The sequence below is a fragment of the Saccopteryx leptura genome, chromosome 4 (assembly GCF_036850995.1).
Source record: "Saccopteryx leptura isolate mSacLep1 chromosome 4, mSacLep1_pri_phased_curated, whole genome shotgun sequence".
Taxonomy (NCBI): Eukaryota; Metazoa; Chordata; class Mammalia; order Chiroptera; family Emballonuridae; genus Saccopteryx; species Saccopteryx leptura.
Genome location: NC_089506.1, coordinates 124,360,931 through 124,483,522, shown reverse-complemented (window position 1 = coordinate 124,483,522; position 122,592 = coordinate 124,360,931). Strand labels below are relative to the sequence as shown.

The 122,592-nt window shown below is 52.0% G+C and overlaps 2 protein-coding genes across 9 annotated transcripts; one reads left to right on the top strand and one right to left on the bottom strand.

The window, feature by feature from the left end:
- Positions 1-913: 913 nt before the first annotated feature.
- On the bottom strand, positions 914-34,215 carry CCDC40 (coiled-coil domain 40 molecular ruler complex subunit). Its single transcript, XM_066381465.1, has 21 exons — positions 33,791-34,215; positions 33,589-33,717; positions 30,891-30,954; positions 30,059-30,475; positions 27,373-27,493; positions 26,364-26,512; positions 25,614-25,697; positions 25,324-25,543; positions 20,941-21,098; positions 20,641-20,763; positions 18,407-18,528; positions 15,404-15,647; positions 15,128-15,310; positions 11,478-11,723; positions 9,943-10,156; positions 8,780-8,949; positions 8,572-8,663; positions 6,478-6,598; positions 3,845-4,033; positions 3,369-3,527; positions 914-2,252 (listed from the first exon to the last, which is right to left on the bottom strand). The coding sequence occupies exons 2-21, from the start codon at positions 33,615-33,617 to the stop codon at positions 2,001-2,003; spliced, it is 3,357 nt and encodes a 1,118-aa protein (XP_066237562.1). The 5' UTR covers positions 33,618-33,717; positions 33,791-34,215; the 3' UTR covers positions 914-2,000.
- Positions 34,216-34,360: 145 nt separating this feature from the next.
- TBC1D16 (TBC1 domain family member 16) lies at positions 34,361-106,856 on the top strand. Of its 8 annotated transcripts, none has more exons than XM_066381449.1 (12): positions 34,361-34,450; positions 49,787-50,026; positions 51,274-51,871; positions 90,924-91,085; positions 92,078-92,225; positions 93,159-93,326; positions 93,839-93,987; positions 94,430-94,564; positions 95,264-95,450; positions 97,386-97,565; positions 100,652-100,798; positions 101,618-106,856. In XM_066381449.1, the coding sequence occupies exons 2-12, from the start codon at positions 49,849-49,851 to the stop codon at positions 101,864-101,866; spliced, it is 2,301 nt and encodes a 766-aa protein (XP_066237546.1). In that variant the 5' UTR covers positions 34,361-34,450; positions 49,787-49,848; the 3' UTR covers positions 101,867-106,856. The 8 variants fall into 8 exon arrangements, with proteins under 8 accessions (XP_066237546.1, XP_066237550.1, XP_066237547.1 ...); XM_066381450.1 differs by lacking the exon at positions 34,361-34,450 and adding an exon at positions 34,527-34,780; XM_066381448.1 differs by lacking the exon at positions 34,361-34,450 and adding an exon at positions 35,830-35,964 and having other exon boundaries at positions 90,936-91,085.
- The last annotated feature ends 15,736 nt before the right edge of the window (positions 106,857-122,592 follow it).

Here is a 122,592-nt window from a genome sequence, read left to right as displayed (position 1 = left end):
AACAGCTGTTGGAAACAATTTTAGCTTAAGCTTACTTATTGCGTAAAGGAAAAGGAAAACACTGTCAACCCGTAAAACCTATTGTGAAAACACTAGTTGACATATACAAGGAATTTTTCATAAAATGAGAAAGCACGTTTAGATGAGCTAACTTTTTTTTGTGTGTGTGACAGAGAGACAGACAGGAAGGGAGATGAGAAGTTGTGGCACCTTAGTTGTTCACTGATTGATTTCTCATATGTGCCTTGACAGGGGGCCTACAGCAGACCAAGTGAGCCCTTGCTCAAGCCAGTGACCTTGGGTTCAAATTGGTGAGCTGTGCTCAAGCCTGCGACCTTGGGGTTTTGAACCTGGGTCCTCTGCGTCCCCATATGACGCTCTATGCACTGCACCACTGCCTGGTCAGTCTTCTTCCTTCTTTCCCTCCCTCCCTCCCTCCTTCCCTTCTTCTCTTGCTTACTCCTTCTTCTTCTTCTTGGCAGGGAGGAGGAGAGACAGACTCACACATGCACGACTGGCATCCAGCTGGCAAGCCTTCTACCAGCAGCAATGCTCTGAAGATCTGGGGCTGCTTAGCAACCAAGCTATTTTAGCACCTGAGACAAGACCATGGAGCCATCCTCAATGTCTGGGGCCAACTTTGCTCAAGCCATTGGAGCCATGGCTGGGGGAGGGTGGAAAAGCAGATGGTCCCTTCTCCTGTGTGCCCTGACTAGGAATTGAACCCTGGACTTCCACAAGCTGGGCAGACGCTCTACCGCTGAGGCTTAGCTGACTTCTCAAAGTGAAACCCAGAAGCCGAACACAATGCGATCTTGCCAAGTGGAGTTCTTTTTTTTTTTTTTCCCTTCATTTTTCCGAAGTTGGAAACGGGGAGGCAGTCAGACAGACTCCTGCATGTGCTGGATCGGGATCCACCCGGCACGCCCACCAGGGGGCGATGCTCTGCCCATCTGGGGCGTAGCTCTGTCGCGACCAGAGCCATTCTAGCACCTGAGGCAGAGACCAAGGAGCCATCCCCAGCGCCCTGGCCATCTTTGCTCCAATGGAGCCTCGGCTGCAGGAGGGGAAGAGAGAGACAAAGAGGAAGGAGAGGGGGAGGGGTGGAGAAGCAGATGGGCGCTTCTCCTGTGTGCCCTGGCCGGGAATCAAACCCGGGATTTCCGCACGCCAGGCCGACGCTCTACCGCTGAGCCAACCGGCCAGGGCCAGTGAAATTACTTTGTACAATACTCTTTTTATTGCAGGAAAGCCACAGGTAGCAGGTACTCAGGAACGGGGTGAGAGGACACTTAGGTGACAGTGAAGGCAGAAGCACGTTCAGTCTTACTAAAGTTGTTAGGTCTTGTAAACATCCCTGTGGGGTCACTGACCCTGCACTTTCTCAGGTGAGCTGAGAATCTGGATTTAGCCCCGACTGGGAATGGGGGCAGGAGAAGGGACCCAAGTTTTCCAGTGGGGAGTGGGGGAGGGACAGGAATAGGGCCAGCTGCGGATGCGAAGGTGGGTGGGTTTTCAGGTGTGTTCTAGCAGAGTTGTTGAGGCCTAAGGGCCACCACACTCCTGCTTTCCATGGGGTCCCTTCTCTGTTGACCCGTAAGACTGCACAGGTACTTGCACATGGTGAGGTGGAAGCACAGGTCCCTTCTGAGCACTCGCACGTACAGAAACGGGACCCTCTACAAACCCAGGTTTTACAAAGATGAGCATGTCCTCCGTGGAGGCACAGGGTTTGCATTCATAGGCACTGCCTTTGCAAATGGGAGACTTACCTAATGCAACTGGGAACATTGGGATTTGACTTGGTTTAAACTTGTGGGTGGCTAGAAAAAAATTCCTACGGTGCTGGCCTGTTTATTTCTCTACCGTAATTCAGTGCCATTCTCTGAGGGTAGGCATGGCTTTCAGTGACACAAAAGGATACTAAATCCCTGGTAGTACACAAAATCCTGGTCTCTACCCAGGGGGCCAGCCCAGGAAGATGCGGGCCAGGCTGCTCTCTAAGAGGGCCCTGGCGAGTCTAGCTTGTTGGTGGTGATTGTCTGTATGAGCTCGAGCAAGGCCTCCTGGAACTGGGGGTACTCGTCCTTCACGTGGTGGAGGATGGTGCTGATGGCAGCCAGCCGGTCATCCAAGCGCCTGCGCTCCCCCAGCAGTGACTTTTTGGAACGAAACAGGAGCACATATCTGCCGTCCTTCACCGCCTGGAGGTGCTTGAGACGCGTCTGCAGGGTCACAAGCTCGAAGAATTTCTTGGGTGGGACAAGAGACTTATGTCAGGCTGTGCAAACTGAAAGAGGACAGCCACGGCCCCATCCCTGACACAAACCCAAACTCAAAGAAACAACAAAGAGTAGAGCTGTGCAGGAATGGGACAGCTGGAGGCACTGAGTCCCCACGTCTAAGGGGTGAGGATGGGTGGAGCCTTCCTCCATCATCTAAGAGGCAGGTGACTGGCCATGTGCCAGATGCCTGTTGCCTGATGCTTCCTTCTGTTCTCTCCCCATCTCAGTTGGCCAGGCCAGACCCTGTGGCCCTGCCCGACCTCCCTCTTCTGCTCATACCACACCTAGACTCGCAGGAAACCCCTTTGGGATGACTGATATTCTGTGAGAACTGGAAGGCTGCTCACGAGCCCTGCAGCAGGCGGTGGCCCTGTCTGTGCATTATCATCTTCCTTCTGTGTGGCCATGGGCTCAAACAGGCCTCCCATGTCCACCCTTCACCTTCCACTCCTCGCTCATCCTCAGAGCCAATGAGCCTGCATGCTAACATGTCACCCTCAGCCCCAAACGCCTCCAATGTCTTCCACCTCCCTGAGGGAGAAGCCCAAAGTCATGATCGTGGACCCCAAGGAGGACCCTCTTTGCCCTGTAGTCCAGCCTGTGGGCCTCTGGTGGCCCTGGGGCAGTCTCAAGCTCCAGCTTTACCCACTGTCTCTTCTTCCTGGGGGGGTTCCCTCCCTCACCTTCTTCAAGTCTGACTTAGATGTCATTTCCTCCGACACCCACCACCACCACCATCTAAAAGTGACTCCATCCCACACTTTCTCTGTTTACTTTTCTTGGAAATATTTGTCTAACAAACGATGTCTTCCTGACTGTAGTCTGTCCTCCTCTTGCCAGAACATAACCTCAGGAAGGGCAGGAGTTGTCTTTTCTATTCCACTCAGCATCCGTGGTTCCCAAGGTCGTGCCTGGACCACAGAGAAAGTCCAATGCATGCGAGATGGACAGAGGGTCGCCAAGAACCAGTCGGGCTCGACCAGTCAGGAGGAGGCCATGCCCGTGGCTGCGTGTACTGCTGCTTTGCAGGCAGCCCCTACGGCCTGGGCTCTCACAGCCCTAGTGGCCCGGGGGCCTATTTACCTGCCGCTTGAGGGCCCCGAGCTGCTCGAGGTTGGTTCCGAGCTCCTCAGTGTATCTCTGCATGGTTGAAAGCTGCGTCTGCTTCTCCAGGAGGGAATTGGCCAGGCCTTTTTGTCTTTCTTCCAGCTCCAGGACAGAGTTGTTGCTCTCCTCAGTGGCCTAGGGGATAGACAGGATCATCCTGGGGCCCTGTGTCCTGGTTTTCCAGCAGGTTTCCCTGCTGAGCCTTCTAGGTACATAAAGTGGGAGATCCGCAGAGGGGACAAGGACAGGCCCTGCTTCTTGGGAGTTGTGACCTGGGTAGTGCGGGGTGTGAGTCCCAGCTAAGCCCACACTGCCTCCCTGGAGGCAATCATGGCTTGGGCACCCCTGGCCAGTGATGCCTGCCAGCGAGGCAGGTGACACATGGTGACCACAAGTGAGGAGGACAAGTGGACGCCAGCCTGTGGACAGGGTGTCCCTGGCCAGTTCCCTACTTTGTGAAGGTCCCTGATCTTCCGTTGTAGCTCTGTCTGCATGTGGTGGAAGTCTGTCCGTGTGAGCAACTTCTTGTCCATTTTGCGCTGCTCCTCAGCACGGGTGGAGATGGTCTCTCTGTGGGCAACGGCCAGCTCCATGTCCCGAATCAACCTCTCCTGCAACTTCAGCTGCTGCTCATGCTTGACCTGGGTACATGGGGCAGGTGGCTGGGTGGGAGGCCAGTCTGCCCCCACTATACCCGACCAAACCGGCTGGGAGACAATGAGGGTGATGCCATCAGAGGTCAAGAAATCTGGAGGCCTTGTCAACAGGTAAGAATAATTTTAAGGTCCTCATAGAGAATGAAAGGCAAACAGAACCACTGAGAAGCGGTAAGAGGCCTGGAGAGGTCTGGACACAGGACCCTCAGTAATTTTTGGAAAAATAATCTGTCAGACTCTAGTATAGTTAAAAAGTTACAAACTCTGTGACCCTGTAATCCTACTTTTGGGAATCTAGCCTACAGAAAACAAAGAAAAACCACTAATATACGGCATGCCCTCTTATCTGAGGTTTCAGTTAGTCATGAATGGCCAACCAGGGTCCAACAAATCAAATGGAGAATTCCAGAAATAAACAATTCATATATCTTACATGGGCACCATTCTGAGTAGCCTGATGAAATCTCCCGCATCCCGCCCCATCCTGTCTGGGATGTGAATCATCCCTTTGTCCCAAGTGTCCCACGCTGTAGACGCTCCCTGCCTATTGGTCATTTGGTAGCCTGTTGAGTTGAGGTGCTTGTATTCTAGTCACCTTTCCTTTACTTAGTAATAAGGGCCCCAAAGTGCAAGAGGAGTGATGCTGGCAACTGAGATACGCCAAAGAGAAGGCAGAAAGCTCTTCCATGAAGTGAAAAGGTTTGTATGTCTATGAAAAAAGAACTGTATATGTAGGGTTTGTTCCTATCAATTGTTTTAGGCATCCACGCTGAGTCTTGGAATGGGGGCTATTGTAACGATAGTGTTGTTAACATTGTTTACAGTGACCAAACAGCAAACTAGAAACAACCTGAATTTTCATTAACCTGGGTTCCTTTCAATAAATTATGATATGTGCGTAGTACATTTGTAACTGTTGAAGAATAGGTTAATGTTCATATTGCTTTTTAAAAATACGTTGTCAATTCCTATGTACAAAGCCCATTTTCTTGTTAAGGGAAAAACAGGAACAAGCAGTAGGAGCGAGGGAGGCGGCATCCCCTGTCTGTGCTGTGTGAGCTGTGCTGAGAGGGGCACGCCTGCTGCGGCAACAGACGTGGCTGCTGTGGTTCAAAAGTTAAGTAAATGTTTTTTTTGTTTGTTTTTTAAAATTTTCCCATTGATTAGAGAGAGAGATAGGGGAAGGTAGGGAGGAAGAGAGAGAAACATCAGCTCCTTGTTTCACTTAGTTGTTCCATTTAGTTGTGCACTCATTGATCGCTTCTTATATGTGCCCGGACTAGGGGGTCAAACCTGCGACCTCTGGCCCACTGGGTCGATGCTTTATCTGCAAAGCCACATGGCCAGGACAACGGGGTGTGTTTTTAAAGCATTAGACGCATATGGATTTGATCAGAATTCCTCTGCCTTCAGCAGCCGGAGGGGTTTAGTATTAGAAACAGCCTTGGGGGCCCTGGCTGGTTGACTCAGTGGTAGAGCGTCGGCCTGGCGTGTGGAAGTCCCGGGTTCAATTCCTAGCCAGGGCACACAGGAGAAGCGCCCATCTGCTTTCCACCCCCCCCCCTCTCCTTCCTCTCTATCTCTCTCTTCCCCTCCCGCAGCCAAGGCTCCACTGGAGCAAAGATGGCCCGGGCGCTGGGGATGGCTCTGTGGCCTCTGCCTCAGGCACTAGAGCGGCTCTGGTTGCAACAGAGCAACGCCCCAGATGGGCAGAGCATCGCCCCCTGGTGGGCATGCCGGGTGGATCCCGGTCGGGCGCATGTGGGAGTCTGTCTGCCTCCCCGTTTCCAGCTTCAGAAAAATACAAAAAAAAAAAAGAAAAGAAACAGCCTTGGGAAAGTAATGTCACATTTACTTTTATTACTTGGCCTTATTTGTGTCCTTAAAGCCCTGGACCTTATTAATTTAGTTCCTGTTGTGCCCAATAAAATCAAATCTTTAAGGAACAAGAAAAAAAAAAAAAAGCCCTGGACCTTTGGCTCAATGACAGCCTGTGATTTAATAACCAGCCTTTCTAAGATGAAATCCAGCAAAAGGTGACATCGGAGAGAGAACAGTCATGAGGAGAGAGCCCCTGGGGAAACGGTAGGTGTGCTCTTTGAACCCTTTTATCAAGTGGGACTCTGGTCACACCTCACTAGTGGGTTGTGAGATCCAGGGTCACAATCAGCATCTTAAGACAAAGAAGTGCATGGGTTGATAAACTAGCAGTTCATGAAATGTGATGCACGTGGCTGTGTGTGTCCTTCCTGCCCTGTAATTATTTCAGCGCAGGAAGGACACACCCTGACGTAAGGTCGGCAAGGGAGACAGTGTGTTTCCCTTGTGCTTGGAGTGCCAGTCTCTCTGTGCGGGGGCAGCTCACTCCCAGCATCCCCTGCATGGCCAGTGCCACAGGCCCCCTCTACCCCCCATAAGTGTCCACCCACCTTCATCCTGTGGATCTCAGCCCTCATGGCGCACATCTCTGCCTGTGCTGTCTCAGAATCCACCGAGGCACGCATCTCTTTTGCCAGCTGGATTTTTTTCTCCCAGAGCATGATCTGGTGTCTGTGATGGCAGGAGAGGCTGTGTGAGAGCCAGAGAATCTCAGTAGCTTTCTTCCCGAAGCTTCCCTGAGATCAAGCTCTAAGGGCTCCTTGTGGATTGAGAAGCCATGGTGGGGATGGGGAGGTTGGAAGTCCGGTCTCAGCAGCAGTGGGCACAGCTCTGCACTGGGCAGGACCTGGAATGATGGCCAACATCTGCAACTGCGTGTGGTTGCTAGGGGAGACCCCTGTCTTTCTTTCTTTCTTTCTCTTCTTTTCTTTTCTTTCCTGAAGTGAGAAGCGGGGAGGCAGATAGACAGACTCCTGCATACATCCCAACCAGGATCCACCCGGCATGCCCACTAGGGGGCGATGCTCTGCCCATCTGTGATGTTGCTCCCTTGCAACCGGAGGCATTCTAGTGCCTGAGGTGGAGGCCATGGAGCCATCCTCAACGCCCGGGCCAGCTTTGCTCCAGTGGAGCCTTGGCTGCAGGAGGGAAAGAGAGATAGAGAGAAAGGAGAGGGGGAAGGGGGAAGAAGCAGATGGGTGCTTCTCCTGTGTGCCCTGACCAAGAATCAAACCCAGGACTTCTGCATGAGGGGCCAATGCTCTACCACTGAGCCAACTGGCCAGGGCCTTGCCTTTTTTTTCTATGAAGGGATGCTCTTAGGGGGCAGGTGGCATATTTTCATACCCAGGCACAAGTGAAAGGCATGACTGTTAAATAAGAACCAATATTCCCCATTCTGGGACTGGGAGGTCAACCTAAATCCCTGGGTCTAAATCCTCTCTCAAGTTCCTGCCAGTCCACCCTGGAGAACAGTCTGGAGCCAGAGCCTTGGAGGTTTCCATGGAGGTGGAGGGTACATTTATCATCCCACCATGCCCTGCCTTCCTCCTCCTCTCTCTTCTGTGCCCCTGAAGCCATGCTGCCCAGGCACGGCGCTCAGGGACAACAGGCAGCCTGCCGGCACCCACCCCCTTCTCCTGAAGGGGAGCCGACCAGTGGTCTCTCCCATCTAGAGCACCCCGTGCAGGGTAGGGGCAGGTGGGGCTCACATGCTGGACCTCCAAGGCACCTAGCACTCAGAGGCCCATCAACTGGCATCCCAGGCAGGGGCAGAGGTGGGTGTCTGGTCTGCAGGTCTGAGGGGACCAAGCATGTGACAGGAAGGACCTGGGCCTAGGACACTGTCGACAGCACCGACCAGTTGCCAGTGTGGGCCTCTCCTGCCCGACACGGTTCCTCAGCCACCTGTGGCCATGGTGCATCTGAGCTCGAGATGAGTGTAAAACACACAGCAGATTTCAAAGGCAGAGCACAGGAAAAAAGAAGGTAAAATTCAAACCACAGCCTCTATCAGTGAAGTTTTACTGGCTCACAGCCAGCCCCGGGGCTTATGTGCTGTCCACAGCTGCATGTGAGCTGCCACAGCGGACTCGAGAGGCTTCCAGAGACTGGAAGGCTCAGAAAGCCACAAACATTTACTACCTGGCTCTTTCCAGAAAAAGGTTTGCCAGCCCTTGAAATAGACAAACCTGTGGCATAAAAAGAGAGAGAAAAACAGAAACAGAGACAGAGACTGAGAGACAGAAGAGAGACAGAAAGACAGAGAGAGTGGAATATGTAACTTCAAGAGGAGCTAAGAACAGTAAACACAGTGATACAAGTTGACATAAGAAGTAAAAAGCCTGGATAGACCAATATCCTGAAAGCTATTAAAATGTTAGCATGAACTGCTTTCATAATCAGGCATCATAAGAATAATACAATTTTAAAAAAATTTACCCCCAATGAAAGCTGCTCTATGTCCAGCGATACCTGGTCTGGAGAGAGGGCTGCCCTCAAGGGCAGGGGAACAGAACCACATAGTGACTGTCAGCTATGTCTGGAGTCAGCCAGCCCCAGAGGGTATAAATGGGCGCTAGATGCACCCGGGGGCCCTGTGGGGGCAGGGCCAGGAGGGCCAGGGTGCCTGGCACAGCACTCACTCAGTCTCCACCAGGTTGTTGAGGGTGGACACCTTCTCCTCGATCAGCTGGTCCAGCTTCTCTTGCATCTCAATGGTCTCCCTCTCAGAGGCCTGTGTGGGGCAGGGGACAGGGACAGGGATAGCTGTGTGGTGGACACTGGAGGACACATGTGCCCACAGCTGTGCCCTCCCACCGGCTGGTGCCCTTAGGGACGGTAGGGCCTGACCTTGAGTGCGTGCACAAACTCATTCTCGGTCGCCAGATTGTCCTGCTGCAGGTCCTCGGAGCTGCTGCAGTTCCTGCTCAGCAGCACATTGAGCTTCTGCAGGTCAGTGTCCAGGTGCTTCATATGGTGCTCGATGTCCCTGTGCTCCTTCCTTTCCTGGTCGATCTTCTCTGTGGCAGGCAGTGGGGACCCAGGGGGCAGCCAAAGGTCAGCCCCAGAGACTGGAGAGCGGGGTTTGTGCCCTCCCACAGCTCCCCCTCCCCCAACCACATTCCCCCAGGGCCAGAGGAGAGGAAAAGGGTCTTTCTGCTGCTTGGTTTCCAAAGTCCCTTCAAAAACCTGAAAGGACCGATGCCTGGAGGACAAGCAGGTGGGGGACGTGATAAAGGATGATATGCAGGTTCCTGGTTCAGCAGGGCACTGATGTCTAGCAAACAGGGTCCTGTCCTCCCTCACTGGCCCCACCAAGCTCAGTGGCAGGAGGTGGAAAACAACTACCCTAGTCTCCAACAGGTGGGTTTGGGTGCCCCAAGGTCAGGGCAAGAGGGCGGCAGGACCGCTGGGAAGGAATGAGGTGCTTTGTGCCCCCGTGGAAGGAGCCCCAACTGCTGGACATGCCGAGGGGCCTCCTGGCCGGGCTGACCTGTGTGGATCCTGAGTTATGACTCAAGTGGAGCCAGAGGGACCAGGATGCCTCAGCAGATGGCTGTGAGGTGGATGGCGACCAGGAAGGATGCCCGCCTCCCCTCCAGACACCCTGGCATGTGGGAAACCTCTAGGGTTTAGACACAACCTGGGGTGAGACAGGGACTGAGGGTGGGGCGTGGGGCAGTTTTCTGAGTTCAGCCTCAGAGGAAGGAAGGTTCTCTTCCTGAAGCCCTGAGTTTGGGGCTTGAGGTGTCACTAGCTCCCTGGGCAGGGGACAACCAGGACCTGCACCATAGTGGTGATTTCAGCTGAGCCATCTTGTCGCAGACAGGAAAGAACCCTTGCACGCGACTCTCTGGCAGCATCCTGAAGTCAGCTACTGTGACTGCGACCCCCCGCGGGCCTGGGCTCATATTCATAAGCTGTGCCATTGGCATTGTTGTGTCTGCCTTTAAGGCTTTGGGCGGCCCCTGGGGTCTGTAGGAGTCACGGGGTGTCAAGCACGAGGCACTTACTTTCGATACGCAGCTTCTTCTGCTCCAGGATGTGCACCTTCTTATGGGACAGGTTCAGGGAGGCCAGATGCTCCTCACGCTCCTGCGTGGCCTGGACCATCTCCTGCTGCAGGCGCAGCCAGCTCACCTGGCCCTGCGTCACTTTCATGCTGTACTCCTCCAGCTGCTTGCTCAGCCTCTTGATCTCCAGCTCCAGGGGCCCCAGCTCCTCCCCCTGAGAGGAAATTCACGGAAGGTAATACGAGTCTCCTTGTAGGCAAAGGTCTGCTTTCTGGGTGGGCTGCAGGGGGCCAGACCCCTGAGATCTTGCACCCGCACCAGGATTGGGGAGGGTATTTACTCAGAAGGCCTGCACCCAGGCCTGCATGCCCTTGAACCGCTGTGGAAGATACGGGTCTCACGGAGTCTGTAGTCCCTGTGTCCCATGACTGGCATGGCCCCGCCATGCCACAGCTTTGTGGGGACAGGGACAGGGTTGGCAGGGCCTTCTTTACCCAAAGGGGCTTGACAAATTGTCTTTTTTTTTTTTTTGTATTTTTCTGAAGCTGGAAACGGGGAAAGACAGTCAGACAGACTCCCGCATGCGCCCGACCAGGATCCACCCGGCACGCCCACCAGGGGCGAAGCTCTGTCCACCAGGGGGCGATGCTCTGCCCCTCCGGGGCGTCACTCTGCCGTGACCAGAGCCACTCTAGCGCCTGGGGCAGAGGCCAAGGAGCCATCCCCAGCGCCCGGGCCATCTTTGCTCCAATGGAGCCTTGGCTGCGGGAGGGGAAGAGAGAGACAGAGAGGAAGGAGGGGGTGGGGGTGGAGAAGCAAATGGGCGCTTCTCCTATGTGCCCTGGCTGGGAATCGAACCCGGGTCCCCCGCACGCCAGGCCGACGCTCTACCGCTGAGCCAACCGGCCAGGGCCGACAAATTGTCTTAACAGCAGAGTGTCACGGTCAGAGGCTTTATTCCCTCAAATCCATTCGGGTGTGGCTTTGAGAGGGCTCTCAGATACCCAGGGCCGACCTAAGAGTTTGCTGCTCATTCTACTCTGGGGCTTGGTGTCCGTGTTGGGGTCCTCAGGTTAGGAGCACTTGGATCACCTATAGGACTTCAAGCCTCAAACTCATGAGACTACTTCACTTAGAGCTGCAGTCAGCAGGTCTAAATCCACCTGCTGCCTGTCTCTGCATGGTCCATAGGCTGCACAAAACATCAAAGGAAGATTTCATGCCAGGTGAAAGTTATATGAGATTCACATTTCAGTGGCTGCAAATAAAGTGTTATTGGACACAGCCACACCTATTCCTCTACCACAACACAGGGACAAGTGGTCTGCTCCTCAGTGTCTGAAATATTGATTCTCTGGCCCTGGACAGTGGAAGGCTTGCTGGCCCCTGGCTTAGAGCATCTCGCACAACCTGTGAGACGGTTGGGGAAGTAGGGACTGTATTCAACATTGGTTCATTTTTAACCGTAAGATGTTCCTGACATGGCCAGGTGCACCTATCAGCAAAGGGGTGCCCCCACTGGCCCAGACTCGTACCCCCAGCTCAGAGACCATCTGTTCCAACTGCTTGTTGAGGAAGTTGATGAGGCCCTGCTTCCTCTCAATGAGCGTTGTGCGCCTGCAGATCTCACTTCTGCTGTTGCTGGTGAGGCCGTTGGCTCTCTTCACCTCCTTCTCCAGCTCAGCCAGCGTCCTCTGGTGCATGTTCAGACGGCAGGAGGTGATTGTGATTTCCAGCGTCGTCTGAGCAATGTCACCATCAATTTTGGAAAGATGTGTCACCTGAGTCAGCAAAAGGAAACACCGTCGGAACGCTGGACTCTCCTGGGAAGCTGTGGAGGGGCCGCTGACCTGCTGTTTTGTTGGTCGTCTGAAGAAATTTTATAGCTCTTTGGGAGAGCAGGTTGCTGTCCTTCTCCAGGACCCTGATGATTTCTCACAGCAAAGAAAGGGAACATCATTGTTTCTTGTTAAACAAATAGTAACACACACTATGTGGAAATATATCAATACAGAGGAGAAAATCGCCCATAATCTTGCCACAGGGTTGGCCACCACCACCACCTAGAATCTGTCCCTCCTTCCAAGCCTTTCTATATAACCCCCCAAATAAAAGCACACTCTACACATAGGTTTGTAAGCCCTTTTCTAATTTGTTATAATATTAGAATATAAGTCCTGTCTTATATTCTTGTCATATCATTTCTGATGGTCATGCAATGCCCTGTTGTATTTCTAATATACACTGCTCACAAAAATTAGGGGATATTTCAAAATGAATATTAAGCGATTAAAAAAAAGAAGCATTTGATTTTTTTTTAATTAAACAAGAACATCAGAAAAGCAAATGACAAGTCAAAGAAAGTTGTTCAATTATGCAAACAAGATGCAAAACCAACTTTTATTTCATTGGCGAAAATGCACTACAGCATACAAAAGGCTGAAAGTACTGGAGTGTCTGCACGTCCCTGGTCCCCTAGTTTTTATGAGCAGTGTAGTCTTGGGTGCGGGTCACAGCTGTTGCTGGGCACACCTCGTCTGTGCTCCAATGTTAACGGAGAGCCTCAGTGGCCAGTGGCCAAGGTGTCGGCCCTCCGAGTCAGCAATCTGTTACCAGTGTTCCCGCTCTAAACAAACCTGTGGCAAACAGTTCATGGTTTCTAGTTTGTGGGACAAATGTTCCTCCATTTTACTAAAAAGCTGGACACAGTTCTGCAAAGATAAGGTCCTACTGTGGTGTGGGTGACCCTGGGTCTCCTGTCCATCTTTGGTTCTAGAGGCAGGGGCTGCGACCCAGAGTACAGCAGCTGAGGGCATTGCAGGGTCTGCCCACTGTCCTGAGGTTCTGACCAGCCCAGCCCACCTTCTCCTTGGGCTTTCAGAAGACAGATGCACTCGGGTCCCCTCCTGTGGCACATGGTTTATCACAAAGGTATTTGTGAGAGGCAAGAAGGTAGCTCACTCTGGGAACAGGTCCTTTTCTGGGGGCCATGGCTCTTCCTTGTCCTTACCAGCCAGGCCCTTAGCCTTTGCTGCCCACATGAAGCCTCAGCTCTCTTACCACCCATGGCTCTCAACTCCCTGACCCCCCCCCCCCCACCTCCTGGTCACCTAGGCTCCTCCCAGTGACCTCAGCTGGCTCTGTCTTACATGCACCCTCTGACTGGTCACCAGGGGTAGGTTTACAGGACACCTGCCATTTCTAGGTTTTAAAGCCAGACCGTACCCACCCGGGGCAGAAGCTCCTAGCATCTCAAGGCACCAGTACCCTCCAGTAACACCTCTGAGCCTGTCCCTTACATTAACAAGATCGTCAGAGATCACCAGCCCATTCTGGGGTCTTCACAATACCCCGCCTTCCTCTCTACCCTGGCACTGAGCACCCAGTCACCAGCCAGAACACCCTGGCCTCCCCACTGCTCCACTCCCACGCTGTTGTTCTTGAGATAGCCTGGCCTCCCAGAACATCAGTACTGCTCCTGAATGAACTGTCTAGACTTCACCACTGGCCGGTGCCCATCTTCTCTCTGGACCCCAGCTCCTCATCCCAGACACACCCCACCCTGCCTGCCAGTAGCCTAGCCCCAGGGTTTCAGAGCACTCTTTGCTGCCCTCTTCTGGAAATTGATGGTACTACATGCATGAACTTTGTGGGTCCCTGGGGACAGGGTAGGGCTGGCGGCCTGGGGATCTGGAGACTGGCCTTGGAGGTGCCAAAGCAGGGCCCGATTGGTTACTTCACACCCACCATACTCTTTAGCTTCTCCAGTGCACCCAGCGCCACCACTTTTACTCCCAGCTGGTGGTCTTGCCTCCAATTCCCAGAGAATGGACTGGCAGGACCCCCAATGTCTACCAGGACATCTCAAGGAGCTCCAGTTATGTGTAGGCTTGGCTCCAGCCTCGTGTCCCCCACTTCCTTGGCACAGCCAGAACAGCTGCTTTCCTTCTCGGTACTTGGGAGTGCTGAGGCAGCTACTGCTGGCCACCCCGTAAATAGCAGCCCTGCCCTTCTAGGGGGACAGGTGAGCCCCACCAGTTGGCCTGGGTGGCACATGTTCATGTGGTGGCTGCTCCATAGATCCGGGAGGCTGGATGGGACCCTCCTGTCCTCCTGAGACCTAAGTGGGGGCTGGAGGAGGCCCTGCCTGTGCAGGATGCAGCGGCCTCCATGGGGTCCACTGGGGGGGACACTCCCCCCAGGAAAAGGAGAAACAATTCAAGTAAATAACTTCTTTTCCAAGGACACAGGGACCTGGGACCACAGTACAGAGGGAAACAAGACCCCAGGAGATGAAGAGAGAGCTCATAGGATGGGGGGTAGGCCACATCCCATTCAGGACTTCCAGGCCAAACCTTAGCAAGGCAGAGGCTTGGAAGTTCTGAAACCTATTTCACACACTCCTACCCTGTGACCCAGGGTTTCTGCCACTGCGACTCCCCTTCAGATGCAGCTGAGGACCGAGAGCACACACCTTCAGTGCTGGGTTGGTAACAGCATCTAAGACCTAGAACATCCTGTGTCTAACCAGAGAATGTTGCCACAGTGCATAGAGTCGATGATGAAAGGTGCTAGAAAAATTAAAAATGTAAGTTTTCAAAGCATATTGAAGGAAAATGTTGACTATGATTCATAAAATATCACATACACAGTGAAAAATTCGATTCCTACACTTATCATTTCTGCACTTCTGTGTTGTACTTAAGTAAAATTAATGAAAAATGGATGGACTAAAAGGGACTTAACACTGATACATGAGTCCCAGATTAAGGTGTGAGTACCTGTGTGTGTTCATGGGCTCATGTGTGTTCATGTCTGTTTGCTCCCCTGTGCATGGGGGTGTGAACATGTGTGTGTCCACGTGTCTTTCCGTGTGGGCATTTATTTGGTGGAACGTGGTCAAGCGCCTGTGTTTAGCAACCTTTCCAGAGGAAATATACCAATGTCTTAGAAGGACTGTCCCTGGATGGCAGGATTATGGCCGCCTTGTTTTTCTCTTCCTGCTTTTCTGCATGTCCAGGTTTTCTATAGTAAAAATGCACGGCTTTGCAGTTAGAAAAAGTGAAAAGCAGACAGACCCGTTGAGGATCCAACCACAAGGGTTCTGCGGTGGCGTGTACTCTGGGAGCCAGGCCCCAATTCTGCTGTCTCAGGCCCCTCGCGGCCACAGTGGGAGAGGGCGTACCAGATTGGTCTTCTCCTTCTGCAGCTTCAGGATGAGCTGATGGAAGTACTTGGTCATCTTGTTGGAGGTCGTGTGCTCCTGCAGCTTCTCCAGGATGGAGGCATCCAGCCTCCTCCTCAGGTCCAGCTCGTGTCCGATGGCCTGGTGGGTCATCTGCAATTCGCCCATGACTGCCATATATTCCTGGAAAGGAAGAGTCACAGGGTGAGCCCTACTAAGGGGGCCACGGAGGCTGCCCTGCCATGGAGAAGCAGGGTGGGGGGAACAGGGCCATACCACATTAGCCTTGCCCAGTGCGTCCTCTGTGTCCTGCAGGGCCAGCTGGTAGGTGTTGAACTGGTCCTGCAGCGCCTCCTGCTTGGCCAGGCACTGCGTGGTCAGCTTCTGCATCAGGCTGGCCTCTGTCTTCACCTGGTTCAGGATGCTTGCCAGCTTCTCGTTCTTCTCTTCCTCCTTCACAATGGACTTCTTGTAGGTTTCAATCTCGCTGTCAAGGGACCTCAGCTGGTGCTGGCACTCGCTGCCAAAACAAGAGCAAAGCCGGGCATTAGGGCCCAGGATACAGTCGCTGAGTGGAGAAACCCATACTTAATAGTAGCCAAGTCTTGACTATCACTTTCTGACACATTGATAGAACTACCACCCACGTCAAGTCCAAGTTCTAAAACTGTTTTAAGATTACGATGATGGCCCTGGCCGGTTGGCTCAGCGGTAGAGCGTCGGCCTAGCGTGCGGAGGACCCGGGTTCGATTCCCGGCCAGGGCACACAGGAGAAGCGCCCATTTGCTTCTCCACCCCTCCGCCGCACTTTCCTCTCTGTCTCTCTCTTCCCCTCCCGCAGCCAAGGCTCCATTGGAGCAAAGATGGCCCGGGTGCTGGGGATGGCTCTGTGGCCTCTGCCTCAGGCGCTAGAGTGGCTCTGGTCGCAATATGGCGACGCCCAGGATGGGCAGAGCATCGCCCCCTGGTGGGCAGAGCGTCGCCCCATGGTGGGCGTCCGGGTGGATCCCGGTCGGGCGCATGCGGGAGTCTGTCTGACTGTCTCTCCCCATTTCCAGCTTCATAAAAAAAAAAAAAAATGAAAAAAAAAAAAAAAAAAAAAAAAAAGATTACGATAATGGGTGAGCAAGGGGAAGGAAGCTGACACACAGAGTCGGTCATCTGCCTGTCTCTTGTAGTCACGGTGATGAATTCTAGAAAGGGAGATTTGTCCCAGTTTAAAGATGTGAATACTGAGGCTAACAGCATTTGAGATGCGTGCCCCTGACCTCTGTGGCTGTCACTGCGACTTTTACTGTTTCCCCTCAGCACACTGGCCACAGAAGCACCTGTGAACAGACGTCACGTTAAGAAGCACAGATCTGGATAACGAAATTTGGCTCTTTGTGGATGAGACTTTTTTTTCCCTTTTTACCCTCAGTTGTCCTCCCTGCTGGACTCATACCTACCTTCCTCCACATGCCTCCAAGTGCCCCAAATGCTGATAAAGTGGCATTGTCCCAAAAGGAGACAGTGGTATTTTAAAGGCCCTTCCTTGGGTTTTCAATTTTCCTGTAATGTGACCACTTATCCTTGATTAAAAAATTATTTTATAAAAGCAAACACTTAAGAACTCCCTTGAGCCTGACCTGTGGTGGCGCAGTGGATAAACCGTCAACCTGGAAACACTGAGGTTGCCGGTTCAAAACCCTGGCTTGCCCGGTCAAGGCACATATGGGAGTTGATGCTTCCTGCTCCTCCCCCTTCTCTCTCTCTCTCTCTCTCTCCCCCTCCTAAAATGAAAAAAAAAACAACAAAAAAAACCAAAAAAAACTCCCTTGACAAGATAACCTAGAGATGTTTTGAATATATGTACCCTGATTTGTTGATGTCACCCCATTAAAATGGAGATTTATTTATTAAAAAAAAAACACAACTCCCTTGATTGGCAGCTACGGACAGAAAATCATCGAAACAGAAAACTGGAGAGGTCAGGACAGTGTCCTGAGGGGCTGGGCCGTCTGAGGATGCAGGGGCCGCTCTGGAAGCCAGACAGGCAGGGAGCAGGGTGCAGGCGGGTCTTGTGGGGCCCTATCTGTGAGAGGATGTAATTTAGAGGATGTCCCCCACGTAAGCACAGCAGTTTTTGTATTTTCTGGTTGGTTTTGGAAAGTTTCATATAAAAATGACCTATTTTCTTTGAATGCACGGCTTTTCCGTTGGTTCCCTGCAGTCCCCATCATGACTATCCACCATGGCTGGAACCCAGTCTGATGTGACTTTGTTCTTGACATTGTGAAGATTCCCTGGGTAGCCAGGGCCGGATCAAAGTGCCATGCCCACCAGCCTCGGGATCCTGGTGGAGGGATGGTCATTTGGCCTCCCCAAGAGGGAAGGAGGGATGAGACATGTGTCATGAGAGAAATCCCAGCCTCCTCACCCACATCTCTTCGTCTGAGGACACGCTTCTAATGGGTGCTCTCTGTAGGAATAGCCTGGGACTAGGCTAGGAGGAGGGTTGTGGGAAACACTCAAGTTAAGTCCTAGGGGCACTGAACGCTGGACAACGGGGGTCCACAGAGGGGCTGCCTGGAGCCTGCAGTTTGTTTCTTGTTAGCAACAGGCTCTGTGCTGGCTCCAGAAGCAGAGACCAAGTAAAAGCTGAGCAAGTAAGTGGTATGTCACTGGGTTATCACATCTGGGTCCCCATCACCTGGACAGTTTAGGGAATAAAGGCAGTGCTGGACCTGGAGCCCCCATCTCCAACATCTGGAGTCCACCCCAGCAAGAAATGACAGAGGGACTTCTTTCTTCACCCTCGAGGTGCAGAGATTAAACAGGATTTTGGCTGGAACATAGCCCAGGGCAGAACAATCAGGGTGGACCGAGTTTCTGCACTCAGGTGGTAAGACTTCAAATCAAAGGGACACCTTATCTCCTGAGGATAAACACCTCTTTCTTTCTCCCTGTTTCTCCTTAATCCTCCTAGGAAATCTGAGCATGAAAGACTGGCTGTTCCCCAGGCTGCGGAGAGTTTGAAAGGAGTTAAGAAACACTGACATGTTGGTGAACAATACGGGAGATTTCAGGACGGAAGTGGGGGCTGCAGGTGCCTCCTTTGTCCCAGGAGGCCTGCTCACCTGGGATGAGGTAGGCCACCCCCTACTTCCACAGTCCATACTTCTCATGGTGCCTGCTGATCTATGACCACTCGCCCTGGCCCTGCCTGGTGTCCTGAGCCCTGTTCCCTCCACTATGGGCCGTAGAAACACAGCCGGAGGCCCTCCTGGGCAGCCATACCTGAGCGTGTCCTGGATGGTCCTGTGAGCCTCGTCCCGATGCTTCATGCCCACCAGGCTGGTGGCCCATTGCTGAAGAATCCGCTTTTTCTCCATGTTGATGGCATCTATTTCTGCACATGCCTGGGCGGGGATGGATTCCGGTCTCATTTAGTTAGGTCAGAGCCCCAGAGAGAATTTTGGAGAGCCCTGACCTCCCCGGGACATCTTCTTTCCCTGTCACCCTGCCTTATTTTTATCGTGCTCTAGCCAAAGGACAAACATGAAATTCAACGTGGCTCTAAAGTCTTGTCGAACCCCCATCTGAGTCCTGGACAGTTAGCTTGATGGGTTAGAGCGTTCTCCCAAAACACCAAGGTTGGGGGTTTGATCCCTGGCCAGGGCACATACAGGAAGCTACCAGTGAATGCACAACTAAGTGAAACAACAAAGGAATGCTTTCCTCTCTCTCCCTCTCTCTCTCAAATCAATCAATTAAAATAAAAAAGGTTTGTCAAATCCCTATGTGAGCCTTTACTCAGGGCCGCCTGGGCTCGATGGCAGGGGAAGAGGAGGCTGAGGGCTGATATTGATAGACACCTGCCCCACCCTGACCCCAGGTGTGGGGGTGAGCCACAATGACCAAGGTGCAGGCTGAAATGTACAGATCTTGGTTGAAATTAGTCTTTAAATATTATAAATACCCTGCTTGTTGAAAAAAAAAAAGTGTTTATTTTATGCAAATTAGACTATGCAAGTAGGCAAAAAGGAAATATAAAATTACCTATAATCATATAAAATTATGATTATAATAAAAATATAAAATTACCCCCTCTTAGAGTTGACCATTTCTAATACCCTGGTGCTATCTTCCTCTGTGTGTGTAGTCATGTTCCCTGTTGCTGTGTAACTTAGTATTAAGAATTAGCATATTGTGAATGGGTATCCACGTCAGCAAATATTCACAGGTGACCCTTGAGCAGGTGGGGACTCGGGCACCGACCCTCATGCAGGTATCCCCCGGCATGCCTAGGTCTCCTGCTTGGTTGGTGCCGTCCCCAATCCACGGGAGCTAGGTTCATCCTCCTCATCTTTTCCTTTATAGTTTCTGTTTAGGAAGACCTCTCCAGTCCAAGACTTTATAAATATTTTTATTTCAGTTTCTTCTGGTACATTTCCCCCATTTAAATTCTTGATCCCATCTGGAATTTATTTTAGTGTCTGGTATGAGGAAAAAGTCTAACTGCCCCCCCCCCCCCCGCCAGTGATTAACCACAGGTCCCAACCCCACCGGGTGTATAAGTCACTCATTTTCCAGGATTTACAATCTACTACATTTTTGCATAAATATTTGCTTGCTGCTGGGCTCGCATGGGTTCCTATGGCCTACCCGTCTGCCCCTGACCCAGTAACACATTATTTTAGCCTCTTGGGCACTGCTGAGGTGACTTACCATCTCAGTCTGTCCAGGACTCTCCAGTTTCAGCACAGAAAGCCCCATGTCTCAGGAGAGCCCTCAGTGGGGATCAGTCTGGGATGGTCAGGCACCCTTCATGCACCTCTTCCAGAACAAGTTTTGGCTGGTCCTCTAAATTCATTTTTCAGATAAACTAAAGAATTGCTTTGCTAACTAAAACGTTTTTTTTTTCCTGAGGGTCTGAATGGAAAACAGCTAGATTAAGTATATTTCTGGGTGGGAGAGGGCTGTGGACCCAGGTGTGAACCCAGGTGTGTCTGTGGACCTAGGTGTGCTTGTCCAAGCTCTTTTCCTCTCCTTCCTGTGTCCCTGCGCAGAGATGCTGATGGTGATTCACAGATTAAAATAGAAAAGTTACAGCAACTTCGGTGTCCAATGTTGGCCACCGAATTTCGTCTTGCATAGGGTCCATCCCCACTTTTACTCCACATGGAGTAGAGATGTGGGCACTGCCCAGGGTTGAGGAATGTTACAGAGGTCTCAGCCCTCCCCAGAGAGCTGCACTGTGGCTAAGGGTCTGCCCAGCCAGCAGGACATGGTGTCTCATTTCCCAGAGGCCCCTCAGTCTGTCTAGCTATAGGAGGAATAACCACACTGGCCGGATATTGGTACCTATTTCATCCCCACACGGGTCAGCCAGAGGCTCTGAAATGCTGACGGGGACCCACAGCAAAGTTATTCATTCAACAGGCATGTGGGCACTGTGGGCACTGTGGGCACCGTGTGGAGGGCGCTAAGTGGGTGCTTCTGCAGTCAAGCACCGTGGGGGCCACTCTTACCTCACTCACGACTTTCCTGAGCATCCGGGTGTCCTCAGCCTGGGCGCAGGACTGAGCCTCATACAGGGCAATCTGTTTTTCCAGCTGGTTGGCTTGGGTGGTGAGCCGGTCTACGTGTAGGTCCTGGGAAATGAGACCACATGTCGGCCTCTCAGGGACCCAATGCTTAACCCGACCAGGTGGCGCCAAGACTGGCCATGGCCTCTCTGGGCTGTGGTGTTCACACAAGAGGCATACCTGGGTGCCCTCAGGAACACTGGTTTAAGGAGGGAGTCCCCATGCCTCAGATTTGCAGAGTACCTGCTTCTTCTTGTCCAGCTCAGCCTGCACCTGCTCCACCTCTGACTTCTTCACGACCTGCTTCATTACGCAGATGTCATCCTGCATGTCCTGGTCTATGTTCTGCATGTAGAAGAGGTTCAGAGCCAGGTTCTCCATCTCGGTTTGCAAAGCCGCCACTGGGGAGAAAGCAAGGAGGCCAGGCCAGCATTGTTAAGACCAGCTGCCCCTGTCCCTCTCTGAAGGGCCTGCTCATGTTCTTGGCCATTCTTCTGATTGGTCTCTAACACCTCTTTGTGGAGGAGGGGGTGGGTGGGGCAGAATTTTTAAGTGGCTCCCATAATCTTTGCCCTTGGTGTTACTCCTGTGATTATGTTCCCTTGTGTAGCAGAAGGGAAATTATCAGGTGGGCCTGACCTAAGCAGGTGAGTCTTTAAACATGGAGAGTTTTCTCCAGCTGGTGGCAGAAGAGGAGGTGAGAAAGATTCTCAGAGTGAATGGGATGCAATGAGGGGCAAGTTCTCCATTGCTGGTTTGAAAGTGGAGGAGGCCACATGGTGAGGGGTATGGGTTGAGAGCAGCCCCCCACTGACAGCCAGTGAGGAAGCAGGACCTCAATCCTACAGCCACAAGGAGCTGAATTCCACCAAGGACGTGAACAAGTCTGCAGGTGGGTTTTCCCCAGTTTGCCTCACAAGAACACTTGGGTTAGGCTTTGCAATGCCCCAAGCAGAGACCCGACCTGCCATGCTGGGCTTCTGACCCACAAACTGGGGAAGATGTACCGGTGGATAGGTTTGTGGCAATTTGTTACATGGCAATGGAAAACCGAAACAGAAAATGTGGATGTGGTCACAAATGTGTTTACCTTTTAATTTTACATGCTTCCTGAAAAGTAAGTTTTATATTTTTGTGTAATCAAACCTGTCAAACTCCTCCTGTCTGGCCTCCATACTTTGTGTGCTGCTTACAAAGACCTTCCTCACCTTGAGAATATGTAAAGTATTATCTGACACACTCTCTCAATGGCCTTGTGATTTCCCTAAGTCTCCACTGTACCTGGAACTTATTTTTTGTATAGTGTGACACAGAAAGTCTAAACATTTATTTTCAGGTTGCCAAAAGATCAAACATTTTCAGTGATTTAAAAATGCAACCTGTTTATGTTTATATAATTTATAATGGCCACATTGACAGCAGTGTTTTCCCAGGACTCTCTGCTAGCCACCATCAATCTGTCTGTCTGTTTGTTATTGAGATAGATTGGTACTGTGTTTCGATACCTGATAGAACAATTGTCCTTCATTAGCCTTCCTTTTCACACATTTCCTTGAATGTTCATGTGCATTTAGTTTTCCAAGTGAACTTTCAAGTCAATTTGCCAAGAATGTGGAGCTCTTATGTGTGGCTACGGAGTAAACTCCAGCACATGTTGATAAGTGAAAAAAAAAAAAAAAGCAAAGAATAGAGCCATGGGTATAGTGCGAAGCTGCTGTGTAAAAGTTAGAGGGGAAAAAGAAACATCCTTGGAACTTTGCTTTTATGTGCAAAAATACCTTTAAAAGAATACATGAGAACCAGTAATACTTGGTGCCCTATGGAGGATAGAGGGGGAGAGGCCAGGAGACTTTTCACTCCAAAGTGCTTGCATTTTGAATTATTACTTCTTGAACATAAATAAATAAATAACTATGTTAATTAATCTGAGTTCACCCAGAACTGTCCCACTATAGATTTTAACTGGAAATTTGGAGAGAAATGACATTGTGTATGGTGTGTCTTCCCATCCTGCGAGGTGGTTGCTCCTTTTTTGTTTCATGTTCTTTAGTAAAATTGTGCTGCTCTTCAGACAGGCTCACCTGTGAGATTTATTCCCAAACATTTTACGGTGGTTACAGCTGTTGTGGATGAGTTGTTCACAAAACCATAATCCCTAGATGTTATGGGATGGAAGGAGACTAGACACCTGGTTAATCGTCTACTTTACTGACTTCTTGCTGTTCCTATTAGCTCCCCAACCCCATCATCAGTGATCTTCAATCTTCTAGGCAAACAATCATTTCATTGGTAGAGAATGAGAGTTTCATCACTGCATTTCCCAACGGTCCCTTCTTTCTCCTGTTTCTCCCATTGCCAAAAGGGTCACTCCCCTCTCCTGGTTCTAATATCTCCAGTGCTCTCCTTGGAGTTCAGCTTCCTTGCTAGTTCCTGATAAATACTTATCGAAACCTTTCCTTCTATCCCAGTTTAGAGTGCACAATGTTGTTGTTGTTTTTTAATCAAACACCCACTTGGCATCCTCCCAGAAAACATTTTCTCTCTCCTTTAATTGATTAATGTAATTTATTAAATTCGGTTTCTAAATTTCAAATATTCCCAGAAGTAAGCTTTTCCTGATGAAGGGGTGTTTTTCTTTCTCAGATATTCATGAACTTAAATCTTTTGCTGCTGAACAAGTATTTAATATTTGCTAATATTTTAGTTAGGACTTGTGGACCTCCTCTACATGAGACTGTTTTATAGTTTTCTATGTTTGTATGTGGCCAGCTTTTGCAGTAAGGACTATTCTAGGCATTATAAAATGAGCCTGAGAAGCGCTTCCCAAATTTTTCACCCACGGAGGGTTGAATGACATAGAAAGTTTTGTCCTGCCTATGATCCTATAGCATTTCTCCCCTTTACCTTTGGAATTTAAAGATGTCACCAGCTATACCTGGGCACACTTGTTAATTCTGCTACCTGTGTGGCCCTCCAAGTGTCTTTACATCTGAAGTCTCGTCTTCCTTGAACTAACAAGAACGTTGTCCTCTGATGGCATTAGTTAGTGCCCCTAATCTTCTGGAATGTCTAGCTGATGAATATTGACATTCCTAGATCTGCCGACCACATCTTTTTTCTCTCTCTCAAAACGTACATCACTCAGGGTGTTGCCCTGAATTCTGGGGAGAATTCTTCAAACTGGCTTTTTAGTTTACATGTTCAGTTTTTAGCACTATTGATTTGACTATTCAGTGCCTTTTTTTCAGTTGATGATTATTTTTTAAATTCCAAGTATCTTTCCCTTTGGTCTCATTTGACAGATGAGCTGCCCTTTAAAATCTTTTGCAGGGGGCCAACTGGTGTACCCTCAGGCTCTGTGTTTTCCAGAATCTGGTCCGTCTGTGGAGGTGTCTGCTGTCTGACCAGTCCCACCTCCTCTTGTCCGTGGGGACTGCTGCTACTGATTCACATTTTGATGTGAAGGTTTAGTGACTGGTGGGCTTCACCTCCTTCCCAGGTGAGGCAGGCAATCATGGACATTGTCCAGTGTCAAAGCCCTCTGTTGACCAGAGGGATAGAGTAGTGGCAGCACCGGTGGGTAGGGCTGGGGAAGGAGAAACAGTGCTCTTAGCTGGAACCCTCCTTGGCAGGCAGCTTCTGCTCCTGCTTCCTGGCGACCTCCAGAAAGGACACAAAGTTGCAGAGATGCCTGGATCTTTCCAGAAGCCCACCCACACTCTGCAGGGCACTGGTGGGCACTCCCTGGGGCACATGGAGGCTGGCGTAGAGGCTGTGCCCTTTTTCAGGTTGTTCTAAAATCTATTACATCTGCAGGACGCGGCTCTATTGGTTTAGCGTGAACGCCCTGTGCTTCTCTCTGGTATTTTCGGTTACTTTGGTAGTAGTCAAGAGAGAGGTGTCTGGTAAGTGAGCACAGGCCTCAACACCGTCAGTGGGGAAAACTCTCCTGCAGTTCTCAGGGTTCAAAACGTTTCTCCCCAGCCACTGGCTGGGACAGATGTACCTCCCTTCTCTTCCGGATTCTGTTAGGCCATCTCCCCCATTATAATAGAAATACAGAGCTGATAACATTGGAAACATAAAAAAGCACAGACTAGAATAATTTGTGGGTCTGAGGAAGTCACTGTTCACTGCAACTCACCACTCTGGGCAGAGTGTCACTTTAGCAGCAACAGTGTGTGCAGGGAGGCATAGTCCTGCTGTCTGATCCAGGCTGAAGCCATCCGGTTTCCTTAAATCGGTGGCGGACTCACAGGCATGGCCCTGTGCTGTGGATTGGCTTCACTAAGTGTTCCCACCTGCTTTTGCCCTGGTTCCCGCTTGTCCCTGCCTCTGGACATGCCCAGTGGGGCTCTGCGTCCACTCGCCCACTTGCCTTATCTGCTTCGGACTCTGTGCCTCCTGATGTGGGAGCTAAGTAGGTGCCTTTTCGGAGATGCCTGCATTCCTTTTCTAAAGTCTGGGAACCCCTCCAGGATGTGCTTTTCTCTATGCCCTGCGATGGCACACGGGGATGGCCCTTGGGGTAGTAATGGTACGCGGGGACACGATACGTGAGGAGGACCCCCTCGGAGATGCGATGACACAGGGTGGGGGGACACCACGGGATTCAAAGCCACTCACGCTTTCTGTGCTCCTCCTTGGCGGCCTCACAGGTCTCGGTGTATAGCACGCGCATGGCTCGCAGCTCCTCCTCCTTCCGCCGCCGAGTGCACGCGGCGCTGGAGTGGCGGTCGTGGCTCTTCTCCAGCTGCCTCTGCAGGCGGGCCAGGTGCTGCTGGACCCCATAGAGTTCCACCCCCAGCTCCTGCCGCTGGACTTGGCTTTGCTTGGTGGCCACACCCTGCGCAGAGAGAGACACATCAGAGGCCACGGGCGCACAGCAGGCAGGCGGGACAGGCGGGCACACGCACCAGCTCCTGGATCTCCAGCTTCAGCTTCTCTATCTGCCGGTTCAGGTAGCTCTTCAGGGCAGCTTGGAACTTTAGACTCAGGGGCTGAAACGAGGGCAGTGCACTGGGTTAGTTTTCTGTCCCATCCTGGCTTCACCTAAGTTGTTCTCCCTGGAGGTGGGGAAGTAGGGGAGACTGGAATGACTTCCAGGCTGGGTGCTCACCACTTCTGCCCCAGACCCTTACTCTGGAAGCCACAAAATAACAGCAAGAGAGGTCTCTTCCTCAGTACTGGAGACCTGAGTGGTGTTTTGGCCGAAGGACAGGGCAAGCTGGGTGGTGGTCCTGGTTTTCCTGCAGGGCCAGGGGGGCACTGGCACCAGATGGGCACTCAGCCCCTTCCTCAGAGCCACTGCCGTCCTTTCTGCAGGACCTGAGCACAGGCTTTCCAGGTGGCTTCATCCCATCAAGACCTGCCTTCCCAAGATGCCCCCACCACAACCAACAACCTGGTTCCAAATGTCAGCAGAGCCCAGGCTGAGAAAGGCAGCTTTTGGGTATATGAACCTAAAAAGAGGGTATGCTTTACAAAGCATATGCAGGCCAGAACCACGCAGACTAACTGTTCCGTGAACAGGTGATGTGGGGGCACAGTGTTTGGGTGATGGGAGTGGCCCGTGGAGACGCAGGGCAGAAAGAGGCCTAAATGGCAGGTAAAGGATTGTCTCTAAGTCGTTCTTCCTCTGAGCAGAACTGGGAGGACTTCCTTACATGGTTTGGATCCAAGACCGGCAGCTGGGACACGGCTTCTGCCTCGTCACTGCCCTCAGACTCCACTCTCTCCGTGACCCGCTCCTCGGACATGTTCAACGGCTGGAGCCCATCCAGGAAGGAGGGCAGGGACTCCTCTAGGGGGACCCCTGAGGGGACAAGAATGTCACTGAGGAGTTAGTAGAGCTAGTTGGAAGGCAAAGCCAATGCCCAGCTTTGTGCCATGTAAGGGAAATTAGAAAAAAAGCTCCCCAGTGGGTTGAGGGTCAGAGCACTATTTACAGTCTCTTCTGTTCATGAACCTTCTATTCACCAATTCAACATGCCCTGTAGAAAGGGTCACATACATAAATAGTGAAGAGAAAGTTGGCTTTTTACTGATGGGTTAGATGGATTTATTTTTTTAAACAGAAACAGCTGATAGGATGGAAAAGAAATGGAATATCAGTGAGGCTGTGGTTCCAGCTTCTCCACCCCCCTGAGCTGGAGACAGCCTGTTCTGAGTTTAGCTTGTCTAGATGCGTGTGCCTTCATGTCACTCATGAGTGACACGCTTGTGTCATGTTCAGTCAGTAGGGTCCTCATCTGCTTTCCCGGGTCGCAGTGTTGTGGACCAAGTAAAAAGAACAGGGCAGAGGGGAAGGCCTTTGAAACAGCAGACACACCCACATTCAGGGGCCCTTGCTGAGTTCCAGTCTGAGACTGGTGACTGTGAGAGATGGTGTTCAGGGCTGGGGGTTGGGGCATTGCTGGGTCTCCAGTTCTGCCACGCACTCATTGAAGTTATTTAATGACTCAGGGTCTTAATGGAGGGCAGTTCCCACCTCACTGGTTACTGTAAAGATGAAATGAGACAAGGGAGTCAATGCTCCATGAATGTTATCCTTATCTGTTAATAATGTTTTTATCTTCAGGGTCAGAGCCAAGCAGGAAATTGGGTAATGGTGTGGTGTTCCTGGTGCAGAAGGGGCTGAGGAGAGGCTTATCTTGCTGTAAAGGGCCGTGGTACCTGGCTCCATGGTTGGAGACAGCTCATCCAAGGATGTGACAGAGCTCCTCAGGCTTGGGCTCAGGGGCTGCTGTGCCCCCAAAGGAGAGGCCTTCTCCTGGAGGTCTTCACCAGATGTTTTCTAGAGCAAGAACAACGAAGCCTGAACCCATGAGCATTCAGGACAGAGAAGGTATTGGATTCAATTCATTACCGTGCTCAACCTTCAACATAATTATTGAAGGAATAGAAAAGCATTTGGATGGAAAGATTACGTGTCTTTTGCAAATGGTCACAATGGAAAGCATCTACTCCTCACTCTGACAGGGGACTCAGGAGCAGTCTGCCTGCTGAGATCTGCAAATGCTGAGGAACGGCAGCGTTGTGTGTGAGTTTCCTTCCTCTGAATGCTGATTCCCTGAGGACAGTAAGCATCCTCTGAGCATCCTCTTTCTAAAAGCATACTGGAAAGCCTCAGCCTCGGCATTGGTCTCCCAAGAGGGCTGTTTCTTTTCTTTCAAATCATTCACATTAGGGACATTTTGATAAGAAAATATTGTCTCTCAATAAAAACACCTGGCTCCCTTTTAGTTGTAAAAGAAACTCTTGCATATATTATTGTTGACAATAATTATTGCTGATGATAAACTGGCTAATACTAGTAACAACAGTGACCTTGCACAACCACCCTGGGAGGGTGTTTCTCTCACCTGGAGGAGAATCAGCCCCACAGAAGCTAAAGACCTTGCCTGAATTTGCACAGCCAGCCAAGAACAAGTTCAAAGTCGGGCTGTCTCAGCCCCCAGTGAACACACTTCCTAATTGTACTTCCTCAGATGATATTGACTCTAGAAATGATATCTGAGGCACCCGGAGGCTCAGTGACATCAAAGGGGACCTGGAGTCAAACGCCCACCTCTGGGTTGTCCAGAAAGGGGTTATCCTGATGAGAAGTCAGTGAGCCCTGGCCGGTTGGCTCAGTGGTAGAGCGTCGGCCTAGCGTGTGGAGGACCCGGGTTCGATTCCCGGCCAGGGCACACAGGAGAAGCGCCCATTTGCTTCTCCACCCCTCCGCCGCGCTTTCCTCTCTGTCTCTCTCTTCCCCTCCCGCAGCCAAGGCTCCATTGGAGCAAAGATGGCCCAGGCGCTGGGGATGGCTCTGTGACCTCTGCCTCAGGCGCTAGAGTGGCTCTGGTCACAACATGGCGACGCCCAGGATGGGCAGAGCATCGCCCCCTGGTGGGCGTGCTGGGTGGATCCTGGTCGGGCGCATGCGGGAGTCTGTCTGACTGTCTCTCCCTGTTTCCAGCTTCAGAAAAATGAAAAAAAAAAAAAAAAAAGAAGTCAGTGAGGTGCCCATGCACACCACTGGACAGAGCAGCTTGCATTCCACAATTCCCACTTCTTCTACACATCTGGCACCAGCTGGCAGGGGGTGGGGGGCAAGGAAATAGGGTTCTCTCTTCAGGTTTGTCTCTGTTTTCTGGTTGATTACCTTTGGAAACTCTCAGTGAATTTTCTAGAAACTAGGCCCAAGGATGGAAATTGGGCTTAGGGCTCCATGGCAACCTACACTTCAAATCATCTTAGGAGGTGAAGACACTGTTTTGATGTTGTCAATTTTTTTTTCATTTATTCATTGATTTTAGAGGGGGGGGGGGAGAGAGAGAGAAATAGAGATTTTTTTTGTTTCATTTATTTATGAATTCCTTGGTGGATTCCTGTGTGTGCCCTGACTGGGGATCAATCCTGGCAACCTTGGTGTATGAAGATGATGCTCTAACCAGCTGAGTTACCCAGCCAGGGTTGTTGTCAAATTCTTAAAAGTGGTCTTGATCATGTATTTGCCACTTATAATCATAAAGCCTAATTAGGGCCCATTAAATATCAAATTGTGTTATTCTCCAAAGTTATGAACTCTTTTAAGTTCCATGAGGCAGGGAGATATCATTTCTTCATGGTTCAGAACAGTAGCTTTGGAGCAAGAACGACCATTTGCCACCACAGCTGCATGACACCAGGCTAAGAGGTCCCTTCACCCGTGTTTCTTTATCTGTGCAATGGGAATAATGCTAGTTCTCACTTCACAGAGTTGTTGTCAGAATTCCCTGAGATAGTACTGACAAGGGCATAGCGGTGCCCCTCCCAGAGTTGATGCAGTGTGCAGTGTGCTCTCTTCCTGCCCCACCCTGCCTATTGCTTCCCTTTCAGAACAATTTAAACCTGAAGCCAGCAGGTGAGCTCACCTAATGTGAAGGGCTTGAACAGAGTGAGGAGGCATGTGGCACAGACTATCCTTGTGGGGGTAAGGGCACCACAGTAATTCCTCTGTCTCCCTGGTCACATTTTGAGTGTTCTGTAGCTGCACATGACAAATGGCTACCACATTGGACAGAGCAAGTAAAGGGCACTTCCATCATCGTGGAGAGTCTCATGGAATAAGCTGCTCAGAGAACAGAAACCTAGAGCCCTCACACGGAGTGTTCACAACCTTGGCATTGAGACCAGTGTTTGCTAAGCAATTTCTAACAGGGATTGCAATGGGTATTTGAGGTGTACCCTAAGTTCCTTACATGGGTAGTAACACACTTGCATGAGACAGACCTCAGGGCTACTCACAGAGCCAACTGTCCCCAGGGGCATCTTGGCTCACTTGCTCAGGTGAGCCTGATGCCTGCTCGGAGGACTCTTTGGAGATGCCACCTACCTCTCTGGATGCCGATGGATGGAGGAGCTCTCTGTTCCTAAGACTGGCTCTTTCATAAGGGGATGTGAAGTCACCTTCCTCTTGAGCCACTTCCACAGGACTGATGTCTGAATAAGTCACATCTATAGAACTGACTTTCCCTTCAGGGGACACGATTTCCATATCAGATTCCCATTCCTCTCCAAATTCCAATTCCTCCTCTTCTTCCATTTCTGCTTCCTCCTCGTTTTCAGTCTCCCCAAGGTTTTCAATTCCCTCTTCAGGTGCAATCTCCCTGTTGGGTGCGACTTCCCCTTCCAGTGCGACTTCCCCTTCTGGTGTGACTTCCCCAAGGGTTGTGACCTCCCTCTCTAAATTCTCTGTAGTATGAACAGCTTCTTCATTTTTCTGTTCGCTGCTCTTCTCTGTTGTTGATACCTGTGGCCGTGTGGCAGGAAAATAAAATTAGGAAACAAAGTGTTAGGGGTCTGGTGAGGCTTTATTAATAGTGTAGTTATACCCCTACACCTGCATAATTCTGAGTGTCACTAAGAGTGTTCTATGCTTTAATGTATCTGTGCCCTATTTTTTTTTTTTTGGTTGTTGTCATTACTTTTCATCCTACGTCACAGAAAATGAATTCTGAACAACTCAGGGAAATCAAAGGGCATGGTGTCCCTGGCATTTCTGTCTGGCCACCAACACTTTGCAATGGGTATAAGGAAACTAAGGTTCTCTGCAACTGAATGAAGTCTGTTCTCGGGCAATGTACACTTTTCTGGAGCATGTCCTAACTCTCTGTAATTCCTAGGAAACACAAGCCCAGACCAATTCATTCCAAGGGGAAAGTTACCCTGTCGCCTCTGGTATTATGGTCCTCCTCCCCATTGGAAGTTGCATCTTCTTTCACATGAGACCTGGTTGCAAAGAAGCAATGTAATGGTTTCATATAATAGCATTCTTTCCCCTGGCATTGATCACCTCCCCAGTGTCTTTATATCTACTTACTGACTTGTTCATCATCATGTTTGTCACTAACCCCAGCACTAGATTGTGCCTGTCCTTTGTTGGGAGTGCCCCGAAAGAGTGGCTTCATGAATAAATGAATGAAAAATGCAACTATTGAAACATTAGAGGCCCTGGCTGGATGGCTCAGTGGTAGAGCATTGGCCCAGTGTGTGGATGTCCCAGGTTCAATTCTCAGTCTGGGCACACAGGAGAAGCTACCATCTGCTTCTCCATCCCTCACCCTCCCCTCCCCTCCCCTCCCCTTCCTTCCTTTTTTCCTTTCTTCCTTTCTTTCTTCTCTCTCTCTCTTCCCCTCTTGTAGGCACACAGGAGAAGCTACCATCTGCTTCTCCACCCCTCACCCTCTCCTCTCCTCTCCTCTCCTAAGCTACCATCTGCTTCTCCACCCCTCACCCTCTCCTCTCCTCTCCTCTCCTCTCCTCTCCTCTCCTCTCCTCTCCTCCCCTCCCCTCCCCTCCCCTCCCCTCCCCTCTCCTCTCCCCTTCCTTCCTTCCTTCCTTCCTTCCTTCCTTCCTTCCTTCCTTCCTTCCTTCCTTCCTTCCTTCCTTCCTTCCTTTCTTTCTTCTCTCTCTCTCTTCCCCCCTTGTAGCCATGGCTCAATTGGTTTGAGCACATCGGCCTCAGGTGCTGAGGATGGTTTCGTGGAGTCTTGGCGTCAGGCAACAAAAACAGCTCAGTTGCGAGCATGGCCCCAGATGGGCAGAGCATTGGCCCCAGGTTGGGGTTGCCAGGTAGATCCTGGTTGGGCGCATGTGGGAGCCTGTCTATCTCCCTTCCTCTCACTTGGAAAAGAAGAAGAAGAAAAGAAATATCAGAGGAACAGCACAGGCCGGGATACACCAAAAAAGTCACCTTAAATATATTTGTGTCTGCGATGGAACTAGAAGAAAGCAATACAAAGTAAGGAAATTGCAGAGAAAAGGACAAGTGCTCTGGCAACTCTGAGTTGGCTAGTATGAGTAGGTCTGATTTACAGCCTTCAAATTGTTCTGTTTTTTCTTCTCTTATTAAAAATACAAGCTCATTTAAAAAAAAAAAGCCAAACTAAAACAGAAGTAGACAAAAATCCCTGGTGACGCCTGACCAGGCGGTGGTGCAGTGGATAGAGTGTCGGATTGGGATGCAGACGACACAGGTTCGAGACCCCGAGGTCGCCAGCTTGAGCGCGGGCTCATCTGGTTTGAGCAAAAGCTCACCAGCTTGACCCAAGGTCGCTGGCTCGAGCAAGGGGTTACTCGGTCTGCTGAAGGCCTGTGGTCAAGGCACATATGAGAAAGCAATCAATGAACAACTAAGGCCTCGCAACGAAAAACTAATAATTGGTGCTTCTCATCTCTCTCTGTTCCTGTCTGTCTGTTCCCATCTATCCCTCTCTCTGACTCTCTCTCTGTCTCTGTTAAATAAAATAAAATAAAATCCCTGGTGACTAGTCCTCTCCTTCTCAAGGTAATCAGGGGTAACAGTCAGAGGTTCCAGGGTGTGTGCATTTAAACAGTCCGGCATGCATCCTAACTTGGAGACCGTTCTGAATACTGTTTGGCATTTAGACTTTTCTGTCTATTTCTGTTTCTCTGAGCTTCTCTGCCCTGTTCTGGGTTTCTATCTCTAGACCCATCGCTCTGAGTCTCTGTCTGTCTCTGGGTCACTCTCTATCTGTTGTTCCTATGTCTTTTTATTTTATTTTATTCATTTTAGAGAGGAGAGAGAGAGAGACAGAGAGAGGAGAGACAGAGAGAAGGGGGGGAGGAGCTGAAAGCATCAACTCCCATATGTGCCTTGACCAGGCAAGCCCAGGGTTTCGAACCGGCGACCTCAGCATTTCTAGGTCGACGCTTTATCCACTGTGCCACCACAGGTCAGGCTAGACTTTTCAATTAATGTAACCTGGACTTTTTTCCGTGTAAGTATTCCCAGATCAGATCCACCCTTAAAGAAAATAAGACAATACAGAGGAGTCTCGGGTGAAGGGCACATTCTTTAAAACATTGTTCATGCTTTTAAGTGATGGTGGAATACTGCCAGCTCCCTGGGCTCAGGACATCGGTCCAGGTGCTGCCTGACCACGGGGACCTCCCAGGCTGGGAGTGGAAGGGAATCAACCCTCTAGGAGAGAGGGAGAGCAGGGCTGTTTTCCCGCTCTCGGGGTCACCGCAGGGGCAGCACCGGAGGACCCCGGCCTCGCAGAGACGCTTGCGCAGGCTCCACAGCGGAGGCTGCCAAGCGTAATGGTTGCTATGGTTACATCCGGGCGAGTGGTCCCGGGTTTTCGGGAACCGAGCGCCTGGAGCCTGGGGAAAGAGGGAGGGTACGGGAGCAGAAAAAGGGACGGTGAGGAGGGAGAAGGGGCGCGCAGGGGGTGGGATGGCCGGGGAGGCGGGAACCTCCCAGAGAGCGGGGATGGAAGGGGCCTAGGCGGGAAGAGAGGAGCGAGAGGGAAAGGGGCGCCCTGGGGGACACAGGGGGGTATGCGAGGGGGAACCTTGGGGGCCGCTCCGGACGTACGGCCCCCGGACCCGGCTTACCCGCCGACCCCGCTATCCGGCTCCGCCATTTCTCGTTGCTAGGCGACGCCGTCAACATCCGGTGGGCGGGGCCCTGGCCAGCAGCCTCCGCGGGAGGCCATTGTATCATCTACGTGCACTAGAAACAAACTAATATATAGATATATTAAAGCGTAAATATGGATTATTCATCGCTTATCTCTCATTCCGAGCTCTACCCTACCTGGCCTTGTCTCTGTCAAGCGACAATCATGTCCACGTGCGCCGAGCCGGGCAACTCCGATGCCCCAGGGGACCGCGCGAGGCACCCGGGGACCCGGGACCGCTAAGTGCCCCAGGGCGGCAGGCGGAGATGGGGACACGAGGAGCCCTGGAGCCGGTTGCATCCTCGGGGAACCGGGAACCCCAGCCTGGTGCCCGCCAACCCACCTTCAGACCGGGGGAGCTCGCGAAGTCCTGGCGAAGGACCCTCGGCGGAGGCGGGATGCCCAGTGGCCTGCTGCCGGGCGTCGTTCCCTCCGCGCCCCAGGAGAGGAAACACACTCCCGCGCGGGAGGGAGAGGGCGAGCGCGCACGTGGCTGTCCCGGGGCCCGGCCTGCACTCGGGCGCGGGGTGGCGCGGGGCTCGCGAGGCCGGGCATTGGGACGACCCGGCTCAGGAGCTTGGGGCCCGAGGGCGGGTGCCGGGGTTGGCGCCGGGTCGGGCTGGGGTCGAGGTTGGGAGCCGGGCTGGATCCGAAGGAGGAGACCGGGTTGGGCCGAGGGCGGGCCCGGGGCCGGGCCTTGTCGCGTGTCCCCGCCCCACCGCGCCTCACTGGCGGCAGCAGCGGTGGCGGCGGCGGCTCCTGGAGCCGGCCCGAATCCGGCCCCGGTGTGGGATCGGGTGGGTATTGCAGTCCGGCCTGGGGCTACGGGGGCGGATCCGGAGGGCCCGCGGGGGGCCGAGTGGCGCCCTCTTGGCGGGGACTGGGTGGGTGCGCAGGGCGTGTGGGCTTGCAGCCGCGAGACCCAGGAGGGGCCAGGGTCTGGCCGCAGCCTCGAGAGGTGCGGGGCGGGAGCAGGGGCCTGGCAGCGAGCAGGTACTCTGGACCACGCGGAGAGCATCGTGGGAACCCCTTCCGTGGGCCGTGAGTGAGCCTAATTCGGGGAGACTCTGTCCTTGCCTGCCTGGAGCTCTGGACTGGAGAACTTGTGGTCTTTGTTTGGCTGGATGGTACGAGCACGCGGGTGAGAAGTTGTAGGGGGCTGCTGTTTGCGGACACAGCCCCCCAAAAATGTCCTGTTCATCCCACAACGCGAGCTCTTTACATTCTAGGGGCCGGGGGTGGGGGTGGGGTGTCTGGCCTAGAACCGCTTGTCAGGAAACTCACTTCCTTTAGGCCCAGGCTCTTCCCTCTTGTTTTTACTTTAAAAAAAATAAAGAAGAGAGAATAGAAAAAAAGGAGAAAGAGAAAAATAGGCAATTTAGATTGCTAAATATAGCTTAGAGAACCGTGCCAGAAGTCAGTGGATCTTGAAATCCTGTTATTCCCACGCTGGGAAGTTGATGTCATACGTTGGCCACATCTAATTCAGATTCTATTCAGAAATAGAAAAGGAAAGAACTGCTGCTCTTTTTCCTGCCTCCTCGACTTGCAGAAGGGATGGGGGGATGGGGGGCCCACTGGGGAACTGGTCCTTCGCACTTTTTCTTACCACCTGAAGGCACAATTCTTTTATGTGGAAATAAGAGGTCAGTGGTTCTCCAAAAAGGCTATGTGATGGACACACTATCAGAGGCCCGGACCAAAGGCCTGGATTTGAGAATTCTGTTCCAAGTCCGTCATCCATCCAGTAGAGAAGTTTTAGTATATGTGCTGCTGAAGAAAGCACTGGTAGAGAAGTTTTAAACACCTGCATGTTAGCAAATTATTCTACTAAAGATATGCTATAAATAGGTAAAAGAAAAAATCTGGGTGTTAGTTGTAGAAATTCCTCATTAACAATATTAACATTTAATTGATTGGCGAGTATTAAACATGAATGCTTTTGCAAAAGAGGGGTTACTTATGTGAGGAGTGCCTTCCTGTAGTAAGCACAAAGCTCACTAATGTTATGGGGTGCTGTGTGTGTCGAGGGCAGCTCCTGCACTTCCTCCAGCCCTTGTTGACTTCTGAATGTTCATGGGAAGCAAAGCCTCAGAATATGGCTAAGGAGAGTTCTTATCAATGGAATTTTAAAATATTTTTTATTTATTCATTTTAGAGAGGAGAGAGAGACAGACAGACAGACAGACAGACAGAAAGGAGGAGCAGGAAGCATCAACTCCCATATGTGCCTTGACCAGGCAAGCCCAGGGTTTTGAACCCATGACCTCAGTGTTTCCAGGTCGACACTTGATCCACTGCGCCACCACAGGTCAGGCATCAATGGAATTTTTAAATCCTCCAATACTGATGGCATTTGTGTAACTAACTTCTGATATTCATGCATGAATTCACTTAACCCACAAAATAAACCCATAAAGTTGGAATGGAGATTATCTCCATTTTACTGATGGAGACACCAAGGCTTAGAGAAGTAACTCCCCTTTGTTCATGCAGCTAGGAATGACGGAACTTGGGCCTTGGGCACAGGATGTTCTAGGTCCAAAAAAAACCCCTCTGTGCCACATGGCCTCCCTTCTTGTAACTGGCCCCCATCATTCGCACGTATGTTTTCCCTGTCCACCTTGTGCAGGAAGATGGTGTGGTTCACTCTGCCAGGTGATTTATTAAAATGCAAGGGAGTAGGTACTAATCTCGTGTTATCATTAGTGGCTATGCATCTGAGAAGACAGCCATGGGGTTTGCACAGCCTGCCTCCAACTGTGCTGGCCTCAGCCTGGGTTCTTGGTGGCTTGGTGCAGTGATGACAAACACAGCCTCCACAGCAGATAGCTGGGTTCAAATAGCAACCCTGGCACATAGTACTGACTTAATTCCTCTGTATCTTAGTTTCTCCTGTAAAATGGAGATAATACCACCTACGTCAAAGGTCTTTTGCAACAATTATCTAGTACCTGACACATGCTAAGGGCTTGTTACTACTTATTGTTATTAGTGGCCATCTTTTGGATTTTTCACAGGTAACTAGACGGGCAGAAACATTTTGGCTTTGTTTTTTGATTCTTTGTATGTGTGTCCCATCAGGTGGAAAGCTGATCATAAGTAGAAGTGGAATTCACCATTTAGAAATAAGAATATTTGCACTCATCTTTGTAACTAACTTTTCAGGGGGCAGGGGGCTGGGTCCCTGCTGGCTGTTCTAGAGAACAGGGCCACCAGGTTGCCTGGCAACACGAATCTTTTTTTAAACACTTAAAAAAATATTAAAAATTTTTACTTATTGATTTTAGAAAGAGAGGAAGGGGGTGGGGAGAGAGACAAAAACATGGATCTGTTTTGTATGTGTCCTGAACCCAGGAGCGAAGCAGCAACCTTTGTATTGTATATTGGGACAATGCTCCAACCAACCAAGCTATCTGGCCAGGGTGCCACACAAATCTTGAGTAGAGATTTCACCTCATCTCCCCACAACCAGTTGAGAGACCCAGAATTTTTCACAAGCCTGAATCCTCTTTTGTAAGATTAGCTACTTAGTTTCATATGTTAGGAAGATGGCTCTTGAAGGTGAAACAATTGTAGCAGCGGAGGTGTGTGTGTGTGTGTGTGTGTGTGTGTGTGTGTGTGTGTGTTACTGGTGTCCATTGTTCTATTGTACAGCAGGTCCTCAGTAACAGTTGGGGGTCCTCAAATAACATTGTTTCATTCAAAACTGTGTCATTGTAACATTGATTAGATACTGTTGGAATTTAACTCTTGTTTATATCACTTAATTAGTCTTTGGTAATATGAGTTTGCTACAGGTCATTTTGCTTCAAGTCACAGAACCTACTGTGATGCTCAGTGAGGGTTACTGTACATATCTGTAGTCTGTAGACAGACTTTGATGAGTCCAGTGCACAGGAAAGAGCACAAGTCTGCACTCTACCCCACCCCAAAATTTGGGGAAATGATGTAGGAAATCTTTTCTCATTCGTTTCATTGGTGATTTTTTTAATGCTGTTGGCCACCTGTGCATCCTTCGGTCACCTGATCTTTGCATCTCTAATAAATCTACTTTGACGAGCTGTCTGATAGCTGATATATGATCTGAAGCACATCCTCTGTCTTCTGAACTTGCATAGCCATCCTCAAAGGAAGAGAGGCCAGGCTGCTGGAAGAATGAGTTTAATATCTGATCACAGAAGTTCAGTCCAATGGATAGCACAGGAAAGGAATGGAGAGAGCTCAAATCCATTGTTCCATTTGAGCGACTACCCTTCTCTGGCAGAACCATGAGTGGTGAGTCCATCCAGGTGTTTCAAGTGGACGTATGGGATGAGTGCTCCTATGGACCTGCTTGACTGCCGACACTGAGATTCAGCTTACTTTTCCTGTGCTCTTTCTAGATTGGCCACTGTAGAAACCATCATAATATGGGTGTGCTCAGAGCCTGGTCCACACTCACTAGTCTGCACTTTTCCACACTGAGCAACCCTGAATTCAGTAATCTGATAAGTTGGTCATTACACTCCCACATTCTGGAATCAGGACAAAAGGCATGGTTTGATGTGACTGGATGCCTTTGGCTTTTCCATTTCTTTTCTTTTCTTTCTTTCTTTTTTTTTTTTTTGCTTTTCCATTTCTTAAACTAAAATGCCTTCCTTAGGAGAGATCAAGTGTGTGGCTTTTCAGGGGTGCTCTCAATACATTAACCCCCAATTACAGTTTTTGTTTTGTGGTGTGTCAGCCACTCCTTCACCACAGACAGCGAGAAGCTCTCCATACTAAAGTCTATAGTGCGATATAGAAGTCAGATGCAGCCAGTCCATTTTGGAGTCAGTTGTTGCTTTCCTGGCTGGACTGGTGCTTTCTCTCGCCGTTGGGGCTCAGTTGTCTCTCGGTCCCCAGTCCTGGTTCTTCAAGGTTGGTTCCGTCTCCCAGGCCTCACTCCCTTGCTCATTAAGGAGAGAATAGTATTTCAATTGAGCGGCACCTAAGTCAGGTCACTCAGTCTCCCCTCACCCTCTTTTCTTTTAATCGTCTTGTCTGGTTACAGCTTCTCAGAGGTTCTATTCTTAGGGCACCTGTTCCAAGGCTCCACCTACCATTTATGCCATAAATTTTATTTCTTCATTTTAATGCCAGTTGTCTTGTCCTCACTTCTACATGGAGGCCGTGCCCACACTGCCTTGTTTTCTCCATATTTCTCTTCTGCAGTGATCCCATAACTAAAAGCCAAATACAATTGAGGGGAGAGGTTACCTCAGCCTGCAGGTGTGAGGGAGACCCAGCTTCCCCAAACTATGCGTCCTAGAACAGGGTTCCTGACCGGGGCCACCGGCAGGGTTTATATTACCCTACCCTTTGAACAGGACACTGGGGCTTTCCCAAAGACCACGGGGTGGGTGGCCAGTTTGCCTGGTCCCAGGAAGGGAGAAGCAGATGGTTTCTCACCAAGGTGTGTTTGCAGCAGGTGTTGAGTGGGAAGAAAAAGATCCTGTTTGCGTGTGCCTGGCTTGTGTTTAACATGGCATTACCTTATCATCACTCTTTGTTGACTGGTGATTGGGCTTTGAGGGCAAAGCAAATGAACCAATTTCTGCTGCCACATGCCTGGAGCCGCATGTCGGGAGCAGCCTGATAGCAACACGGCCAGGGGGATAATCATCTGTGAGCTTCATCCTATGACATGTCCCCCTAAGTGTCCAGAGTCGCCTCCCTCCCAGCACCTGACCCAAGGTGGCCCTGAAGCCCAGAGCAGTGAATGGGAGAAGTCTAGGCTTCTAGTAACTCCAGGCTGTCATGTCTTTGGTCTTCCAGAAGAAACGTTTACACCTCAGCTCCTATTGGCTTTCCCTTTAGGAGTTTATGGGGCTCTTTCTTCCAGGACAGGAAACCAAGGCTTTGGGCCAAGGGAGCGCCCACAACAGGCACTGGTCTGTGAGCATTTAGCTTTCCTCGGTCCTGTCCCCCTGCTCCCATGGGTCATGGGCCCTGGCTCTTCCCTCCTGGTTCTGGGCTGGATCATTGCTCAGAGGGCAATGGCTCTGCTGGCCAGTGGAAGAGAGAATGAAAAACCTCCCCAAGTTAGAGCCAGCTCCTGACGGTGCCCTTGGCGTGGTGTGGGCAGCAGAAAAATGGTCCCCGAAGTTGTTCATGTCCTAATCCTGGGAACCTGTGAATATATTAGGTTATGCAGCAAAGGGGTTAAGGTTTCAGGTGGAGTTAAGGTTGTTAATCAACTGACCTAGAGCTGGGAGAGGGTCCTGGAGTCCCTGGGGCCTTGTGTCATCACAGCACCCCTGAGAGGATGAGGGGGCAGATAGTCAGTGTCAGAGTGACGCCACGTAAGGGAGACAGGGCTGTCACTGCTGGCTCTGAAAGAGGAGGCATGCGAGTGATTCTGGAAGCTAGAAAGGGAGTGAAAGCCCGCACCCTGGAACCTCCAGAGGGACCAGCTCTGCTGCAGACACCCTGCGACCTCAGCGCGCTGAGGCCCGGATGGGCGCTGGCCTCCAGAACTGCGAGACGGTAACATTTGTGTTGTTTCTAGCCGCTGAGTGTGTAACTGGTTATAGTGGCCACAGGCACCCATGACACGAGGAAGGATAGTGCTTTCTGAAGGCAGCCGCACAGCAGCTTGTGTCTTTTCTAAAGGGCGTCCTTTCATAATCTGTCTTGTGTTCATCTCTGGTTTTTCCATGACTGTGTCTCTCTATCTGAGATGATTCTTTCCTTGGGTGTAAATCACCAAACCTTGGGGAATGAGTTTTGGGTGTAGATGTCTGAGCTTCACCGCTGAGTTATAAAAGCCTTGGTTGCCTCTGGGTCAAGCGTCAGTGGCTCCTGGCTCCTCTGAGACAGTGGGAGGGACCAGTGTGGTTCACAGCAGGCCCACTGCTGTCCACTGGCTCCAGCACAGCAGCAGGGCCTGTTCTGAACAGGAATGTAGAATGTGGAATCAGGAATCTGCTCGCTTCCCAGCCCCTCCCTCTCCTTCCCTGCTTGGGGCTTCTGTGGCTCCTGCCCTCTTTCCTCTCCAAGCAGCTGCCACACTCCAGCCACCTCAAAACCCCTCTCCTCCTGGAGCCAGACACGCTACCTTCACCACAGTTGGACTTACAAGCACATGGCCAAGAATTCATGGTGCTCAGAGGCGCTCTAATTCTTCAGGAGGTGCAGATCAACAGGGAAAGAGCGTCCCCCTAGTCAGGGAGTCTCTGTGGGGAGTTTTTGTTTTCTCTGAGAGGAGGCCAAGTTGCTCTTTCCTTTCGAATTACACAAGAGCCTATTTTGCAAAATCTTAGCCCCTAGCTAGGGTAGGTCAGATCCTAAGGCTCGCAAGCCAGATGTAGCTCTTTTGATAGCTACATCTGGCTCGCAGTCAAATCTTTAATAAAAAAATAATAACGTTAAAAATAGAAAACATGTCCTGGCCGGTTGGCTCAGTGGTAGAGCGTCGGCCTGGCATGCAGAAGTCCCGGGTTCAATTCCCGGCCAGGGCACACAGGAGAGGCGCCCATCTGCTTCTTCACCCCTCCCCCTCTCCTTCCTCTCTGTCTCTCTCTTCCCCTCCCGCAGCCGAGGCTCCATTGAAGCAAAGACTGCCCGGGCGCTGGGGATGGCTCCTTGGCCTCTGCCCCAGGCGCTAGAGTGGCTCTGGCTGCAACAGTGAAGCCCCGGAGGGGCAGAGCATCGCCCCCTGGTGGGCGTGCCGGGTGGATCCCGGTTGGGCGCATGCGGGAGTCTGTCTGTCTCTCCCAGTTTCCAGCTTCAGGAAAAAAAAAAAAAAAATAGAAAACATTGTCATGTATTACAATCCATTCATACCGCTCATGTTCATTGTTGCGGGTGGCTGGAACCAATCACAGCTGTCCTCCGGGACAACACCAAATTTTTATTGGATAATGCATAATGTACATGGGTCGTTGTGTGGCTCTCACGGAATTACATTTTAAAATATGTGGCGTTCATGGCTCTCTCAGCCAAAAAGGTTCCCGACCCCTGCCCTGGCTAATGCTCCTTCATAGCTCCAGAGAAGCTCAAAGTTCACCTGGTAACCCCACTGCCATTGGGTGGTTTAAAACTGGCACTGAGATTTTTTTACTGTATACCTTTTAACTCATGACCTGTTTGTTTTGTGCCCTTGCTGAGGCACATTTACTGTGCCAGCTGCCCAGTTGGCATCATTACCCTTTCCATCCACAACAGTGGGGCATTTGGACTTGATTAGAGATAATGTTCTGGTGGCCTCCTCCTAAAGGGAGCTTTCAGAGATGCCTAGAACTCGGGAGCTGATCATCTAAAATGAACAAAACCGAGATGGGCATGACTGTTTAAAAATAACAATATTAAGTGCAGGCATGTGAGGAGAATGAGTATAGTTTTTAGTTATTGTCAGAGCTCTACTTTGAGCTGTTTCTCTATCCACCTTGATGGTGCAGGATTTGGAGGGAGGATTCGTTATATTGGCACAAAGTGCTCCGAGCATCTCAAGCTGCTATTTTGAATGTCAGTTGATTCTAAGTCCTGGCAAAAGATGGGAGGATTTGCACCACTCTTCCCAGCTCCAGGCTTCTTTCTTCCTCTCCCTATTGAGCATTAGTTGATTAGCATGTCTTGGGAGCTCTGATGGTATGTGAAGACTGTGCAGCATGGGCCTGTGCCCCCAACTCCATGTATATAATTAGGAGAATAGTCTGCTTGGTCCGTAGAAAGACTCCAGACCTGTGGGAGGGACCTGGGTGTTGTATTTGCCCTGAGTTCTGTACCTAGGAGCATGGCTTTCTGGTCTACCAGGAGGATGGTTATCTTTGCTCCTGCCAACCCTATAGGACCCCAGGTTCCCTAAAGTCGTAAACAGCTCAGCCGGTGGTGAGCAAGAACCATTCAGGATGGTGTGTCTAGGGCTTCCAAGAATTTTAGGGAGATTTCCTATCAGATTGCAGTCTTGCACGCCCCTCATTGCCACTGCTGCCTTCCCTCTGCCAGGAAGTGGGCTCTGCTTCCTGCCATCACTCCTGCCCTATGCCAGCTCCCTGCCCACTTCCTCCCATCCACCTTCAGGACTGCACCCTTGGCTGCCTCTTTGGGTGCTGTTAGAATCCATGGGAGTCCGAAAAGACCAGAGTGACAGGCTTTATTGAAAGGAAGAAAGGAACCCTGCCGGGCTGACTCCCAAGGGAGAGTCGCACGCCGGGCACAGCCTGGGAGCAGGTTTTGAGGGTTTTGGGAGGGGGGTAGGAAGGGTCCTGGGGCTAATTGGCTGCTGAACAAAGGAGAGTCTTTTATGGAAGTTTGCCAGGACTTCCCAGCTTGTGACGTCAGACATTCCTTTGAGGTTGGTCATCTGCCGCAAGCCCTGAAACAGACTTATTGTCAGGGTTAAGGAAATGAAACCTAAGAGCTGCCAGCTTCTTCACCCTTTAAAAAAAACTAATAGCTATTATTATTATTATTATTTACAGAGACAGAGAGAGAGAGTCAGAGAGAGGGATAGCTAGGGACAGACAGACAGGAAGGGAGAGAAATGAGAAGCATCAATTCTTAATTGTAGCACCTTAGTTGTTCATTGATTGCTTTCTCATATGTGCCTTGACAGGGGGGCTACAGCAGACCGAGTGACCCCTTGCTCAAACCAGTGACCTTGGGCTCAAGCCAACATCCTTTGGGCTCAAGCCAGCGACCATGGGGTCGTGTCTATGATCTCATGCTCAAGCCAGTGACCCTGTACTCAAGCTGGGTTAAACCACACTCAAGCTGGCGGCCTCGGGGTTTTGAATCTGGGCTCTCTGCATCCCAGTCCGATGCTCTGTTCACCGTGCCACTGCCTGGTCAAGCAATAGCTATTATTTTTTAGAGTATCTTTAGGTTCACCAAAAAAAAAAAAATGAGCAAAAGTACAGTGTCCACTCACCCCTCCAGGTCCCACTTGTAAGGTATTTTTCCCCGCTGAGAAAGAAGGAAGGGGTTGGAGCCATGAAGTGTGGAATAGTAAAAGGCTTTATTGAGTACAGCGTGCATCCCGCCCAATGAGGTCCTCTGGTCCCGGGGGACAGAGACCAGAGGAGTCGCAAGGGGTGACCCATGTAAGAGATATTTAAAGGGTCCCTAGGGTGGTTGAGTTAATATGATGTGGTGAAATCTCACTGGCTGATGGAGATATTGCTCTTTTCCAAAGGGCTCCTGGGAAGTTTCTTTTGGTACGCTTGGTTGTGGGCGGTCCTAGCCAAAGTTCTCAGGTTTGGGTTCCCCACGTGACCATCCCCCATTATCCACTGACCTTACACCACTGTTATTCATTGTGGTAAAGCACACGCCACATGTTAACCGCTCTGAGTAAGGAGGTCACAGTTCCGAGACATTAAGTGCATCCTGTGCCGCCATATAAGCCTTCCACCCTCTTCACCGGGCCTTCTCCTGGGGCTCGGAGTTTCTCTGCGCACCTGTCCCTCACTTGGGATGGGTGTCATCCCTGATTAGACAAGCCCATGCCAGACCAGGGAGATTGAAGCCCAGGAGGCCCGCTTTCCTTTCAGGACCTCTCCACTGGTCGGCTCCTGGCCGCTCCTTTGACTCCATGTCTTGGGGTACCTGGGCCGTGTGCTTCCTCCTGCTCTCCGCAACAAAGGGGTCCAGCTGAGTTTATTAACTCAGTGACAGGTTGGCTGATGAGCAGGGACATGCTTCTGTAGTCTTGGGTCCATCCAGCGGCTGCCCTTGAACCCTAACATCATCTCACTGGTGACACGGTTAGGGGAGGGAGAGGCACCTCCTGACAGAGCCCCACCCCCACCTGCCTTCCTCTAACAGTGAGGGGAGATTAGTTCCCAATCTGGGGCTGGAGTCACCTGGGAGGACCTTCTCCAAGACCTAGTGGGTCAGAAGAAGTCCAGGCTCTGCCCTCTGAGTTCCTTAAAGCCCCTGGTTTGGAGAAGCAGCGTGTCATGACCCTCAGCTAAATAAAGTCTGTCCCAGGGCTGGGTCACCATGAGGCCTCTCATATCCACCATGGTCCCTGGGTATACATCCTGAGCTGGTGGTGAAGCCTTGTGCTCACCTGGGAGGGCCTCACCCACTTGGCCCTTTGGGACCCTATTTCTGCCCTCTCTTCTGACAGCATGAGGGGTAAACTCAGGTTCACATTCACCAGTTGGTGTAGTAGAGAGCTACCAAGGTAGAACGCTGCCAGCTTGGATTGTGGGACCTGAATGTAAATTCACACTGAATGAGGAGCCCACAGCCACAACGACTTGCGAGTCCCCCCAGCCCTTCCCACTGTGGCATCAACAATCACAGGACACAAGGGGGGGCTGGGGGCAGTGGGAGGGGCGCCCACTGTGCGGCTCAGTGGCTGAGGTCCCATGAGGTAAAGTGGATGAGAGGTAGTGGTCACTCCTGGCCTCGACAGACTTTTGGAAGACCTGGTAGGGCCGCATGGGGTGACCTGTGCTGTGGGTCTCACATCTGCCTAGCAGGAAGAGGTCTCTTTAAACAGATGCAAACTAAGACAGGAAGGGGATTCCAGAGGAACATGGCTGCAGGGTTGGGGACAGGGCAGGAAACACGCATTTGGAAAGCTTGCTCAGGGTGCCTTCCATTGGCCCCAATGAGGAGCCTGTGGCTGGTGGGTGCCCCAAACAACCAGGTCCTAAGGAGGGCAGCTACTGGCTGGGCATGACCACCATTTCCTCTGCCAAGGAGCAGAGCCCAGCACACTCAGGGGGGCTCCTGCCCCGCTCTGATCAGCGGCCTGTGAGCATCTGAAACGTAATCAGTGGTGCTTTCAGTTGGGTAGGGGCTGCCTGGGAGGAGGTTAAAAAGACCTCACTTCCTACTTCTTGTGGGAACACGCCTGAGACAAGTTGTTCTCATCAGAGCATACCGACAGTGTAAGACCATTTAACAGGTGTGTCCATCGTGTATGCAATGGGGGAGAAGCTGGAGGGTGTGGCCAGAACTTGGACCAGGCCATACTGGTCTCTGGGTCACAACTGAGGGCCCCCCCTTTTAAATTTCCATAAAGTTTTCTATAACAAGTCTCCAGCTTTGTCATTATAATTCATGTCTGATTTCTTTCAGACAAATAGCTGGGTACACAATAAAAACAACATAAAACACTCACTCAATACTTCAGTTAACACAGGTGGCCTTTGCTCCATTGAAAATTGAAATGATAAGAAAATATAAGCCGCCTGACCTGCGGTGGCGCAGCGGGTAAAAGCGTCGACCTGGAGCGCTGAGGTTGCTGGTTTGAAATCCCGGGCTTCCCTGGTCAAGGCACATATGGGAGTTGATGCTTTCTGCTCCTCCCTCCCTTCTCTCTGTCTCTCTCTGTCTCTGTCTGTCTCTCTCTCTCTGTCTCCTCTCTCTAAAATGAATAAATAAAATCTTTAAAAAAATAGATTAAAAAATTATTTTAAAAAAGAAAAGAAAAAGAAAATATAAGCCAACAATGAACGAACAGATCTTTGGCTTGGGAAGAATGATGTAAAGTATAAAAGTGATAAAAATAAATCATTAGGGAAAAGTCACCATCAATGTGACTTCCTAGACATGTCAGGCATACTGTACATAGATAATGCAATTACAAGGCAAATCATGAATTAGGAAAACATGTGGCAATTCCAGCAAAGGATAAAGGTTGTTGCTACATAAAGAGTTCTTGTGTATCAGCAATACACCTGTAGCCCCAGCTGAAACATTGGCAGTGCATGCCCAAAAACAAGTTCCAAGGTGATCACAGATGTCTAGTAAGCACAGGATCTGTTCGTGTGAGTCAGTCATCGGGAAACCATTCTCAGTGACCCAAATTGGCAAAGATTCAAACCTCTGATGGTGCTGGGACCATCTGGAAGCCCACTGGGTGCTGTGTGTCCAGGGCCCAGTTTAGCTAGGAATTCCGGGAGTTATCCTATGAAACTAGATGGAATACAGGTGGAGATTTGTGTATAAAAATATAGAGGTCATTATGTAAATAGACACTCTGAAAACTAGATGTCAGGCTATGGTGGCTGGTGGGAGGATTGTGCACCCTATAACATAAACAGCCATGAAGATGGATGGTCAGCATGTTGAATTTTTAATTTGCTAACAACATGGTGTATTTATGTTTTATGGATGCTCTAGCAAAGCCCTATGGACTGGTAGGCTTAATTAACAGAGACTCACTGAGATCCAGGTGTTGGGGTGTTGGTTCCTTCCGAGGCTTTGAGGGAGGTTCTGGGCCAGGCCCCTCTCCTTGGTTTGTAGATGGCCATATTCATGTCCTTGTATACAGGTGTCTGTCTCCAGATATCCTCTTTCAAAAGGACACCAGTCACATTGGATGAGGACCCAACCTTCCAACCTAGTTCTAACTTGATCACCTCTATGAAGATCTGTCTCCAAATAAGGTCACACTCAGGTTCTAGAGGTTAGGACTTTCATCTGTGAATTCGGGGAGGGACACACTTCAACCCCTAATACCTGTGTAATATATTTTTGAGGTGACTTAAAGCAGGTATGACATAATCCCAGTGAGTGCTGTTGTTTTTAAGAAAGGCACAGAAGTGAGTAGAAAATACACATAATATTTTTGGATTGTGTGATTTCAGGGATATGTGGTCTTTTTTATACTTCTAAGCAAATTTCATTAAAAAAAAGCTTTAATAAAAATAGGTCAAGGAGTCTTCACTTCTAAAGAGACCAGAGATTGGGAACCAGGTTCAATTTGAATGGACCAGATTTCTAAATTAAAAAAAAAAACCATTTAAACAATAGATGATAATTGTTGGAAGAGAGTACATAGTTGTGGCTGGCATTTGGCACATGTGCCCTGATTTCCCCAAAGGCACGCTATCTCCCCAGAACCATGTGGGTTGGGGCCGGGTGGGGCTGTCCTCTCCCTGGTGGCCAGGGTAGGGTGGGAGCCGAACTCTGCTCTCATAGGACAAAGGTCTTCTGTCCTGGGATCTTGCGATCACTGAGTGACTTTGGGCACTCTGACCATGTTTCCTGATTTGCATATCAGCACTCTGGGACGGAATTTACAGAGCTGAGGTGAGGTTCACATCCGATGACATATGGGGAGACGCTGTATTGCAGACACTAGTACTGTATTTTGGAACCTCTGTCCAGCCTTCTGGTACATTCTTCTAATGATCCTCAAGGGTAGTAAACCATCTTCAGGGAAAGATGCTTTGGTTTGGGAAGCCAGCAGAGACTTCTTTGCAGCCTGTCTGGTAGTTCTGGAGACTGGATTGGGTAATACCACCTGAGGCTCCAAGGAGGTGGGTGCTGCCTCCCCAGTTCCACCTGGCCAAGGCCACAGGAGGCCACTGAGCCCCAGGAACGTGGTTGCTCCCAAATAAGAGGTGCTTAATTGCAAAATACATGTCAGACTTCTGAGACTTCTAGATGTGAACTAGTCCATCAGTGATTTTTTTTATATTTGCTTATATGCCACAATGGCACTCTTTGGGATGTATTAGGCAAACAAGTTTGTAACAGGTTTGCTCGCTTACACATATTTTGCCTAATTGTTGCATTGGTGTGGGGCAGCCACATGTGTGTGGTCTGTGGAAGGCTGGGGGTGCTTGCTCTCAGGGCAGCAGATTGCAAATTGCGGATTGCCTGCCTCCATGGGGAGGGGTAATTGCTTGCTATTCTTTGCTAGAGAAGGGGTTTTTGCCCTCAGCCTATTTTGCTGGAGAGTCTAGAGAAAGAGAAGGAGTGCTGAGGGGCTTGGGAGCCCTGAGTGAAAGGAAAGTGGTCTTCCCTGCCTGTTTGCCTCATCAGCCATTAGGAGACCTTAATCAACGGAGTGGCCCAACATTTTCTGGCTCCACATTTCCTTTACTGTCTGCCCAAACCCAATGGGAACCTGCATGGCCACAGTAGTGGCCACCGGCCTTATAGGATGCAATGGGTTAAGTAAAAAAATAAAGTCCACGTCCCTCATTTCTCCTCCCTTTTCATAAACCTGGCTGGCAGGATATTTGAAATTGCTCATGTGGCCGGGGCAGCACCAGCCTAGAAAAGAGGGGTTCATGGCTCGTTAACTGACCTTGTCATTCTTGAAGAATTCTTTAATTTTACAAATAGTCCATGGAAATTATTACTAGAATAAAGATACAGCTCTGGCTGGCTAGCGCAGTGGATAGAGCATCGGCCTGGTATGCGGACTTTGCAGGTTCAATACCCCGTCTGGGCACAGGAGAGGAGAAGCAACCATTTGCATCTCTCCCCCATCCTCTCCCCCTTCTCTCTTCCCATCCTGCAGCCAGTGGCTCCATCGGTTCAAGCGTCAGTCCAGGCACTGATGATAGCTCAGTTGGTCAGATTGTCTGCCTCAGGCACTGAGGACAGCTTGGTTGAGTTCAGCATCAGCCCCAGACGGGGGTTGCTGGTTGGATCCTGGTCAGGGTGCATGTGGAAGACTGTCTCTATCACGTCTCCTCTCACTGAAAAAAAAAAAGGTTTCGTAATATGATTGTCATCTTCCATGGCATGGCTTGAAGTACCCAGAGAGTAGAATGTACCGGGGTCATGATGCACCATGGAGCTTAGCCCCCCATGCAGGGAGAGAGCCAATGATACTGGTACAGCTTTGCACAGGGGCAGGCAGTTACTGGACTTAGTGCGGTGGTCACATCATAAGGTATATAGATTCACTGTTATACACCCAAAATATTAAAAAAAAAAAATTTAAAAAAATAAAAAGAACAGAGGAGGGAGAGACACCTCTCAGCCTGAAGCTGCCAGAGCTGCTCCCCAGGGAGGACTGGTCCTGCCCCCAGTGCCTGGAAAGTGGTTAAGTCAGGGGGCAGCTGTTTTGGAGATATTTGCAATGTCTGGAGACATTTTCAGTTGTCCTACTGGCAGCAGGGATGGGGGGCTGGTGCTAGTAGCCTCTAGGGGTTAGAGGTCAGGGGTGCCGCTTACCATTCTACAAGGCACAGGATGTCCCCCCCCCCACTAGGAATGACCCGGCTACAAACGTCAATCATGTCTGGGCTGAGAACCCGGAATGTGGCCTGGGCTGGCAGGGCCTACGTGACTGGTAACCAGCATCAATTTGGTCTGACGGGTGTGAGGCAGAATGCAGCCCTGGGGTCACTGGCCACATCCACAACATTGGGCCCCAATGCATGTCCTCTCTTTCCCTCCCCCAGGCAGGTGTGGACAAGCCCCACCTGGGCCCAAGTGTGCAGAAGATGGGAACACTCCCCTGGCAATGTCTCTGGGCCGCCTTCTTCGCCGGGCCTCCTCCAAAGCCTCGGACCTCCTGACCCTCACCCCGGGTGGTGGTGGTGGGCCCCCCTCTGTCCTGGATGGGGAGATCATCTACTCCAAGAACAATGTCTGCGTGCACCCACCAGAGGGGCTGCAGGGACTAGGGGAGCACCACCCAGGTGAGCCCGGGAGGAGGAAGGGCCTGGAGTCACAGTTTGGGGGAGGGACTGGGGTCCCAGCCCTGAGATGAGTTCTAACCACCCAGCTCCAGCTTCAGAGGCTCCTGCCCCACTTCCACATTTGCCCTCACCTTGGCCTTATGGACAACTGACCAGCGATGGGCCAACTCCGCAGTCATGTGTGTTGGGGGGAAGGAGGTTCTAGGCTGAGGTCTGAGGGTGCTCCATGTTCTGGGTACAAAACAAAAGAAAGAGTGTGGCCCTTGGAGAGCTTTGTGGTTTTAGTCCTGCTGTGATGGAAGGCTGGAAAGAGAGGGACAGACAGAGGTCTGAGGCTCTCTTCCCCATCCCAAAGCCATGTGATCTGAGTGTGGAAACACTCGGCCTCCCAGACATTAACTGGGATGCACAACTGGCTGATAGCCCTGAGCTCTGCTGGAACAGGAGCCATGCACGGGGCCCGGGCCAGCCCTGCGGAATGTAAGAGGCTCAGCTCCTGCCCTAGACCACTTTTCAGAACAGAGACCAGGAGGCCGGGGGACCTGTGTGATAGGCCTGGGAATAAGGCCACCCCAAAATGGCAGGTACTGCCATGGGAAATGCTACTGTCTCCCCCAAACTGAGCCTTCAGGAGCCCAGGGAGCCCACCCACTTACTGCTAGCCTTGGAAAAAATGCCCTTTGTCACTGTTGGCAACCCCAGTGTGTCACGTGGAATGATGACCTCTTCTCCAAAAAGCTGCATTAGAGAAAAAGTGCCAAGCAAGGGGGCCGCGGCTTACTGTACAACACTCACATGCCAGCCGCCCACCTCAGACTTCTTCTTGTGAGCTAGAGTCTGCAGCCTGCACCCCTCCTGACAGTCCGTGATGCCATTAGCTAGGCTCCTGGCCTGCCAGACGGGGACTTGACTGCCCACAGGCAGGAAAGCTCTGGGGCAACCAAGTAGTGGACAAGGTGGGGCTCTGAGTACCAGGAGGTCTCCTGTGCTTAGAAAAGCACAAAACAATGGGTCATTGCCCAGGGGCTCTGGGCCCCCCAGGTCTCTAAGTGTGTGTGCTTGGCCAATGTTCATGGCTTACCTTCATCCTAACCCCACTCACCCCAGGTGTGTTTCATGTAGGACCAGGCATCTGAAGCTGGCCCAGTCTGCGCAGCCCCAGGACGCTACTAACCGTGGCATGGCCCCTGTAAGACACGAGACCCGCGTGCGTGGCCCTTCCTCACTGCTGTTCTTCATCCTCATAGGCTACCTGTGCTTGTACACGGAGAAGGATGAGCTGCTCGGGGCCACCCTCATTCTCGCGTGGGTCCCCAACTCTCGGATTCAGAGGCAGGATGAGGAGGCGCTTCGTTACATCACCCCCGAGAGCTCCCCTGTGCGCAAGGTGCCCCGTCTGAGGGGCCGGTGCACCCAGAGCTTGGGTGCCCCTCAGCAGGCCTCCCCCACAGAGCCAAGGCCTACCCTGATCCCCAGAGATGAGGACATTCTTATGGTGACCCAGAGCCTCCGGGACGCCGTGCACATCAGCCCTTCTCCTGAGGACGGGGAGAAGCTGGCCCAGGGCCTGGGGCTGGACAGACCCCTCCTGGCCACACAGCGGGCCCACAGCGATTCTGGGATCTTGTCCATGGTTAGTTTGCAGGATGGGACTGAGGAGGGGCGGAAGCCACAGCCTGAGGCCGGCGAGGAGAAGGGCTCCCTGGAGCTATTGGCTGATGGCGTGAGCAGGGACAGCTCCTTGGACTCGGACTCGGATGCCTTCTCCTCCCCCTTCTGCCTGTCGCCGGTCAGCACTGTGCTGGCTGAGAGCAGCAGCTCCGTGTTCCTGGAGGGTGAGAACAGGTGAGTCCCCGAGCCAGTCCCGGCTCCTCTGAGCAGGCATGTTGGGGACAGTTGCTTGTGTCACTAGCTCTGCTCACTGAGTGCTGAGGATGGCCTGCGTCCCCTCCTGCATCTGCTTCAGATGCCCGCTGTCCCCATGCCAGGGCCGCGGCACCCAGGTGCCGTCCCTCTATGCCACTGGAAGGGTTGTGCCTGTGGTGGGCCTGATGAGGGTTTGGTGGTCATGGCTACCACGCAGCCCCTAGGGGTCCTCAAGGCTCCAAAGAGGTGGCTGTGCACAAGGCTCAGGTGTAGCGGCTTGTGTAACCCTGCGTGGCCAGGGCCAGCGCAGGACAGGTCAGCTTCCTGTGGCCGGCCTGTGGTCTTCACTCTCATTAGGTTGCTAGGAAAACAGCATTGACACTGACAGTGTCAATGACAATGATGACAGTGAGGGAGTCTGGTGAGTGGTAGGTATGGATGAAGCCCAGCATTGCATGGGCAGCAGGTTTGTGCCTGCAATTACCCCAAACCCTGTGAGGGAGGTCCCCACTTCACCTCTGTGCAGAAGGTAGAAGTAAGTCTCAGAGAGGGTAAGGAACTTGCCAGAGGTCACCCAGCCAGTACACCAGCCAAGTCGGACTCGAGCCCAGCTGGGTCTACACCGGACTCGGAGCATGTAAGATCACTTGGGACCCCTGTAAGCCCAGCAGCCAAGGAGTAGGTATAGGGACACCGAATGGTTTGCTGGCCTCTGCAGGAAGGAATTTGAGATGAAATCTTTCTGATATTATAGCCTCAATAAACTGCGGTCCATTAAAGCCCAAGGGTGAACAGATAACATTTGTTTCAAGTACTGGAGAATTCATATAAAAGGAGCAGTTGGCTGTGACCCAGGGCTCCGGTACCCGATGAGGTTCACTGAGCTGTGTGGTGTTTCCAATCTGAGAACTAGGCTGGGGAGGAAACTCAAGCCCCTGCCTGGGTCTTACAGGTGGGCCTTATTGCGCCCCCTGGTGGTGCCACATTGCCAGTGTGGTGATACTTTGGAGTTCCTGGCGCCCCCAGGGTCCAGGTGGAGGGCAAGATGCCCCAGCCCTTGTCTTCACTGTGCCTTAGAGAGGTGGCAGGCCTGGCTTATGAGTCCCATAGCCTCCGTCTTAGTGGCCGGACCAGAATCAGGGCCTGGCCTTCTCAACTCTGTTCAGCAGCCTGATTGCATAGGTCCTATGTTATAGGAGCTTGGATTTGGGATTTGGGGGACCTGGTTGGCCTGAGGCTGGGCAAGCTCCTTACCGTCTTGCAGCTGCTGTTTCCTTGTTTGTAAGATGGGGGTAGTGATATTCCTTTTACAGGGTTATGTTGAGAGTTCACCCCTGGCCCCTCCTTCCTGTCTTCCTTGGTGGTTCTTCACCCTGGCTGCTATGGAAACCCTCAGGAAACCTATACGATCACGATGCCAGCTGCTTCCACGAGCAGGGATTCTTACCTGGGGCTGATTCTGCCTCTAGGGGACGTGTGGCAATGTTAGGAGATATTTTTGTCACAAGCAAGGGTGGCAGTGCTATTGGCTTTTAGTAGGTATAGGTCAGGGCTGTTGATAAACACCCCACAACACACAGGAACACCCTGTGACAGCGCAGTGGGGCCCAAATGTCTGCAGTGCTGAGGCTGAGGGCTACCTAGAGGTTCTGTTTGCCATGGACAGATGTGAGGCCCTAGAGTAGGGAGATCATTTTGTTTTTTTAATTGTTGTAAAATATACATGACACAAATTTGCTAATGTGACCAGTTTAAAGTGTACGTTTCGGCAGTGATTAGTGCACTTGCACTGTGAGGCACCACCACCTCTATCTAGTTCCAGAACTTTCTCATCGCTGCAGAAGGAGAGCGTGTGCACACTCACAGCCCCTCCCCAGGCCCTGGCCACCACCGGTCTGCCTTCTGCCTGTGGGTTGGCCTGTTCTGGCCATTCTATTGTAATTGGGGTTGTGCAGTAGGTGGCCTTTCTTTAAATTCAGCATGATGCCATCAAGATCCATCCATATTGTCATGTGTGTCAGGACTTCCTTTTAATGGCTGGCTAGTGCCCCAGGTGATTCTGACCAGCAGCTGAATTTGAGCCTCACTCGGTACTGCATGCAGGCGCCTGGGCAACAGCTGGGTGCCGTCTCTCCGGTACAGGGTCCACCCTGTTCTGAGCCCACCCTGCAGATCAGGAACCATCTCTGTCTCCCAGACACTGCCCTGCCCAGGTTAACTTAGGGCCCACCTGTCTGCTCTGAGCTGCTTACCCAGCGGTGCTCTGATTCCTGGGTGAGCTTGCAGACGGGTGGTCAGGGAGCTCCCTCCCTCGCACGGGGCTCCAGGAACACCACCTGGCTGCTCTTCTGGCCAATCTGGCACGCTGGTTCCCGACCCAGTCATGTGTGCTAGGTTGCTGGAGCTCAGAGAAAGTACAGATTGGGATTTCAAAAGGGGCTACAGAAGAATCTGTGTGTTGTTTCTTTTCATAGGTGCTTTAGTGCGAGCCAGATGTGGACACCGGGTGGTCCCCAGGCCTCATTGTTTTTGTGTTTCCCCCATCACCTTGGAGACCCTCTGCTCTCTCCTATCCCCTGCAGCACCCACATGGTGATGGGACTAGAAATCCCAGCCTCAATGACCAGTTGTACTGGGCACCACAGGACAAATATTCCCGATCCCTGCTGTTCATGGGGGTACCCTGGGCAACTTATAAACTCTGATGCCCAGACCTCATCTAGACCAATGGAACCAGGGGTTTTGGGAGTGAGGCCTAAGGAAGGGAAATGTCTGAGCTCCCAGGGGTTCCCAGTGTGCAGATGGGGTCAAGAGCCCTGCTGGGAGAAGGACCAAAAAGAGGGAGTCTGTCTTGCTCCTTTGGCAGCGGGTGTTTGGACCAAGGTCCTGGAGTGCAGGCATCTGACTGGACTAGAAACTCCTCAGGGGGCTTGGAGGACATGCATGCGCCCATAATTGCTCCTTGAACAAGTGCAATTAAACTGGGAATTGGGTCCCCAAGAGGGGAGAAGGCAGGCTAGCTCATGGGATCCCTCTAGTGGCAGAATCAAAGAACTTCATGGAGGCTGAGCATGTTGTGTGGGAGGGGCCAGGAGGAAGAGCAGCACTCTCATCAAGAGCCCCCCCCCCACATTTTGTCATGTGGCAGGTAGTTCACAGAGGGCCAAGTGGTTAAAGATGGCATTGTCCATCCCTGTGCCAACTGTGGGGTACAGCCAGCAGGCCCTGGTCTCTAGGTGGCGAAGCTACCTGCTGTACCTTCCCAGCCCCCCCCCCCCCCCCCCCCCCCGCACAGCAATGGCCCAAAATCCTTGACTTAGCCAGCGCTCAGGGGCCTCATCATGACAGACCTGCCCCTCACTGATTTTGGAGTCCTGCCAGCAGGGTTATCAGCTGTGGCTTATACTCGCGCATCCTCAGTGGTCAGAAATCAAGGCTAGCCTGACCAGGCGGTGGCGCAGTGGATAGAGCATCGGACTGGGGTACGGAGGACCCAGGCTTGAGACCCCGAGGTCGCCAGCTTGAGCGTGGGCTCATCTGGTTTGAGCAAAGCTCACCAGCTTGGACCCAAGGACGCTGGCTTGAGCAAGGGGTTACTTGGTCTGCTGTAACCCCACGGTCAAGGCACATATGAGAAAGCAATCAATGAACAACTAAGGTGTCGCAACAAAAAACTAATGATTGATGCTTCTCATCTCTCTCCATTCCTGTCTGTCTGTCCCTGTCTATCCCTCTCTCTGACTCTCTCTCTGTCCCTGTAAAAAACAAAAAAAAAAAAAAAAAAAGAAAGAAAGAAATCAAGGCTTTGTGCTGGGGTGAAGGTGAGCTTGACTGCCAGGCCAGATCAGGGGCCTGCCAGCCATTCGTTTCTGTCCCAAAAGCCACCCAGTCCAGCCTCAAGGGCTGGCAGATGAGTGTGTAATATGACGGGACCTGCGCCTCCGTCCCCGGTGTTGCCTGCCACATGGCGTGTCGGTTGGCTGTGTCCGTCAGAAGTATGATGTGTATGAGCTGACACACCTCTCCTCCCCTAAATCAAAGTGTCTCCTCTGGAGCCTGTTCTAAAAAGCTGTCTAAGTTATAGAAGTCAAACTCATGTGTGTGGAGATGTTCGTGATGTTCTTTATAATGGAGGGAAGGAAAGGTCTAAATGTCCAACAGAGGAGAAGAAGATAAATCAGTTTCAGTTCAACTCTCAGACCAAGGCTTTAACTGGGGCCCGCATGCCCCTGAATCTTATGCTCTGTTTTTATGTGTGTTCATGAGTGTGCACTTTTCTGAGGAGGGGACATCATCCAAATTCCCAAAGGGCCTGTGATGTCCCCACCAAAGATTCAGAACCTCGGTGCTGCCCGATGGAAGAGTAGGAGGTATTTGTAGACTGTGCAGCAACATGGAAAGTCATAATGTATCAGGAACAGAGCAGCTAGCAAATTACGCGCACATTCTGATTAAAGTCTGTGAAGAGGTTTGGTGTACGCAGAGGGCAGTGCAGACAGTATTGCCCAGCAGAACTTGGTGCCCAGATGGAGCTATTCCAGGTCTGTGCCATCTGCTGTGTGGCCACTGGCCTTGTGCAGCTTGGGAACCCTGCCGAGTGTGACTGAGATGCTGAATTTTACAGGATAGTGATTAATACAGATTTAAATAGTACATCGGGCCACCATATTACTAGATGGCATGGGTGAGAGGAAGATATGCCAAAAGATTGGGATCACATAATTTTGAGTAATTTTTTTTTCTTTTCTCAATTTTCAAAAACGTTCTGCTGTCACTGTATGAATCCTAGAATGAGACCATGTTTTAAAAATAGATAGCCAGTTAATTCCTGCATGGTGGACACTGACTCCCACCCCCCAGCTGTCTTGCATACTTGTTAATAAAAAAGCTCTCTAGGGCTATGCCAGGTCCTTTCAAGGAAACGAATGCTAATGACCTGCCACCCTTGGTCCCCAGAGACTGTCATTGGTGCCCCAACCCCCAGGGAAAATGTGTGGATTTCCTCTCTCATAGGATCCTCCTGTTGCTCTTGCACAAGTGAAGGGTGGTGGCGTGTGGGTTGCAGAGCCAGCTGGGCAGCGTGGCCACACAGGGTGTCAGTGGCTGCACTTGGGCAGTGGCCCAATCCACTCAGACGCAGGGCCAGGGGAACCAGGCACTCACAGCCCACCTGCCCTCGGTGTCCTGCTCAGATGCCTGCCTGCCTACTCAGCCTCCCCCTGGCCTTCCCCGCACACACTGGGAACCCTGCCTTGCTCCCTCCTCAGCTGGCTTGTCCTCCCCTATATGGCGGAAGCCCCAGCCAACCTTGCTTGCATCTACATTTCCCCTTGCAGAGCTCCTGCCCCTCCCTGGGCGTCTGGTTGGGGTGACGTTTAAAATACTGCCCTGCGGCCCTGGCCGGTTGGCTCAGCGGTAGAGCGTCGGCCTGGCGTGCGGGGGACCCGGGTTCGATTCCCGGCCAGGGCACATAGGAGAAGCGCCCATTTGCTTCTCCACCCCCCCTCCTTCCTCTCTGTCTCTCTCTTCCCCTCCCGCAGCCAAGGCTTCATTGAAGCGAGGATGGCCCGGGCGCTGGGGATGGCTCCTCGGCCTCTGCCCCAGGCGCTGGAGTGGCTCTGGTCATGGCAGAGCGAAGCCCCGGAGGGGCAGAGCATCGCCCCCTGGTGGGCAGAGCTTCGCCCAGTGCCGGGTGGATCCCGGTCAGGCGCATGCGGGAGTCTGTCTGACTGTCTCTCCCCGTTTGCAGCTTCGGGGAGGTGCAGAGAAGAAAAAAGGAAAAAAATAAAATAAAATAAAAATAAATAAAATACTGCCCTGCATGCATGCTTGTTGGTGGGACTCACTGTCTGTTGCTCTGCAGGGATGGATTGTTCAGTGTGGCACCACCAACCACAGGTGCCATCGAGCCCTGGGACTGTGGCTGTGGCAACTATGCAAATGGTTTTGAATTGTATTCATCTCAAAGAAATGTAAATTTCTCATGTGAGAGGGGGCTTCTGTGTGGACCAGTCCTGGGAGGCAGGTGAAAGTGTTGTCACCTCCTGGTACAGGGCAGGCCCCCAGAATGGTCTGTCCAAAAGAATGGAGAAGGACAAGCAAATAGGTACCCTCACCCTGCCCCAGGGTGGCAGGTTTTGTAGGGGTATTGGAGGGTTCAGGTTACCCTAAAGCCATGGGCAGAAGCCAGTGCAGAGGGAGTGACAGTTTCTGCCCTCAGGGTCCAGCCAGGCTCAGCCTGCCACAGGACAAGTGAGGCTGAAATAAATGGTACGTTAAGTGCTTTTGCTGGTAGGAGGGAAGGTCCCTATGACACTAGGTATCAGCTGCAAAGCTGAATTATTACTATGTGCCGTGCTTGTTGGTGTAACAACTCTGTCCCTCCCACTTGAGGAAACAGAAATGAGGTGCTCTGGGGAGAACCCCAGCCTCCGAGACGGATCTGGGACCCATGAGCTTGGTGTGTGAGGTCTGAGCACCTGAAAGTGTCATTGTCAGGAGCTGTTACGAGAATCCCTGGAGGGTATCAACAGGGTCACCCAAAAAGCCTGTGAAGGGCTATGGAAGAGTGAGACCCCCAGATTCTTGGTTGCTTCTAGCATTTTTCTAAATAGTCTTGCTGCTCCCTTTCTATCCACCCATCTCTGGCAGCAGACTGGGTGGGTGGGTGGGGAAAACGTTCTCTCAGAAATGGGTGAGGGTGCCTGGGGCTGCCCATCCAGGAGAGGAGGGTGGCGGTTTGTGTGACCAGTTGTGGACAGGGTGCTGAGGTGTGAGCAGGTCCTGAAGAGAGGAGAGAGATGGCAAGGGCGGTGGAGTAGCCAGGAATTGGGGTGGGGTGGGTCCCCCGCCCTCCCAGCTTTGAGAAAGCACCTCTGAGCAGTTGGAGGCCGGCCTCCCTCACCCATCAGGGCCCCTGGCAGCAGCTCGGCAACTGGCAAGCTGGCAGTTTCCAAAGATCTGTTGTTTGGGTTTGTTTGTGTGTCTGTAATTGAGAGCTGAGATTTATTTCTTTAAAACAGCTCATCTCTGACACCCTACAATATGTTCTGTGCTTCATTCGTTAGGATTCATCTTGTATGTTTTTGTAGCACTCGGCAATGCTCTGTACCCACATCTCTTCTTCTTCTCCAGGTCCCCCCAAGTCAAGGTGATAGTCACCAGCTGCTCCCCATACTACCTCTGTCCCTGGGGGAGGGTGGCTGAGACCAGGAGTCCAAAGGAAGCTGCACCAGGAAGGGAGGCCAGCAGATCTGAGCCCTGTGGACCGGCCTTCAGCCTCTGGCAGTTTGGAAATGGCCCGGAGCTTCACTGCTAGTCCAGGAAGCCTGGTGGTGCCCAGAGCCAGGACAGTCCTTCACTGTCCCCTGTCAGTGCAGGGAGCTCATTACAGGCGGTGGCTGCCCCAGCACCAGGAGCTTGGAGGGGCTGCCAAAGAATCTGGCTGGGTTTCGACAATGCCCAGTCCTTTGATGTGTGGCTCAGGGTGGCTGTTTGGCTCACACGCTCTGTCTGGGGAGGGGAGGGCAGGCCCACGGGTCCCGCAGGGCTGGGAGCCTGGTGAGCTCTGTGGTCGGGCACCTCTATGGGAATGTGATCCCTAGGTCATGATCTTGGCCAAATGTTTATCTCCTGTGCCTCAGTTTCCTCATCTGTGAAATGGGACTGTTTTGAGGGTTAAGTGAAAATACTCCATACCAGTGTTTTTCAACTGCCTGTCCTTATGAGTCTGTAATCTTCCTGCAACATCAGGGTGGTTGGCACTTTCACAGACCGGCATGAAATTTCTGGTGGACTGACAGCTGAGAAACACTGCTCTGTCCAATACAGCAACAGTGGCTACATGTTGTCCTGTCACATTTATCCAAACCCTTAGAACATATGACAGAGCGAACCCTGACGTACATGTGAACCCTGATGGGCTTCGGTTATTAATAATCTATTGACATTGGTTCATCAATTATAATAAATGTACTAGGCTAAAGCAGATGTTTATACTAGTGAAAACCGTGTGTGTGTGTGTGTGTGTGTGTGTGTGTGTGTGTAGGGAGTTGTCTAGGAACTCTCTGTACCTTCTGCTCAGTTTTTTCTGTAAACCAAAAACCACTAAAAAAAAATAAATTCTTAAGAACTACCAATGACAGACAGAAGTCAGGATTGTACTGACTCCTGGTCCAAACCAGCACTGACCCATAGAAATGTAATGTGAGTCATATAATGTGGTTTAAAATGGTCTAATAGTGATGTCTTCAAAAACTTTATTTCTAGGCCCTGGCCAGTTGGCTCAGTGGTAGAGCGTCGGCCTGGCGTGTAGAGGTCCCGGGTTCGATTCCCGGCCAGGGCACACAGGAGAAGCGCCCATTTGCTTCTCCACCCCTCCCCCTCTCCTTCCTCTCTGTCTCTCTCTTCCCCTCCTGCAGCTGAGGCTCCTGGTCGGGGCAGAGCGACGCCCCGGAGGGGCAGAGCATCACCCCCTGGTGGGCAGAACGTCGCCCCCTGGTGAGCGTGCCGGGTGGATCCCGGTCGGGCGCATGCGGGAGTCTGTCTGTCTCTCCCGGTTTCTAGCTTCAGAAAAATACAACAAAAAAAAAACAACAAAACTTTATTTCTAAATAACTATAGAGTCACGGGAAGTTGCAAAAAAAACATAGAAGTCCCGCTCACCCTTCACCCAGCCTTCCCCGTTGGCAACATCCTGCATAAAACCACAGGACGCATTTCAAACCAACACCTCCAGCTGGGCACAGTCCGCAGGGCTCGCCCATTTTAAGGTCTTCTTTTTGTGTGTAGTCAGCTCACTGTATCCACGAGTTCCACACCTGCCAATTCAGCTAAGCATGGATCAAAAATATTTGAAAAAGAAGTTTCTATTAGTATATATATTGTTGCCAATCTGTCCTGTGTGGATAGGCCTACTCTGTTCTGAACATGCACAGACGTTTTTCTTGTCATTGTTCCCTGAACAACACAATGTAACAACTACTTACAGAGTATTTACATTGTATCAGGTATTGTGAGAAATCTAGAGACGATGTAAAGTAGACTGGAGGATGTGTGCAGGTACTATGCAAATACTTGCCACTTAGATGAGGGACTTGAGCATCCGTGGATTTGGGAGTCCGAGGTGCCCTGGAACTGATGCCCTGTGGATACTGAGGAACTCTGCACACACATACTATATACACACTGTGTGTGTGTATGACTCCTGGACAGTTGTACCACATTATAGCTTTGTGTAACCACCGCCACAAATGAGATACAGATTGTTTTATCACCACACGGCTCCCGAAAGTTATCCCTTATAGTCATATCTAAGTCCTTGTCCCCATCCCTAGACCCTGGCACCCCCTTCTGTATTCTCCATCTATATAAGAATTTTTTATAAATGGGATTGGACACCAAGTAACCTTTGAGATCGGCTCTTCTCATTCAGCATTATTCCCTTGCATTCCACCCAAGTGGTTGTGCATGCCAGCAGTTCACCCCTTTTTATTGCTGTGTAGTATTCCATGGAGTTGTGTACCATGATGTTTAACTGTCTGCTCATCCAAGGGCATTCCAGTATGGGGTTTACAAACAAAACTACTGTGAACATTCCAGTACAGGTTTTTGTCTGAATGTAGAGTGTTCACTTCTGGGATAAATCCCAGGAGTGCAGTTGCTTGGTCATGTGAGTGGTAATTGCGTGTTTAGTTTTAAAAGAAATTGCCAACCTGTTTTCCAGAGCAGCTGTGCCATCCTCAATTGTCACCAGTAATATATGAGTGACCCACTTTCTCTGCATCTTATCAGCATTTGGTGTGGTCACCTTTTTTGGGGGGGCATTCTGATATGTGTGTAGTAGTGGCTCATTGTAGTTTTATTTTCCTAGTGTTGGTGAGCATATTTTCATGTGTTTATTTGCACCCTCCCCCAATTATCCTCTTTGGTGAAATGTATCTTCATGTTTTTTACCAATATTAGAATTGGGTTTTACTTTGTAATTGCTCTATTTTTCAGGGTTCTTTATTCTAGACGCTAGTCCTTTGTCAGATACATGATAGTACAAATATTTCTCCCAGTCTGTAGCTTTTTTTTCATGATCCTAATTGGGTCTTTCACAAAGTAACAGATTGTAATTTTGATGATGTCCAACTTATCAATTTTTTCCTCTTACGGATCTTGGATTTTGGTGGTAAGTGTTAAGAACTCCTTGCCTGGTCCTGGATTCCCAAAGATGATCTATGTAATTTTCCTGAAACCTTTATAGTTTTACACTGAAGTCCATGGTCTGTTGTGAGGTAATTTTCACAGAAGGGGCGAGGTTTGGGTTGTGAGTCATCTTTTTGCCCATGGGTGTCTGACTGCCCAGCACTGTCTGCTGAGAAGCCAACCCCTTCTTTGAGCTGCTTTTGCACCTTTGTCAAAAGTCAGTTGAGCTTATTTGTGTGGGTCTAGTACCCACATTTTTAAAAATAGTGAGAGAGAGAGACATGTAAAATTAATTTTAATAATTACCCATATACCTAAAATATTGCCATTTTAACCATGCAGTAGATATAACAAGTCATTGATGAAAAATGCTTCATGTTTTGTTTTTTGTTTTTTACAGAGACGGAGAGAGTCAGAGAGAGGGATAGATAGGGACAGACAGACAGGAACGGAGAGAGATGAGAAGCATCAATCATCAGTTTTTCATTGCGACACCTTAGTTGTTCATTTGTTGCTTTCTCATGTGCCTTGACCGGGGGGCGTTCAGCAGACCGAGTAACCCCTTGCTCGAGCCAGCGACCTTGGGTCCAAGCTGATGAGCTTTGCTCAAACCAGATGAGCCTGCGCTCAAGCTGGCGACCTCGGGGTCTCGAACCTGGGTCCTTCCACATCCCAGTCCAATGCTCTATCCACTGTGCCACCACCTGGTCAGGCAAATGCTTCGTGTTTTATGTTTAAACTAAGTCTTGGGAATCTGTGCGAACCTTTTCCTTAGAACTCACTACCTGTCAGGAGTTCCCGGGCACATGTAGCTCGGAGCCCCAGCGTGGGTCTTCGCAGGTTGGTGTCCAGCTCTGTTTTAAACATTCTCTGGTCACCCCTTTTCTCCTGGTCCCCCCTTTCCTTGTCCTCAGTGGGTGGGTGGCTTCTAGGAGGAGGTTGAGGTTCTGTTGTCCTGACCTGTACCTGGCTCTGAGCTGAGACTCTCAAAGCCACCAGCCAAGTTTGACAAGGAAGCAAGATTCCAAAGAGGTGACTGGTAGGTCTTCTTGAAACCATGCTGTTGTCGACTGCCCTCCAAAGGCCTGACAGCCCTTTACAGCTGCCTCTATTATGGCTATCAAGACAGGGAGGAAATAGTGCATCGGCCCTCCTGAAAGGGAGAGAAGGAAGTTCAGCTGCCCAGGGAGGTAGCGCTCTCTGGGGACTGGTGCTTAAGGACAGGGGAACGAAACTGTTGTTGCTTGCAAACCATGGCAGCCTCCCTGGGGACCCTTGATGCAACCCTGGTGACTGTTGCCTGGGGCTATGGGGATGTTCTCCAATGGCTTAGGGCCCTGGGGAGCAGGAAGCCCTGCACCCCAGGGGTCCCACTCTTGTGTCAGCAACCCTGCAGAGTCCCACATGATCTTCTGTGAGCCTGAGGTCACAGGCAGTGAGGCAGGAGCTTGCGCTATGGCTTTGGAGACCCAAGTCTGGCTGTCACAATGTAACCCAACACCTGAGGAAATCACCCTAGATGGAAAGTGGGGGCAGGCCTCTGCTTCTGATCTGACTGTTCCGTACCCCTCTGCTCGTCTCAGAGTTCATGCCCAGCAAAGGAAAGAGAACAGGCATTCCTACTGGGGTTTTCCATTCGATTCTATTTGTGTTCTGTACATGCCTGGGATGTATAGGGGACAGAGGGCTCCTGATGGCCCCTCCAGAACTGCTTCTTTGCTTTGGGGAACCTGAAAATGTGGTTTCCATGGTGATCTAGGGCCGCTGAAGATCCAACCACCCAGGTCATTCCTAACTGACTGCCATTTGACAGCTGAGATATCAGGAGGCAGGCCTGGACTCCAGTGTCCAGCAGGTGGCCTAAAACAAGTCCCTGACTTCCTAAGTGGCAGGTGGTGACACAAGGTCCCTGAGTGTGACAACGCTCGAGCTCAGACCCTGGTCGCATCCCAGCTCTGCCTGCTGATGGCTGCAGCGAGTCATTACCCTCATTTCCTCACTTTCTTCTCCATGAGGCGAGACAGGGACCACACATGCCCATGAGCCTGTCATGAGGAGTGACTCTGAGTGCACCGGAGGTCCTGAGAACCATGACCGGTGCCATCCCTAACTCATCTCATCCTCGAGTGCCCAGGAGACATTGAGACCAGCCCGAGGGGTCCAATGGGCACACCCTACTGTCACAGTTTGTTTTCTGGCTTCCAAAATGGGATGCAGACCCTCTAGAGAAAGGAGATCTTCCCCAAGGGGCATTTGGGCCAGAAAATGCTGTAAGAAGGAGGTGCCTGACAGGGTTGGGGTAACAAAGTACTAAGAAGTTGGAGTGGAGATGTTCTGAGAGGAGGCACAGTGGCTCCTTCGTGGGTCCTGGGAAAGGAGACCCACCCATGTCATGGGGAAGGGAAGAGGAACAGGGACCTGGAAGATGGGAGTGGCCTCTTGCAAGAGCCGCAGGGCTGGCAGTCACGGAGGCCCTGTGGATGGTGGAGGCATCAGGATCCCTCTGCTTCTGTAAATATTTAAACACCGGGAAGATTATTTTTGGTAGTTATGGTCTTTCTCTGAGCCAGGCAGGCTGCCGGGCAGGGTGTCAGGTGACAGATGGCTCACTGCATGCTGCCTGTGCTTTGCATGGTCACTGTTACAATGGTACGTCATAGTTGGGGTCATGGTCTCCCCACCCCGTTTGGGAGAGCATGGACAGAGGCTTCTAGGCTGTTATCTTCAGGGAAATAACAACATGACAAGTGTGGGTCTCACGTCTCAGAAGTTTCCCTGACGGTAGTTGAAAGTGACCGTTTCTTGAGCTTCCAAACTGCATGCAGCAGAGTGGGGGGCGAGGGCCTCTGGGCACGGGGAGGTCTTGGTGCCCCAGCGGCCCCACCTGGGGTGAAAGGACGCATTGTGTGTCTCCAGCACAGGGAGCCAGCAGGCAGGCGTCTTTGTCGGGCCCACCGTGCAGACGCATGGGGCACGTGCCTCCCAAGCTGGTTGGTGTGGACACAGGGCATTAAGGTCTACCTGGGCCCTGCTCTCGGCAAAGGGATGGCTCGTTTCCTCCACCCCCAGAGTCGGGTCTGTCTGGGTATCAGGTCCTGTCACTTCCCCGGTGAAGGACAAGACTGCAGGTACCACCGCTGAGCTCCATTTTCCTGGTGGTGGCACCAAGTGTCCTAAGGAGGAGTCTCCATGTGCCCAGCAGGTGGCAGGCTTCCCCCAGATCAGCCAGGGGTGCCACTTGCCACCTGCACCCTCAGGGCCCCCACCAAGCTGCTAAGGGCTAAAGGATGACCCAGGGAAGGAAGCTCCACCTGCCTTTGGTGGCCTACCTGCCCTCCTCCCTCACCTGCCTTCTCCCAAGCTGGGTTTCTTCTCTAATCAGGGACAGTTAAAGGCTGGCTGGTTGTGTGCTGTCAGGGAGGAGGATGCAAGCGCAGACCCCAGCCAGCCTCCCTGGGCTGTGGGGCCACCAGCTGCTTCTTCCCTGTGTCCTGTCTCTATTTTGAGCTCACCACTGTCTCCCCAGACCTTCTCTCTCCTCTACAGCAAACCTGCCCCCCACCTCACCTCATACCAACCACAGCCTCCCAGGGACCAAACAAGTTCTCTCTAGTGTTGGCCTCTGACCTAAGAGCAGAGTCACTCAGCTGATGTTAGACCCAGGGTGGGGTGGGGTCAACCGGACACAGGGATGCAGCCCGGTTCCTGTCCTTCTCACTCCTCTGTGTTGACATGCTGACTCTTAAGGGTGGTCTTGTCTAGAATGTACTTCGCTGGACTCCCTGCTCTTTAAAAAATTATTACGATTATTATATAGATAATATGTGGTCAATATAAACATGTTAGAAATAAGGAGAAGTCATCCCAAAGGGACTAGAAAAGCTATGTGCACACCCTGTTCACAGCAGCCAAAGGTGGTAGCAACCACAGACCTGTGGGTGGATGACAATGATCACAGTGGAGTATGACTCAACCTTGAACAGGAAGGAAATCCCGACTCATGCTGTAGCATGGATGGACTAGAGGACGTTATACCGAGTGAAACAGGCCAATCACAGAAGGATAATACTGTGTGATTCCACCTGCATAAGGTCTCTAGAAGAGTCCCTTCCCAGAGACAGGAAGTGGGAGGGAGGGTGCCAGGGCCTGGGGGAGAGAGAATTAGTGTTTAATGGGGATGGAGCTTCAGTTTAGGACGATGAAAGAGGACTAGAGTGGATGGTGAGGTGATTATCCAACAATGTGAATGTGCTCAACACCACGGAACTGTAGGTTTACAAAGGGCTAACTAACATGGTAAATTTTATCTTATGCGTTTTTATTACGACAGAAAAAAGAGAGGAAGAAGGAGAAGTGAGGCACTAGGGTAACGGGGACGGTAAGAAGCCACCTTGGGCTTCCTTCCATCCTGAGGACCAGCTTTTCTGGGTTAGGTCCAGTAAGCCTGCCCACACTGTCCCTGCTCTGGCCACAGGGCTGGGGAAGCTTGCCCGTGTGGTCCAGGTCTGCGGGCTGTGGGCAACCCTCAGCCATCACCTCTGCCCAAGCTGGAAGGAAAGGCTTGAAAATCCAGTTTCGGCACCATGGCCTGGGACTGAACATGGTGGTTGTGGTCCTGCCCCGTGTCCTCTTGCTGGCTGGAGCACCGGGACTGGTCAGGTGCACACTTTCCTACAAGATGGCTGTCCATGTTCCCGTCTGACTCGAAATCAGCTGTAAGCAGATCCTGGAGCTGGACCTGGAATCTTGTTCTTCTGATGTGAGGGGAGCTCTTATAGCCTTTTCCAGAACTTAGAAAAAGAGACTGCATTGTCTTCTGGGAATGGGGAAATGTGAGCATGCCTGTTTGGTGGGGGTGGCGCTGGGCCTGCGCTGAAAGCAGGGCACCCATGGGCCTGGGCTCTCTAAGCACCACCCCCGAACCCTTGGCCACCCCAGGAGGGTATGTGTCAACCAGTGCACCTTGACCCACCGTCTGTGGCCAGTGCTAGCATCTAGGAGGGTGTCAGGGAGGGGCTGGCTGGTTGCACCTGCTTTGAGGCACAGAGGGATCCCTCTGTAACCCCAGAAATCTTTTTTAATGACAGTATGATGAGATTGGGCAGGGACCAGTGTCTTGTAGCATAAGCACTGGCTTTTCTAATTTGAATGAGGGTTCTAGAGTCTTCCCAGAATGTGACAAGGCAAGCAGAGGGCTCCTGGCTTATAGAATCCGGGCTAGTGGCCTGTTTCCTACTTCTCACCTCCCATTAGCGTGCTGAACATGCCACACAGCCACACTCTGGCTGCGGTCCCGGGCCCAGAGCATGCTCCCTGTTGTCTTGGAGCAAAGCAGTGGGGGCTGGGGTACAGCTGAGGGCTGAGGTCCTGGGCCAGAGCCTGTCGTCTTGCAGGAACACTGATGCAAAGTTCAGGGGTCCAGAAACAGCTAATAAACACATGACCTTTGAATTTGTGGGTGCTCCAACATCAGACTGAAAATTGCTTTTGAAGGCCAGCATCCCTGAGGGTGCAAGGTCCCCCCCCAGTGAAGACCTTAGGTTGCCTGGGGCCCACACCTGGGGTCATTGCTCCCAGGATGACCCAGCCGGAGCCCAGTTCCCAATGACTCAGCACCTGTCACTGCTGTGACAGGGCCATCCGGAGCCTGTGGAGGCCTGCCTGTCCCCTGGGGACTCAGGCAGCCTGCGCACATGTGGAGAAGTCTTTAGAACAATCCTGCACCCTGTAAAGGCCTGCATCACACATGTGGTGGGGAGAAGAAGAGGCCACCAGCCCTTATCAGGGCTCTCTGTGTGGCACACCAAAATCACATTGGCATCATCCTCACAATAACCCAGTGTTGTGTGCATTTGGGGGTCTCTCTGCCACTCAGATAAGGCTCAGAGTGGAAAGGTGCCCTGCCAGCTCAGCCTGCTCATGAAGCTCATGCATGTAGGTGACCCGGTCAAGGCGACGTGGGTGGTTAACCCACATGAGAAGTGAGAACCCAGGAGCGGGTCCAGGAGGGGCTTGGCTGGAGGACTGTACTCCGGGTATTAAATGGGTAAAATCCGGCCTGGGCTCGAAGAGGTTTTTTATTAAGGAAAGCAGAACTGCGTAGGAGGGTCTTTGCGGTCCCTCACATTTGGGGCAGTGTGGGGCTCCCCAGAATCCTGTGAATGGGGTTCCTAGGTCACTGCTCCCTGACCATGAATACATTCAATGCATTGACCCAGAATTCAGGCTTGTATAATGGACAAGTGGAAAACGTCCCCACTTACCTCCTCTGCTATTTTTTTTTTCTAATTTAAGGATTGTCCTTTGGGGGAATCTTTTTCTCTCTTATTGATTGAAAGGCTTTTCCTCAGCAGGACTGAGGGCACTAGGTCTCCAGAAATGGCCTGGGATGGGAGGGCAGGTTTGGGTGGGGATGTGGGTGACACCGTCTCAGCCTGTCCAGAACCCAGGAGACGTGGCCGTGTCAAGGACAGGGTCAAGACAGACTTCGCGGCCCTGGCCGGTTGGCTCAGCGGTAGAGCGTCAGCCTGGCGTGTGGGGGACCCGGGTTCGATTCCCGGCCAGGGCACATAGGAGAAGCGCCCATTTGCTTCTCCACCCCCCCCTTCCTCTCTGTCTCTCTCTTCCCCTCCCGCAGCCAAGGCTCCATTGGAGCAAAGATGGCCCGGGCGCTGGGGATGGCTCCTTGGCCTCTGCCCCAGGCGCTAGAGTGGCTCTGGTCGCGGTAGAGCGACGCCCCGGAGGGGCAGATCATCGCCCCCTGGTGGGCAGAGCGTCGCCCCTGGTGGGTGTACCGGGTGGATCCCGGTCGGGCGCATGCGGGAGTCTGTCTGACTGTCTCTCCCCGTTTCCAGCTTCAGAAAAATACAAAAAAAAAAAAAAAAAAAAAAAAAAAAAGACAGACTTCGCTGTGCTCATCAGAATTAGGTTTCGATTTTGCAAGGCTATAACTGACAAAGCAAGTGGGGGCCACTGAGGTTTGCTTGGAACTGATTTGCAATTAAAGGACTAACATTCCACCCATAGAACCTTCCGGAAAAATTGCCTTCATCCCTAGAGGTCTTGATTTGGCCCCGCCTTCCCTTTGTGTTCTGATTAGTTTGCTGAGCTGACAGAACTTTTTGGAAATTGAAGATTTAAATTCACCAGGAGAAGCCCTGGCTGGTTCAGCAGGGTGCAGGCGGGCTGTGCCCCTGGGCAGCTCTGTGGCTGGAGCCCCATCAGGTTGAACCCGCTGCACCCCTGGGGAGCATACCCGATGGAGCTGAGTGTGCGCGGTTTGGGCTTAACACCCAGCTCTTGACAGTGGATGAGGAGAAACTTTTTGCAGTTTGGACAAACTGGCCTCAACCATCCCTGAAGCTGGGGGAAGAGACTTGTCGGCCAGTGTGACTCTTCCAGCTGGTGTTGTTTTTGTTTTGTAACTTTAGAAAGAATGTCAAAGGCTAGGCAGACGCCCACTTGTCAAGGAGTCCCGGCTGGTAGCCAGGACAGCCCCTCCCTGGTAGGCATCAGGAAAACATGCAAAGCAAGTAAATGCCGTGATTTCTGGGTGTGCATGAGATCTTCCTCGAGTCCCAAGCCTGACGCCAAGGCTGCCACCACAGGGATACTCTCGTCCTTCCATAACTGAACACTGGCCTGGGCCTGGGAACAGGGGTCCTGACTCAAGACACGCTCATTGACACAGATACACATATCATACACACCACATGCACAGACACACACGGACACTCACACGTGCACATGTGCATGAGTCAGAAGAGAATGTTCACTACCCTCTCACTCTCTGTTGCGTGTTTAGTTTTCCCCTCCTGTTTCTGCATTAAATCCCTTGGAATTGCTGGGCTGCCTAATTCCTGCAAGCATGTGTTATTCCCCTCCAAACCGCACTTGGGCATATCATCCAAGACCCTCAGGGAGCCTCAGGCCGGTGCACCCCCCACACTTTCCCAGCTGCTCACAGATTAAAGGCTCCAGGAAGGACAGGTCCTGTCTGCCTGTAACCAGCCATGGTGTAAAGAGCCCCTGCACCCTCTAATCAAGATCTCCTTGCTCTCATGTAACACCCTTTGCCCTGAAAACTGTCTGGGACAGAGCCCAGGGCTCTCCAGGAGGAGTGAGGCCCCTATCACAAAGCTGGGAACAACTGTGCTTCCTGGGTCCCCTTCTCCACCCCAGCCTCACTCTCTGACAGTAGTGGTTCCTGGTCACCAGGCACCTACTTATTTTGTTTTTAATATTTATTTATTTATTTATTTATTTTTTTGTATTTTTCTGAAGCTGGAAACAGGGAGAGACAGTCAGACAGACTCCCGCATGTGCCCGACCGGGATCCACCCGGCACGCCCACCATGGGGCGACGCTCTGCCCACCAGGGGGCGATGCTCTGCCCCTCCGGGGTGTCGCTGTGTTGCAACCAGAGCCATTCTAGCGCCTGGGGCAGAGGCCAAGGAGCCATCCCCAGCGCCCAGGCCATCTTTGCTCCAATGGAGCCTTGGCTGCGGGAGGGGAAGAGAGAGAGAGAGACAGAGAGGAAGGAGGGGGTGGGGGTGGAGAAGCAAATGGGCGCTTCTCCTATGTGCCCTGGCCGGGAATCGAACCCAAGTCCCCCGCACGCCAGGCCGACGCTCTACCGCTGAGCCAACCGGCCAGGGCTCTTATTTTGTTTTTAAAATAGCCATCCTCAAAGAAGCACTCGCCACCCCGCCAAGCTGGGATGCTTCCTCCTATTGCAGGGTTGGGACCATGGCCTGAAAAGATGCTCCCTCGTGCCTGCTCCTGGCTAGAGGTTCAATGCTGCCTTGGGCAATGAAGTTGGCTGCAGCCCCAGGGTCAACCCTGGTCCTGACCCTCTGTTGCCCACGGGGGAGGTGCTTGGGCCCCACCTCCCATGTGGGGGCCTTCCAGGGACACAAGCTATATCCCAGATGGCTTTGCTACCAGGCTGCTGCCAGGAGGGGGCCATAGGATGAGAAGGGACATTTAGCCTCAAGTCTAGCTCCTCCTAGCAGTCATAACATATTCAGCCCAGGCTGTGCTTCAAAGCCCCAGCTACCAGCCCTGCCCAACCCGCCCAGGGAAGGGCCTCAGACATGGGAGTGGCTTTAGGCTTCTCACTCAACCAGACCTTCCTGTTGACCTAACGGGTGACATGTCCCACTGAGGACATTGGTCTCAGCACAGCTTTCTGCAGGGTTCGGTTTGCAGGCCTTTGCTGGTGCATGGAAAATCCAGCAGGGACATTGGTTTCTGAGATCAAACCGATTCATTCACCGTAGTGGCTTCGCTCTTTTTTGAGTAGTACAAACATTCATGTACATCCTCATGCCTCCTGACCATCCAGAGTACGATCATACATGTGTGAGGCAACGTTAAAAAAGGCAAATTTATGTTCTTGTTTCCATAAATTGGTTATCAAACAAACATGATTTTAAGTTAATAAAACTGTAACTGGAACTAATTTTATTTTTTGGAAAAAGAAAAACTCACTCGCCAGGGTCAGCAAGCATGAAAAAAAACTCACTACTCAAAGGGTTAATAAAAAGCGATGACTTGGGCGATGACTTGGGGTGTGAGTGCCCAGCTGACACACCCCTCATTGTTCATCCTTCAGAACCGGTGCCACCCGGTGCCTCTGCTTTCCAAGGTGGGAAACACCTCAGGCTGGTGTTGGCCCCTCCTGTTTGTCTTGTGTGATGAGGTTCTTGGGGGAAGATGTCACCCAGATACTCTGCGGACAGGACTTCTCCAGAGCGGGGGCTGCATGGCCGCTGTGGTGGCACCAGGGTGTAGGTGGAGGGCTTTGCTCTTGAATGCTGACCCAACGCCCCGGCTCGGGTTGGCTTCTGTCTTGGAGGACGGTCAGAGATATCCTTGCATTTCCAAAGGGAATGTAGACCTGTGACGTGGAGTTGTGCCCAGTGCATCCTAAAAATGCAAGGTCTGGGTCCAGGGCATAGATGGAGCAATGGCTTTGGCTCACGGCAGGGAGATGGGGACCAAGCTCATGGCTCCCACACCTGGGCACCGTGCAGTCATCGGCACTGTCCTGATCACGCAAGTGCTCAGCAGTCGCTTCTGTTTTCTGACTACTTCTCCATTTGATGGATGGCAGATGCCAGCGCCTTCAAAATATAAACCAATCCCAGCCATAACATTTGAAAGAAAAATAAATCAGCCATTCCAGAGAGCAAAGACTTTCACGGGGGAGGGAGGGTATTTTCTGTAACCTTTTTGCTTTCTATTTAAATTAAGCTTCACTGAGCAAGTTTGGCAGCAATGGGGGGGCTCCGGATTTGGTCTCCCTTGACCGCGATAGCCTTGATTGGTAGTTTGTTGTCAGGCTGGAAGGTGTGCCTTTGGGTGAGGGGGAGCAGGACAAATGCCTGAGGACAACTCTGTTTCCCGAAGGTCAGAAATGAGGGGGGGAGAGTGCAATTAGAGAGGTCTTCAGAGAGAAAGTTAATTAGCTACTAAATAGCATTTAACACAGTTTACGAGGGGGATGGAAGTGGAGACTGTTGCAAAACGGCTGCCAAAGGAGACGATAGTTCTGGCCAACTGGCGTCCACCCCTCCTGTCTACTCAGTCCTGTTGTCTTGGGGTGTGGGGTGGGAATTCCCTAGTGGGTTGAATGAAGGACCCGAGCATGACCCATGAGGCAGACCAGCCTGTGTCCCCAGGAGCTATCCCTTTTGAGAGTGGGAGACAGCCACTCTGAGACAGTGGGAGGTGCCTGCCCCCGAGAGATCTGCTTGGCCTTGGAGTGGCCATCCTTCCTCACACTCGCTGCCCAGCTTCCCCGTCACAAAAATTAGACATGTCTTCCTATGTGTCTGCACTGGGCTGAATAGTGTGCCCAAAATCCATGTCCCTCCACCCCAGAACCTCAGAGTGGGACCTTAATGAGAAGGTAAGGGTCAAGATGAGATCATCCTGAATGACGGTGAGCCCCAAATCCAGTGAGCATCCTTATAAGTAAGGTGACCAACTTTTTTACAATGAAAAGGAGGACAAAAATAAATTGTAGAAAACAATATCATAAATAAAAGAAACATTTTATTCATTGAAACAATAATACACTGTAATATGAAAAATGCATAATAAAAACATTTGTAACACTTTATATTATAATTATGCTTACATACCTGTTAATTTTTAATAATTATTGTAAGAAAAAAGTACTCATTTAGATACAAATACATCATATCATACACAATGGATCGACTCTGCATAGATTGAATATGGACATTTACAGATTAGTCTTCCAATATCAAAAAGGAGGACATGTAGGAGGACGCTTTTTGAGGGAGGATGTAACTTACAAAAGAAGGACTGTCCTCCCTAAAGGAGGACGATTGGTCACCTTATTATAAGAGACTGAGAAGGGCACATGACATGCCAAAGGCCACGTGACAAGGAAGCTGAGCTTAGAGTGATGCTTCTATAAGCCAAGGGCTCCCAGGAGGCCAGCAGCCACCAGATGTTGGGAAAAGCAGGGAGGATTCCCCTCTGGCCCTTCAGAGGGATCACAGCCCCATGGAGACCTTGATTTTGGACTCCTGGCCTCCATAATCATGGCAGAATAAATTCATGTGGTTTTAAGGCTTCTGGTTCGTGGCAATTTGTTGTGACAACCCTGGGAAACATTGTCACTTTGTTAAAGACCTTACCTTGGTCCATGGGGGGTAGGAGGCCCAGAGTGGGAGGCTGATGTCTGAAGCCAGAGAAGGGCTAATGAGGGAAGGAAGCAGGAGCCCCGGGAAGGTCAGGATGGTGCCAGAACAGCCTTTGTCTTCTTAGACAGCCTTTGTCTTCTTACCGTCTCAGGACTGACTCAGGTGTGGCCATTTGACCTACTTGTTTCATTTTCTCTGCTGAAACTGGTTTGCTCAGTGTAATTTTTTGTTTATAGAGGTTAGCTTTTCGCTCTTTCTGATTTTTGCCTCTGATGTTTTTTTTAGAGGGATGTCTTTTTCTTTTTAATTATGAAAGTAACACCTACTTACTAAAGAAGTTTAGAAAATAAAGAAAAGACAGATAAGAGAAGGGGGTGACATCCTACCAGCGCTCTGCTTCTGACAGCCGTTGTTAGCATCTGGGCATGCTTCCTCTGGCCTTGTGTGTGTTTATTTTTGTTTTGTTTTGTTTCTGAGGCCTAAGTTATTTCACAGAAGTATAGGCTTGCTATTTGGTAGCTCAGCTGCTTGGAGCATTGTCCTGACATGCTAGGGTTGCAGGTTTGATCCCCAGTCAGGGCACATGCAAGGGTCAGCCAGTGAATGCATGAATAAGTGGAATAGCAGATTGATGTTTCTCTCTCTCTTTCTCAATAATCAATCACTAGAAAAAATTTTAAACTATAATTTAAAATTTTGCTCTATTTGATATGTGCAAAAATACATGTAGGATGTGTAAACAACCCATGAAGCACACTAATAGCATGACGCCTAGGGCTGTGGCAGTGCCATGAACGGGGCAACCAACCACAGCTCTTTCCTCCCTCCTCAGCCCCAGAATCCGGTCTCTGGAAGGCATCCTTTCAGAAATGCCGTATGCGTCACTTCCTTGCTCTTTTAAAGCAGGTTGTCCACATATGTGTATACTTCCCAACAATGCATCTATTAGCTTTGTCTGATTGTGTGCATTATAAAAATGTCCTTGTCCTTTGCCACCCGTTGTGATCCAGCTGTATCTAAGATTCAGTGCTTCCTTTCTCTTGACTGCCACGCAGATCCCAAGTGACAATGGTGCTCTAGTATGCCCATGTTCTTGTCGCTCACCCTTTGGTTGTTTTCGGGGTCTTTTTCTGTGAGCAGCACCACTGTGACAGCTCCCTGGTGCAGGGAGCAGATCCCTCTGGGGGCACACCTGGGTGTGTGTGAGCTCAGTTTCATAAGATGCACCCACTGTTTTTGCAGGTGTTGGGCCAGCATATACGCCCACCACCGGGACCTTGTGGGCTCCACCCTGCTATATTCCATTCACGTCCAATCATAAGTTCTTCCCAAGCTGTTGTGCCTCCTGAGTGGCCATCATTTTCTGTGTGTGTGTGTTTTTTGTTTTTTTTTTAATTTTTTTTTTTATTCATTTTAGAAAGGAGAGAGAGAGAGAGAAGGGGGGAGGAGCAGGAAGCATCAACTCCCATATGTGCCTTGACCAGGCAAGCCCAGGGTTTCAATCCGGCGACCTCAGCATTTCCAGGTCGACGCTTTATCCACTGCGCCACCACCGGTCAGGCTGAGTGGCCATCATTTTTAACGCCTACAGGATATCTTACTGGGTGAATATATGATGTTACACTTGACCATACACCTCTCAAATATTTCATTGTTTCTGATTTTCAGCTCTTCCTAGGAGGAACACATCTGTGCTTGGCACTTGTGTACAAATAGGGCTATTCCTCCTGTGGGTTCCCCATAAAGGAAGAGAATAGTTTGTCATTCTGGGGACATGTTGCCCATTGCTGCTTTAAAGGTTTGAGCCTTGGTTGTGGACAAATTCACAAGTGTGCACAAAAGCATAAATACATGTATACACACACGTACACACAGGTTCCATCATACACATGTAGAAAGGTCCGATGTATAAATGTGTGCATGCACAGGCATTCGATACCTACCACTGTGTGCATACATGCACACACACTAAAGTTCAATGTGATGCTATTTAGTTTACAGAAAGATTAAAATGAGAAACATCCCAAGTCTTTGTCTATAGTGGATGTTTAAATAAACCTGGAATCTGAAGCAGCCCTTAAAAAAAAGAGGTGTGGCCAGCCCAATGTACAGACCAAAGACCCCAAATATGGTGTGAAAAAACTTAGCCTAACACAGGATTGAGTGGGACTGGGTCTGGGCTGATGCGGAAGGAGGGACAGGGGACCGCAGTTCTGGAAGTGTACACACTTTTGAGTGTCTGGGTGTGTAACAGGTGAGCGGATGGGGAGGGTAGAGACCCGATAGTTCAGGTCGCCTTGGGTGTTTGGAAATAATCCACTGCTGATACACCTGCTGAAAATCCATGTTCATTTGCTTTTCTTTATGACTGATGATTTTTAATATGTTTCTGTTTATTTATGTGGTTTCTTTTTCTTTTAAATAAATTTTTATTTGTTGATTTTAGCAAGAGAGAGAAAGAAAGAGAGAGAGAGAGATGGAAACATTGATGTGTTGTTCCATTTAATTGTGCACTCAGTGGTTGATTCCTATATGTGCCCTGACTGGTGATCAAACCCACGAGCTTTGCGTATCGGGAGGATACTCCAACCAACTGAACTACCTGGCCAGGGCCCCTTTGTTTCTCCTTTGTGAAGTATGCATCATTGGTCTCTGTGATGTTTTAGAAGAGTGAATCAAAGAGAAAAAGGTGTCAGCCCTCCTCGGAGGGTTCCCAAAGCCCCCTTCAGTGCCACCCTGCTGGAACCATGTTCATGGAGACCATAATTCATGCAGGAGATGCACCACCCCCCTGGGATCTGCCACGTGTGATGCCCAGGGGTCTCCTTTCCTTCTACCAGCTTTGAGGACGGACAGTTGCTTGGCAGTCTAGGCAGTCAATGAGCTCCAGTGAGGGGTGCAGAGTCTGGCTGTATGACGGGATGGCTGTGCTGCCCCGAGAAGAGCCTTTCTAAGCCCACCCTCCCAGATGTGTGAACAGCTATTTTGCTACCCTTATTAAGTCCTGAGTGTGAGTCCCACATCACTCACGGTGACCCGCCCAGCCTGCAAGGATTGAGTAATGGACAAGCACAGGTTTGGGCAGTCGGTCCCAGGAAGTCACTGTGAGCGTCCCAGACAGCGTGTTTGCAATGACCCATTCAGGACAGGCCATCTGCCACAGGGGCTCCCGAGGTGGCTCACGGGACCCAGACTGGCTAAATGGGACTGGGGCCCAAGTGCGTGGAGTGGTACCAGGCTCAGAGCTCATAATTGGAAGGTTCTGGCTTCCGGCTCCACCCTTCCTTCTATGGCTGTGTGTCTCAGCTGGTCCCCTCCCTCTCTGCCCCTCTGTGTTCTTGTTAGGACAATGTCTTGACGGCTCCTTTCATCTTTATGGTGCTTCTGTAACCACATGTTCCTCCTCTACTCACACTTTGGTTTCCACACCCCTGTCAGCCTCTTCCCATTTTCTCCTCCCTTTGGGAAGGGACCCTGAGCCTGTCCAGAGAGCTCACGGGCCCACGGGGTGGCCAAGGAGTCCTCGCGTGAAGCTGAGAGAAAGAAGGAGCATTTGGACTGCAAGCCCGAAAAAGAGTTCATGAAATTTAATCAGCTGCCTAAGGGGAACACCTAAATTTAGTCAAATTATTATTAGTATTCATTCCATTTTTAAATAGCCTAAGGGAACATCATTGGAAAACTTGGGAAACCACCAGCCTGGGTGGTGACAATTCTGTTTCTGCAGCACCAAAGGACATGCCAGGACCACCAGGGTCTTGACAACCATGAACCCGCCGCCGGTGGTACCCACACCAGCAGCCAGAGGGCCCAGGAAGAGCGGCTGCCCATAGTGGGGTCAGGCACACCTGAGGGTTTTCGGTCTTTGCCCTCAGAAACCTGCAGGAAACCACATGTGGACCTAGGCCTCATCCACCCAGGCTCTGGAATGGGTGCCTATCACCCACATTAAGACCCAGAGTCAGAGATGCTCTCCACCAAGCCCACTGCTTGTTGCTCACTCACTGTGTTTCTTAGTTACTTAGTTGCCTAGACTGGCCTCAGACTCTGCTGGTCCTGTAGTCTGGGGCTGATTTTTGGTAGCTGTGATGTTCCCAAAAAGTGTGGAGGTGGAAGACAGGGTCCCTTCCTGCTCCCAGTAGCCCTGTGGGATGGGGGCCCAACAGATTCCAGGTGTTTTTGCAAAAAAAACCACACATGGGCACAGTAGCACCTGTTTAGTGCATGAATACCCTGACCTGTGAGGGACCAAGTTTCTTCCTAGTAAATGGTACCCGGGTGTTGGTTCTCCTGCCCTTCCCACCCTGCCTTGTCTTCCTCAAGCATCTCAGTGTTGGTTTGGGTGGGGGTGAATACTTCATGTCGGAAAGAGTCACATGACTGGCCAGAGCACTGGGTTGAGCCTGACCCTGAGGATCCCTGAGTTCATAATGTCAGGTGGGCATTGGGAGCAGATGTGAACCCAGCACAAGTGTGGGGGCTCTGGCTTTCTCTGCCAGCTGGGGAGTTGCCAGGGTGGCTCCCGGGGGTTTTGCCTCTGTCAGGGACTGGATCTTGCCAGGACTGGGGTTGCTCTTCATTTTGTCTCAGTCACAGGAAACTTCCCAGGTTCTACCAGAAATGGGTCGAACACATACAGCTAATAAGAGTGCCTTGGTTTAGAAATACCCTATTTCTTGCCTGACCAGGTGGTGGCGCAATGGATAGAGCGTTGGAGTGGGACGCGGAGGACCCAGGTTCGAGACCCTGAGGTCGCTGGAGTGCAGGGTTGTTGGCTTGAGCATGGGATCATAGACATGACCCCATGGTTGCTAGCTTGAGCAAGGGATCACTCGCTCTGCTGGAAACCGCCACCCCCCCCCCCCCCCCCCGTCAAGGCATGTATGAAAGGAACAACTAAGGTGCCGCAATGAAGAATTGATACTTATCATCTCTCTTCCTTCTTATCTGTCTGTCTCTATCTCTCCCTCTCGCTGTCTCTATTTCTGTCAAAAAATAAATTAAAAAAAGAGAGAAATACCCTATTTCTTATCCTCGCAAAATTCCTGTGAAATCTGGGGAGAAACGCATAGCTCCACTTTTGTTCTTTCTGGGTTCAGAAAGATCTCTCTGCTGCTGTCTTCCTGGTGCAGTGTCACAGGATGCAGTCAGTAAGGAGCAGAGCGGAGCAATGGGTTCTCAGCAGCCTGGCTCTGTAGCAGCTAGGCGTGGTCTCTAGGCTGCTGGGGCTATTAATTATTTTGATTTATTTATTAATGTACCCTGTGTCCCTTAGCCTCCAAGCATATTTGCAAATGCTTTCAGGGAAAAAGAAAAACAAATGATTCCTGCCGTCAGAGTCTCCTGCCCATAATGAATGGTGCCGAATAATCACGTTAAGTGGGAAAAGCCCTGGTAGCCTCCGAGGCCAGCTGGCATCTACCTGCTTAGCGATTATGAATGCATCCGATGCAGGAAGCTCAGACTCATGAATGCAGTTGGGTTGGGTAAATAAAAATTGTTCCTATTTTTACTAGAACAATAAGTTTTAATAGAACTCTGACGGTGTTGTTCTATTTCGACTCAGGAAAAAAAAATTAACAATAAAAATAGCACCCAAAGGTTGGTGCACCCTCTCCCTGGGCTCTGGCCAGCCCAGCACGCTCCCAGGCAGCAGAGAGGTCATCTTTTGCTAAATTGTATTCGTAATAAACCTGAAGAATGTGTCCACTCTTCTCCTCCCCATAATTTATACCTTTCGTAATTAGCCCTCAGCGAGCTCACGTGGTGTCAGGATGACAGGGCTGGCTGATCACCGGGTGAGGCGCTGTCCTCCCGCTCTGCATGCCGGGCTGCAGGTCCTGGGAGCTGTGCTTTATGCCCTGCTGGCCTGTCTGCCCAGCCTGCCGCTGTTGGTTCCAGGTGTGTGCTGATGACACCTCTCCTCCCCAGCTCAGCCACCGCAGGTTTTAAGGGCTGGAATAATGGAATCTTTGGGGGCCTTTGTTTGACCACTGCATTCGAGGTCTCTGAAGCCCATAGTGTGCACACTGGTGGTGGGAGTGGCCACCATTGTCCAGGTGGCCTGCTCTGGCCAGCATTGACTGTGCTCCTGGTGCTGTGGGAGCCAGCCCACCCCTGCACTGGGCAGGCCTTGGTGGTCCGTGGGAGCCAGGCAGCATCTAGCCCAGTGGGTGGATTGATCCCACATTGCTGTGTACATGTATGATGTTCATTAGGGTAGCGCCTCTGGTTTTGCTTGGATTGATCAGCTTAGTATGCACTTGGGAAATTGCATTTGGGAATTTGAAAGCCTAATGGGGTTTCAGACATAAGAGTCCAGCCACTGTCACCTCCGTGGCACATTGTACAGACAGAAATTGAGGTGCAGAGAGTGAGACTTCCCTTGTCAACCATTTGCATCCCTGTAGGGTGAGGGTGCAAAGACTGCAGGGACACCATCACTGCAGGGGGTGGTGGCCGAGTAAGGCTGCAGCACAGATGTTGTAGAAGGGCTCAGGGTATGTGGGGGGCCAGGGAAGGGGGACTTGCTATCAGTGGGAGTCAGAGACTCAGAGGTGGAGGCTGCTACCCCAGTCAACCCCTTACCACCCCATTCTTTCCTCCTATTTAACAAAGCCCCAGTGAGGTCCCCAGGTCAAGGTGTAGGGAACATGGGATGGAACAGTCTCTCCCTGAAGTCCCATGTCCTCCCACATCTAACTGACAAAGTACTCGGTGGGCTCCAGAGGTAAGAAGAGGAGAGAGGACAGGGGAAGTGACATGTGCAAAGACTGAGGCCAGGGGTGGCTAGGGTTGGGACGGCAGGTTCTCTGGAGTGTGAATGTATGAGGAGATGATGCAAGGTGACCGGGACGTATCACAAGGTGGAGTATGTCCCACCTGGTAATGACCAGGAGGCAAGGACAGTTTCCAGAATGGCAAGCTATGCCTGACAGGCAGGTTGGTCCCACTCAGTAGGGTCTCTACCCATGTCACCTCCCATTACCCCACTGTGTGGATGAAGAGACTGAGGCCCAGCAGAGGTGGGGAACCAACCTGAGGCCACACAGGTTGGAGGGGCCAGCTGTGGTTGGAGCCAGCATTTCCTGTTTCCTAACACACTAGTCTTCAGTGGGAGGGATGTAGACACACTCCATACAGGCCCAGTGTGGTCATCCCTGTTCCAGGTATTAAATAGATCTGTCTTCGCATGGCCTTTCTCTTCCTATATTTTTAGCTGACTATTTGTTGGCCGGCCAGTGCTTAAAAGCCCAGTACGAGACAATGCCTCATGCATGGAACATGACAGTAGCTGGATGTGTTCCCCATTGCAAAGAAAACAACTTAGCATTGTGGTCATGGCACGATGTGGCCTCCAGCCAGGACTGGGCCTCTCTGGGGCTCAGTTTCCACATGTGAAAAGTGGGCATGCTGACCGGGCAGTGGAGATCCTGCATAAACCGTTAGAAGCTTCACTGCTCTGGGCATGTCGATTCATGTTTCATCCAGTCCTCTCAGTTTTGTCTGGGCAAGGCACATTTATGCCACAACAAAGAATTGATGCTTCTCATCTCTCCCTTCCTGTCTGCCTGTCCCTATCTGTCCCTCTCTCTGTCTCTGTCACACACACACACACACACACACACACACACACACACACACAGTACTGGAGTGGAATGGCCAGGTCATGTGGGAGGTGTCTAACTTATTACATTCCCAGCAGCAGTGTGGGAGAGAGTTCTCATTCCTCCCTGTCCTCATCGGCACTGGGTATGGTCAGTCTTTGAGTTTAATCTTCCAGCAGGTGTGTAAGAGGAGCTCATGGTGGTTTTATTTGCATTTCCCTGATTGCTAATGATGCTGAGTAGCATTTCACATGGCCTTTTCAAAAAGATTTTATTTATTTATTTGAGAGAGGGGAGAGAGAAAGAGAAAGAGAGAAGGGAGGGCAGAGCAAGAAGCATCAACTCCCATATGTGCCTTGACCAGGCAAGCCTGGGGTTTTGAACTGGGAACCTCAGCGTTCCAGGTCGATGCTTTATCTACTGTGCCACCACAGGTCAGGCCTCATGTGGCCTTTTGAGTTTGGCTTCCTTCAGGTTCCCCTAGTCTGTTGTGTGTATCCACACTTTGCTCCTTTGTGTCGCTGAGTGCTGTTCCATTGTACCGATGTCCCTCTGTCTGTTTCTGTATCCATCAGGGGGAAGAGTGCTCCTTCCTGTTTTTTCAACTATGAAGGCAACTGCTGTAACATTCACACACAATTTTGTGTGAACACTTTTCATTTCTCTTGGATATACACCTAGGCGTGAGATGTTTGACCTCAAACACCGACAAACTGTTTCCTGAGTTTTATGTTACATTCATTGTTCATTTCACACTCCCACCAGCAGTGCATGAGATTCCAGGTGCACTGCATTCGCCAGCACTCTGTGCTGTCCGTTTTCATTCACTGGCTTCATAGTCATTATGACAGGTGCACAATTGTCCCCTGTTGTTCCTTTATATCAGGGGTCCCCAAACTACGGCCCGTGAGCCGCATGCGGCCCCCTGAGGCCATTTATCTGTCCCCCGCCGCACTTCTGGAAGGGGCACCTCTTTCATTGGTGGTCAGTGAGAGGAGCACAGGATGCATACAGTACTCCTGGAGTACTGCTTGTTGCGGGATGCACGCGTCAGGGCTCCGGAAGCGCGTCATATCACTTGTTATGGCTAGCAGTGACAAATATGAAACTGGACATTGACCATCTCATTAGCCAAAAGCAGGCCCATAGTTCCCATTGAAATACTGGTCAGTTTGTTGATTTAAATTTACTTGTTCTTTATTTTAAATATTGTATTTGCCTGACCTGTGGTGGCGCAGTGGATAAAGCGTCGACCTGGAAATGCTGAGGTCACCGGTTCGAAACCCTGAGCTTGCCTGGTCAAGGCACATATGGGAGTTGATGCTTTCTGCTCCTCCCCCCTTCTCTCTCTCTCTCCTCTCTCTCTCTCTCTCTCTCTCTCCTCTCTAAAATGAATAAATAAAAAAAAAAAAAAAAAAAAGAATAAAACTTTAAAAAAAAAAAAAATAAATAAATATTGTATTTGTTCCCGTTTTGTTTTTTTACTTTAAAATAAGATATGTGCAGTGTGCATAGGGATTTGTTCATAGTGTTTTTTATAGTCCAGCCCTCCAACAGTCTGAGGGACAGTGAACTCATCCCCTGTGTAAAAAGTTTGGGGACCCCTGCTTTATATCATATCATGGCTCCATTACATGCCTCTCATAACCCATGATGTCATAGGCTTCTTTACCACCTTGTTTGGTGAAGTGTCTTTCCAAATCGTTTGCCAATTTTTAAAAATCATGTTATGTTGTTCTTTTTTTGTGACAGAGACAGAGTGAGAGACAGAGAGAGGGACAGATAGGGACGAGAGGGACAGATAGGGACAGACAGACAGGAAGGGAGAGAGATGGGAAGCATCAATTCTTCGTTGTGGCTCCTTAGTTATTCATTGATTGCTTTCTCATATGTGCCTTGTCCAAGGGGCTCCAGCAGAGCCAGTGACCTCTTGCTCAAGCCAGCTACCCGTGCTCAAGCTGATGAGCCCGCGCTCAAGCCGGAGACCTTGGAGTTTCAAACCTGTGTCTTCTGTGTCCCAGTTCGATGCTCTATTCACTGCACCACCGCCTGGTCAGGCTTGTGTTGTTTTCTTATCGCTTGCAGGTGTCCCCAAACTATGGCCCACGGGCCGCATGTGGCCCCCTGAGGCCATTTATCCGCCCCCCCCCCGTCGCACTCCCGGAAGGGGCACCTCTTTCATTGGTGGTCAGTGAGAGGACTGTATGTGGCGGCCCTCCAACGGTCTAAGGAACAGTGAACTGGCCCCCTGTGTAAAAAGTTTGGGGACCTCTGGTTGAGGGTTCTACGTGCAAATCCTTGATCAGATACGTGTCCTGCAAATATTTTTTCCCAGTCTGCGGCTTGTCTTTTTCTTTCCTTAACAGTGTCTTTCAACAAGCAGAAGTTTTTCATTTTAACTAAGTCCAGTTTATCAGTTTTTTTCCCTTTCTTTTATGGCTCATAGCTAAGAAATCTTTGTCTAGAAATGCCATCAAGTTTTAAGAGTTGCTTATATGTATTCTGGGTACATGTCTTTTATGAGTACAAGTGTTGTGAATATTTTCTCCCAGGCTGTGGCTTGTGGGGTTTTTTGTTTGTTTGTTTGTTTTTTTGGTGTGTTGTTTTTTGTGTTTTTTTTGCCAGATTTTGAAGAAAACGGTTTTTAATTTTTACTTACTTAATTTTTTTGTGGTTTGTGTACTTTATGTTCTAAGAAACCTTGGCCTCTTCCAAAGTCACAAAAGTTTTTTCTCATGGATCCTTTTAGAATTTTTAGTTTTAGGTATCATATCAAGGTTTGTAATCCATTTTGAGTTAGTTTTTGTGTATGACATGAGGCAAGGTCGATGCTTCCACACAGGTATCCAGTTGCACTAACACCATTCGTGGAAAACTATCCTTTGTCCATTGCTTCTTTGTCAATAATCAGTTGTTCATTATCTGTCTATTTCTGGACCCTTGATTCTGTTCCATTGATTTGAAAGTCGACCTTTTCACCAATAACGAAGTTGTCTTGATTACAGTAGATTTAGAACAAGTCTCAAAATCAGATAAGTCCTCCAACTTTCTTTATATATATAATTGCTTTGTTTATTCGAGGTATGTTGCATTTCCATATGAGTTTTAGAGTCGGCTGGTTAATATTTACCCTCAAATAATCCTGCTAGAATTTTGGTCAGGATTGGGTTGAATAAATACATAGATACATTTGGTCAGATTACCACCTTCCCAATGTCGACTGTTTTGAACCAGCAACCTCAGCATTCCAGGTCAACGCTTTATCCACTGCACCACCACAGGTCAGGCTGAATAATACCATTATCCAGAGGTGCCATGGTTTATCCATTCACCTACTGAAGGGGATCTTGTTAGCTTCCAAATTCTGAGCCATCAAAGGGTGGCATTACTTCTAGCCCCTCTCCCCAAGTCTCCCACCCCCACTCCACACACACTCAACACCACCCTACAAAACCTGCACTCCCCTCCCAACACTCAGCGTCTTGCTCACCCCATGGGGTAGGCCAAGATTTCCAGAAACCAGATGCAGGACAGAGCCTCACTGGACAAAGTCATGGCCTGGAGACCCCTTCTCTACTGCTGTGGTCCAGAGGATGGGTCCTTGGTAGGAAAGGAGCCCAGAGAGACAGCCTTCCCATCTCCCTGCAGCAGCTTGCCTCTAGGCACAAGTCTGCTTAAGCCATTTCTAACTCTTAGGGAGAAATTATTTGTATGAATTAATTGATTGATGAATTTATTTATTTATTTATTTATTTATTTATTTGTATTTTTCTGAAGCTGGAAATGGGGAGAAACAGTCAGACAGACTCCCGCATGCGCCCGACCGGGATCCACCCGGCACGCCCACCAGGGGGCGACGCTCTGCCCACCAGGGGGCGACGCTCTGCCCACCAGGGGGCGATGCTCTGCCCCTCTGGGGCGTCACTCTGCCGTGACCAGAGCCACTCTAGCGCCTGGGGCAGAGGCCAAGGAGCCATCCCCAGCGCCCGGGTCATCTTTGCTCCAATGGAGCCTCGCTGTGGGAGGGGAAGAGAGAGACAGAGAGGAAGGAGAGGGGGAGGTGTGGAGAAGCAGATGGGCGCTTCTTCTGTGTGCCCCGGCCGGGAATTGAACCCGGGACCCCTGCACGCCAGGCCGACACTCTACCACTGAGCCAACCGGCCAGGGCCTGATTGATGAATTAATTCAGGACACTATGCTTGGGACTTACCACTGGAGTTCTAGCAACTTATTATTTAGTGGACTTAAAAAGTCTTAGACGGGCCCTGGCCGGTTTGCTCAGTGGTAGAGCATTGGCCTGGAGTTTGGTTGTCCCGGGTTCAATTCTGGGTCAAGGCACACAGGAGAAGCGACTATGTGCTTCTCCATCCCTCCCTCTCTGACTTCTCTCTCTCTCTCTCTCTTTCCCTCCTGCAGCCGAGGCTCCATTAGAGCAAAGTTTGCCTGGGGGCTGAGGATGGCTCCATGGCCTCTGCCTCAGGTGCTAGAATGGCTCCGGCTACAGTGGAGCAACAGGCCAGATGGGCAAAGCATCTCCCCCTAGTGGGCTCTCCGGGTGAATCCCAGTAGGGCGCACACAGGAGTCTCTCTCTGTCTCCCTGCTTTTCAATTAAGAAAAAAGTCTCAGAATGAAGAAAAATAAGAGCCAGTTTATATGTTTAGTTATTTGAAAATGTTAAAATCTGGCCCAAAGTTCTCTTTAACCTTGAGAACCACAACTCAAGTCATTTTGGAGGTTTCTTCCTCCCCGCTCAAGCTTTTTCTGAAAGCTGACACTTCCTGTATTCATCAGTTATCTACTGCTGTGTAACAAATGACTTCAAGTGTGGCAACTTAAAACAAACTTTTATTTGCTAGCCATTGTCCTGGTTGGGCTTGGCTAAATCAGGGTGTTTTGCTGGGGCTTGCTCAGACTACTATAGCCATCTGGGGTCAGGATGGGGCAGAGAGTCTGAGATGGCCTCTGTCCAGGCTTTGGGGGCTCAGGTGCTGACTCTCTGTCTCTCTCTCTTCATGGTCCCTTGATTCCAGACTTCTTGAGGCCAGGTCCTGAAACTCACAGAGTGTCACTTACATTGCAGCCCATTAGCCAAAGCAACTCACAAGGCCTACCCAGATTCAGGGATGGACAAATGGGATGAGTTGCAAGGACTCTGAGGCCGTTCCTAATCTCCACCTCAGGGCCAGGGGCTACATCAGCTATGAGGTAGTGAGAACTCACTTGCTCTGTTCACTCTGACCATGCTGGCTTCCTTTTTCATTTCTGTTTCTGTGTTTTGATGACCCTCAGAAAAGGAAAAATACTGAGAAACACGACATTTCTTAACATTTAGCATCTTCTAGCTACAAAGCATTTTAACTTACGGGACAATGAAAGTTACTACCTAAATAAACTATCCTTTTAACTTTAATGCACCACACATAATTTTATGGACAAGCCAAATTATATGCAGCACATATGACTATTTCTAAAACCAAATTGCTCCACATATATAACATGGTAAAAAATTGAAACTGCATATATTTCAGTTTTCCCGAAGTTTTATTTCCTTATGATTTTTTTTTCTATAACCTCAAGCTTCTCAGACATTTATGTTTTCAGTTCAGGCAGGAGTAGTAAATGTCTTGTGTTCTATGCCCAGCTGGTGCTGGGGGCTGGGCTTGCAGAGGCTACCATGATCTGGCCCCTAACACTATGGCAATTGGTCTTTAGGGGGACACAGCTGTCGTACTAGGGACCCAGGTGACCATGCAGTCATCTGCTGTGACAGGTCCTAAGGAATAAAGAACTGAGGCTGCCATCAGCTTTGCCCCAGATGAACCCATGAAACCCCAGCTATAGGTCGAAAGCATAGTATCTTGAATTAATTCATCAATCAATTAATTTACGCAAATAATTTCCCCCTAAGGAGTTTAAGGGCTTAAGCAGACTTCTGCCTGAAGGTAAGTTACTGTAGGGAGTTAGGGGGGTGCTGACTCTCCAGGGTTCCTTCCCTGACAGGAACCAGTGCTCTGGGCCACAGCAGTGGAGCAGGGGTCTTCCACCCATGACTGTCCGAGTCTGTCCTGTATCAGGTTTCTGGAACCCTTGGCCTGCCCCTCGGGGTCAGCATGACATGGTGTATTGGGAAGGATGTGCAGGTTTTGGAGGGTGGTGCTGGGTGTGTGCGGAGTGGGGGTGGGGAGAATTAGGGAGAGGGGCTTGGAATAAAGGCACTCTTTGATGGTCCCTGGCCCCTCCCCGGCTGGATTTGGAAGCGAGCCAGGAAGGCCAGCCAGCAGGAGAGATAGGCTGAGAGCAGGCTTTCCTGACCACCGCTGTGGCCTCACTGTTCAATAAGGAGATTATGAAGCACTGCATGAAGTGGCCTGGTGGGGGGTTGTCTTCAGACCTACGACTTGCCTTGTTTTGCCAACAACTATCGCCCAGTACAGCCGGGGTCAGGGTCCATGCAGACAGGCTAACCTCTCAGCCTTTTTGGGTCTGAGATTGCCCTCTGGCCACAGTGATTCAGTTTACCCACTGACTCTGGGCTATTTCACCTGGGTCTGTTTCCTTGGCCAGCCCAGGTGCTCCTGGCTCAGCGCACTTGTTTAGGCAGGTAGGGAGGAAAAGCCACCTGGGCCCACACAGCAGGTCTGGTGTTATTCCAGAAGCTGCTATGACCAGTGGTGGGATTCAAATAATTTAACAACCGTTTCTCTGTCCTAATGACCTTTTTTTTTTTTATTTTATTTTTTTTAATTTTAGTGAGAGGAGGGGAGGCAGAAATAGACTCCTGCATGCGCCTGGACCGGGATCCACCCGGCAAGCCTGTCAGGAGTCGATGCTCTGCCCATCTGGGGCCAACTTGCTCTAATCGAGCCATGGCTGCAGGAGAGGAGGAAAAGAGATAGAGAAAGAGAAAGAAGTGAGAGGGGGAAGGGTGGAGAAGCAGATAGGCGCTTCTCCTGTGTGCCCTGACCGGGAATCGAACCCAGGACATCCACATACCCAGCCAACACTCTACCACTGAGCAAACTGGCCAGGGCCCCTAATGACCGTTTTTAAGTATAAAAAAGTGATACACCAGCCCTGGCCGGTTGGCTCAGCGGTAGAGCGTCGGCCTAGCGTGCGGAGGACCCGGGTTCGATTCCTGGCCAGGGCACACAGGAGAAGCGCCCATTTGCTTCTCCACCCCTCCGCCGCGCTTTCCTCTCTGTCTCTCTCTTCCCCTCCCGCAGCCAAGGCTCCATTGGAGCAAAGATGGCCCGGGCGCTGGGGATGGCTCTGTGGCCTCTGCCTCAGGCGCTAGAGTGGCTCTGGTTGCAACATGGCGACGCCCAGGATGGGCAGAGCATCGCCCCCTGGTGGGCAGAGCGTCGCCCCTGGTGGGCGTGCCGGGTGGATCCCGGTCGGGCGCATGCGGGAGTCTGTCTGACTGTCTCTCCCTGTTTCCAGCTTCAGAAAAATGAAAAAAAAAAAAAAAAAAAAAAAAAAAAAGTGATACACCAAAAGGTAGTTTATTATTTCATGCATTTAATACTTAAATAAGAACAATAAAAGAGGTACACAAAACTAAATTATAAGAGTTTAAAAATATTAATGAAAAAATATTGAATATTAACTAATACCTGACCAAAAAAAATAAAACTATTATTTGATACTTTGAGTAGTGAGTTATTTTCATGTTCGCTGGAGTGAGTTTTTTTCAAAAAATGAAATTAGTTCCAGTTCCAGTTTTATTAACTTAAAACCATGTTTATTTGATAACCAATTTATGGAAACAAGAAGAACATACATTTGCCTTTTTTTAATGTTGCTTTAGACCAGGGGTCTCAAACTCGTGGCCCGCGGGCCGCATGCGGCCTGCCCACCAATTTTGTGTGGCCGCAGACTGGCCCGCAGACTAATCCACGAAGTTTGATTAGTCTGCGGGCCACACAAAATTGGTGGGCGGGCCGCGAGTTTGAGACCCCTGCAGACGTTTTTAAAATAAAAATTTTAAAATTTTTATTGATTGTACTCTGGATGGTCAGGAGGCATGAGGACGTACATGAACGTTCCTACTGCTCAAAGGGTTAAGATGTTTCCATATTGCTTCTTGATTGACATCCTCACTTGCAACTTTTTTCACCTATGGACGGAATGAACATTACTACGGGCACTTAGAACACGCTGTTGCATAGATGAATATTAAAAAAGAATAAGGAATGTAAACTTGTGATTTCCACATTGGGCAGCTGCCCGAGCGCCCACCTTAGAGAGAACCCTGATTACAAGTGCCATTTTAACAACCAGTTGGCCAAACTCAACAAAAAATTAGGTAATGGTTCTGCCAAACTGGTATGAACTGGCTGAATCCCACCACTGGCTGACCCTAAAAAGTCATGTCTTTGTCTTCCAGGAAGTTCCCCGTTCTGAGGGATTATGCTCAGACAATCCAGAGTAGCTTCCGTAGAGACATGTGCCCACCTGAAGAAGGGGTGCTTGGGGGTTCATCAGCTCCCTAGGCACTGAGAGTCTGGGCTGAAACAGGGAAGCAGGATATAATGATTGCAGCTGCACCTAGTTGGACGCTGAGGCCGCAGTCCAGAGCCAAAATGGCTTGTATTTTAGCCAGCATTTGGCAGATATAACTGTTAAATCCCAAGAGACTGCATTTTACCTGTAGTGTGGCTGAATCTATGTGATAAAACATTTTACATCTGGGGTTCTAAACAAATTCCTGAATTTTTTTTCTTAAAGCAAAATAAATTGGTTTGTATTGTTAAATTTCGGATTTAGAAGCAGTAAAAATAAGCTGGTGAGGACATGGGCTACAGAGCTTGGGTTCAAATCCCAGCTCTACCACCTGCTAGCTGTGTGACCTCTGGAAAGTTACTCAACCTCTCTGGGCCTCAGTTCCTCCTCTATGCAATGTGGGTAATAACACTCCTCGTTTCATAGGATTACTGTGAGGGTGATAATAGCACACAAGAAGTGGTTAACCCAGAGCCAGGCCCAAACTGAGTGTTTAATAAATGTTCACTGTTAGTATTAATAATATTAATAACCCAAATGTTTCCTAACTGAATTAATATTTTTTTCAGGAAAACAGTGAACCAGTTTGAACCCTAACAGAAGCCCCATGCTGTCTAAAATGGTCAGCTCCAAGGACCTGGTTGCCCAATACTGAGCACTCTACAATCCTTTCTCTTACACTAATGTTATTAGCCTCACTTTGCAAATGAGAAAACAAAGGTTCAGAGAGGCTTTGTAACTTGCCCAGGGTCACAGAGCGAGGGCTTGTCAGTATGACCTCATCTGCCATTATAAAGTGGAATGGAATTTAATCAAGAAAATGCTTTCCCATCCACATGTAAATGTCACTGGGTGTGACTTGTATTGGATTCATTCACTCATTCATTCATGGGCGTCTGGAGAGCTGCTACCTGCATGCATGTTTGGCCATCTGTGAGTGTCTAAGCCTGGTGCACATGTTTAAATGGTTCCCCCACGCCCTCCCTGTCCTTCCCTGTGGGCTGCAAGGACCGAGAGACATGTGACCATCATACTACATGCTTCCCCAGTTCCCCCTCCAGTTTGGATGCCCACCTGCAGTTCTTGGACAGCAACGGTATCCTGCAGACCCCGCGCTGGGACAAACCGCAGAGGGCACAAGCCCTGGAGCAGATTTGTGGTGTGTTCCGCGTGGACCTGGGACACATGCTCTCCCTGCGACTTTTCTTCAGGTGAGAGCTGGCTCTCTGCAAAAGGTGGGCATGTGTGCAGTGTCCTTGTGGGTGGCGCTCGGGGCCAGGGCCCTGGCATCACTGATGTTGTCAGCAATGGGAGGGAGAGGGAGAGGTGCCCCATAAGAAGTGGATTAGGATAGCTCTCAAACTCATTCACCACCTTCAGAGTGGTGGTGGCCAGTTGTTGCCTGGGGCTCTGGCTTGAGGCGGGGGGAGCCAAACTAGTAGTTGAAGACTGCTCCCCATATCCCAGCAAGTGGTTCTTGAAATGGGAGGGGGTTTTCTGGAGGGAGGCACCCTTTCTTTTGTGATGGGCGGACCATTCCTATTGGTGTCCTGCCCAATAGCCACATCAAATCCCTCCTGAAAGGCAGGGTAGCCCAGCCATAAAATGATACCAACCAAAGACCTGTGCTAAGAATAGCAGGAGTGTTACCCAAGGGGTTTCCCAGACCCAGGGCCACATTCCAGCCTTTCCTGGAAGGGCACCAAAGTTTGGGCTGGTAGCCCTGATGGATGGATATGTGGTGCTTTCCCAGGAGGGTTCTCCAGAGTGCCACCCACGCCTGCTGGAGAAGACCCTGGAGATGGCTCTCTGACCACTGCCCCCTCGGGCTCAAAATCCGATTTCTCCAACAGCATCTACCCCTCACCCCCACTCTCCTGGAAAGAAGGGATTATACTGCCTGGCAGTCCACAGTGGGGACAGAAGGCCTTTCTGGCAAGTCTCCTGGGGAGTTTATGGGGACAATCCTATGTGCCTGCCTCCCTAGAAGGGAACTAGCTCTTGCCTTCTTCAGCAAATGGGTTGCTGGCTTCTGCTGGGATGTAACTCTGTTCCCCTCTTGGGCCAGCAGCTAAACTCCAAAGGACTTCCTGTTTCCTGCCTCCAGGTCAGTGATAGCTGCCACTGATTATACATACTTGGAAATAAAAACCCTTGTTTACATATTCATCCCCTTCCTCCCCCTCCTGTGGTGGCCACTCAGCGATGAGGCCTGCACCAGCGGCCAGCTGGTCGTCGCCAGCCGGGAGAGCCAGTACAAAGTTTTCCACTTCCACCACGGTGGCCTGGACAAGCTGGCGGATGTGTTTCAGCAGTGGAAGTACTGTGCGGAGACCCACCTCAAAGACCAGGTAGTGGCCGAGTGGAGGAGCCCCTGGGAGACACCTGGCTGCTGAGCCTCCTGCCGGCCTCCATCAGGGTCCAGGTCTCCCCTGCACATCTCTCTTTCCCTCACCCAGGGCCTGCGGGGCTGTGACCATGGTTGCTGGTGGCTGATAGGGCAGCGACTCTGGCTTGGAAACAAGTGCCCAGGGCTTCTGTAAAGTCACTGCTCTGCACTCGAAAAGTCATGTTTTGACAAGGTCTTCTTGCCATATTTTGCTCAATCTACATACAAATGTAATGAGCGCTCTTTAATTAGCTGCTTAAGATACTGTATATGCTTATTAGAAACGGGGCTGACTTTAAAACCCCTTTCCTTCCCACGGAGCCTCCTGCTGGCTCGCCTTATTACAGTAGCGTGGGCCCCCCCCCCCACCTACCCCCCCACACACATTGAACAACCTTTGATTTTTGAATTAAATGTCAGCTGCAGTTTTGCCCTGGATTCGTGACTGCCTGTGACAGGCAGGCTCCCTGCTCGCTAAACAGCAATCCCTTTGTATGTGGCCAATCACATGTAATTTACTGCAGGCCCTTCTGGCAGAGGCAGAGGGAAGTTGGGCCCAACGAGGCATTAATTCCATTTTGCGGCTGGGGGTCCGAGGGAGAGCGGGGATGGGGGGGTGGGGAGGAGGGGGTTGGCGGCAGGGTGGGGGGCCCCCGGAGGCAGCAGGTCCGGTGGGAGCCAGCCACAGAGCCCAGGCCAGGAAAACCGACGTGAAGATTAAGGTATTTTCATTTTAATTGCATCTCATTACAGTTGCCACTTTGGGGTGTGTACGCAGAGGTGAAGCGACCCTCCCTTTGGAAGAGAGGGGAAGTCTTTTCCATTCCCCGGAAGATCATCGCTGGCTTCGACTCCCGTGGATGGACACTGACCTCGCCGCTTCTCTCCTGTCCAGCAGGTCGCCGACGAGAAGACATGCATGAAATTCTCCATCCGGCGACCCAAACTGCCCTCCCGCGAGACGCACCCGGAGGAGAGCATGTACCGCAGGCTAGACGTGTCCGCCTGGCTGGGCCACTTGAACGAGCTGGGCCAGGTGGAGGAAGAGTACAAGCTGCGCAAGGTGAGGCTGACGCGGGAAAGAGCCAGGGCCGGGGTGGCCTCCCCCCCATCGCGGGCGGAGCCGCTCGAACACGCGGGGGCGCCGCAATCAGAGCCACTCTCGTGGAGCTTGGGAGTACCGCGCCCGCTCATCTGAAAGAGCGCACGGTGCCCTGCAGCACGTCCACACCCGGGGATTAGGCCGTGACGTGACGTGAGAACCACATGCTCCTCCGAGCGCCGCCCCGGAGGCGGTGTAGGGGCAGGGACATGGGACATGGGGCATTGACGTTTTAATGAGCCCGGAATAGAAGGCCGGCACTTTCTCCTTCCAAACAAGTGCAAATTGCGCCCCCTGAATCTAGGAATCAGTTGTCAGAAGGCGCAGCCATCCACCGAAACCCAAGTACCTGGGGACCTGGGGGGGGGGGAACCTGGGGAAGGGGGGGGCCTGGGGAGGGGGGGTACCTGGAGGTGCTCGGTGCGGCCCTGCGTTGGCCCCACCCCAACTGCTGCCTCTTCCTCTTCCTCCAGGCCATTTTCTTCGGCGGTATTGACGTGTCGATCCGGGGGGAGGTCTGGCCCTTCCTGCTGCGTTACTACAGCCACGAGTCCACGTCGGAGGAGAGGGAGGCGCTGCGCACACAGAAGCGCAAGGAATATACGGAGATCCAGCAGCGGAGGTAGCTTCCCGAGTCCAGAGGGAGGGCGCTGGAAAGGGCGGTGGGAGGTGTGCGTTGGCCTTAGTCATCTGTTCTGTAACCCACCTCTTCCGACAATGGCCTTCCCCAGCGGAGTGCGGTCATCGTCCCAGGCGCCTTTTAGCCCACATGTTTTAGAATTCTTTTCCAACAGACTTAACTAGGCTCTGGGGTGGCCGCGGGTCCTCAGGGGCCGATGGAAGCCAGGACAGCGGATGTCCACCTAGGTCTGGTGGATGCCAGGGCTGCAGACAGCTCTCCTCCAGTTAGGCTGGGTGTATGCTGGGGGACATCTTAGGGATGCCCACCCCCTAAGTCAGTGGGGAGCTGGAGGGTCCCCAGTTCCCATCGGGGTCAGGGGTTGGGAGGGATGAAATGCGCATGGCCCTCGCTGACCTCTGCTGGGCTCCCTGCTCTGCACCAGGCTCTCCATGAGTCCTGAGGAGCACAGAGCATTCTGGCGAAACGTGCAGTTCACCGTGGACAAGGATGTGGTCCGGACAGATCGAAGCAACCAGTTTTTCCGAGGCGAAGGCAATCCGAATGTGGAGAGCATGAGGTATCTACCCGCCTTGCCCCTCTGGCCTCAGGTGACCTTCTGGGAAGTGGAGGAGCAGCTGTGCCTCCTAGAAGGTGGGGGTCTGTCTTCCAGGTTCATACAATAATTCCACGAGTGGTTTTAGCCGACTGCACTCAGCCCCTATGGTCACGGTGTCCCTGGGAAGCCTGCAGGTCTCTCCCAAGGGTGCCAACAAAACCATCATCCCCTGGGCATCCACCCAGGCCTTGCTTGGCTCACACGAACCATGGCTGAGCCTCCTGGAGTGTCTGTCTCCCATGGGTGGCCCTCCAGGTGATGAAGCCATGCCCAGCCCTGGGGCTGGCATCTTTGACATTCGGCTGCTGCCTGGCAAATAATTGCACAAAATTAGCAGCCCATAAAAATGTCCCTGCGAACCAGCCCTTTGTCATAGGCAGCCTACCATTAAGAAAATCAGACCCACATTCCTCCTTCCCGCACACTCAAGGCCTATGAATGGCTACCTGCCGGCCATTACCTTTGCCAAGGCTCTGGGGACGGTCCCCACACTGCCTGCTTCCCCCTGGCATTGAGGCGAAGGACAGTGGTTCAGGCAGCCTGAGGTCTCCAGCCTGGGCTTCTACTGGCCCCGGGTGGCATGTCACTGTTAGGGTAGAAAGGGTAGGTATGTCTCGGCCACCCTCACTGACCTGCCTGATCTCTGGACCATATCGCCAGGAGGATCCTGTTGAACTACGCGGTGTACAACCCAGCCGTCAGCTACTCCCAGGGCATGTCGGACCTGGTGGCGCCCATCCTGGCCGAGGTCTTAGATGAATCAGATACCTTCTGGTGCTTTGTGGGTTTGATGCAGAATACAATCTTCGTCAGTTTTCCTCGGGATGAGGACATGGAGAAGCAGCTGGTGAGGCTTGGGGATGTGTGTGGAGAGGTCTTGGTGGCTGCCTGTTAGCTGGCTGCTGTGGGTCAGCAAAAAAACCAGGGTGGGCATTGCTAATGGGTATAGGAGGCATAGCCTGGGGCCTCTGGGGCAGAGCCACATGCTGCTCCTGGGTCCCAGGATGCATTCTTTCATCCCCACCCTACAATCACTGCAGGTACAGAGGCTGGGCTGCACAGGGCCCTCCCTGTGGCCTCACCTCCTGCATGCACGTGGTCTCCCAGCCTAGTCTCCACAGCTGGGCAGGGAAGGCGGGAGCCCCACCACACCTGACCCTGAGCTTTATAGAACGAGTGCTCAGGTGCATCTGTGCTGCTCCCTGCCGGGTCCAACACAGCCAGGGTTCTTGAGTGGGGATAAGGAGTGAGGGGCTCCTGAATCCACCCTGAGGCCCACTCGGCAGTAGTCACAGTCCCCCAAGGGCATCCATGCCTTCCCTGTAGTGCCCAGCCAGCACTCCTCCTTCCACATCCTCCTGTAACCTACACCTAGGCCAGGCAGCACTAAATGTTGGGGGACAGGGAGGTGGGCAAAGCTGGAGAGGGCACTAGGGCACCTGGGGGTTCCAGGTACCTGCCAGGTGCTGGGCTCTGGGATGTGGTCTGGACTCCCCAGTCCTGGAAAGAGCTGACAGAGAGGAGGATGCTGGGGGTTGAGGGGACGATATGGATGAGAAGTAAGGCAGATGGAACAGACTCCACTGCACAAGGTCAGGCCCTGTACACTGCCAAGACTTGGCTGACCAGTGTGTTCTGGGAAGTGACCTTGCACAGCCCAGTCATGTTAGATTACATGTGTTGTGTGCAATAAAGGCCTTGAATGCCACAGCAAGGAGCATGTCCTTTACAGCAACCGTTAGGGGGCTGCTGAATTCTGCAGATGAGAGAGGAGAACACAGCAGAGGATTTGAAAAAAGGCTGCCAGAAAAAAGGGAGGTGTGGATTAGATGGTGAGAGGCATCTGTGCAGAGGGGCTGGGGGACATCTGTGAGGGAGGGGTCAGCCACATGCACGGACTTGACCCTGCTGTGGGCCGCAGGATGGAGAAAGTGGATGGTGGGAAGGACCTGCAGAATCAATTCCTACAAGGGGCCCGTGTGCCCCATTCCTGTCTCAAGCAGGAACAAAGGGCTGCTTGTATGGGAAGGGGCCTGTGAGTCACTGAGCCCCTGCCCCAGAATCCCCCAGCTGTGATCTTGGGAGCATGTGATCCCAGCCGAGCCTGCCTCACTCTCCACTTCTATGTGATGTCAAGTTTCTGTGGTACCTGGGGAGGCAATTACAGGGTCTGACACCACTCGCCCCTGATGTGCTCGCAAAGCATGTGGCCCTGTGACTCATTAGCTGCTGGAGATTGATTTTTTCAATGGTGCTGATGAAGTCAGCAGCCTGAACCAAGGGCAGCCGCAAATAGCCTCGATTTTGTCCCATGTCACTGGGGTGACTTTAAGTGCAGGAAGCGAGCGTCCTGGGGCTCAGAACTGCACCCTCCCTGCTCAGTGTCAGCTCCAAATCTGGTTTCCAAATCTGAGAAGAAGGTAGACTTGGGGTTCAGAGGATGTAGGGGGTGTCAGAAAAAGCCCCATCTGGTTACTGAGGCCCAGGGAGTTTTCTCAACACAGAGCTGCCTTTGGACTCCCATCCACAGCGGGGTACTATGCTCAACCTGCCTTGGGCCACACCATGGCCTCCGGAATAGTCTCAAGTCTGGGATAAACTGGCAAAGACAGGTGTAGGTCAGAGTCCAGCAATAGAATGAAATAAGCAGGTACAGGCACATAGCATAGAGTGACCTTGTATGCGGAACGTGTATGTTTCAGATCCCTGGTGGTAGTGGGCTCCTGGGCCAGGTGGCAGGCCAGCATGGGCTGGGGAACTAACTGGCCCTGCCTTACCCCAGCTGTATCTACGGGAGCTGCTACGGCTGATGCACCTGCGCTTCTACCAGCACCTGGTCTCCCTGGGTGAGGACGGCCTGCAGATGCTCTTCTGCCACCGCTGGCTGCTGCTCTGCTTCAAGCGGGAGTTCCCCGAGGCGGAGGCTCTGCGGATCTGGGAGGCCTGCTGGGCCCACTACCAGGTGAGCCGGGGAGGGCTGGTCAGCGCTTGTCCTGGAGCAGCAGTCGTGATGCTGCACCCTGTCTTCCAGGAGGGCAGGACTTCCTCTGGGAGCCCCCCTCCTCTGAAACCCGCGGCTCCCCCACTAGCCTCAGGTCAGCCCCTCACGCTACCACCGCCTTCTGTCCCATGTGGCTGGCTTCAGACCTGCAACTTGCTTCCCAAGGAACTGAAATCGATGCAAATTGCCCACTGACTGCGTTCATTACCACCTTCTGGGGCTGAGCTCGCTCCTGTCACAACCAATCAGTGTGAAAGACATTTCCAGGGCCAGGCAGGCCCATTGCAGCCTGGGAGGCTGGTGCCCACGTGAACCAGTGCCCACCCATCTTCTCCCCTTGGGATGGCTCAGGGAATAGGCCGAGACCCCGCGCCTCCTCCAGAGAGCCCAGGACCATCCCGCCATCCCTTCCCGGTCATGTCGATTTCCCCTTGCCGTACACTGTGATTAGCTTCTCCTCAGCAACTCTCCCTGAGAGAGCAGTGCTGTCACATGGCTTTTACACCCAAATGAGCCCCAAGCTGGTGATAGTAAAGGAGGGGCAAGTCTCTTTGACTCCACAAGCTTTAAAAAATAAACAAACAAAACAGGATTGCCCTGGCCAGGCAGCTCAGTGGATAAAGCATCATCCCAGCATGCGAAGGCTGTGGGTTTGATCCCAGTCAGGGCCCATACGAGAAGCAATCGATGAGTGCACAAGTAAGTAGAACGACTAACTGGAACAAAGAGTCGATGCTTCTCTCTCTCCGGCTCTATTTCCCTTCCCCCCTTTCTCTCCCTCTCTCTCAAATTAATGGGAAAAAGGTTTTTTTTTTAAAGTAACAATAATAAAATAAATGTTGGGAAAAATAAATTCAAAACAAAACAAAACAGGATTGACACATTGGGAGGTGGCCAGGACCCTTTCCACAGACCCATTCTCGCTGCGGCAACCCAAGCATCTTCTTTCCACAGACCACACGCTGGGCGGGGACACCCCGAGCCCCACGCGCATGTTTGGGAGGAAATGTCTGCCCATGAGGACAAGCACTGGCGTGCACGGTCCGAAACACTGCAACATATGTTTTCTGACTGCGTCTGCTTTGCAAGGCCTCATAACATGTGTGTCCCTAGCAGCAACTCGGCCACCTTCATTGCATCATGTGTAGGCTAATGTTAAAAGTGCACCCTGAACATCACCCAACAGATGACGCCTTTTCTCATGGTGACTTTGCTACTGTGATCTCTTTTTTTTGTTGTTTTTGTTTTTTTTTTTGTATTTTTCCGAAGCTAGAAACGGGGAGGCAGTCAGACAGACTCCTGCATGCGCCCGACTGGGATCCACCCGGCATGCCCATCAGGGGGCGATGCTCTGCCCATCTGGGGCGTCGCTCTGCCGCAATCAAAGCCATTCTAGCGCCTGAGGCAGAGGCCACAGAGCCATCCTCAGCGCCCTGGCAAACTTTGCTCCAGTGAAGCCTTGGCTGCAGGAGGGGAAGAGAGAGACAGAGAGGAAGGAGAGGGGGAGGGGTGGAGAAGCAGATGGGCGCTTCTCCTATGTGCCCTGGCCGGGAATCGAATCCGAGACTCCTGCACGCCAGGCTGACGCTCTACCACTGAGCCAACCAGCCAGGACCAGGTACTGTGATCTCTTAAAAAGAATTCTCGGGGGCAGCCTATTTGGACATCTCTCTTGGCTTGAGGTCCATAAATCAAGTTCACGTCATTTCCCGACTTCAGGCTAAATTTAGCCACATTCAGCTTCCCCTTGGTCAAATAACAGGTGTGTGTGTTTGTGGGGGGTGATGGTAGTTTGGGGATGCAAATTTATCAGCAGTGAGCTCTGGGTGGAGGGCACTACCAGGTGGTGCCTTTACTTTTTAAGGTGACCCCTGAGTGAGAAAGGCTCTGTTTTATCCACTTAACACTAGTTTGCCTGCGGCGTCTGGACTGCCTGGGCCGTGTCCCGGGAACTGAAATTAGTCCTGTACTCCTGTCCAGCCCACTTTAGGATGTGAGACACCCTTTCCTTCCCACTGTCCTCTCTGAGAGGAGCTGGGGACCCCCCTTCCTAGAACCCCTGTGCTGCCTTCCTGCCCCAGCCAGAGTTGCCATGGAAGGAGCGTCCTGAGCCCAAACAAGACCATTCCAGGGTAGTTCGAAGGAAGGGGCTGGCAGTGTGGGCCCTGCAGCCAGGGGCGTCTCCTTTCCAGGGCAGGTGGGGCACGGGCCATTTGCTTCCCTCACATCTGTGCACACTGTGGGCTGCGCCCAGCCCAGTGTGGAAACATGGTTCCATCAGGCTGGGTAGTCAACATTAGGAGACTAAACACGGGCTTCCTGGTGCTCCCTGTCCTTCCCCTGCTCCCGGAAATGCGTCTGGATCAAAGTCCACGTGCCTTCAGAGCATCCGGGTAGGAGAGTGAACAGGATGTACCAAGGTCAGAACCAAGTTCTGGCTTCCTTGCTGCGGGCCAGGTGTTGCCACTCTGTGGGGACTTTCGGGGGGTTGCCATGCTCACTCCGTCACGCTTTTCTTCCCACCTTCTAGCAAAAACTTAAGAGTCATCTCTAGGGCAGGAGTGGGATGTTCTGCCTGGAGGTAGAAAGGCACTGAGCAGTGGGCAGCTACCAGGAGGTTCCTTCTCACTGGTATGTGCCACAAGCTGCCGGTGTGTGTTCTGACCCAGCCTTTTGCACCCACTGTATCTCAAGACTTTCACCAACAAGGCATCAGAAGGAGCACTGGCCAGTCTTCAGGTGAAGTATGCTCTTTGCCTCCCAGACAGAGAGCACCTCAAGGGCTTCCCTAAGAGTACCAGCAGCTGTGGCAGCCAGCATCAACATCCTCCCTTTGGGTGTCATAGCAGCCTGTGGAGACTATTATAGGTGCTGACATTGGCCCTTGCGGGTAGGCAAACTGAGGACAAAAGATGTGGAGTGGCTTGCCCAGGGCCTCTAACCCACCCAGACATCCTCCCCTGCCCGCTGCCTCAGCCTCCACCTGCACGCAGGGCCCTGGGCTGGGTCAGGGGCCTTATCTGAACCCCGCTCTCCACACTCCCCAGACAGATTATTTCCACCTTTTCATCTGTGTGGCCATCATGGCCATCTACGGGGATGACGTCATTGAGCAGCAGCTGGCCACCGACCAGATGCTCCTGCACTTTGGAAACTTGGCCATGCACATGAATGGGGAACTGGTACTCAGAAAGGTGAGTGCCTTGTCCTCCACTTATAGAGCCATGCCCACCATGTGTAGAGCCCCACCCATGTGCAAAGCTCCTCCCCTGCATGCAGAGCCCCCTCCTCCACTCAGGCCCCACCCCCACTGGTCGTGCTGGGAGCTCCCCACCAAGGCCAGCTGGGTAGGAGCTATGGCCACTGCCTGAACCAGGCTGCAGGTTCCTTAAAGCCCCATCGCCATGAGGCCATGACACAAGAGCCTCTCTCACCATGCAGACTGAACAAATCACCGGGGTTGTTAGACAAGTTCCCCACCTTGGGGCACCTCACTCACAGCCCAGAGCCAGGAAAATAGAAGGAGGCTTGTGGGGAGAGTGGCTACTTCTCACCCAGGCTCAGCGGAATAAAAGTGGATCGTGAGCTTTGCCATTCCACTTCCCGGACTCCTGCTTCTTAAAGTTTCCTAGAAGTCTTCCTCTGGGTCCGTGGTCAGGGCATAGGAAGAGGGCTTTAAGCTGGAAACAGACTGGGGCTGCAAGGTGGAGTGGTGGGGCAGGCAGAGCCCCAGAGCATCATGTGGGGGCCAAGTGAGGGCTCAGGAAATGCAGGCTATTTGGGGAGCCTTCTTTGTCTGGAGCCATGTATGAAGATGGCTCCAAGAACCCCGTGGTTCCTGTCGCTGCAACTGGACCAAGGGTCCCTCCATGGTAGTGTTGAATGGGATACTGCAGGCAGAGCCCTCGACTCAGCCTGGCACATGGTCAGCCCCAGGTGTTGGCCATTGCTGCTGGTGCTCTTTGGCTACTGCTGTCCCCTGCCCCTCCTCACCTCCCATCCTCTCTCTGCAGGCGAGGAGTTTGCTGTATCAGTTCCGCCTCCTGCCCCGGATCCCCTGCAGCCTGCATGACCTGTGTAAGCTGTGTGGGACTGGCATGTGGGACAGCGGTTACATACCTGCAGTGGAGTGCACAGGCCACCACCCGGGGTCGGAGAGCTGTCCCTATGGGGGCATGGTGGAGATGCCTTCGCCCAAGCCCCCCCGAGAATGCAAGAAGGGCCCAAAGACACCTCAGGAAGGCTTTGGTTTCCACAGATAGGTCAGGCTCCCTACACTGTTGAGGGGACCTCACCAGGTCATGAGGGCATGGGAGGGGGTGGGGATGAGCGTGGACAGGACAGGGTGGTTGAAACATAAGGAAAATACTTTAGGCGACATGAGGGAACATTTTCATATTAACCACGAAAGCAGAGTCTGAAGGTAAGAGAAGGAAGTCTTGCCAGCCGCCCAGAGGAAAGTCCGCTCCCCAAACAATAGGACCAGAAGACACAACCCCTGCACCTAGAGCCGCAGGCTTGCTGGCTTCTTGTGTCATGTCACCTTGCTCTGATGCATCTCAACGAGGCCCAGGGTTTCCTCCAGCTGTGTTCGCAAACGCAGGGCATTGCCAGGCAATGGAAAGGGCGGGGGCAGGAAAAGAAGGTCTAGTTTACCCACCAACGCCTGGGGATGCAGAACAGAAGGGGGGTCCCCACGCAGAGACTTCTTTGCAAGCAGGACACCCCACTTATCAGGCAGCACTCTGAGCAAGCCAACTACCCCTTGCAGCTTCTCCGACCACAGTGGCAACTCTGACGTGAAGATATTTGTCACCCCCTCCCCTCTAAAAATAATATCCCACTGATTTCAGGATAGAGAGGTGTAATCATTGGGGTGGAGGTTGAGAAATTAGGGGCTTTCCCAGTGTCTGTATAAACATTTTACACCCCTGATATGTGAAGGTAACTGCCTGCCCACGAGCCTGAGCCATGAGGTATTGGAGACATGCTGGCTTTCTCCCTGAGTTGGGGGATTTCTGCATGAAATCCTTTGGCATTAAGGTTAATGTCACCAAATGCATCAATTAGTGTCATGTGTGCATGCACATGCACACAAAACCCTCTGGACAGAGTTGGCAATGTCTGAAGGAAATGATAGTACATTAACTTACCCAGCAAGACAAAGGCACTTGAAAACAGCTAGGTGTTTGGATGTAAGAGCGACCGCAAGAAAGGAGCCAGCACTCAGGGCACCTCTGCTTTCTGGTAGGAATCAGGCCTTCCCAACACCCTCTCCCTCCTCCAAAACATTTTAAATTGCTTGCTCCTTGGGATTTAGAGGTGGACAGACCAGGGTAGGCGGAGTCCTCCCAGCAGTTTGTGCAGGAAGCCACTTAGACTGGTGGGAGTGAGGATGCTGCAGTTCTCCAGCACGTTCTTCAGGGGAGGAGACCCCATGAAGTGTGAGGGTTGAGGCACAGCCCCAACTGAGGGTTTCTTTCTACTCAGCATTTCTCCCTGGATGGAGCTGACAACTGCTGGGGGTGCTATCCATTTAAATATTTAGAAAGATGTTTATCAACAGGAAGGAAGAAGTGAGCAGCCTCCTCTCCTCAGATTCTCTTTGCTCCCTGAGCCCAAGTCCTCCAACAGGCAAGGTGACTGAGACTAGCAAGTCCAAGTTCCCGGCCCTCCTGTCCAAGAGCCTCTTGGGGAGATCATCGTGGAGCCCCATCTATGCCCAGATCTTGGGGTGCTGACCACGACGGTCCAGCAGCATGGGCCCCAGCTGAGTGGGGTAGTCTTCACATCCACTTTGCTTTGGGAAAAGAGGGTTGCTTTTCTGTGTTGGTTCCTGGTCCACTATAAAACTGTCTTACGTTAACCACGTTTTACACTGACCCTCCTCTAGAAACCAGGTCCCCATGAACAGGTATGTCAGTTACCCATTGTCACTGTGATGCTGCATAACAACCCCAAAACTTGGTGGCCCCAAACTGCATGCACTTGTTCCACATGCGAGCCTGAGGGCCAGCAATTTAAGCTCGGCAGTTGTGGCCTTGGTTGGCTTTGCTCCCATGTTGGGGGGTCAACCTGCTGTTAAGTCCCAAGGGGGTGTTCACCTGGGTGGAGGTTGGAATTGGCACTGCTTCATGTCACTGCACCTCTCCTGCAGGTTAGCCCTAGCCAGGGAAAGGGTGTAGAAGCAGAAAGGCTCCAGACACCTGTTTAAACCTTGGCAGAAGTCATACCTGCGGACATCCTGTTCGCCAAAGCAAGTCACATGACCAGACTCAGCATCAAGGGGTGGGAAAGGACTGTCTGTCTCTGTAGTGAGAGGAGCTGCATGGTGACTGGGCAGTTGGTACAGTCTCATCACCACCAGGAAGTCTTGGCCCAAATAACAGTGTTTTGGAACACACCTTACCCAGCAGGGGCGTGACTTCCCTGAGAGGCAGGGAGTGCCCGAGAGTGGAAGAGGAACCCCCACCCCAGGCTGTAGTGGCAGAGTCGTGCATTGTTCTGCAATACTTTGGGCCGCTGGGGGGTGTCCAAGATCCCTGCATTTGGAGGGTCCTGGTACAAAGCATTTATCCTGAATCTTCTGGCTCCCACAGCTCCCCAAAACCCTGAACCAAGTGCTACGCTGCCCTCTGTGCTCCCACCCACATCCCTGAGAGCTGGCCTGGGCCCTGTGAGATTGTCTCCTGGGGCAACCAGGAGCCCCGAAGCCCTGGCTGTGTGGGCTCGGGGGTGGGGATGGGTGGGGGGAACACCCTGCTCTGAGTGCTGGAGAAGCCCCCCCCCCTTTGCCCAGATCCCTTAAACTGGATGCAATTAGAGGAAACCAGCCAGAAACCCCGAGGCAGCTGTTGCCTGGGATTATTCCCAGCACAAGGCATTAGGGTGATAATTCAGTCATTAGACTTCCAGCCTTCCCACCACCAGAATGTGCAAATAGGGGGTGATCAGCCCATGCCACGGTCCTCATTGCTGCTTATTTAACCGATTATTTTAATGACAATGTTACTGGCCGGTGTGTGTGCACACACATACCTGAGTTTCCCCACACGAATGTGCCGACCTTACAGGATGTCACCTGGCCACTGGAAAGAGAAGGAACCTTTGATGCACACATGCTGGCTTGGAAGGGGAACTGTGGTGGGGCTCCTAGCCTGGGAGGGCTAGAGGGTGGGGGAGACACACAGGTGCTTGGGTTGGGGTCTTAACTGGCACTCAGTGATCTGGGCTGGAACAGGGAGCCTTGTATGTTCATTCAAGGCTTAGAGGGGAACAGGGCTATTCCATAAGATTCTGGACACAAGTGCAACCAGGGTGACTTGGAACTCACAATCATGGGAATCAGTGTCCCTGAGCCATTTGGGGAAGGGGGGATGGTCAGCAGTCCAGAAGGGCAGCCACGGTCTGGATGCTGTCAGCAGGCAGCCCCATAGTGTCCCGATTGGACAAGCATCAGAATGGAGGTTATTGAATCCAGGACTTCACCCATGTGTCCTCCGAGTTTTCTGTAAGAGCCCTGCCTGCTGCCCTTTGGGGGACAGGCAGCTAGCGGACAGGATGAACATGGATCTGGAATGTGGGGACAGGCAGCTAGCGGACAGGATGAACATGGATCTGGAATGTGGGGACAGGCAGCTAGCGGACAGGATGAACACGGATCTGGAATGTGGGGACAGGCAGCTAGCGGACGGATGAACACGGATCTGGAATGTGGGGACAGGCAGCTAGCGGACGGATGAACACGGATCTGGGATGTGGGGACAGGCAGCTAGCGGACGGATGAACACGGATCTGGGATGTGGGGACAGGCAGCTAGCGGACGGATGAACACGGATCTGGGATGTGGGGACAGGCAGCTAGCGGACGGATGAACACGGATCTGGAATGTGGGGACAGGCAGCTAGCGGACAGGATGAACATGGATCTGGAATGTGGGCTTTCTTGGGGCTAAGTGGGAGTGGCTGGCAGAGGTCACCCAATTCCAACCTTTGACAGCTAGACATAGGAACGGGGTGATGACAGTGGACCATGGTGGGCAGGAAGGGTTCTCCTGATGGTTTTGTGAGGTTCCTCTGGGATCTCTTGTTGATTCTAGTTTGGTAGAAATAACTTGGAGGAGGGCAGCCTCCTGGGTGATGGGAATCTGTTCATGGCTATGCCCTGAGAAGCCTCCATCCTCCATCCCACCTCCCCTCCTCCTGCAGGGAGGCTGCAGGGTGTCGTGGGTGCAACCAGGGCCAGGGGCACAGGGAAGTGAGGGAACCTACAGGTCCAGCCTGAGGCTGGGCACTTCCCCTGGAGACCCTAGAGAACCAGGCAGCCCAGGATCAATTAGCCCTGTGTTTCTTATCCAGGCTGCAAGGTGTCTCTTGGAGTGAGAGCATTCTGTCCCTGGCTCAGAGGTAACCACCCCAAACTAAACAGCTCATTTCTCCCAAAGTTGTGAGGCTGCAGGATGGTTTCTCTGTAGGGGGTGAACAGCCCTGCATTTCAGGAAGACACTTAACTAGGGGTCAGGTACCTGGTGGTTATCCTGCCTCCAACCCTTCCTATGCCTGGCCTTCCACCACCCTGATCCTCAGTTTTCTTACCTGTGGAATGAATGGTGATCCCTACTTCACAAAACAAACATGAGGAAAGCTGTTATGAAGAGGCTTATCTAGTTCTTGGGACCTCACCTGCTGCTACTCAGGGAAGAGACCACTGACCTTGGCCTTCAAAGACCTTGGCTGAGAGTGTCCTGCTCGGGACTCAAGGACTCCCTTCAGTGCAGTACCGCTCTGTGCCTCTTTTCTGTAAAATTCACCTCACACCACCTGACTTCTTGCCATGAAAAAGAATCAACCATGACCCAGAACCTTGGCAACCCTGTGAAGTGTGTGTCTGTGTGGATGTGGGTTGCAAGGCTCTTGAGGAGGGACGTGGTATGTGTGATCAAGGTCTCACCCCTCAACTGTGAAAACCACGTGAGCTTGGACCCTGGCCTCCTGGGTCCCTGGGCCTCCAAGGAGCAGAATGGGTGGGGGGTGGGGCTACAAATAGCCTGCAGACATCTGTCCAAATTTCTAAGAAAGAAGGTAACATTTCAAATTTGAAGGGAGATCAAATCACATGGCCATCTTCTCTCCAGCATCTTGGGCTTAAAGAGGACAGGTTTTTCTTGTTTAAGGGAAAGTTTCATGACATTTCCACCAGTACCAAGAAATGACTGATGTCCACAGCAAGTGATTCCTTCTCTGTATTTTGTTTTGTTTTTTAAACATGATCACCACTGGTCAGGCCTGGACTGGTCACCGTGGCCCCTGCTGGCCACGACCCCGACAATGCTTCTGGCTCTCACAGATTCCAATGCGAAGTAAATAAAAAGTGTTGGCAACAAACCTGTGCACTTGAGCGCCTCCAGGAGACTGGCCAGTGGGTTAAATCAAAATGTAGCAGGTTCTGGTGCCAGGCAAAGAGGACCCCACAGAAGAGCAAGGGCTGGCCCAGGGTGTGTGGGGGGGCAAATGGAACTAGTGGGCGGCAGTGTCCTTTGGGTTGGGGGAGCCAGCAGGGCTGGCTGGTAGCAGGCAGGCTCCTCCCAGGGAGTCCATGGTGCTAACGGGCACTTGGGCTGCGGGGGGGGGGGGAGGCCAGGAGGCAGAAGGCTCTGCCTCCATCATGTAGAGGTTCATGGAGAATTTATGGAACAGAGGAAAGAGCCTGTGGCCCTGAGACTGGAACACACAGTGTAGCACCAAGGCTTAGACACCAGCACTCCCACTTCAGGAAAAGCTGAGTTGTGCATATGTGGCTTTGTCAGGGGCGGGGGTTAGAGGAAGAATTCAGGCATCAGCTCCTTGAGAGACCCAGGATCCTGCTGCAAAGACATGCCCCAGGATTACAGGAAGGTGGTTAGGGTATCAGGTTTTCCCTGGTTCTACTGGAGTGTGGTGGTCGGTGCAGGCTCCCTGGGCCTTTGCACACCTTTGCCTGCAAGGGGAAGAGGGTGCGTGTGCACAGCTACACCCTGGGGGTTTCACCTCTGCAGGGTCTTTCTTACCTTCCACCTATCTGGCCATGGCTAAGATGTCTGAGAGACTCATCACCCCTCTGTGGGTGCACAGGGTGGAGGCTAGCTAGGGAGGTACCGAAGGGCAGGATGGGCCCTTGGCCCAGGTGACATCAGTTACCCAGGGTGACTGGTGGCTCCACTTAAAGGAAAGTTTGTCATTTGGGGTGGGAGAGGCTGCTTCCCCAGCGTGCCTGGACACTGAGCCCAGCCCTGACCTGGGGTCTGAAGCTCTGGCCATGGCCAATGGAGGGACACAGGCAGAGACAAAGGCTGGCGTTCAGGGACAGGAGCCGTACCATCACCCCCTCCACAGCAGTCTGCTATGGGCACTGTGAACAAACAGCAGGTGAACCAAGGGCCCCTGAAAGACAGTCCCACAGGGGGATGAGGCCCATTCTGACCCCCACCTAGGGCCAGAGAGTAGCCCCTGCCCCTCTCAAAAGGGCCTTTCCAACCCATGAGGCAGCTGGTTCCTTGGGTGGGGCCCAAGTCAGGATGTTTGCTTTTGCTCTGGTTCTCATAAACAACCATGCAGGCCCAAGAGCCAGACTTCACAGGGTGGGGCCCGGAAAGGGCCTGCCCTCTGCTGTCCTGTGGTCCTAAAGGCCTGGGAATGGCTCGACCGTGGCAGTGTAGACGGCCGGCCATCCGTATCACTCACAGTCTGGGCTTCCCCTGAGGAGGTTTTAGGGGCCTTGTTCACTTCAAAGACTGAATGTCCTGTGCACAGCCCAATTCCACATCATTCACTTGTGCATTCGTTCAGTAAGCGTTTAGCAAGCCCTAATGGAGAGGCCTGGTGCCATTGCACTGTGGACCCACTGCAGGGGACTGAGGCCAGAGCACGCCGGGTCCCTGGGCTCTCTGAGGCAGGCCTACATACACCCTGCAAACCCTTCAATGAGCAAAGCCACCAGGAAAGGTCACTTGGGCATCCACAATCTTGGGACCAAAAGGGCGCGCGCGCGCGCGCGCACACACACACACACACACACACACACCATTCAATAAGCATTTAGCAAGCCCTAATGGAGAGGCCTGGTACACACACAAGAAAGGCCTCAAACAGACCACTCCTCTCCCCGGTCACTAGTGCCTTCTCACCCCCTCCCTTGTCTCAGGAGCACCACCTCTTAGAACAGAACCCACAGCAGACTGAGGGCAGGCTCGGTTCACCCCACGGCATTTGCCTCCTGAACAGAGGAGCACAGGGCTTGACAAGGTCTGGGAAACACTTGGCAGGAACAACTGTGAGGACAGAGCATGGTCGTCTTCAAGTGGCCGGGCCACAGGGTGACCTCACTGCAAACCAGAGGATCCTGCCAGTGGCCTCGTGGCCACACTCAGGTTTGGGCATTGGAACACTTTGCAAGTCCTACTTAATAATCCAGTCCTTCCCCACCCTCCCTACATGTCATGAGAGAAACTAGATCGCCAGGCTCCCTGGGCGTGTACTATAATTTAGACAAAGTGGTTTGCAAATATGCTATGCAGTCTCTGTGACAGGTCAGATGCCACTGCTCTGCCATCAGCAATCTGAACAGAAAAGGGCACTTGTTTCTTCTGAGTCATTGGAATGGTTTGCCTTTCTAAATGCGTGTTTGGATGCAGAAATAAGGGTGCAGCAGTGGTCTGGTGCCCGGGCTCGGAGGAGCAGGCAGAAGCAGGTTCTAAATCCCCTCTACTAACAATAGATATACACGGTTCCACAAAATGGGAAGGCTTCACCAAGGACCAGATGTAAAGGTTACTGGTAAAGATCATTGATTCCTGGCCATGAATAAACACAGTAGAGAGAGACACCGAGGGTCCTAATGGCTACAAGTTAATGATGAGTGTGCACAGTGCTCTGGCAGTTTGTAAATCTAACAGTAGCACACCAGTCCTTCTGGGGTGGAAGGTCAGAGCTTTGGGTTGGGCTCACTGGAGAACGGTGGTCAGTGTCTGCTGGACACCAACTCCAGGGGGGCAGGTAGAGGATTCTGAGAGGGACACTCAAAATGACTAAAAGATTGAAGGGTAATAAATGTTATCAAGGGTTTATAAATTAGTGAAGAGAGCACCAAGTAGCTGTTCCCAAAGGCACTGCCAAGGGGCTGAGCATCGGGAGAGACACGAGAGGCACTGACCTCAAACCCTGTCCACGTCGCCTGCTGGAACCCTGCAGACTCCAGTGTGGCACTCAACCTTCGTGGGCAGAAGCCTGTCCCTCAGGGCCCCTCACTATGTCCAAGCAAACATGATGGGGAGTTTTGGCTTTTTGTCTTAGCTCGGTTTCCTTCCAAAAAAGAAAATCCAAGTGTGCTTGGTGACAACTGAGACAGAAACCAACCAGAAAGGGTGGCTGGATAGAAGACTGGCTCTCCCAAAGCCGGTCCCAGGTATCCAGCCCCCCCCCTTTCTGCCCACCTCCTGCCCTATTGGCAAACTTTAGAGAAAAAGTACCTTTTGCCCCAAGACATTTGGTCAGGTGTCCTTGGGGGGTCAGTTCCACTTCCAGAAATGTCTTTCTGACCTCTGGTGGCGCAGTGGATAAAGTGTCGATCTGGGAACACTGAGGTCGCCGGTTCAAAACCCTGCACTTGAAGTCCCGGGTTCGATTCCCGGCCAGGGCACACAGGAGAGGCGCCCGTCTGCTTCTCCACCCCTCCCCCTCTCCTTCCTCTCTGTCTCTCTCTTCCCCTCCTGCAGCCAAGGCTCCATTGGAGCAAAGATGGCCCGGGCGCTGGGGATGGCTCCGTGACCTCTGCCTCAGGCGCTAGAATGGCTCTGGTCGCGACAGAGCGACACCCCAGATGGGCAGAGCATCGCCCCTGGTGGGCGTGCCAGGTGGATCCCGGTCAGGCTCGTGTGAGTGTCTGTCTGACTGTCTCCCCGTTTCCAGCTTCAGAAAAGTACAAAAAAAAACACCAAAAAAACAAAAACAAAAACCCTGCACTTGCCCGGTCAAGGTCAAGGCATATATGGGAGTTGATGCTTCCTGCTCCTCCCCCCTTTCTCTCTCTCTCTCTCCCTCCTGCCTCTCTAAAATGAATTTTAAAAAAATGGCTACCAAAAATGTCTTTCTCCAAAGCCCAGGCATTCTCTCTGTTTTCTGATAAATCCCCAGGTTCTGTCAAATGATTAATCTAGATGGGAATTTCCCCCAGTGTTTGGCCTCACTGCTCAGTTGGGCCACATGACCACCTGAGCTGGGCAGATAAAGAGAAGTGAACTTTTAGGTCTCAGAATTGGCCAGCCTGCAACAGAGTGGTGCGGGGTGTTGGTTACACAGGGAGTTGGGGTAGAGGTGTCTCACGGGCAGTGAACAGTTGGCTTTGTGGGGATGTGGGGTTCGGATAAAGAACCTCACTCTCTCAGATTTTGCCTGGAATGCACACCTCACAGCTGTTGGTGGGGCAGGGGTAGTCTTGCAGGGTGGGTGAGGCTCAGGAACCGGACTCAGGTTAGGGGAGGCAGAAAGAAGTGCTGCCCTCACAGCTATTTCTTCAGGTGCCCACAAGTGGGACAGCACAATAAGGCTGGGAGTAGGTACCCCTCACTTTTAGCCTGCAGCTCCCCCCCAACTTCTGCAGCTCCCCTCCCCCACCCAGGGGTCAAGGATTCTGTAGATTTGAGAGGCTTACTGATGGGACCGTCCTGGGTCCAGAGTGGGACTGCTCACCACGACCCTTCCCCTTGGTCCTCTGGGCTGGAGCGTAGCCTCCAGGGCAGCTCCAGAGTGGGCCCAGGGCCTGACACAGCTGCCACGACCCTTCCCCTTGGTCCTCTGGGCTGGAGCGTAGCCCCCAGGGCAGCTCCAGAGTGGGCCCAGGGCCTGACACAGCTGCCACGACCCTTCCCCTTGGTCCTCTGGGCTGGAGCGTAGCCTCCAGGGCAGCTCCAGAGTGGGCCCAGGGCCTGACACAGCTGCCACGACCCTTCCCCTTGGTCCTCTGGGCTGGAGCGTAGCCCCCAGGACAGCTCCAGAGTGGGCCCAGGGCCTGACACACAGCTGCTGGCTCACCAGCCTGGCCTGGGCTCCCAGGTCTCTGCACAAACCCCGCCCTCAGCACGTGCCTGACAGTGACCCACAGACCAGATCTGCTTTAGAGTGGGCTGCTGGGCCCCCAACCACTGGTTAATGATGGCTTCAGTCAGAGGGGACAGCCCACCAGAAAGGGTCCCAGTGATGGCTCTAGACTTCTGTGGCTTCCAACCAAGTCATAAAAGGGACCCAAGACTGCTGAATTCCAGGCAGGACCAGGACCCCATAGGATATTTTCCTTTCTAGAAAGCAAGTTCCAAAGCCTAGATGGGGGCCTGCTCAGTGTGCCCTGGCCCCAGGCCTTGGGAGACCAGGTAGCTTTGCTGGGGCTGGAGGCAGGCTGCCTGGTGCCCCCACCCTGCCCTGTCCTATCCCCAGCTGTCTTAAGGAATCCTGCAGGAAGGCAGGTCTGTGGGACTGCAGCACTGGTTAGTCGGTTGTGTTGGGCTTCTCACCAGGAACTGGCCTCCTGGGGGGGGGGGGGGAAGGAAGGAGGTGGGCGCTCATATCTCAGCTCCAGTCCACAGCCTCCCCAAGCTGCTCCACAGGTGCCTGAGCAGAAGGAGTTGTCTATGGGGCCCATGTCCCCAACAATCCTGCTCCTTGCTAATTCCATTGGAGCAGGAGAGGCTAGCACCACTTAGATCCCTCCTGTCTTCTGCAGAGGGATGTTGCTGCTGCTTTCCTGCCTCCATACCCTGTGGGCCTTTCCTCTGAGTGGTGAGCCCACCTTATGCCCAGCACACTCCTCAGAGCTGCTGTGTGCATACGTTTCCACCTGGGGGAGCCCACAGGGAGGGGCACATGGACCAGAGAGGCACTTGAGCCTGGACAGGGACTGGGGGGCTTCTGGAGGGAGGGAAGGGGAGGCGAGGAGCAGAAGGGGCGCAGGTGAAAGAGGGCTGCGCTGGGAATGTGGAAGAGGCAGGGGGGAGGGGGAGGGGCAGGAGGGGTGGCCCGTCCATGGGCCCATGATCCAATCATATCAGGTGCACTCCAGATAATATTAATAACCCAGTGACAGAGGGGAATTTGGGAGAATCTAATTAAAAGGACACCATACAAGCTGGCAGCTTTGCCAAGGAAACACTCCGGTGAGACCCAAGGGCTGGGAGCGGAAGCCACACAGAGCCCCTGAGAGGAAGATGAAGCTACCCCCACCCCACAGACACCCCTGCTAGAGAGTCCTGCTGGCTGACCCCCCCTCCAGCTCCCCTACCCAGGCAGCACGCTCAGGACGTGACCAAGCCTCTGGCTCCAGTGCCCTCTGAGCCCCATACCCACCTCACCTCTGCCCTCCCCCACTACTCCCAAGCACTACTCTGGGAGCCAGCCTGAGGCTGGGGTACCTTGCCACTCGTCCCCTGTCCCAGGGCCTTCACCCCTCAGCTTGGTCACCCTCCCCCTGTGTCTGTCTGTCTTTCTGTGTCTGGCTGATGCTCTCTCTCCTGAGCATACACACCAGCCCCCTCCCCCTGGAGGCAAAGAAAAGGGAACCTCAGGCCTCAGAGGAGCCCCTGGGTGCCTAGGGCTCCCTAGCGGGCAGTGGGGCCTGTTAGCTGTGCCAACAGGCCTGACGGCCTCAGCAGGGCCACGCCCCAGCCCCTGAGAGCAGCCCTGCTGGCGGTGGCGAGAGGCCTCACTGGGTCCAGGGCCCGGCCCCCTCGCTGTACCGTCTGCTTGGTGGAGCCCTGGCGCCAGCTCTCGGGGCTCATTTTCTCTTGAAATCAAGATTGATGTAGGTGCCTTGTGTGAAGTAATGGTGCTCTTCAGGTTTTCGTTGACGTGGAAAGCCACGTCCAGCGAGCAGGAGGAGCTGGGGCCGGGCAACGTGGATGAGGACGAGCGCAGGGTGCAGTGGAGGGCTCACCGGGCGCTCCCATCAGGCAGCCCAGACACCCTCACTCACCCTGGCCCTGGATCAACAGACAGCCTGTCGGGACAGGCTACTTGGCTCCTGGACCTGAGCAGCAGCAGAGGCGGCTTTTTCTTCTGTGCTTGGCTTAGCAGGCCCGCTGGCTGGTCCTCACTTGTCCCCAAGGCTGTCTTCAGGAGAAACTCCAAGGAGGGCGGGGTATCTGATCCTCCCCCTGGCTGTGAAGAGGCCTTCTTGGAGAAGTCAGGGAAGACTCTGGCCCCACTCCAGGCTGGGGCTGAACCACCCAGCCACATCCTGCCATCTGAAATATCCCCTATGATACAGAACTCACTACCTGCCATCAGGAGCTGTGTTTTGGCCAGGAGCACGAGAGACCTATATACAGATGAGGCAGGCCAGAGGGTGGGGCTGGGCACTACAAGGCACTGGGCATTTGAAACATTAAATTCTCACCGTAACCAGATGGGGGCAGTGCTAGTTTCACCCCACATCATAGAGAAGGAAACAGAGAGGTTAAGTAATTGCCCAAGGTCACCCAACCAGCTGGGAGGCGCAGAGCCAAGACCCACACAGGTCTTTCTGATTCCCCTTTCCCTGTGCTTGGGCTTTTTCCCAACAAGGGCGTTGAGTCATCCTTCCTTAATGGAGGGGACACTTTGAGCACTGTCTAGCTGGCACCTTGAGTCTCAATTTACCTGACTCTGAATGGAGCTGCTCATCCTCCCTGGATCCTCCCTCATGCCCACCCTGGGGTAAGGGGCTGATGTGTGGGCTGGACTTGCTGTGTGACCTCGGGCTACTCCCTGCCCTCTTTAAGCCTCTGTCTGTAGGGCAGGAGGTCGGGGTGTGATACCCAGCCTGAGGACAGAAACCCCACTTCCCAGCGGGGAGGAGCCAAGGACCACTTAGAAGGTCACCCAGGCTGAGGGTGCCAGGGGCTGCTCCCAGGAAATAGGCTGGCAGGAAACCGCACAGATCCTGGCCTCTCAGGCTGGTGCCCGCGGGACAGAGGGACAATTGGCTGTACCCCTAGGCTTGGTCCTGGGGGTGGAAGGCAGGGCCATTAGCTTCAGGGACCCCCAAGGCAGAGAAGGCAGCCCCTGAGAAAGGGGGAGCAAGGACAGGCCCACCTGGGGCCCACAGGTCTCAGGGCCCTGTTTGAAGGTCCTCTGCAGCCTCAGAGTGGATGGCCCTCCCCTGCCCTCTGAAGGGGCTGCTCTCCAGTGCAGCCTGGAGCCCTCCCTGCCCCTTCCTTACCAACCTCTGAGGCTGCAGGGTTCCTGGGGAAGGGTTTCTAGCACCCAGTGTCTGGGTGCTCAAGGGGGTGCAGGGAGGTGCCCACCCTCCTCCCAGGGGAGGCTCCGGGACCCAGGTGGAGGTGCTGGGAGGCCCCTGGCTGGGGGTGAGGGGGGGCTGTTCACCTCACCCCACCCCTTCTTTTATATTCTGGAAACCACAGAAGTAGAACCTTCCTGTTTCTTTAAGCTTAGACCTTGGCAAGTACACAGACTGGCTGATTTTCCAGAGTACTAGGAATGAATGGCCCCAGAGCTGGGGTGGTTGCAAGGTGTCCCACACCCCTTGTAAGAGAAGAACAGCCCCAGAAATCCTTGGTGGTCCCCTGCCAGACCTACCCTGCCTGCCAGACACCTGCCACCTTCTCTGGGGCCACTGCTGCAGTGTCCCTGGGTTGGTACACCTGGGGGGGCGTCACACTGCCCTCACCTCCACTCAGCTGGAGCCAGCTGGCCTCAAGGCCTAGCCCAGCTGTCACCAAGGGGCCCCTCCCCTCCCCTATCCCCCCACAGCACCTTACAGCTTCAGGCCCTAGTCTGCAGGAGGAGCATTGCAGAGGTTGGGTCCCCCCAGCCCACAGCTGCTCCCAGAGCAGGCCATTCATTCCTAGGCAACAGGGGACTCTCTTAATGTGGACTTTGACTCAAGTACTCTCCACAGCAGGGGTTAGAGGTGGGGGAGGGGTGCGGGATGGAGGGGCCCTATGTTTGAATCCCAAATTCCTTTATCCACTCTGGGACTTTCAGCACATCCTGTGACCTCTCTGAACTAGAGTCCCGGCAACTAGGACGGTTTCTACCCCCAGAGCTGGCTTCTTCACCCACACCCACCACACCCGGGACCTCCCATAGGGACCCTCACCTGGCAGTGCATCACAGGCTCTGCCCACAGCCCCCATGCCCCACAGTGCTGGCCTGCAGTGGCCTCATGGTGCTTGCTGGATGATAAATGAATAAACAAGGGCCCCTCCCTGGCGCTCAGCAAATATTGTCAGAACGAAGGCACGTCACTACCAACACGGACTATGTCAGAGTACACAGACCATAAAAGCAGCTCTGACAAGTGCTGATGGGCTGATAAGATTAGAGCTGGGAGTCCAGAGGCTGCCTCAGCAGGTCACCAAGGGATGGGGGGAGGGGGGGCAGATGGGGAGATGAGCTTTCTGCCTAGAGTGGAGTTTGAGAATGTTCTTGTTGCTTTCTGGAATCTTCTGTGCACTGTGGGTCCTTTGGTTCTACCCCAGGCCTCTCTTTCACTGTGAGACCATGGGCAAGTTACTCAGCTTCTCTGAGCCTTGCTCACCTGTAAAATGTAACAGTACTCACCTCTAACACTCATTTCAGGAATTAAACAAAAAGCATGGGAGAACATAAAACACGTCACATGCGTCTGGCCTGGCTCATGAGGTTGCCTCATGTGGAGCGAGGCTTCACCTGCCTCGGCATATCCCCAGCTCAGCTGCCCTGCACTGCCCCTGTCACACAGGCCCCATCTCAGGGCCTCGCCAAGGGCACAGTGCCTGCCCCGTGGCAGGTGCAAGAGGCGGAGACCAGGGGACAGAGGAGGTTCCACGTCGAGAAGGTCTTATGTCCTTGGGAGAGAGCCAGGGAAACTGGGCCAGGGCCCCTGCCTTGGGAGAGGGACTTGGAGACACCACTATGATGGGCCTGCTGGCCAGGAACCACCTGCTGGGGGTGGGGCATTGGGGCCCTTAGCTGAGAAGGCTAGAGAGCTGAGCGGTGATGTCACAAGGCTTAACTGGCAGTGTCATCCTGCCCCTACAAGAGCCTCACCTGCAGTGACTCATCTGGGACATGCCCCAGACCTGTGGCTGTGGCCCAAAGACCCCAGCTACCACCCACTCCCACACTTGTGCCTGTTGGGGAAAAGCCAGGAGTCTGGCATGATGCAGTGATTGATTATAGCCTCAAGTTCAGACAAGGGAAGCCCTGAGTTTTTGGTCCCATGCTTGGTCTATATGGTGAGGGACTTGGGCCCCTAAACATGGCAGGGACCCAGCCAAGCACTGTCAGATCTTCCTCCTGGGGGCCTATTGGGCAGATAAAATATATTATGCTCACTTCGTTAAAGATGGCTCTGCCCACATGGAAGCCTGTCGCCCCGGTGATATTAATGTGTGTTGGGGGTGGGCTGTGGGCAGGCAGGATCCTTGTAGCCTGGGGCTTGGTTTTAGGACTAAGCCTTCCCCATCCTTTTTCTCCCCGCTTCCGAGATCAGACGAGATCGGGCACGTTCAGGGTGCTTTCCTACCCTTTTTATTTATTTATTTATTTTTTTGTATTTTGCTTAAGTTGGAAATGGGGAGGCAGTCAGACAGACTCCCGCATGCACCCGACTGGTATCCACCCAGCATGCCCACCAGGGGGCGATGCTCTGCCCATCTTGGGCGTTGCTCTGTTGCAACCAGAGCCAGTCTAGAGCCTGAGACAGAGGCCACAGAGCCATCCTCAGTGCCCGGGCCAACTTTGCTCCCATGGAGCCTTGGCTGCGGGAGGGAAAGAGAGAGAGAGAGAGAGGAAGGAGAGGGGGAGGGGTGGAGAAGCAAATGGGCGCTTCTCCTGTGTACCCTGGCCGGGATTCTACCCCGGGACTCCCGCACATCAGGCCGACGCTCTACTACTGAGCCAACCGGACAGGGCCTCCCACCTTTTTTGATGTGGGTGCAATCCCATCATGCCCTAGATAAGTGACTTTGTATTAGAGACTTCCCTATTTTGTATATTGGATTAAAGGTTTTGATTTCTACACTATAAAATGGGGCAGAACGGGAGGTTGCTCTCTCTCGGTTCCTGAGATTAGCATTAGAGGAGAGAGCAGAGAGAGGAGAGCAGAGAGAGGAGAGCAGAGAGAGGAGAGCAGAGAGAGGCCACGTGGAAGAGGCCAGGAGAAGCAGCCAAGATGGTGGAGTGCTGAGGGAGAAGCCAGTTTATGCAGGAAGGAGATGGGGAACAGAGGTGAATAAGTCTGGTGAGCTAGAAACCTTAGATTCTAGGAAAATTGGATAAGTCAGTAGCTTTGTGAGCACCGAATGTGAGTGGGTTTTGGAGCCCAGTGTGTGTTTTTACTTGCCCGCCGGGTGCAAGCTAGGATTAAAGATGATGGCCCAGGCCTGACCTGTGGTGGCGCAGTGGATAAAGCGTTGACCTGGAATGCTGAGGTTGCCGGTTCAAAACCCTGGGCTTGCCTGGTCAAGGCACATATGGGAGTTGATGCTTCCTGCTCCTCCCCCTGTTCTCTCTCTATCTCTCCCACTCTCTCTCTCTCTAATAAAAATGAATAAATAAAATCTAAAGAAAAAAGAAAAAAAAAGCAATCAATGAACAACTAATCAATGAAGCAACTATGAATTGATACTTCTCATTCCTCCCCTTCTCTCTCTGTAAAGTCATTAAAAAAAAAAAGAAAAGAAAGATGATGGCCCATCAGCTTTTGGCTCCATTGTTTCTTTACTGACTGTCCGAATCCAATGCGAACCTGCATGGGCCAGGCGGCTGTGATGGTGGCCTTGGATACTGGCTTTACAGGGCCACACGAGGTAGGGTTATTATTATCCCTGTTTTCTAGATTGGAAAGCTGAGGCACAGGGAGATTAAGTAACCTGTCCAAGGTCACATAGCTGCTCAATGGCCATGGGATTCAAACCCGGCAGCTTGGTCCCAGAGCCCCCATTCCAACCATGTCACTGCAGTCCCTCCTGCCCTCACCATCTGCCCTCTAGGTTGCTAATGCTGATGACCAATGAGGACTACAGCTCAAGGACAGTGTCCCCAGGAAATACTGGCCCAAGTCAGGTCCCAGATACAGGGGTAGGATGGCTCCTACCAGAGGGCACTATGACCTGGTCTGGGACCTCAGCTAATGTCCCAAGGGAGAGAATGCAGGAATCAACAACAAGAGGTGACCCAGGAAGCTCAGGGCTGGTGTCTGTCCCTGTCCTCCCCACAAACCAGATGTCCAAAGGGACAGTCTTTTTTTTTTTTTTTTTTTTTTTGTATTTTTCCGAAGTTGGAAACAGGGAGGCAGTCAGACAGACTCCCACATGCACCCAACCGGGATCCACCCGGCATGCCCACCAGGGGACAATGCTCTGCCCATCTGGGGCTTCGCTCTGTTGCAACCAGAGCCATTCTAGCGCCTGAGGCAGAGGCCATGGAGCCATCCTCAGCACCCGGGCCAACTCTGCTCCAATGGAGCCTTGGCTGCGGGAGGGGAAGAGAGAGAAAGAGAGGAGGGAGAGGGGGAGGGGTGGAGAAGCAGATGGGCGCTTCTCCTGTGTGCCCTGGCCGGGAATTGAACCCGGGACTCCTGCACGCCAGGCTGATGCTCTACCACTGAGCCAACCAGCCAGGGCCCAAATGGACAGTCTTATGAGATAATCAAGAGGCAGCGTGGGATGGTGAGAAAGCAGGGACACACAGACCTATGCATTTTGTTCCCATCTGTGTGCTTCAGTTTCCCTGCCTGTCCAGGTGAGAGGCATGAACACCTTCTACATAGCGGGTGTGGGGAGTCAGTGAACACTGGGGTAAGTTATGCCTGTCACAGAGTGCCTGGCACCTAGCACACCTTTAACCACCTGCAGTTGCTTGAGGTAATTTCTACAGAGCTTTCCGACGTCCCACCCCATGACAGGAGGGAAGATGTGGGGGCTAGTGAGCCAGGCCTCGCCTTTCCTAGGAGCCCAGTGAGCATGGACACAGGAACACACCTGTCTGTTACCAAGGTGTTGGTCGGCAGAGTGCCTGGGGGCCACCTGCAGAGGCTGCTTTCTGAGCGCTGTTCTTGGCTATCTCTTGTCCTTGAACTTTCTATTCTGTTTTGCAATCAGAAAGTGGCATTTCTAGACACCCTTCTTATCACGGACACTTCTAACACAACAATAGCTGATTGTACTGCCCTCCTGGGTGCGGCTGAATTCCTAGACCCCCCTTCCCCACCCCACCCCCATGCACCTTTTTTCGTGTTGCAGATTTAGAACTATAATGATGCCATTGTGATTGGTCTGTTCAGGTGTGACCCTTGAGTTTAGAAGCTTGAAAGGGTGGTGGAGGCTGGGGAGGAGGGGACGGAGGAGAGAAGGGGGACCCAGAGGCAACCAGAGAGATAATCAAGGGAAGTCTTTCAGCAGCTAAAGGACATTATTCTGCTCAAGTCACCTGGGAATAGTATCAACTGGACTGGCTGGGCTTTAAAATATGTAGTTATTTGTCAAAACACCAGTGTTTTTTTCAGTTACTAAGAAATCAAATAGGTTTATAATTTTCACCTCTTCTGTGAGCCAGATAGGACTGAGTGGCTGGATAGAGTTGATACAGATTCATCTGAATGTCAGTAACAATGGGCCATCAGATGTGTGCCCTTGGTTGGCCACATGCTGCTATGGGGAAGGAGTCAGGGACCAAGAGAGGGACGCCCCTCCCCCTTGCTGGTGTAGCTCTGTGACCTTGGGCACACTGGCTCTCCTGGGCCCACAATCTGTAAATAGGGCCCCTGTGAAGTCCCATCTGCCAGGGGGAAACCTCAGTCCATGTGTAGGTGCCGACCACCAGCAGGAGCCCCTGGCTCCAGTCTACCAGTCTGGGCCCCCAGGACAGTTCCCCTGCCTAGAGCTCTGGGTATCAGCTGCTACACTGACTACTTAGCCCAGGGGACTTCCTGCCTCACCCAAGCTCATGAAAACCCCCAGGAGGCATTTCTTAGAATGTCTGGCAGTTACTACACATTCAGAAGGACTTGGCAGGGGCTCCAGCAGCCGGAACAGGGAAATAGATTCAGTTCCGAGACCTGGAAGCCAGGCGCCCTGGCAGGAGGTATGGGCGGCAAGGTGCCTGGTGTGGACACTGAGACCTTACACTTCCTGGGGACCTCCTGCTACCCCGCCCCTCATGGCCTCTGTCTGCAGAGTGGCCCCTCCCAGCCTAACTTTTCCTCTGCTGGCTGGTCTGGGTAAATGGGGACATGGTTAGCTGGCATTTGACACCGTGCCTAGAACAGGAGACAGGTCACGTGCGGGCATCATCATCATTAAAGAAAATGTGCTTGAAGACATGGTACTTGCTGTCTTCTGGGCATTTTGCCAGGCTCCTGACAGGGAGAGGGAGGCACTTTCAAGTCCATGGTCAGTTTGGGGCAGTTTCCTGGCAAGGGCTGAATCCGGCCGTCTGGCTGACCCCAGGACCCAGGTGCCATGGAGGTTCACCAGTCCCAGGCTTTACTTCTGCTCTGAGACCCCTTCTGACCTGGGGACAGAGGCTCCCCAAGGCCCCTGGGACAGAACATGGATAGCAGAAGAGGACCTGCAGGACATCATCGTCCTTTAGCCAGGGACCTTCAAGGGTTTGGGCTCCTGTTGGGCACAGCCTTGGAGGGTGTGAGAGGGCTGCCAGGCAGGAAAAAGCCTACAGCAGAGACTTTTAGAGACCACTGGGTGAGGACTAGGAGCTGCCCCCGCGTGTGCTGGTCTGTCCTGCAGAGCGGAGACAGGCTTGCTCTTCCATAGAGAGGGCAGGCAGTCTAGGGCTCGACAGTGACTCACACGCCTGGATTCAATCCAGGAAGAACTCTCTGGTAGGTAAAGTTTTCCTGTGGGGGAGCAATGAGTGTCATTGTACAGTGCAAGAAAGCCTAGAAGGGCTGCTGGTTAGCAGGTTCAGGGTCTACCAGATGACCTTTGAACCCTAAAAGGAAAGCCAGAGGTTCTAGAAGTTTGATTCAGACTTTAGGATGGAGGCAGGGGAGCTAGAAATGCATGGGTCCTGTCTGGGGGGCAGTTAGGGACACCTTGCCCTGCATGCTGTGAACAGAGTCATAGGCCACCCTGCAGAGCCCCTGGATAGAGCCAGATGAGAAGGCAGCAGCCTGACTGAGGAAATATATAGAGGCCATGGCTCATAGGCAAATGTAGACACATCCCCAGACTCTGATGAGGCCATGGTGCTTGGGCGGAGCCTTCAGAGCAGGCAGGGTGAGCCAGGAAGGCTTCCTGGAAGAAGTGACTCAGAATCTCTCCTGCTGTCATATCTCCCCCAGGAGAGCAACAGCAGGCCACCTACAATGGGACATCCAGAGCTGGCAGTCACCCAGCCTCTTGCCAAGCAGGTGACAGAAAAACCTAAGCTGTGTTTTGTTTTATTGAAGTGAAGTCCCCATAACATGAAATTAAAACCATTTTAAGTGGTACAATTCAGTGGCATTTAGTGCCTTCACAGTTTTTCGAATATTTCTATCACCCAGAAGGAAACCCCATACCTGCTAAGTATTTCTCCCCTGTGCCCCCGGCAACCACCAATCTGCTTCTTGCATCTGTGGGTTTGCCCATTCTTGCTATTTCACATTCTGAGCCATTTTTAAAAGAGCAGAAAGCAGCCTGTTGGGCCCCTCCGTTGCATGTTTCCAGCTGTTTGGGCTTGAGCATCAGACTCTGGCTCCCTTGTGTCTATTTGCTCATCTGTAAAATGGGCATATACATGAGTCATACATACTAAGGATGATGTGGGGACAGAGGGGTCATCCATGTGGAGTGCTGAGTGAGGATTCAGCCCCCAGAAGTCCTGGTGGACTTTAGCTGTTGTCACAGGCATCATCAGTCAGAGCAGTGTGGGACAAGCAGAGCCGGGGCCGTGAAAGAACAGAGCCCACACCTGGAGACCTGGTTTTCTGTGGGGCGTGGCTCATTTGAGCAACCCCAGGCAGGTCACATAAATGTTTG

Coding starts and splice junctions, on each gene's coding strand:
- CCDC40 (XM_066381465.1), bottom strand. CDS start 33,617: ATGGCGGAGCCGGATAGCGGGGTCGGCGG. Junction 25,544..25,613: donor AGCTGGAGATCCAGGAGCTG/GTGCGTGTGCCC, acceptor CTCTCTGCGCAG/GGTGTGGCCACCAAGCAAAG. Junction 18,529..20,640: donor TCAGGAAAGTCGTGAGTGAG/GTAAGAGTGGCC, acceptor ATCCCCGCCCAG/GCATGTGCAGAAATAGATGC.
- TBC1D16 (XM_066381446.1), top strand. CDS start 35,916: ATGACCTCAGTGTTTCCAGGTCGACACTTGATCCACTGCGCCACCACA. Junction 35,965..49,786: donor GATCCACTGCGCCACCACAG/GTCAGGCATCAA, acceptor TCCCTCCCCCAG/GCAGGTGTGGACAAGCCCCA. Junction 95,451..97,385: donor AGGACATGGAGAAGCAGCTG/GTGAGGCTTGGG, acceptor GCCTTACCCCAG/CTGTATCTACGGGAGCTGCT.